The sequence below is a fragment of the Epinephelus lanceolatus genome, chromosome 2 (genome assembly GCF_041903045.1).
Source record: "Epinephelus lanceolatus isolate andai-2023 chromosome 2, ASM4190304v1, whole genome shotgun sequence".
Classification (NCBI taxonomy): domain Eukaryota; kingdom Metazoa; phylum Chordata; class Actinopteri; order Perciformes; family Serranidae; genus Epinephelus; species Epinephelus lanceolatus.
Window position 1 is genome coordinate 15,064,201 of NC_135735.1, and position 121,896 is coordinate 15,186,096.

Genomic DNA, 121,896 nt, shown 5'->3' on the forward strand with positions numbered 1-121,896 from the left:
CAATTGCATGAGTCTCAAGGTCAATGTGTGAGAGTTAACAGCCCTGTACAGTTACATGCACCGGCACATTAAGAGCTGAGAATTATGTGCACAGCTAAAATATTACGTGCAATACAGGAAAAAAGTAAGGGAGGGGAGTCAAGAAGAGAAGACAGCAGAATCATATTTTGGGTTTCTAGCCTGCACCTTCATCACCCTCACTTTCAGCTTCAGCATGGACCTGTTTAATGGCAAAAAGCTCCGATAAGCACACCACCTGCCCAGCAACATACAGACAGCGTACAGACAAAATAAGCAGCGAGCAGATGAATATAGTGGAGACTTTTGTGAATGCCTCGTCAAATATTTCCTTCAAGAGTTGTTGGAGAGGCAAACATACTGCAGCTTTAAGTAGAGTTAATATTGAATCCACATCTGGCAGATGTCACGTCCTGTCTGCTGGATGTGTGAACTGCTTGCTAACATCTTTGCCATATCAACATCATGAGGCGATGATGAGTCACTGGGCTTTTTCACAGCAGACGTTTTAGAAAAAGCACACGGGTAAATGATGATGTCAATGATGGCAGTATTCCATTTAGCTGCTTCAGTTTTGGGGTTCTGGTATTGTGCATGCGGGCTCACTGTCCCACTGTCATGGCTGACAGGGACACCTGAATGAAACAAAGTTATCATTAAGGTTATTAGTAACACCTGTGCTTGCCTGTCAAAACGTTTGCTGTGAGAAAGGCCTGCGTTGTGTTTACAGCTTGTTCCGCTGCCCCCAAGTGGCCTGCTCCTTAATGCCATACTCTGTACTCATTTTGGATGTACTACTCTTGGCGTATCAAGTATAATCGACTTTACTCAAATTTTGACTGTCATTAAACATCTTTATAAACATTATGTTCATGCTTTGCTGCTTTTAAGTCTACTGTAAGTACAAATGAGCATCTTTTAGTGTTATTATAGACTGGAAACTGAAGATAAACACAAAAACAAAGACAAAAAATTGTGGTGCAGGAGTGGTTTTGCATTCTACACTCAAAGGAAATGAATACAAAATTCAACTAAAAATACAGTATTTATATCAAAGGTGTCCTAAAAGAACCAACAGTGATGTCTGGCTTTAGCAACCTGAGCCAAAAATGCTCTAAAAAAAGAGTCAGCTACAGCACTAGTATGTACTAAAAGCTATGTGCAAACAATTAGTTCGGCTGGCAGTGTGTCACCCCTGACATCACCATCAAAATGTCTGTTGAAAGCATTACTGCTTATTATTTGTTTCATAATTAACATATGATGAATGGCTTGCTTTGTATAATTCAGTCAGCTGTCTGCGAGCCATTTTGCAGATACCTGCTAATAAGGTTTGTTTGCTTGCTTGCTTGTGTGTGTGAACGTGTGTGTGTGTGTGTGTGTGTGTGTGTGTATTTTTATTCACTTAAACAAACGTTTTATTAACCAAAAACATAGAAAAATGATAAAAGGATGACTTTTAATGAAACAGGTTGCAATGTTCAAAATCATACAGACTGCTTGCTCTCCATTAAACACGTGGTTTGAAGTGTGAGTACCCTGCATATCATCTGAGGAGCTATAAGCAAACAGAGCAGGCAGTCAGAAACAAGGTAAAAAGTAAAAAAAAAAAAAAAAAAAAAAGAGAGATCAGTTTCATCTTCTCATTTGGAATTCCTCAAATCTGATTTATTCCACGGCTCTGTATCCCTTTTAATATGCCTCTCTGTCTCTCATCTTCAGCACTCCTTTACTTTTATCTCTGCTCAGATCCACTCCTCAGCCTAAAACTATGTCACAGAAGGAGAGGAAGAGAGGTCTAGGAAAGGACAGGAAATGGTAAAGAGAAGCTGGGAAACATAAGAGGATAATTACTGCGCCCAGATGGCACTCCCTAACTAATAGTCCAAATTATCAGTAATGAGGACGGTTTGGGATCAGAGGAGAAAGCGGTGAAGTCTCACCATGACAGCTAGCTCCTCGCTGGGAAGGAGGCGAACAGCTTCTGATTGGGGGAGGATTGGCTGTAACGAACCAGCAGACAGCCATCTTTCACCAATCATGTGTCAAAGGTTAACGAACCATGTCAATGGATCCAAGACAAAACCATACCGACGGTGTCAATTGCATTGGCCTCTCCGTCTCTCACACTGTCCCTTGCATGCACACATGCACACACACACACAGCAGTTGAACTAAAACACATATACAGCGTATATACATATGTACACACTTATTTTAGCGTGGTAACTTAGCAGGTATCTCCCCAGAATTCGTTGGTGTGTTGTTGGTATCCTATTTCTTTTTAGTACAAAAATATTCAGTACGTTGTGTGCAAAGGTGTCATAACAATAGGTGTTCAAGGCTCTATTTTGGAAATAGAATAGTTTTATGGGGTTTTTGTGTTGTTCCATTTCTCAAAGAAAGCTCATACTCAGTGTTAATTTAAAGGCTGAGTTCACCCAAAATACAAAGAAAACATATCTCACTACCTCTATTTATGACTCAGCCTGATAGTTTTAGTTTCATTTGCCCTGCAAGTTGTGAGATGCCTGACATTTCTGCCGCCACCCCAATACAACATGGACACGGAGACATTTGTGGCATTTTTTTTTTCCAGAAAGACACGTCGCTCTTGACTTTGTTAAATGTAATTTTTCAATGCTGTGAGCACCACCAACAAAGTTCCATTCACCAACATTACATTATATTTTATTTTTGCCTTCACACAAATATAATGTTGGTGAATGGAACTTTGTTGGTGCTGCTGTGAGCACCACCAACAAAGTTCCATTCACCAACATTATATTTGTGTGAAGGCAAAATATCAGAAACAGACACTCTAAAACCAGGTCAAACTGGAAAAGTCCACTTAGCAGAGTGCAGATCTCTGCCAGTTGGCCATCTTCCAGCTGCGACACAGAGGTGGTTGCCGCCACTCTAGACAATGCACATGCCATGGCACAGCTGCACCTAGTGGAATTGTCCCTCCCTGCTCACTTACAGTCAAGTGAAGGCAAAATAACAGACTTTTTTCAACTTGTACCTTGCCTACCTTTAGTGGATCATATATAATGGGTATACAAATCAAGTATGGAAATAATCTACAGATGCTCCCTTTCAGCATAAGACAAAGGCCAAACCATGGCCTGAAACAGATGAGGTAAGACTTATTGTTTTTGGCTGAGCTGATTTCAAGGAATGCCTTTGGTCAATGCTCTTGCTGCGTGATGTTGAGGGTTTTTGCCCCTATTGCCCGGTTAATTAAAAGGAGCGAGGAGTCAGCAGCCAATGAGCATTATCACAGCGGGGGGGTGCTGATGTAGAATGAATGACATCATGGCTATGATTCGGTTGTAAGCATGATGACACAGATTTTAACAGCTGTCTAGAATCTGGACAGACAGCCGATTAAATCAAACAAATATTCCACTGTATATGTTTTTTACTTATTAATCTACATTGATTGATCAGCTTCCAGTCTGTATGTAAGTAGTCTCGCCACCAGACAATCAGAGATCTCCGCCTTCTGATAGTCTGGGGACACTCCTTTCTAAAGTGTGTTTAACACACCGGCGAAAACAGCCGGCAACAAAGCAACGCCTCTTGCATTTTTGAAAAGGACACGCCCTCCCGGAAATGTGCGCTCCCCCTTTTCTCGTCCGCAAGGAAACAAACACACAGAGAGCTTGAAAATGGATGCCGAGAGATTTAACTGTTTTATCAAACGTGTGCTCAGTCCACAAGATTGTGGAAATGAAGGACTTACAGCGACTTGAGCCATTTTGTACAGCTACATGTGTTTCTAGTGGGACTATGTTTATGAGCACAAGAGTTCAGCGAGCCACCGAAGGACCGCCCTGCGGATTTACTATTGGTTCTGCAACATAGGGAGTTCTTTTAAACTCTGAAATTGTATTCGCCCATCTAAACACAAAATCAGGGAGAAAGTCATCAGTCTTTCGTTAAGCAATGCGTCTAAAGACTGACTTGTGAGCCTAGTATGTAAGTGGCATATTCCCCTCACTCACTAAGGTGGGGGCTAAGAAATAAAATCAATTAATCAATAAATACAAACACAGTTGATTTCTTCCCATGGTGCTGACATGAAAGTATTTTGTTTCAGTAAATGTCCCCTGTCAGTCAGCCTGCTTAAGACAGTTTGACTGGCCGCTGTCCTCTCAGCTGTGCAGAAAATGCTGCTGCCAGCAGGCAGCTGCTTCTTTGGACAGATTTGCTAAATGCAGGTCACTATCGGTGTGGATTGAAAACTACTTATCTCCATGGCAACATAATTTAAGTCCAATGTTATTTCTGGAAATATGATGATGTGCTAAATTTGTTACAATCTAAGGCAACGTTCGTTAATGACCAGCTGCTGTTGTAATTTACAGCTTAGAAAACCTGTTAAGCGAAGTGACGGGTAAAGTTACAAGTTTCAGTGACGTTATACTCTTTATCAGCACTCACGGATGCCGCTGGTCCAATCAGATTACTTGGTCAGAACTAACTGTTGTATGACAGACAATAAAACAGGTTTTTGAACAATATTAAATTGCCACAACTATGAGAGGTCCTTGAGCATACAATCACAATTGTGCAGACCAAAAATTAGGCTGATTGGTGCAGTAGTACCCGAGATGAGCTGCAGACAGACACCTGCATGTTTTTTTTGTAATTTGGGCCAGTTTAATATTCCTTAAAATTTTGAAAGATGAAGGGAGAGAAGTTAAGGTGGTGCAGGGATTCAGGGCATTTTTTCATTCAGAAAGTCACAAACTAAAACTTCTTTCCCTCACTGTAGTTCTCAAAGTTGAATTACATCATTTCTTTCTGCCCTGACTTCACTTTGCTGCACCTGGCGGGTCAATAGGGATTGATTTTGACTGTATAATCCATGCATTATTGAAATGATGATATCCACGTGGGGACTCACAGCGTTCATAGGATTTCACTGTGTGGGCTGCTTCACCTGGCAGAGGGCCAGTGCTCAGAGACCTCAGACAGATCCCACACATGCACAGGTCAATGCAGATATTTGACTCTGCTCTCCTCTGGCTTCTCTTCTGAAACATACCTCACCAGAATACAATGAACTTGCTATCAAGGTTGTGTTTACACGCATACACAGAGAGCATGCTGACACAAAGAGTTCATCCCGACAGAGTGAAGAATAAACCAAAGCTCTAACTGAAATCATATCACTTTCACCACAACATTTTTGGGGGGAAGCGACTACGCAACAGTTGGGTAAGACTGTTATTATTTTGGGTTGGAAACTTCAGTAACCGGCCAGATATTTTGTTTATACGTTGAGTCATATTTCAGTAGCACTTTGGCTGTGTTCAATGTGACCAAATGTTGAGTATGCATATATAAAGCCACTGCATATAAATAAGTATTTAACAGAATGAAGATAAAGATGAGTCTGCTAACAGAAGAGAACATAGCTATAAGCAAGCAGCTGGCATTTCATGAGGCGTTTTACTTTCAAGCCAAACAAGAGAAAGTTTTGCTGTTTTGCACTGTAATATATTTAATTCTCCTAAGACAGTGCTGTTGAATATGTGTTCCAATTAACAAACTCTCTCGTCTCCTCTGTAACTTTGTTGTTTGTGTCAAATACAGGACTCTGTGACTCAGGGGGGCAGGAGGGATTTAGCCTGTGCAAGAGAGCTGTATCAAAGCAGAACAGCGTTATGAATGTTGATGCAATTCCCTATGATTGCCAATATAAGCCGATCAGTCTCATATGTATTTAATGCCCCTTTAAATGTTTATTTCAAAGGCTTGTAGCTGCCTTTTCACCCTCACCCTCATATTTATATCTTTGTGGTATTGTGTTTATGGTTTTGTGTGCTTTGTCTACATTGTGCAACCAAGATAGGCACCCGAGCAATAGTTTTAGGTTTCTGCTCAGACTCTGTTATATCTTCCATCAACAATACACATTATTCTGCATCCGGAATGTATCTCCATTATTATAATTATCATTTTCTCTTTTTGTCGGACGAAATGCAAATGTATGTTGCCTACATGAAAACTTTCCCTTCTGAATAATGCAAAATTACTCTCCCCATATGTCTCTCTATCAAGATGTCACTGGTACAAGGGAAATGAACTGAATTCAATTCCTTATGTCTTAGGAAACTTATGTTAGTGCTCTGCAGGAAACAGCTGGTCCAGTCCCCAATACTTCAGTGCTCTATTTGTACGCCATATTGCAAGTCTTACATGCGTTACTGAATGGTTGTATTGGAAAAAAACAATGACAAATGTAGAACAGCAGCCATTTCAGTTGAGTGCACGCCACAGAACTAACTGTGAATGTATTCACCTTCACCTTCATTTGTCTGTCTGTCAGTAACCAATAATGTTTGGAGCAGTTTGACAGTTTTACACTGATCAGCCAAACCATTAAAGTCACTGACAGGTGAAGTGGATACCATTGATCATTTCATTACAGTGAACTGTTCTGCCAAGAAAACTATGGTCCTGGCATTCGTGTGGATGTCACTTTACACTCACCACCCTCCTAAACACTGTTGCAGTGGCCCCACCAGCAGGACAGTGCGCCATGCTGCATCACAAAAACTGCTCAGGATTCGTCCAAGGAACATGACAAAGAGTTCAAGGTGTCAACCTGGCCCGCAAATTCCCAAGATCCCAATGCGATTGAAGCATCTGTGAATGTGCCGGTACCCTAGAGGTCCTGTGTCCCTGCCTCAACAGGTCAGAGCCAAGTACGATTCACAGTGGGGCCTCTGACCTGTCGAAGCACTGACACAGAATCTCTGGGGGTGTACTGTGGTGTCTCGCACCAGGGCGATCTTTTGAGTCCTGTGGGTTGCTAGGTGGGATACCAGCATGTCCTACAGGTGCTCGATCAGATTGGAGGCCAGGTTGACACCTTTAGCTCTTCGCCACATTCCTTTAACCACTGCAGTGTGGCTTGACAGACTGTCCTGTGGTTCGCATTACAGTGCAGCATTCTGCTGGGAAATCTTGGGTCCTGGCATTCATGTGGAGGCCATTTGACACGCACCACCCACCCAAATACTGTTGCCTTTATGTCAATGGCACTCCCAGATGGCAGTGCCCACCCAGCAGGACAGTCTGCTAAGCCACGCTGCAAAAATTGCTCGGGTATGGTTAGAGGAACGTCACGAAGAGCTAAAGGTGTCAACCTGGCCTCAAAACTCCCCAGATCACAATCCGATCGCAACCCACAAGACTCAAGACACAACAGGACACACCAACAGGTCCTGTGTCTTCGACAGGTCAGAGGCCCCACTGTGGGTTGTATTTGGCTGACCTGTTAAGGCAGGGACACAGGACCTCTAAGGTACCGGCACATTCGCAGATGCTTCAATCGGATTGGGACCTGGGGAATTTGGAGGCCAGGTCGACACCTTGAGCTCCTGGTCACGTTCCTCAGGCCAACACTAAGCAGTTTTATTGGTGCGGCATGACACATTGTCCTGCTGGGCGAAGTACTGCCATCTGGGAGTGCCACTGACATAAAGGGGGGTACTTGTTCTGCAACAGTATTTGGGTGGGTGATGCGTGTCAAATGGCATCCACATGAATGCCACGGCCCAAGGTTTCCCCACAGAACGTTGCACTGTACCATGATGATCAATGTTACTCGCTTCACCTGTCAGTGGTTTTAATATTGTGTCTGATTGGTGTATGTCCTGATAGAGTAACATACAGTGACTACAGTATACGGCAAACTACATTTCAACACCTCTTATTTCTTGATACTCTTCCACCAACTGCCCTCTTTTCTACATTTTGCTCCTCTCGGTGACAGCTGAGATTGATTCAATTTTCAATTTTTTCAATTCAATTCAATTTTATTTATAAAGCCCAATATCACAAATCACAATTTGCCTCACAGGGCTTTACAGCATACGACATCCCTCTGTCCTTAAGACCCTCACAGCGGATAAGGAAAAACTCCCCAAAAAAAACCCCTTTAACGGGGAAAAAAAAAACGGTAGAAACCTCAGGAAGAGCAACTGAGGAGGGATCCCTCTTCCAGGACGGACAGACGTGCAATAGATGTCGTACAGAACAGATCAGCATAATAAATTAACAGTAATCCGCATGACACAATGAGACAGAGAGAGAGAGAGAGAGAGAGAGAGAGAGAGAGAGAGAGAGAGAGAGAGAGATGCAGGTAATGACAGTAGCTTACAACAACATTAATGAAAGTAATAATATTATAGTTATAGTTCTGGCTACTGTGGTACAATATGTTGAAAGTATGTATTAGTATCAGACAGTATACTTGTGTGACAATAGTCATATGTGTATAATAACAGTAGAAGTATGACTAATGACTAATGATGGCAGCAGCAGCAGGAGGCATCTGGCAGGACCACGGCAGCAGCACAACCACACACGTCACACTGTCCAGGCACCGCTGCGGTATGAGTTATTCTGAGAGACAGTGGAGCACAAAGGCTCCGGAGAAGAAGCCGAGTTAGTGACATCCAGAATGGCCGAGTTAGCAAGATGCAGTAATAGGATGAGAGTGAGAGAGAGAGAGAGAGAGAGAGAGAGAGAGAGAGAGAGAGAGAGAGAGAGAGGGAGAGAGAGGGAGCCCGGTGTATTATAGGGGGTCCTCCGGCAGACTAGGCCTAAGTCAGCCTAACTAGGGGCTGGTACAGGGCAAGCCTGAGCCAGCCCTAACTATAAGCTTTATCAAAGAGGAAAGTCTTAAGTCTAGTCTTAAATGTGGAGACGGTGTCTGCCTCCCGGACCGTAACAGGAAGATGATTCCACAGGAGAGGAGCCTGATAGCTGAAGGCTCTGGCTCCTGATGTGCTTTTGGAGACTTTAGGGACCACGAGTAACCCTGCGTTCTCAGAGCGCAGTGTTCTGGTGGGATAATATGGCACTATGAGCTCTCTAAGATATGACGGAGCTTGACCATTTAGAGCTTTATAAGTTAACAGTAGGATTTTAAATTCAATTCTGGATTTTACAGGGAGCCAGTGCAGAGAAGCTAAAACAGGAGAAATATGATCTCTGCACTCTACAGATAAATGATGATAATCATCATTTATCTGTAGAGTGCAGGCTCTCCTTATGGGAGACACACATTCATGCACAACTGTACATGTGCCCACCCAGACACACACACATGCTGCAGGTTTGGCAGTTTGCCATGCAAGCTAATTGTGTGGCATCTGACAAGGTCTCAAACCATTGCGTTTTAATCATGATGAAATGATGTTTGCCACAGCAAGTGGAGGTAACGCTGCTCTCCTCCACAGATCCATCCAGAGTGCTGACTCAGCAGACCTGGACGGATGCTTAATTGGGGGATGGACTGCGGCTGTTTATAATAAAGACTTATTTGAATTTGAGCTGTATTGCCACTGATTTGGAGGTCAGGGGGTTGCTGTCCCTCAGCTTAACCATGCAATTAATGATGTATCGTCACATGTGTTGTGTTAACTCTCCTGCTCGCATTCTGGTTTGTAATGATGCAATTTACTATAATGGACATGAAAAATTACTGCAAAGCCAACAGGTTTTCCACATGAGCAGTTGGATGAGCAAAGGCTTGAGAACTTCATTGGCTGGAAACAGGATAATGATCTGGCGGTATTTCACAAAGCAAGCTCATAGGAACAAAGCCATAACATATTTTGGCACATTCATTTTATGACGCAGTTTCATAATGCACACCTCAGAGGATGCCACACAACCAGACAATACCACCTTTTCCTTATCATATAAAATCCTTGTAACACTTTGTCTCTGTTGTAATTATAAAACTACGAAGAAGTCACAAGTCAGTTTAGTGAAACAGCTCCAACAGGAAGTACCACATCACACCAAATTAAGTGAGACCGTCATCAGTGCATCTCACCACTTCTGGCATCATCATCATGAAACACCCTCCTGGTCTCCAGCTAATCTCACAATTGTGGTATATAATAGGGCTGGACAGGTTTTCAAACCAATTTCATATTAACAGATGCTCCGTGGACGGCCACTGCAGATCGCTGTTTGCATGACTGTGTTAAATAGATCTAAAATAGGAACTATAATAAACAGAGCTTTTATTCTTTTTGCAGCAGCAAGCGAAGGCTCTTGACTTCACCATCATCATTACGTTACTTTACCTCGAGTGTCATGCAAACACGGTATGTCGCTGTAGATATGTAGGAATTTCCCACTGAAAGTTCCCCGTAATGGTTGCAGGAGATTGTTGTCTGAATAATCCTGTCTATGTGGATCCAAAATAAAAACAAAAAAAAAATAAGAGCTAGAACCATAATAGCTAGGCCATTCATTCTTTTTGCAGCAGAAAGCTACAAGCTTCTGTCTTCCATGTCATAATGTTGTATGCTCATAATGGCATCACTGCGCCATGTTATGTATGGTGCAAAAAATGCTCAGTGGCACCAGAGGAATGAATAATGAATCTAACATAACACCTTTTCACTCTGCTCATACAAATGACCACATCTCAAAACTAAATAATGTATATAGTTCAAATATTTTATGGAGTGTAAAATAATTTTTTTGTGTATGTTTCAAAATTCAAAAATCTTTTGGATCAAAATGTTGTGTTTTTTTGTGAAATCTGATAAAGAGAAGTCAGATTTTTGTATTTCTTTAATGACACAATTTAAATATTTTCTTTTATTTATTATGGTTTATTGAGTTACATAAACTTTTTGCTTAGGCTTCACAGATTTTAGAGATATGAAGTATTTGAAGATACTCCCAGAAGTGACATCACAATAAGCAAAAGATACCAATGTAGGCCCTGGGAAAACATTACTATTACTATTGCAGAGTTCAATGGGTTAAACCAAACACCTGACTGGAGCAGTGCACCGAATTTTTTTCCTAGGTGGTATACTTGGCTCAACAGCCACTCCAGAGTGGAATATTATGACACCACATCCTAACAGCAAACACAGCTCTTAGTCCACTGAATTCTGTCACATAGCTATCAGCTGTGCGCTCAACATCAGACCGGAGATGTTACCACTTATAAGCTAAGTGAGTAGCCTACTTGCTATCTTCCTGCATTTATAACGTTACTTTAAAAACAGAAAATGCATGTTTTATATTCTGATATTTACTGAAAAATGGCACACAATATAGCCAACAGCAAGTAGTCTAGCTTGTTATTAGCACTTGTCGTATACTTGTCGAAACTTTCAGCTCCTGGGCAATCTCCCTCTGAAGTTTTATCTCCTTTAGGTGGTCGACTTGGCAGTAAATTGCACACAGCCTGTCAGACACTCGTGGCCTCCCTTAGTCTGTTCATAAATAAACAACCATATGTTTACCTGGTGTCATATTGCTTATTACTAATGCAATACAAGTTGGATTTAGCGCCGTGATGCGGTCAGCACAGGTTGCTAATGTAGGCTACCTTTTAATATGCTGGAATGTGTCAAATGCCAGTCAGTATGCATTCAATCACTCATTTCCGTAACTGCTTATCCTGTAAGGGGTCACGCAGGGCTGGAGCCTATCCCAGTTGACATTGGGCGAGAGGCGGGGTACACCCTGGAGAGGTCGCAAGACTATCGCAATACTAGTCACAATGTGTCACAATAACAAATGCCAGTCAGCAGGTTTGCATAAATCAAACCGGTTTAAGCTCGTACACCGGACCAGCAAAACCGGCTATCGACCCAACTCCAGTATATTATCGGAAATTGTCCAGCCAAGAGGAAACGATTCCTGATGCTAACAAACAACAAACTCCTCCATCCTGCTCCTTGACTGATCTGCCCAGTATATTGTAAAGGCTGTTTTCAGCCCTCATGAAAATGGAGAGAACCCAGCAGACAGGCGACACTCCTGCTGCATAGAGAGGGAGAAAGACAGAGGACTGGTGGCCTTTACTGGACTTAAACTGTCTAGCCTGAACGCATGAAAACCAGGTAAATGTCAGGTGTTTTTGAAGAACGTCAGAAGCTACATTTCACTCCTTTTATTCCAAATTTTTTCCTCCGCCCTCTCCTTTCATCGCCTTCCCTCTCTCTGATGCCTGTCTCTCCTAGATAATGTCAGTGCCTCCAGGGTGAGTTGCACAGTGTGATTCCCCCCCCCGCTTCATCTGTGCCTCCACGCCTTCTTCCTCTTCATTTCTCTCCTCATCCTCTCCTCTACACCTTGTTTCTCTGATCTTATTTCTTTTCCTTTTCTGATAATCTCTCCCTCTCTCCTCTCTCTGTCAGAATTTAGAGAGGGATAAAAATCACTAAGCTCTGAATTATCTGGCTCTGCTAAAGGTCACCCTCCTAATCATCCAGGATGATTGTGAATGGAACCAGCAGCAGTCATTAGCACCACTCTGTCTGGAGCCTGACCAAAAGAGGATGACAAGAACATCGTTTTCGCTCCAGATCCAACGGAGAGACATCCAGCCAGTCTGATGAGCAGGGGAGATTTAAAAAGACAAAAATATACTCTTAAATCAACAACCCCAGCAGTACTAAACATGTTTTGTACTGTTCATTCAAGTTTAATACCTTTTCTTACATTTATATCATTAATAAATAGAAGCTGGGGTAAAAAATGACTAAACATCTTCAAGATTGGTTGGTTTAGCGTATTTGCACAGTGAGAAATGACAGGAGCAGAAAAACGATGCCAAATCATGATGGTAAACACCATTGAGGGGAGAGATGTAATCAATAATAAGTGTGTGGGAGACATAAGACCCAAAGGGCGTCTAAAAACATCTCACCGCAAACAACAAACAGACAAAACAACAATAAAAAAGATCAAGGTGACAAGCGAAGACACGACTACGTGGAGAATGCAATCTGAATTATTATAACAGGAACCGGCATGATGAAAAACACTGTAACAACAATGAGATATATATAATCCCCAGGGAAATAACATACAATAGCCCTAACAGAGGAAACCCATGAGAGATGTTAAGTGTGGTAATGTATTTCAGGATGTGTGTGAGTGTGTGCGTGTGTTAAGGCTTCAACTAACGATTGTTGTCACTCTCGATTAATCTGTGGATTAGTTTTACGGCCTGTAAAATGTCAGAAAATGGTAAAAAATGTCAATTAGTGTTTCCCAAAGCCCGAGACGACATTCTCAAATGTCTTGTTTTGTCCACAACTAAAAGATATTCAGTTTACTGTCATAGAGAAATAAAGAAAGCAGAAAATATTCACATTTGAGAAGCTGGAGTCAGCTGGAATTCTGATGTTTTTTCGTTAAAAAATTACTCAAACTGATAAATCGATTATCAAATTTGTTGGTGATTAATTTAATTGTTGACAACTAATTGATTAATCATTGTAGCTCACCCAACTCGAGGCTTCAAAACAGGAGTCCACAAACCAATGGGTGACATCATGTTAGCTACATCCATTATTTTTACAGTCTATGTGTCTATGGGTGAAACAAGCAGGAGAGAGTAATGTTGACTGAGGAATGTAAATCAGCATCAAAACAAAGAAACATAAGCCTGAATTTGTAGTAGTAACATGGCTAAACGAAAACACTGCAATGCATTGGCAAAAAGGTGCAGAAAAAGATCAGCAACCAATGCAAACATGGGTATCAACAGCGAAGATCAGATTAGACTAGGAAGTGCCCCCCCCCCCAATAGTCAACCAAACATTAGTCAACCAGAAATTTCATTAATCAGCAAGATTTTACTGGTCGCTTAGTCGCAGAATAAAAACAAACAAACAAAAAAAAGGTGAAACTCTATTAGAAGCTGCGCCTTGTCAAAATAAATCAAAATCTATAGGACTGGACCATGTGGGAATTTAATTTGAAGGGACAGACACAGGAAGTGGCCACGCTCAGCAGTCAGGTTACAAACCCATCACAGCCGACACATATCTTTCCCTTCTTCAGTCTGATAAATACGGAAAAGTTGATCATGTTAGTGCAGGGCTACCCAGAGCTTTACATCTGTCCCACAGATGATAGGCCTACACACTTATAAACAGCTTCTGGAAACAGATCAGCTCTGCACTCAGGATTTCAGGTAAATAGGCTATATGATGCTTGTTAAGGTTGTTGAGCAACCTCAGATGCAACCTGCCGCCACACTTTTGAAAGCTCGCACAAAAAAGGCAAAAGAATATGACCCAGCACCTGACCTTGGGTTTCCCAGGTTTTTAAAGGCGAGGCATGTGTACGGTCCCTAATTTCCAGGGCTGGTACCTGCGGTTATTCCACAGGCTAGTTGATAACATGTTGGGCAGGAAATCCAAAGTGTGGGATCATTTTGAGAAGGTGAAGGACGAACCCAAGGTGATATGTAAACTCATCTTCATTGGTCGACTACAAACATGACGTATCATCTGAAACATGGAAGTAGCTACATGCCCATTAGCCCACAGCGTCATTAACAGGCAGCTCACTCAGTGTGTGATGTGCACTTGTAGATAAAATATAGGCCTCTATTAATGAAGGTTCATTAGTACGGTTTTGTATTTCTCTGTAATGTAGCACAGTGTTAACAATGTTACTGATACTATTCTTTCTCACACCTTCAACTCAAACCTTTGTGTTGCCCCACCCAAAATATATCATTTATAATAAAATTACTATTGTAAACATGCGGACAACTAGTCGACTAATGGCCCTAAATGACGACTATTGGTCAACCAGGAAAATTCTTAGTCGGGGGCAGCCAAAGATTAGACCATCTTTCAACAGCGACGACACAGATGACATGACCAACTTCCATACTTGGATCACATGATGACAACTAAGTTCTCCATGACAATGGAGCAAACTCCATCCACTGGAGACTGAGAGATACAGTGGGGGGAAACTGTTTTGTAGTCAGTAGACCTTCTTTGCCAGAGCTTTAAAATGTTATATGAGGGTAGAAGTGCATTCAATACATTTAGGCCTAAAGGATGCACACAGTTCCTTTAGCTGAGGAACACAAACATACCTGTATTTGTTTACGAGACAATTCCACAGGGTACCTTTAAGTTTAAAGTCTTACCCAATGCAACCTGCACAGTACCTTAGAGATTCAGATGCCTGGCATGCCTACACACGGTGCAGACCACAGACAGAAAGCATCACAGAAGTATAAAAACAGCCCTAACCGTTTCAGAGGACCCAGTAGTTCTGAGCACAGCAGCATGGTACTTTGTTTGCAGCTGACAGAGTTCCTGTCAGCCCAGTGGCAGGCTATCCCACTTTCACCAGTCTATCACTCAGTCAGCTTTCCAGCGTGTCTCTTCTCTCCCCACTTTCTTCCTGATAGCTCTCTATCAACCCTCTGATGCTATCTATTGCTCCAGCTAGCTATCATTCCATCAGCCCTGCAGCGAATCTTCTCCCTCCTCCACAACCTCCACGACTCCCCCACATCTCTCTTGTGGTCTCACTCTCTCTCCTGTTGTATGTGGATCGATGAGTTACTGCTGTGCTGAATGTCAGACTGTCTGACAGAGGACACACCAGCTGCTGGAGAGACGCCAGGGGACAAGCGCTGACTTCATGTCCTCACCTACATCAGCATGATGGTTGTGGCAATGCATGTGTGTCGGTTTCTCTGTGTGTCTGTGTGTGTTTGTGTGATGAGAAGAGACCATTGATTCTCACCAGTCACTTTCACTCTGCAACAGTGGAGCAGGGAAGGTAAAGGTCATAGGAGAGTCAACTCGAGCTCAATGCATACACAGCACTGATACCTTGTTTACGCGTGGTAACAAAGGCCAATCATGGCATGAATACAATGAGACAGACACTCTGCAAATCATCTCACAAGCAGACATAAGATCTTACTGCACCCTCAGGATGTCTCCGCATGTGTGTGTGCATGTGTGCTAGCGCTCACAGGAGCACCAAGGGAAGTATTTACAGCACAGTTAGTGTGCCTCACTAAAATCACCCTGTAGAGAAGCAGCTTTCCCATTTGTGTCTTTCTTACTCTCTTTCTCTTTGTCCCCTCTATTTCTACAACAACAAAATAATGACCACCCTGTTTCACCCTCTTAACTGACTCAGACAAACACAGAGGCTCCTTGATTACCTGACCAACTCTGGGCCTCAACACAGTGCTCAAAAGTACTTTCTCTGATGGAAGAGAAATGTCATTTCGACATTCTCTGTGTGTGATCCAAGCTGAAACTCCATTAAGTGTTCCCAGAATAGACTCACTTTTACCATGCCCAACCGTGTTTATGGAGCAGACTGAAAAAGGCAGAAAAATCAATGTTTAAGCTGCAACGGGATTTTCCAAAGTTGTTATTTTATGAACTATGGATACATGGACTGTTAGAAAGATAAATACACAAACAAACAAACAACATGGGGACAATGTTGACCAGTTACTGCAAAATAAACGTGCACATACAGTAGTTGGAAGAATATCTACCTGCAGCATATACAGTAAGAAGCAAACTCTTTCTTTCTTCACACATCTTTCCATCAGTGTATCACTTGTCTAAATTCTATATGTTTCCTTTTTATTGTATTTAGTAAAATCTCATTTCATTGTAGAACACAGTCAGTATGTTTACATGCACAGTTAAGTCGAGCTATGGTTATAGCTCTACTAGGCCATTTAATTGGACTGCTGTCCTTGTCCCAGTATACAAGCATGGAGGGGAAATCGGTTTAATGACCGAAGTATGTCCGACTCCACTACAATAAGTGGCGATATGCCCCCTTTCAGCTTGTAAGTACTGGACCTTTTTCCAGTTGACCTATTACATCACAGACCAAACAATCTACAAACAAGTTAACTACGGTTAGCAAGCAGCAAACTGGTACCATGGTGGACAACTTTACAGCTCTGTACATTTCGTACATGCTGCACATTCTACTTTCTGTACAGATGAGATGCACGCTGGATGTAGATTGTAGATTTTGTGTGACGTCATGTAAACATACTGAGTGATTCACTCAGCCCCTCCTGACCCTGCTTTCACTGTCTTTCTCCGTGTTTATTAGACCACAAATGAGACGAGAATTAGCTAGCTAGCACAACCTGCAGTCCATCCACCTCACTCTCCACTGCTAGGAGACTACTTCTCTGGGAGGAGAGCAGGCGGTAGCTACAGATATGGACCTTCAGTTTGCAGGTCTAGCAGCTTGAATTTAACCAGCCGCCCAGCACTGGGGTTTACACTGGCTGACAACCCCCCCACCCCCCGAACGTCAACTACCACCACAAATAGAATCTAATTCTATGGGAAACGCTGCCCTCTCATCGACTTTGTATCCAGCTGTGTTCAGTGAAAAGCTCTGATAAAGCCACCGCATGCCAGACACACAAAGTTAGTGACTAACTGGTGAACATAAAGGAGCGACTAAAGAGCCAAATATTTCCCCAAAGAGTTGTTTGAGATCGAAATACAGCTGTAGAGTAGAGTGAATATCGGACTTACATCAATCAGGTGGACAGAAAAACAACTCAAAATGAATGCTAATGTTGCTTCATGTCTGTTGGACACATAAAAGCAGTTGTTTCTCTAACACTTTCTCTATAACAACTACATAAGGTAATAATAATAATGTTGTGTTTGCAGCTTGTTTTAATGCCCCCAAGAGGCCAATAGTAATCCATTAATGCAGCTTAGCTGCATCCTGATTTTTAAGCAAATTACTCTTTCCTCACTACTTGTAGATGTTTTGCTCTTTTGAGGTTCCTGTTGTTGTCTTTCTATGTTGCTCTGAATAAATGTGAGGACTCTCAGTCAATTCTCTGTGTTTTCCACAGGTGTCAACAGATCAGCTTGCATCGCACCTGCTGAAAACACAAAACCAGTGTTACCAGGGATACGCCACACTGGGTGAGAGGTAATGTCTGGTGACATTCTTGTGTCGCTTTTCCCCTCCTTGACTCCTTCCTTTTTCTTTCATCAAACCTCCACAGCACCACCCACCCTCACACCCTCTCACACACACACCCCTGCTCATCTGAAGTCACCAAAGGTCAATCTCTTTAATCTCAACTGACACAATCGTTATTGGATTCTCCTCCACGCTTCTAATGAATATGGATACACACATAAGCAAGCTGGTGTACATGTGCATACACACACGCTTGCAAACACACGCAGTCATGTTGGCTTACCCTCCATTTCTATCTGTTGACACCACCTACAGTACATGTAGATGCATCTTGTTGCTATTACCCATGTGACTTGCAAACCATCAAAGCAAGAAAATGTGTCCTCACTGATACTTCTGCAGCTGAAATGTTTTATCAAGAGAAATAGCATTTCCAGTCAGATGTAAGGTCGTGATAGCTTTAATTTCACACATGTGTGGGCACAATGGATGTGAGCGTGGTGGTGTGCACCACTGGGAATATGAAGCGTATTTGTTTCTTTCCTTTTGAGCAGAGCAGAGCCTCGAGAGTTATGGATCACTCATAGTCTCCAATGAGTCACAGTGGTCATAATGTCTGCCTCATAGGAAACTCTTGGAAAATTAGGGTCATTCTTTTTCATTAATTTTTACAGTTTTGTGATTAAACAACATGACTACATGACAGCCAAAGCTGTGAGGAAAAACCCCAGCGTTGGTGGTTTGCTCAAAAGCTTATAATGACTTTTGTTTACATTTTCCCAAAACACGACCTTTTGTTGAGGCAATAATTGCTGTCCTCTTCACAAAGCAGAAGTGAAAGAAGGAGGTTTTTTACCATCACAACCAGTCGACCAGAGGAGGTCTGGTTGAAGGATTTGGTGTACAAATCAGAAACAGCAGTTTACATGACACTGCCAGCCAACATAAAATTAATCTCAGGGGTGGGAGGTAAACAAGATTGAGGAAGAGTCTACAGCCATGATAGCGGCTCTGTGAGAATGCTAACATGTGCTAATAGCACAAAAAGTGTATTTGAGGATGTCAGGAATTAGTTACACAGGTGTTTGGTCATAAACAAAAGTATTCCATCCATCCATCCATCCATTTTCATCCACTTACTCGGGGCCGAGTCACAGGGGCAGTAGGCTAAGCAAAGTATTCCCGACATCCCTCTCCCCAGCAAAATTTTCCAGCTCCTCCTGGGGAATCCTGAGGCATTCCCAGGCCAGATAAGATATATATAAACCCTCCGGTGTGTTCTGGGTTTGCCCTGTGGCTTCTTACCAACTGAACGTGTTCTGAAAACCTGAGAGGCGCCCAGAAGCCATTCTGTTCAGATGCCCAAACCACCTCAACTGGCCCCTTTTGACGCAAAGGAGCAGCAGCTCAACTCCAAGCTCCCTCGAGATGTCTGAGCTCTTCACCCTATCTCTACAGCTGAACCCAGCCACCCAACAAAAGCACTGAACAAATTAAATTTTTGACCTGATGGTGGCACTACATGAAAGGTCATGTGATCACCAAAATTGTTAGGATTCATCATCCATCGATCACAAACATCTGTGCAAAATTTTATGACAATCCATTTAGTCTGAACAGCCAGATGTTAATCCTGCTAGGCTGTTGGCCTGCCACATCTTCACCTGTGCCCATTTGGTTAGGCACAGGGTCATTAGCCAAGGACCACTGTTCACTGATGTTGCGCTTTTTATTCCCAAACATGTCCTGGTGGTGGAGCAGTGAACAGTGACGTTTCCCTGACACCCCCTGCAGCCAACCTTCCTCAGGAGTTGCTAGCTCCCCATGTCTTGTCCCGCCTTCACAGCTAGATTGAAAAGCCTGCATTCTCTGCCTCTTCAGAGAGCTCCCTGGTGGCTTTGTGTAGTCCTTTACCCTGTAGCCCTAAGTCTCTGAGTAGGCGCGTTGTTGAGCCTCCCACAAAGCCTCTAGCGCCAACCTCCACTGGGAAGAGCCTCTTATTCTATATGCCTTCCCTGCATTCTGCAACCAAGCCTGCGTACTTTGCCTCCAACCCCTCTTCCCATGACACAGAGCTCGACCAGCAGCACAGATTTTTGGCCGCAGGCCACAGCACCATGTCATGCCATCCTGTAGTTGTTTAGTTAATCTACTCCAGTCTGGGCAGAAGGGGTGGGACCGACCAACCCAGTGACCGATATTGCCATTCCTAGAACCATGCTAGCATGGCTAACATTTTTGGATCAGGTTGCTTTGGGATTGTTTTGTTCCTTTGGAAGTCACTAATAAACAAACTGTTTTGTCCTTTTGGTATGAGGACTTGTTGGCTGTGAGACATTTATCTTATCCTTCCCATTTTGACAGAGATCTTCTGAACAGAAAACACATTCTCTTGTCTTGGAGGGTAGAAATAATTATTCTTGGAAGTGCACCAACACTGGATGTGCAACACAAGGATGCTCTGGGAGATGCAACACTAAAAATCCAAGCTGGCAGTCTTCAACTCCAAGCTATAATGGTGTGATGAAGCACTAGCCAATGACAACATTCAGACAGTTACTTCATAATTTAATATCCTCTAGGAAGTAGCCAGCCATCCATATTTAACTGCTTTCCAAATAATGGATGTAATATGAGATTTGGATAAGGTCTTCCAAGATGGCGCCCCATTCATATCACTGGATAATGCTGTCTTGGCCTATAATGCATTCACATTAGTGTCTGTCTCTGGCTGAACCGGGCTGGTTCCCAGCAGGCATGACTGCAGAATCAATAGCTCACACAGCTCTGTTAACTAACAGTTGTAATAAAGAAAGCACACTTTTTGAAAGCATGTCAGGCTTAGGAGATTTTCTTATTTTTACAGCTGTTTCTTTTGTAATGGATGTGGATGATACAATGTCTCTGGCCAGAGCATGTCACTTGATCTGCAATTCTGCGGTGGTCAGTAAGTTTAAATCACTGCAAAGCCCAGCACTGTTGTGGGGACTTTGTGTATGCTCTATTATAATCAAGCTCATACATTAAAAACTACCTAGGGCCCCTACAAGGGGGTGCCCTGAGGAAGTTTTAAATTAAGTTTGTTTCCATCTGCATTCAACATTATTAGAGTCAAGTAAGATGTAATTGTTGGCTCTAACTATAATAGGCTAAAATAATGGAGCCTCTCTGGGTCTCTATCCCTCTGAAAGGTGCACTTGGTATAGTCCAAATGGGCTAGACAAACATAGTTTGTCTGCAAACATAGTTGTACAATTGCACTGTTGCTGGGAACTCCAAGAGAAGAAGACAATTATGTCTGTCCCAAAAACAAAAACAAAAAAAATGAATTCATGCTATCTAAAGAGAAAGACAGGAAAAAGAATCAATGGAATCTGACACAAAGCAGCTGTTACAAAATCTTTCAAAAGTAAGGTCAGCATCAAGTTTCCAGGGCTGTTTTAGAATAAAAGCACAGTCACATATAAGTAAAATAAACATTGGTGAATATTCACCTCGCTCCTGTTCAGTGAGAGCAAAGGGGTGAATAAAACATTTGTTTCTAGTGGCAAGGCAAATTTGCATCTTCGCACAGCGTGAAGTTCAACTTTGGTGAACTTTGATGGGCAAAGTTGCAGCCTCAACCAATAGCAAAGAAATATTTCTGAAAGAGATATTGATTGTTACTGTGTCTAACCAGCTGAAACTGTATACTATTGGCCATAAAAGAAACAAACTGCCCCAGATGAGAGATGCTGCCTGGCTGGCAATGAGTCAGGAGACAGGCATGAACGTAAGAAAATGGAAAATGTACCAATATCATCATATTTTCAGTAATTATTAGCATGCTTGCTACCATAAGCTACAAAGCTTACTTTCTATCATAGTCACATCAGGCACTTCATATATTCAACGCAAATATCCCACATATCGACGTTTGGTCATGGACCTTCCCTGGGTGCGTTGGTTGTTGACGTTCTTGGACACTGTGTGAAGTTCTGCCTGTTACATGCATGTCTTCTTTTAAAATACACTTCCATTTTCACAGAAGTTTCCCATTTACATACTGTGTCTTTCAAAATAAACACACTACATCAGTACAACACTGTGAATCGACGTTTTCTTCCTACAACAACTAGCGCAGGTGGTTGGGTTTAGGCAACAAAAAAAGTGGTAAGGTTTAGGGAACAAAAGCATGTGGTTATATTTAGGTAAATAGAGCAGAGTTTGGCTTTAGAATCTTTCGGGACGCCGACACCACTCTCCCGGGTGAAAGTCGGTATTTGTTGGAGCCATCCACCACCCCTTTCACTGGCACTTTCGCCACATTAACTCACTCTAGTCCCTCTGTGTTTCCCCCTGACGTCACCGGGCGCCATTAAACTATAAAGGCGACCGGATGTGTATCATGCAGACGTTAAAGGATGGCTTTTTCATCAGTGTCTGCCCAAGGCTCTGCCCAAGCCGCCGGATTTCGATGACTTCGGAGTGAGACCATGTTGGACTGTGCCCTAACACCGGTATGTAGATTGAGCTTTGCTGGCTGACATTAGACAGTAACTGTTAGCATGTTGATACATTCAGCAGAAATGTCCTCAGTTTATAGCTGATGCAACAAAAGAGACTGGGAAGAGGAGATGTTGACTGAACACAGTCTGTGCACGCCCACAGAGGAGCTCTCATCAGCCAAAATAAGGGAAATCACCTACAGGGGTACCATATGTGTGCAGGGCCTTTAGAGAGAAAGGGGGATCCACTGACAGCATAATGCACAGACCTTAAATTTTCATGCTCCACCCCTGCAGAGCGCCTGATATCCAGTCACTTTTGACTTGCTCTTTTTGCAGCTTTGCCAATCATTGAACCACTGCAGCTAAATGAACAATTAGTTGAATAAAGTAGTTACTGTTAAACAAATTGCCTATGAACTGTATGACTTGATGACAGTATTCTTATTAGTGCTACTATGCTTCTATGCTGCAGTTCACAATGTGTCAGCGCCTGCAGCTAGATCTTGATGACAATCAAAGTGTGATAGCTCCCCTCGCACGGGCACATTGTTAAGGAAAGCTGTCGAAATAAAATTTTAATTCGCTCTCGAAGGGCGCCATTGATCGTTTCTGCGCAGCAGCAGGTACACCAGTAAAATTATAGAATAGCACCAATTTTTATTTCGCTCTCTGTCTCTGTGGCTCTCCCATTCCACAGTGAGTCATGATGGTGTTTCCTAATGAGGTTTGGCTGTTAGGAAACCTCCGATTTACACTGCAAATTATAGTGAGCTAAAATTAAACCTCGGCCTTGTCAGCCCCATTTTCAAGACATTCAGGCTGATAAATAATTGAGTCTGCTGCTTACGCCATGACATCGGTTAGTCATAATAGAAAATGAAGGCCTTATTAGTGTTCTACTGACCACACACACACCTTACCTGTGCTTATGCGAGTTTTACCATGTAAACAGGTTTTACAGTGTAAACATGCTGACAAAACATGCTTGTGTGCACGGGAGTGGGAAAGACAGGGATAAATGTAAAGGCCTCTCACACCATGTTTGTACTGTACGTTCAGAAGGTGCTGACCCCAACAGTGTGTATGGTTTTACAGTATATTAATATTTCAGAAGGATGACTCATATTTTCCACTCGGGCAGCTTTGTGGAGACAGAGGCAAAGAATGAAAGAGTGTAATTTGCAACTTTCCTCCACGGTGCGTCTGGAGGGAAAAACACCTTTAAGCTGTTTGACTGTGCACTTGGCCTGTTAGCACACAGCTGGAAGTGAATCTCAGCAGAGCTGTGGATGATCTGGGCAACAGATCGAAGAGCTAGGTAACTGTTACAGTCGAAGATAACAAAGAATAAAACAGTTTAACAAAACAGAAAAGCATGACTGTGCTACTGTCTCAAAACAAGCCTCCGTCTCATTACTGTCTCTGTGCTTGCTTTTTAAAAAGGGACATATATCCAAAACTCTCCTGAGAAAAAACAGATCATTTTATGGCTTTGCAGATGCCACACTATTTTTTTCTTTCACGTCTAGATGTGATGAAATAAGTCAAATTTCTTCAATCTGGCAAAAACTGCAAACGCAGTGTGATATTTTACATTGAAACATTTTTTAAATAAGTTTTCTTAGTGTGAATACAAGATAAAATAACTTGCAAAGCTTATCTTTTGCAAAGTGTGGCCACCACGTCATGAGAAATGAAATGAGGCTCTGTGGGTATTTCATTCTGTATTCTCTCTGCCTAATTTTATTTTTGCTGATTAAAACTTTCTCGCTGCTCCCTTTAAAACTCCTCACACACCAGACTGTTTTGCTCCCTAACTTGTGATTACATCAGATTTTATACTTCTGCTGGGTCGCGCCGTTTTTATTAGCGAGGAGGGAAAGGGGTCAGGGGGCAATAGAAAATGTGTTAGAGGAACTAATTGGAGCATGTGTGTGTGTGTGTGTGTGTGTGTGTGTGTGTGTGTGTGTGTGTGTGTGTGTGTGTGTGTGTGTGATGGGAGCCTACACAGTCAGGAGGTTAGTGGGGAAAATAATTGAGGTTAGAGAGGTGAAGGCAGGCTTGGATTTATGATGCGTTTTGTCACTGAGCAGATCATCTGTTTAAACTAAAAGCTGTTTCATCACAATAAAATGCTGCTTCAGGCACCCTGACCCAATTAAGATAAACAGTAATCAATGAGATGACCCTTGACCCGGAGACACAAAAGAGTGTCGAGTGTAGTCTTCCAGTTTATGATTTAATCTACTGGAAAAGTGAGTAAGTTTGACATTATGTTCTTGAAATATGTGTAAGCAAAAAGTTAGCTTTTTTGTTTGTTTGATATAACCTGCTGTACTATAAACCACCAATGTGGATTAGTGCTGCACAATTAATCTAATCGCAATCGCGATGTCAAGCTGTGCGATTACATAACCACATAAAAGGCTGCGATTTGCGATTTACTGTAGGCTAAATAAATGTTAACGTGTGTGCCTGTGAACGTGACTGCCTCTCCTGTAGTGTGTGGAGTTTGTTGACATCACGCCCACAAGCTATCCTGGTGCATGCAGCCGGCGTGCAACAGTGACCAACACAGACGCTGAAGAAGAGCATGAGCTCGACCATGAACAGGCTGAGTTGGTGGCGAAACAACGTCTGTTACATGGCGATACTTTGGATTCAGGTACGGCGACGTTGAACAGAAAGACGTGCTGTTTAAGTGTAAAAGTTAAAGTAGCCACATCCCGCGGCAACACGGCCAATCTATATCAACACTTGAGACGTGCTGTGTAAAAGTTTAAAAGTTAAAGTCGCCACGTCCCGCGGCAACATGACCAATCTATATCAACACTTGAGACAACACAGCACAGAGAAAAGTAGGAAGAGTGTGCATGCGAGAGAAAGCCGAGCCGTGTAACGTTAAAGACAATGAGACAACTGAAAGCCGCCAGAGCCTCATAAAACAACATCCAAGCACAGTTAAGCAAACATTTGTAAGTGTCACAGGGAAATCATGGACTCCATAACAAATGAAAAATTGAGCAATTTTAATCGGTTTCGGCCCACTTGACATGCTGCTGTGTTGTGCTATGGCGCTGGAATTTGTCATTTACATGACAACGCCTGAACGCAACATATGCTCGCTCCACTGTGTGTACAGTTCTGTGCTGCGCTGCTGTGTGAGCAGCGTGTTTGACTGTGCTCAGTCTGTTGATGGTCATTGACACACTGTCTGTCCATAACAATAACTATGTCAGGTCAGGTCAGTGCCCCCCTAATATAATGTACGGGAAATACTGAATCAAGCAAAAAGACTCATGATAAAATTTATTTATTACATTTTATTGTAATTATATTGTAATCGCAATCGCAATATTGTCCACCATAATCGCATTCGCATATTTTTACCAAATCGTGCAGCACTAATGTGTATCTAACAAAAATGCATAATAACTTGTTTAGTTGTCGCATAAATGAGGCTTGTCATTCCCATGTTTCAACACATTCTCACTCAGTGGCCATAAACATCAAACTATGGTTCTGTGCTAGCCCTCCAGCGTCATTTTTGGACACTCAGGGATGGCATATCAATTTACACTCTTTATATTCATTGTATGTTCTAAAAGCGAACTTCCTCTTTCAGAGATAATGTACAGTTTCAGATCTTTAAATGCATACAGCCTCTTTTCAGAGTAAACTTAGAACTTGGGCTTCTTGATAATAGCCAAAAATAATAATCAGGATTATTCTGATTGATACTGAAATTGTGATTTTTTTAATGACTATTTAACACTTTTTAACACCGTATGTCTTTTCACTTTAAATACAATTGAACAATGAAATAAAAGAGAATAAATAGATATTGAAATACATTAAAACAAAAATAAAGACTGAAGACTGTGATGCAGCAGCAGGAGTAGATGAGCCTTTTCCTTTTTGTGCTTTTTGACCTTTATAACTTGGTCATACACCACTTTGTGAGTAGACTTTAAGTGCTGCAACAAATTGGTTGTGTTGCTTTGTGGTGCAGCCGCGACCATGTAAAACATCTTGCACATGATTGTGAGTGTGACTCAGTGAAACCAAAGTGTTTCCACACCACAGAGTTTATTTTACCTTTCTTTTCGGCCAATGGCTCTCTTTCTGCCTTCCTCGTACAAGTTCCACCAATGAAGTTTCAAAACAACCGCAGAGGTGACGCATCGTGACTTGCTGTTTTTAACTTGCCCTAAAATAGTGTTTGGACTTTGGGGGTGACACATCGACTGGGAAGGGGTGCACTTGATTTACGAAATAAAAGACAAAACGGAAGCAGCACTGGTAGACTTGTCATGCGGTGCAAAATCATATCTCTATTTTCTTGTTTTGAAAATCGAGCGAAGCCAAAGCCGTAATTGAAAATAAAAGCTGATAAATCGCACAGCTCTACTTACAACGTAGGGAAAAAAACTTTGTTTTTAGGTGTACTTCCTTAGGTTTAAGCGACAAAAGCATGTGGTTAGGTTTAGAAAAAACATCATGGTTCGGCTTAAAATAAGTAGGTTTGTTACCAACATAATGTAACATCACTTGACACACATATTAGCATACTACATTGTTATTAAAATAACTCGACTGGCTTTGGTTTCACACAGGAATTGAACGATGGTCATCCGGATGAGAGTCAGGACTTTGTTTGACAGTCCATCTCCACTCACACCCACCCTATAAAGACTTACTTGCTCTTGTGTCTCATACTGCCACTAAAGGGTGCCACGGTGCATCGGTATCGGATGTTGAAGGCCACTGACCAAGCTTCAGTATTTGAGGAGTTGGACGTGAGAACAGGTTCCATTTTTTTTCCACAGAAAAATATAGACTTGGCTTCAACCTGGATTTTACGTCTGCACACACTCCAAAGAAACCCACAGCATATCCTGTTGGGGGTTGCAGGGGGCTGGAGCCTATCCCAGCTGACATTGGGCAAGAGGTGGGGTACACCCTGGACAGGTCACCAGACTATCACAGGGCTGACACATAGAGACAAACAACCATTCACACTCACATTCACACCTACGGGCAATTTAGAGTCACCAGTTAACCTGCATGTCTTTGGACTGTGGGAGAAAGCTGGAGTACCCAGAGAAAACCCTCGGTGACATGGGGAGAACATGCAAACTCCACACAGACGGACTCCCCAACCCTGGGTTGAACCAGGAACCCTCTTGCTGTGAGGCGAAAATGCTGACCACTGCACCACTGTGCCGCCCAATCTTAAATCCAGACTAAAAAGATGAACTCTAAACACACGTAACTGTAGGCAAAGCACTTTATAATGAAATTATTCATCAGATCTAATGTCTGTTGTCAAATGACATGAAATAACCCACTGTAATGGTAACAGAAAAACACTACCATTACTTACGCTAATAGTTATGATAATGATAACTAAAATAATGTCATCTTTTTAATTGGTAGATGCTATACCACCCATAATGTACCCTCAAATGCCATCTCACATGGAGAGTTAATTTTCCAGTCTATTAATGCTGCCATAAGATAAGGTTCAGAGTGTAATAGAAATAGCTGTGGTAAATGAATAGACTACACAAGTAGAGCAAATTATAACCTTAGGAAATTGCTGTATTAAAATGTCTGGACAACATCTGCCAATTCTATTAACGTTCTCCAAACTATTTCACCTCTGACTCCTCAGATCCCTCTCTGTACGTAACGTTTTCCGTCTTGGTTTGGTTCTGACTCCAGGAGTTTGACTAAAAGGGTGAAATTGAGGCCCTGTGACCCTGACCTACTCTGTTTCTGCAGCTAAGACATAACTGCCACAAAAATGACTGTTTCCTAACCTATCTAAGAATAGCCCACAGTCATCACTTATCCAGCAGGCTGCAGCTCACATCTGCACCCTGGTGTATTTAACCATGTCTAATGCACAAAGTTGTAAATTCTCTACGAGCCACTCTGCTCTGGTTCCAGCAGTGGTCTTAACAATTACCAGGGAGAGGAAAACACAATGGACCACTTCTGGCCACATCCGGTTGATAGCCCTCTGTAAAGGTGTGTTGGAATATACTGAAACACTTTTATGCATGTGTGTATTCACTTGTGTGGCTATGTTCAGATAGAATACAAAGAGGAATAAGAGCACAAATAGAGAGATGGATTTGAGAGGAACAAGTAGGAGGTATTTTGTCTCTGGGTAATACACACACACAGACATAACAAAAAGAACTTACACATGTGTCACACCTACAAACACTGAATAATAGTCCAATAAGCTGAGAGTAAATTCAGTATTATTAGACAATTATTTACCCAGAATGCCATGTAGACATACTGACAGTGACATAATGTAACGGCAAGCCTCACTGGAACTCATTAATGACATTTATGACACGGCATTGTCGAATACTCATTGTGGTTGGTCAATTACAGCATTCCACAGTCTGTTATTTGTGAATAGCAGACCATTGCTATGGACGCAAACTCATTTTTTTAATCAATGACATCATCACATTATTGATTCCTTTAGTACATATCCGTGCAATAAGCGGGATAATGTACAGCAAGCTGGTCATTACTGTGAGAAAACGCCTTCAGAGTGAACCTGCTTTGCGTCGGGGTCCTGCATCACCCTGTCAGGGTTTATTTTTGCAAGTTTTGCACTGTACATTATCTCCCACATAGCTGTTCCTTTAATAGCTCCAATTAAAATCACCAAAGACACATTTCATTACAGGATGTAAACACTTGGGTTCTTCAAGCAACCTGACTGCCTTCTTATATCAGGATGCTGACCAAAAATAAATCACTTAATTCCCTGACAGACATTTCTTTCCAGTCACCATGGCAATTAACTAAAGAAGGTAACAACAGATTGTGTCTGTTAGGGCATAAAACAAAAAATATGCTTTGGTTTTTATTATATCCATTAAATCAAGTTAAGTCAAGAACAGCAGTTTTATTGTTCAAATATAAATGTGTTAATAGTGAATGTTTATTTTTCTGTATTTTTGTATTTGCTGAATTTCTGAATTTGGAGCGGATTTCTTTTTTTGTTAGTGTTGTGTGTATCTTAGTATTCACAGCATTTTGAACATGTTGCTTAATGTGTGCTTCGTCCTTGAGAGGCCACAGTAACTACATGCTCATAAAACACCAGTCACTGGAAAGATGGTGTAGGATAGTTTGTCAATCACAGACAAGGTCCTGCTCCTGCTTCAGGCAATGGCAAATGACAGACTCGGATAATCTTTAAACCAGTCCTGAGAACAGATAAACAGCGTCACAATAATTAACCTGCAGCGAATGCTTGGCTAATGAGGCAAGAAGATAAGGAACATGGTGACTCCTACTCCAACAGAGGAATGTAGCCTTTGTGGTAACTGTGGTAACGCAAGTTTGGACTGTAAAAAAATAATGGGCATAGCCACTGTGATGTCACTAATTGGTTTGTGGACTCCAGTTTTGATGCCTCGAATTTTGACTGTCGCCACTTAGGATTTCTGGTGCCAGAAGGGAACATATTTGGACAAGAGGGTGAAGCTGCAGAGTAGCGAGGGCTGGATCTGACTCACAGTCTGTAGTGATGCCTCACTCAGAGCAGCCGCACCCTTAATTATGTGTAACTTTAAGCCTAAATAAAACTTAAACAAGTGAGTTATTTAAAAAATCACCCATTTTTTAGCTCTGTTGGTTGCCGCTTGCTCACCAGTCATGAGAGGCCTTTTTCCAAAAAGAAGACAAACTTAAAGGCCACGTGTCCACCAAAGCTCTTTCCTTCCCAGCTGAAAATGCCAGGCGTTCCTCAGGAAATGCACAGCTGGAAGCGCTGCAGAGAGCTTTGGAGGCACAGCAATTTTCAGCTAAGACACTTTGGTTGTGCCTGGTTGGTATGATAAGGAATATCCAAGTAAGTAAAAAGTCGGCGCAAGGTAGACTTAGGTAGAGAGGATGGACCCGCCAAGCTAGTTCACAGAGGAAGACAAAACATAATTTCTTTAACATATTTCTCCTCCATCACTGTTGTTGTTCAACACTTGTACATGAGAGATGTGACAGTTGATCTTTGTGGCATTTGTCCCACCCCTCCTTCACTATGACTGGACAGCTGGGTAAAAAGTGACAGTGTTCAGTGTTGGGCTACTAGAAACTTGTAAGGTACTAGTAGCAGTAGTACTTACCAATAATGCATTACAGTAATAATATTATTTTTTCCAGTAACGAGTAGTGTAACTCATCACTAATAAAATTTTAGTAATAATGCTAGTTACCCCAAAACCAAACAACTCATTACAACGTTACTTTTGTCATCACCCCACTACTGACTTTAAATACAACACATCAGCAAACTCATTTTTGTAATCGTCACACTGCGCCAGGAATGCTACAAAGCGGCAAGCTAGTTTTCAAGATGGACACACTTATCTTAGCGGCTGGAAATATTCCCATTACTTTGATTTTGTCGGGATAAAAGATGACAAGAACATCATGGCTGCAGGTCATTGCACTAAAACTCTTTCCATTCCGACAAGCATGTCCTCAAACCTCCAGTCTGAGACACTGACTACGACCTACAGCCCAACAATGTGAGGCTCCAGGAAATACACCCCACCAAAGGTGAGCCCTCCTTGGACCTGGACGTTGGCTGGAGCGCTTACCTGGCTAAACAACCAAAGCTGGATTTTACTCGTGGACAGCTGCAGGCTACAGAGAAGTAATGAAGCTTGTGGGTGGATATGTGATGGATAAAATGTTGCTCCATGACTGATTCTCTGTCTTTCAGGCAGAGCTTTGGGTAAAAGCAAAATAAAAAAAATAATAATAAAAAAAAAAAATCTATCTAGCCTTAGCTACACTTACTGCCGATTGCCCTGGCATTCACAGGGACGCACACATCTGAATTCTGGGGAGATACATAAATAGCAATTTTTAATCAATTCAATTTAATTTAATTCAATTCAACAGAACTTTATTTATCCCTTGTTCCAGAGAATGCTTCAAATTACAGTAACACTAAGTACAATAACCACAATTTTAACGATTCACAACCAGTACCAACCAGACAACTAGTGGTCAGGTCAGCTTTTGAAAAGAGTAATGAGTCATATATTACATTTTTAGGGTAATGAGTCCAACACTGACAGTGATGAGCACAGCGATTCAACCAAAGCTGACCATTTCTAAACTCAGCATCATTTCATGCTGCTGGCGTTTGTAGCGTAGCATAAACACAAATGTTCCCATTGCAAAGAGTTTAAAAAAATATGCTACCCTAAGGAAAAAACACTTCAGTGGACAGGGTTCCTTAAAGTGTGTTTTCAAAAGATCTGATAAAACCTGAGGGGCTAATATGCTTAATGTTGAATTTAAACACTAGGCTAAATTTCATGTATAATTTACAAGTTGAGTGTGGGTGTACATCAAGGGAAAACATTTGAAATGGAGCAATGCAGAAAACAAAATTGAGCTGGTGGTGCTGATTAGTTTTGATAAAAGCAAACATGTTTGGAAACAGCTTTAATAATGCCAATGATTTGGACTTTGTAGAAACTACTGCTTTTTTGCAACAAGGGCAAACCCTCTGAATGTATTAGAATTAGAATAAGTGGCCCAAACAGGCTTTTCTTTCCTCTATGCTTTGCACTCTTCATCATTAAACACATCCATGTTTCACCATTCATTCTGCCCACTCATTTAATCATGGAAATTTACAGGTCACAGTGAAATGAATATGAACTGCCGAATAAAGTGAGGTAGCTTCACAAGCAAAAGAAAAGTCAGGTCACACTCAGGTCATGAAATCAACAAAGACAAAGGAAAAAAATGTAGTGTGACAAGCCCTTTAGGCTGTCATGTTACACGATCCCAATTAGCCCGGCAATCCTCATATCCAAACTGTTTGTCCTGTCTTACATCACAGAGTACCCCACAATCTGTCTGTTGTAATCACAGTTTTCAACAATGAATTCTTTCCCCTCTTTCTCCCAGAGACATCAAAGACAATGCAGTGGCAGAAACAATACAGAAACCAGCCATTCCCCCAAATTTGCTATGTCTTTAACGGGAGTGTGAAGGCAGCTCTGTGGTGGAGACCCTCATTAGTGGCTTGAGTGGCTGTTGAGCCAGCAGATGCTGAGGGGGCATCTCTATGGCCCTTCTCTCCTCAACACACACACGCACGGTAACAGGAATTTGCGTGTCTCACCTAGAGCTGTCAGTTTGATGTGCCAAACACAGATTCACTCCCCTTTATTTGGAAGAGAGCTAGTAGCAGTGCTTTACGATGCAAATTCCACTGTGTCCTTTAATGTGGAACCTTGCTAACATGCCTGTCATGTCACGCTTTCCAGCAGAGCTGCTTTAAATGCTGCACTCTCAAAGCCGTGGTCAGGATCAACGGTTCTGCTGCTCTTAACCCCCGAGTTAATATTTCATGAGTGGAGAAACTCCGAGTCAAGCTGGGTGCTCCCAAAGCAACCCATCCTCACTCAGGTGGACTCATGATAGAGAATTATTTAGATGTGAATAGAAAGGAACGTCAGTGAGCGTGTAAGAGAGGGAGGAGGAACTGAGATAGTACCTCTGCTCTTTCTTGTGGTTTTATTGCCGAGCTACGGTCAGATGTTGCATCATGCTTTTTCTCTGGAGCGTAATGATTTTACATATAGTTCAGTGAGTGTCAAAGGAAGAACATTTAGCTTTTGGCCTGTTTTGGTACAAGCACTTCTCATGTGTTGTACAATTCAGTTCGTACCCTAAAGCGGACTGGTTTATCGACAATCGGCTCGCTTTTTTATTATTTATGATGAGAGAAATGGCTTGTGTTGGTAGATGGTGGCAATTTTGTTGCTGCGCTGTTTGCTTAGAGTGGAACATAGCGTGATGATAAGGCCTGCAAGAACACACTGATGTCCTCTGATGTCCTCTACGTTCTCCCAGCTCTCCCACAACACAAGTATGTCTTCTTATCACACACAATTAGTGCAAAGCCCCAATGTAAGCACAGGAATATAAGCTGATACACATACACTGGCGCACACACACACATACACTCAACACTGCTCCAACATCAAATCAATAAGCCCATCCGCTGATGATTAACAGCACAAAGAAAGCATATTTTTCTGCCCGGTTGGCTATTTTTGTTCTGGATATGTTACTTTCAAGTCCACACAGACCTCACTGATTCTCATGAAAAGTCATTTCTGCGTGCCAAATGCTGTTAGGATCACAGATATACGAGTATCATATTGAGGATGTCACCTCAGGAGAAATGTGAGCTGTCCAGCATACTGAATTGAAAATTTGTCTCAGCTTTCAAGTCTCATCTGTTCTGCGGGTTTACAGAGATGTATTTGAATTATGAGTCAGTGCAATTTGCATTTTAGATGCCGTTCCATGCTGACAGGAAGGAGATCATTATCCTTTATTTCTCGCTTAAACTTCTGTTACCCTGTGCTGTAACATCATTAAGTTATTTTTTTATATCCGAGCCAATGCTGGTATGCACAGAATATGGAAAATACATTGTGTGCATGACATGACTGATCAAAGCAAACTTAAAACCCCTGCGTGAAGTTGTTTTATGATGGCTTGTGGGTGCTGGCGATGTTTTGCATTGACTACTGAGGCTGGTACAGTTTTTTGTTTGATATTTTGTAACATCCAGTCGGTTTTGGCTCACACTAAACAGTATGAACAGCAAAGACAACACAGTCTTACGTGGCTCTGTGGTGAGCTCAGGGTATTCTGTATTTACTTTACCCAGAAGAATGCAACATAATGGGATGTGAAATAAAGCCTTAATCCTCCATCATTTTTATTCTAATGTTCAGTAGTTTGTCTTCTCATGCCGCTGTGAAAGACAGTGAATTGGAGGAAAATTGATCAAATATTCATTATTTTAATGTTCTTGAGTCCTCTGCAGATGGGGAACAACGCTCAAACTCTGCTTACACTACGTGTATGTGATTCCACATGAGAGCTGACAGGTGTTCGGGTTGTACTACTGCCTCATCTGTAATGTACTCAGCCAGAAATGCTTTAGTGAGTGGCGTCATTCATATAACCAAGTAGCATACCTCACTGATCGTTCTGATGGCAAAAAATATTCAAGATTCATTAAAAATGTTATTTATTTTTACTCTGAAACAAATGGCGGTGTAATTGAAAAGGGTTAATATTAACTATGGAGGTCTGTCCAGCTTTTAGCCAAGGATGGATAAAGTACTATGATATTTTACTGAAGTAAAAGAATTATCACTTTAAAGAAATTTTATTTGAGTAAAAGTTAAATCTTAAAAGCAACTCAGTTTGTAATCTAAGTAAACAGGGGAGAAAGGGTAAATGATGATGATGATGATGATGATGATGATGATATATAACAGAACTACAAAGTTTAAGGGCTGCTGTGAAACTGCGCCAACTTAGGGGGACAAAAAAAGTTTGTCCTGGGTGCGTCAGCAGATAAACGAGACAGGATGGCAGAGGAGATACCTGCACGCCAATGTAACTGGGCTGGAAAGCCACAAAAAGGTCCACAGACTAAGATCAATGCAAACATCCTCTGTTATTTAAGACATCTGTGCACAAACACAGTGCTCAAAATGCAAAAAGTGAGTGAAAACAGCAGCCAACAACAACAGGGGAGGAGGGGTAAATGACGATGATAATATTATATAACAGAGCTACTAAATTAATAAACACCTTTAGGCTACAATATAAAATGCATTATGTCAAAGTCACCTCTGGTGACATCATTTGGATCCAGAGTCTGCACAGTAGCAATTGAAAAGTGGAGCTACTGTATGGAGTTCCTGCCCATACACTCATGCTACCTAACTGCATGCAACGCCACTAATCACAAGCATAACATACATAACATGTCCCAACTCCTTTTTTTTACAGCATCAAATAACTAATGAAAGCCAAACTGATCAGACAAACACTTAGACTGACATCAGTGTGATAAGAACTGCCTAAAATGACAAATATCATCGTTTGGATAATATTATTTGACTGGTACTTTGAACTTTTCTTTTCTTTCATGTCTCATCACTGGATATGTTTTGAGTTCACTCTTGAGGAGCTGGCATGTGTCCATCTTTATATACAGCCATTGGTCCAAACCAAGACAAATGTATTTTCTTTAGAAGGATATCTGCAACCTGTGTGTACAACCGACCACAATTATAAACATACAAACATCATCAACAACAAGTAAACCCTAGAGATGGTTGTGTGTGAAAATCCCAGTAGATCAGCAGTTTCTGAAATACTCAGACCAGCCCGTCTGGCACCAACAACCATGCCACGTTCAAAGTCATTTAAATCACCTTTCTTCCCCATTCTGATGCCCAGTCTGAACTTCAGCAGGTCATCTTGACCATGTCTACATGCCTAAATAAATGCACTGAGCTGCTGCCACATGATTGGCTGAGTAGCTATTTGCATCAAGGAGCAATTGAACAAGTGTACCTAATAAAGTGGCCGGTGAGTGTATACACCTGCCAAAAGTACTCAAAGGTGCCTCTTCAGTTCCTCCATTAGGTGTCACCAGGATTTTGTCATGATCACACTCAGAGACTCAAAGTGAAAACAACACCAGCTGACACAATGACGTTGTGCTGGTGACGCCATGGTGGGTGCAGCACATCACTTGCTACTGTAACAACAGAGTAAAGCATCACCAAGCCAGACAACACATGCATGTAGAGATACACATGTACACAGCGGGCTATACACAGCAGCTTCAGTAGTTAGCCAGCACCATTAATGAGTTGGGTGTTGTACTCACCAGACTGAACGTCATTCTGAGAGTCTTGCTCACCGCGAAGTCCTTCTCTGTCTTCTCCGGGTCCAATTCCTCTGCTGGTTCATCCTCAAGGCGTGATATCACCAGTCCACTCGGTCCCAGTAACTTATAACCAGTCCACTCAGCTTCCCGGTCCCAGGATATAACCAGTCCACTCGGTCTCTCTGTCCCAGCCAACTCAGCTTCTCGGTTCCAGTTTTCTGGAAGTTTTCTACAACTTTAAAGCTGAAATAAAACCCCGCATTCACACCTGTTACAGCGAATTATCGCCAAACACATCAGAGAGGCCACACACACACACACACACACACACACACACACACACACACACACACACACACACACCACATCAGCCAATTAGCAAGACCCAGAATGCACCTGTTGATTTCTCCAAGGGTGTGTTTGATTGTAGTCACCTGACTTGCAGGATGACTGGTCAAATAAATCCCTGATTAATAAAGGTAGATGCTATTTTTTTTAACCAAAGCCATGGTCATGTTAATCTAAGCCATACTGTAAGCAATAATGACGTCATTCTATTTTATTGCATTATTTTGCATTTTTTTGTACTGTTAACAAAATAGCACCCTCTGACACTCTGCAAGTGAACACATTCAACATGTAACTTTTCCATAGTGTTAGCAAAACCTTAACACACCAGTCTCACATCTGACCCCATGGTCCAGTCAATCAGAAAAGGGCCCAACCTAAGAGATAAGTAATTACAATAGTAATGTTTCATAGTTTTTATTGGTCCTTATACCCTCCTGTATCATATATTAAAAGTACACCTTTATGGATTTAGTGGAATATATTTTTGCAAGTCTAATATGGTGAGATTCCCTCTATAAGCCTCTCAGGGTTTTTTAAATCTCACCTGCAAAATCTGCTTACTGTATTGTGTCGGTTTTGTTTGCTTGTTTTTCTTTTTTACTGTGCAAAAAAATAAATAAATAAAGCAAAGTTTTAACATTTTAGTCTGGGTAAAATGGGATTATATACACCTATCCAACATATGTGATATTTTTCCTGAAGTTTTGGGGGTCAATCTTTCCAACAAAACACATTTTGAGACAGTATTTTAATGTCTTATACCTGTATTTGGGGTCCTACTACCCCAGCACCCACTTTTTTGGCCAAAATTTCCTTTTACACCTCTTACTTCCTCTTATACTTCCTAAACTGGGTCTAAATTGTTCCATTATATCACTGTAACCACAACTATTATTAAAAATAATGATAACGATGACAATATTTACAACACAGATCTCAAAATATATTTTAAACGCAGCCATGTTTGCACAGTTAAATAAACTATTTTCTAAAATGTACCCAATAAACCCTGTGGTTTCTTTAGGCTTCAGTTATTACCGGTAAATTATTCAAACTGGCAGCATTATGAGATCATATATCATGATAAATGTCAAGATCAATCAATATGAGAAAAAATTATTATGATAATAATTTTGCTATATTGTCCAGCCCTACTTAGGATTCAAAAAAGGTCATTTTGATGTAAGGTTACCTCTGAAGTGTACATATACATTCAGAACAAGTCATATCTGATGGCTGTATGTGAAAGAACATCCTTAAAAACAAATGTATAGACATATATGAAAATAGCATGTTCAGATGCAGAGATAAGCACTTCTTAGTGTGATGCTGTGAAACAAAGGCCCTAAAATCTGACCCCTGATTACCCACTAAGTTTATTTTGGTATACTTTCAATATGTTATTTAAGTATCTCTATCTCTAAGGATCTTGAGTGACAACTATTGCAGTTTTCCCTGGGTCAAACAACAGACTGACTAGACTACCAGCGCTCTGGTTTAAACAGGACGGTCACAGTGCTCTAACCAGGTCCCTGAAGGAACTCATAATTTGAAACGCCTGATGAGTATGCAGGTAGTTATTTGGTTTCCAATAATAACTAGGAAAAAACAGTGGTATAAAAAGGCTGTGTCTGAGCTGCCCTCAGAAATCAGCTAATAAAGCTTTAGGTCTCAGGGTGTAAAATCGAGTATTAAGTGATTAAAACATGAATGATAAATTACACTGCTGTACAAACCCCGACCCTCCAATTCCTTATTGAGAACCTGTGGTAAAGATGCTGCCTCACTATCTTTGTTAAGGTCCTCCCTCAAAGTATAATTTAAATCTATGATTACTCTTTGGTCGAACTCAATTATTTCACTCAGAAAGAGATATAGAAATCCTCTGCAAAAGTTTTTCAATAAAAGTTGTACAATGAAAGATGAGTCCAATAAAAAGCAATAACACTAGCACATCCTCATTAAAAAGTGCTTTGTCATATTTCAACTCCAAAGGCAACGTAGGACCACAAGACTTTTATTAACCCATTAGCATGCTAATTACTCCAGACAGAATAACAACACATGGAGAGATGGGTGTTCAGCCCCACCCGGCCATTTGAGTTGCGAGGAACGTGTTTCGAATAGCAGAGATGTATACTTTCATGGCCCATTGCTCATTTAGACAAATTGTGGGAATCGTGTCCAACTTGCTGCTGAAAAATGATATTGTCAGTGTAATGAGGGAACCGCATTAAGCAATCCTGGCTTTTACTGTTTGCAAACAAGCATCATTCATGATCAATATCCGCAGCTATGAAAGGTGATCCTCCAAGCTTTTCTCAGAAGCTCGATTGATTTTTATTTTGTCTTTCGCCTGAGGTTTATGAGTATAGTTGAGTGCCATATACTGCAAAAAGCCCCCTAAATGTTTCTTTGCGTTTAGCTCCATCTTTGAAATACAGACTTGGCAGTTTTGTTAGAGTTGATCTTCAGTAACCTCAAATAGCTAAAGGCTGCTCCTTCCCCTGTTGCATATAAGAAAGGTTTTGAATATATTGCCTCTTGAGAGGTGCTGATGAGAAAGCAAAGGAGGGGGAGGAAGGAGCAGTGAGGATGGAGCAATGCTGGGGGTTTGGGGAAGAAGCTGGTGCTGCTGACACCATTGTCCAGGTGATGGGTTATCCTATAAAATGAGATGAAGAACATGACTTTTGTTCATATACAGAAACACACAAGAGACCCACATGGAATTGTATGTGCGTTTCTGTGTGTGTTCGTAAAAGCTACAGACAGAAAGACAAAGAGGGGGAGTTTAATGGAGTGTCCCAGGGCGAGGCTCCGTTGTTCCCCCTCATCAAGCACGCTGGCGGTGCTTTAGCCCCATAATGGCTACTGTGTGCCCTGAGCCACTACACGCTCCACAGTTTCCCCTCACTCATTGCTCATTCTTATAGGCCAGGTGCATCCACATTCCATACTGGGGGGCGGGAGGTTGAGAGGATGCACTACATTAAGAGACAAGAGGCAAGTGGGTGCTGCGATAGGGAAGAAAAAGAGATGCAGCTAAGGGACCAAAGGGGGTGAAGAAGAGAGGAGGAGGGAGAGCCAGGGGAAGGAAGGGTGACTGGTGAGGGCGGGAGGGGTTTATGAGGTGATTATGGAGGGAATCACATAACAGTACAGTCTAATCACAGAAACAAATGGCTGCCAGTCTCTGAGAGGGCAATGCTTGCTCTTGTTAGCATGTTAACATGCCCATCTGGAATCAAGTCACACACATCATCAAACACACATGATGCAGAATGTCTTTCACACACACACACATACACACACACACACACACCCGCGTATATGAGGATGGTGGTGTATCTTTCTCAAGCTCGGGTCCTCTACCAGAGGCCTGGGACTTTGAAGGTTCTGTGCAGGACTGTTCCTAGGACTGCACTCTTCTGGACTCTCAATCTCAGGTCATTCACCCTTGCTGTAAGGGAATCGGTGTCATAAGAGCTTTGGGCTTGGTAGCCAATCTTGAAGTGTGGCGATAATGATGATAACATCCCCACTTTGACCTGTTGTCCTGGCTCTGGTTTGCCATTTGTTGTACCTCATCAATCTCTAGTTGTGATAGTAGTTGCTGTTTGTGGATTTTGGAACACTGCTCCTTTGTCAGCCTAGATGTTGGGTTTCGAAGCCCACATCCTCGGCATGTAGCCTCTCTCTCTGGGGCTATGTATAGTAGTATTCCAACAGTTGCATGTTCTCTGTTCCAGTCCATCTATGTCTTGTTCTAATCACCCATTTCTCATCAGGTTACCCTGGTTTCCCAACTCCTGATGCGGACTTGTTGACCTGGGCAACTTCCGAGCCGGAATGACTTTTGTTTTTGTGGTTTCACTCATCCTGAGGAAGGCTAGCAGAATTAAGAACCTTGCCTAAGCGTCCAGTGGGGTGGTGATGTGTCTTTCTTAAGCTTGGGTCCTCTACCAGAGGCCTAGGAGTTTGAGGGTTCTGTGCAGTATCTGTGCTGTAAGGGCTTTGGACTTGGTTCCCAAACTCAAAGTGTGGGGATGATGATGATGACATCCCAACTTTGACCTGTCATCCTGGCTCCCCCTTGCCGTAGCATGTTTGTTGTACCTCATCAGTCTCTAGTTGTGATAGCAGTTGTCGTTTGTGGATGTTGGAACACTGGCCTAGGAGTTGTTTCTTTGTCAGCCTAGATGTTGGGTTTCGAAGCATCCATATATCCCACATCCTCTGCGTGTTTTGCTCCAGTTGCCCTGGTTCCCCAACACCTGATGCGGACCTTGTTGATCTGGGTGGCATCTCAGCTGGTGTCACTCATCCTGAGGTAGGCTGGCAGTATGAAGAGCCTTGCCTAAGGGTCCAGCATGGATATGTGTTACCTGCCCCCACCTGTTTTATATATATATATATATATATATATATATATATATATATATATGTGTGTGTGTGTGTGTGTGTGTGTGTACACACACCGTTCCAAGAACATCTCTGACAGCAGCCATTTAGAGGAGAGGACTGATATTAGGCCAAGTGGAGAATAGTCTGGGGCAGCTGAATCCCTCCCTCATATATCACTGGCAGAATCCATTACAGACAATCATAACAGTGTCATTCAATCCACACGAGGAGGACATAAAAACAAAGCTGAATAGGCTGCCAACCTTTTCTCTCCCTCTCCCTCTCCCTCTCACAGCCTTTCTGCCTCTGTTTCTTTCTGAGGTCATTGTTAAATTCTCTCCATCTTTGGTTGATTTACAAAACTGTTTTGACGAGCTGATTGAAATGTGACTGAATGGAAAAACACTCAGAGTCTGGATTTGAAAAGAACTGAATACTGTTGTTATCTCTACTGATGACATAAAAGGATTTTGAGAGAAATATCAGGTATAAAAATTATTAGTGAACCCTGAAATGGAACTTCCAGTTATTTGTAGTTGAGCTTTTTCCTTGGTCTCTACTGCCCCCTAGTGATTGGAAATATACACACTCTGATTACAGTGACTGTGGAAAGGACATGGGAAAGTTAACTCAGACTGGATATTATTATTATAACTGGCTATCCAAGAGCCACATGGCGACAGTATCATTGTGGGTAATTTATAAATTGTGAATACTTCCATTAAGCTTCTTTTTCCACCCAAAACATCACACTGAATTTTTAAAATGAAAAGCTTCTCAATTTAGGCAAAATGCAGTGTTGGCTTAAACAAAGAGAAGGGAAGAACTTTTAACCAGCACTTGAATGTGACATATCTGAGTGAGCTGAGTGGCAGGACCTGCGACACTGCGCCCGCTGAGTGACCTCATTTCATAACACCCAGTGTCAGGGGAAATTATCTGACTGAGCCTGTTTTACCACAAATAAGTGTCATGCAAAATGAATAAGGTGATAATGAAGGATGACTGACGTAGAGCTGTTTTGTAACAACAGATGACAGTGACATTTAACACCGTTAACCTTTAGCCTGTTTTCCTATTTCCATCATGCTGATTAGCTCTGATTAAAAACACTAATTGCTTTATTGCAGGGCAATTAAGGTTTGTTTGTGACTGTGTGTCATTTTGCAATGTGCTGTCCTGCCAACCCAGTCTGCACATAACAAATATGTTACATTTGTTTATTTCATATGTAGTGGATGTGCTGATACTTTATGTTTCAGTTTTCAGTTTTATGTTGTGACAATGCAGTGGCTACATCTCGTTAAGTTTAGGGACAAAAAACACTTGTTAAGGGTTGGGAAAACATGTTTTGGCTTGAAATGCCAAGCACAGTCGGATATGTCCTGAACTGTTGTTGAAAATGCATGCTTTTGTTTGTCTTTAACAGGTCTGCCACTATATAATTGAAATGTACAAATGAAACATATCCATTGTTTGCAGAGAGGTACAATGCTAATATTTTATTCTTGTGACTGGACTGGTCCATTCCATTCTGTCAACACTTAAGCATTTAATCCAGTGAATATACAGCCAGTGGGCCAAATTTGGCCTCAGTAGGGTGCCCTAAGGCCCCCAAATAATTTTCTAATTCATAGTGGAAATAAACGTTTTCACTTTGGGATTTTCTTTGAACTTTGAATGTAGATAATGTGTCAGAATGCATAAAAAACATTAACCTCCTGAGACCCTGTGTTCTCATATGAGGCAAACAAATTTTGGGGTTACTTGGGGTATACTTCAGTCTACTTAACTTTGACCTGTTGTCGCCATTCATGTACACTTTCTTGTCCCATCTAGAGGCCCTGGTGGAGCGCAGAGAAGACAATCAAACTTGACTCTGTCATAACAAGGTTTCCGTCGGTCAACATGCGGAAGGATCATTTGCACAATACACTTATCCATGTGAAAACAAGATGGCAGCACATTTAAAGGTTGAAACTTTGCAACAAATGTGACTAATTTTAGCAACAGTTACTAAGACACTGTTTTATTAGCAAGTATTAGGAAGTACTCATTTGAAAACACTCGGACTTTATTGTCGTCTTGTTTGAGGACACTGGGACTTTATTATCGTTTACAATGTTTAGGTTTTTATACTTATTGGGTGCTACTGATTCCAAATAGCTAGGAGAAAAAATGCATACCAAACAAAAGTTCGGGTTTCAGGAGGATATTTTATTCTGGCGACTGGACTGGTCCTACAAATTTCACTCCATTCTGTAAACACCTAAATGTGTAATCCAGTGATAGTCAGCATACAGCCAGCAAGCCAAATTTGGCCCTCAGTAGAGTGCCAGGTGGCACCCAAATCATTTTCTAATTCACACTGAAAATAAATTATTTAATTTGGAATTTCTTTTTTTACTTTGAATGTAAATAATGTGTCAGAATGCATAAAAAAGTATTAAAATACAGCTTGTTTATCAAAAAATGTTCTAGAGGAGGCCTTCAGAAGGAGTTCTGCACAAGGCCCTGAATGACCTCAAATCCTAGAAATGCCCCTGTGTACACCTGACCTGTGTGGGGCTGCTGAGACCTGTCATTTTGCAAAAGTGGCCCCCAGGCAAAGCAAGTTGGATATTACTGACATGAGCTCTTTTAACATATTGTTTCCCTTGAATTTACAGTCAAATTACAGTTTGTGTAGCACCTTTTTTTCTTTTATTGCTCTTGTCAGCCAGTTTTACTTGTGTGTGTGTGTCTAAATGTAAATGAAATTTAACTAAAGACACCCTCTTCTTCAGTTAAAAGTTAAAATTTTGGAAAATGTTATGCTGATTTTGCAGAAAGAGCCCACTGGCAAGCAAGATGTGTGTTGCTTGTAACTCAGTCAAGCTTTTAATTGACAACAATTAACAGTTTTGACAATTTTGAACAGAATTAAATAGAAATCTGGGGAAAAAAGGGGAAACTAAGGAGCAGGTTAATGATCACTGAAGCGAACCCACTAAAATACAGTAAAGTTCTTTTTTTAAATGCAATAACTTGTTTTATATGCAATAATATGCATGAACACTTTTTTTTTTTTACCCCATTTTAACTGCATATGTTGGCAATGAGTGAATGAAGGGTATCTACAATTGTGTAGAATGTGAGTAGAATGGAGGCATTTATTTATTTACTATTATTTTATTACTATTAGTAACTTATTTTTATATATGAGTCTGATCCTTGAGTGCCCCTGCATTTAATTTTATGTTTGCACAATGACAATAAAAAAATCTGGAAATCTCTGCTTCTCTCGACACCTGGGACTGAATCTCCTCTCGCCACAGCTTTCTTTGTGCCAAAGCCTAATGGCTCTTGTTTGAACAGGTATGAAATAGTGTTCCCATCCCTCCACCTCATAGACCTGTTCCCTTTATTTGCTTCTCCCCCTTCACAGGCTTCATTGTCTCCTCAGCTCAGATAAGAAGTCTATTACGAGCTTCCTTTAAAATTTACAAGGGCTGCAGTATGACCATCATCAAACTCAAGGTCTTTTCAAGTGCTATGGCTTTACACACTCCCTCTCTCTCCCTTACACACCACACCTATCAGTCTGAGAGTGATCATTTAGGTGCCTCTCTCTTTAGAAACATCTTATCAGTCCTGATAGTTCAGATTAATGACCAGCCAGAGCACAAAGACACACACAGACAGAACCATTTACAACTGTCCACTTTCAAATCAGGCACTATTGAAAAACACCATTTATTATTGCAGTCATTTTCCTCATATCTAATCTCCATTAGAAGAAAAAAACACCTTTTCAGACCTGAATACAATTCCTAACTAAAGTAGTTTCTGTTAAATACTTTTGAGCTCACAATGTGGACTATTGTGTGACTACAAAGCAGGTATTAAAAGGACTAAATCTGTGCCATATTTCCTCCTACTGGAGCTGGATGTTTGGCAGTAAGTGATAATTATCACTCAGCCAACTCTGACAAAAACACTAACTCTGAAATTACTTCAGTTCTACTTTTCTTTTCTTTTTTGGAAAAGCAAAACAGTACATGTAGAAATATTTGCTACCCTTCTTACTGCCTTCTAAGCAAATGAGCAAACACGTTCCATGGTGGGGATTTTTCTCCTAATCTTACTATCTGTTGTCTTTTCTTTTTTTTTTATTTACCACACTGGCCTGTGTCATGATATAATCCTGATAATCTCACTGTAGGTTATTGAGCCAACAGAGCCGTATGTAAGCTGGGGGGGAGGGAGGGGCAAAGCTGCCCAGCAGCACCAGTGGCACCGTGCGGTATAATAATTTCCTCCTGCTCTATAGGCTACTACATTCCTGGGGTTAACCCGTCTGCCTATGCTAGACACACACACGAGTGTAAATGCATACTGCATATGTGCATGCAGGAAAATACACGGGAGCAGATGCACACAGGCTCACACATACTGTAAAATCACTTAGAAACTAAGAGACGGCACAAATGTGGCACATGTCAGCAAGAATACATTTCACAAGCACACACACACATGCACACACAGACATAATTTGTTCACTACCACCTCTACTCCTGGTATTAATGATTGCCAGGACCCACGAACCAATATAAGGTAATAACTTACATCCTTAGTGTAGTTTATTAATGCATCAAAACCACACAGAACACAGAGCAGGCTCAGTCTGCATCTTATTTACTTGCTCATATCAGGGCTAAAACAGTTCCATAAGTGAGCAGTCACCAGTCAACAGTGCCCTCTGCTGGCTCATATGTTGTATTGCACTATCACCAAACAATTTTCAGGAGTAACAAGCTTAAATTTCTTCAATAGATGTCACAGACCCCATCCATCCATCCATCCATCCATCCATCCATCCATCCATCCATCCATTTGCAGCTGCTTATCCAAAGCTGTGTCGCAGGAGCAGCAGGCTGAGCAAAGTATTCCAGACGTTTCTCTCCCCAGCAACACTCTCCAGCTCCTCCTGGGGGATCCCGAGGCGTTCCCAGGCCAGACATTCCCAGGGCAGACCCAGAGGCGTATACCACTTCATATAAGAAATAGGATGAATTTATGGTGGCTGTGTGTCTCTAAACAGGCTGTAAAATGTATTGTCTAGTTTACCACCCTTATCCTACCGACTGGGGTAACTTCAGACCAAGAAGTATACTTTTTGCATATATCACAGGTGCTTCATTCTGTCATTACAACCTTTCAGGACTTTGGGACATTCAGATATTCAATCAGTTTGTCCCTGATGACTTCATATTTGTTAAATAAGTGCTTTTTGAAAGTACAATGTGTTGGGGTCAGTCAGTCAGAAGCAGTCAATTTCTCCGACACTGTTTTAACTCATGGAACTATTCAATGAGTTCATGTTTGCCAAGGGTCCTGATTTAAAGTAGCACACACTGTCAGGTGGGACAGAGGCCCTCATTGGTCAGTTCAGTTTATCCTCATGTGCTCTGTCGATGACCCTAAATACAACTCTTCACTGAGGTATGACGATGCTCAAAGTCAGAAATACATTATATAATTTCATACTAAAATCTTTTATGACTATCAAATTCAAATGACCAATTCACGGAAAACTCCACTTGCTGCTGTGGACATCCAAAGCTTGGCTGGAAAATCTGCTCTGTAGGGTGCTGCCTTTGGTCCCCAACACAGGCAGGAAATAAGCAAATGTTTGCTCCTCCTGTCACTTGCCAGCACGCCCTGAGTATAGAATGAGCCAAATCATGTGCTATAAGTGCCTGCAGCGTGTGGTGCTTATAGTGCTATGTAAACACAGTTCATTTTACATTGTGTACATATTTAAAAAATCACATTTGAATGACATTTATTCAACCTTTATTTTGACAGGGAGAGGGTTATACTGAGAACAAGAAACTGAAAGCCTAAAAAAGTTAAATGACTGGGGAAAATGAACTGTAAATTCCTAAAATAATAACAATGTGTTTGTTTCTGTTTTGCTTGTTTTTAGATTACATTAATCACATAACTAATGCTGTTAATATGTTAAATACACAGTAACACTTTGCTATGATGGTTGTTTCTTACAGAAGTTTATTCTCGGGGACCCCAGTTTGTAGTCCTTCAATGTTGAATGTGTCGGCAGGATGAGGGTTAAAAAATAAAACAAACTCCTGATGAAGCAACCACTCAACACTGTTGGGGGTTTGCTGATATACCACAGTTATGTTTAGATTTCAGTAGGCTGAGAATAAACGCTTGGCTGAACTGAAGGACCAAACTAAGCGATCAGAATCACAGCAATAGCGATGATGTAAGACGTGTCACAGCCCCGCCAAAATATATATTTTTTCCCTATTTTTGTGAAATGCAGCGCATGATTTATCTTGTCTACTTTTGACATCTGCACCTTAAATGGAAAAATGTTCCACAGTCAGTACATTTATTGAAAAGAACAGCCAGCCACTGTTGTCCAGAGTGAGTGGGTTTACATCACCACACTTAAATCACTCTGTCACAAACATAAGGTCTAAATCTGATTCAACAGAGCAATAATGTAAAGCCATTTTAAAGTGTATTTGAATTATGTATACAGAGCCCTGACATAGTGTTTGTCCAGTCCAAATAGTTGTGTTATATCTGATTTACTTTTACAGGAAATGAGGAAATATCAGCAAAACTTTTTCAGGGAACAGATTTGCTGAGCGTCGAACCTTTATAAATGAAGGGTCAATTTAGGAAAGGTCTGAAACTGTCACCTACAGGTACAGCACAAGTAAGGAGGCACAGTGTCCATTTCACTTGTTGACATGTTGATTTCATTAGATAGTTGTCAGGGGAGAGTGTATTACAGATAGTGGTAGACATAATATTGCACAGCACTCACTAGAAAAGCTGAGGCATTTGTTAAAATAAAAACATGACCTGGATGTTTTTTTTAAGATGAATTATCTATTCTTTATCATTCAGGATCCCCATTACTTGTTACCACTTTAAAAACTTCTCTTCCATAGACGATGATGACAGTGATAAATGATGCAAGAGATTGGGAACAACAATAGGAAACATAATGGCCTCCTTTAGTCCTAAAAAGCAGTCACGAAATAGTTTGGATCTGAAGAAATGGACATTTCTGCCCTGAGATTTCTGATGTTTAGATGATAGTTGTCAGGGGAGAGTGACAGGAAACATCCAGAGACAGAGAGGCACGGTTATGACACAGAACAAAGCTCCCTAGTCAGATATAAATTGGGATTCTGCAGCTGATAGATCTCTTTGCTATAACAAGGTGCATTGCATTGACTCCTAGACAAAAATGTAGATATGGTAAAGAAGGAAGTAGTTGCAAGTAAGGAAAGTGAAGATAATCCCTGTTTAGATATACTGCCTGACCTACTCCTACTTCTGATGCTATAATAAAAGTAATGACCCTCTGTTGACCTCTAGTGGTCGACTGCATAAGAGCTCCTTCGCCTACTGATACTGCAAGGACTGATGCCAATCTTGTCGTCAGCATTTGTTTCCAAAGCGGGTGTGGTGACAGAACTGTCCTCCTAATATTATTCTCCTTCTCCTCCTATTTCAAAACATCATCTAACAGGATGTTAGAAAGGCAGATGACACAAACGGCAGCTCAGCTCCAGATCACAGCAATGAAAGTTTTTAACCAAGGAAGCTAAACTCTTTCAACAGCAGTTATGACTCTGTATTACAGATCTTGTATTGAAACAGTTTTACTTTCTGTTCTGCTGGTTTGGGAATCTGACGGCGAGGAGACAGACAAAGCTGCAGAGAGTGATGAACACCTGCTCTGACGTTACAGGGGAATCCCAGCTCAGTCTCAAGGCCACCTTGATCTTGGCCCAACCACCCCACCCTTCACACCAAGAGTTCCCCTTCCTGCCCTCTGATTGGAGACACAGGGTTCAGTGATTATTGCTGCACTTTGCATGTTCTACTAGTTGCACTTTTTTACTCATTGCACTCTGCAAACTCAAAGTTTATATTATTACTTGTTGTTTAAAGAGTCCTTGTTACCCTCTTGTTGTCAATAGTGTGGACAGTAAAGATTTATTGAATTGAAATGATGCATACAGAGCAGTGACAGCAGCTCCTGTGTCAGAGCATGCTCGCCCACCACAGGTAGCCAACCTTTCTACAGTGGCTCCTGACTCCACCTGCTCCAGCCTGTGACCCTGCTCTGCAAACCCTCACTGAATATCTATGAGTGATCCCACAGTTGCTTTGTCTATTACTGTCAAGTCTATAGATGCATGTCTGCTTTTAAAACACTGCAAAACACTTCAGCTAAACACATGACCTAACCATCCACTCGGGGTTTTACCTAAACTAAACAGTAACATGATTAGTATTCTTTATTAGAGAACATGGGCTAAAGAAACTGCCGAAGTCCCATGGTGCATACATGAATAACAGATGTGTGAAGCTCTTTCTATGCAAATGTAGAGGAATTGCCATGCAAATGTCCAGATTTGTGTGCATGCAGGGAATGCTAACGTAAAGTCATATGAGGTTCTTGGATGCATATAAAGCTCAGTGACCATACAGCTGTTATGCTCTCTCTTCTCTTTTCTTTCAGGAGCTCATCTTTTCTGTCACTGTGAGTCAGTAACCTGTTGCAACTCACTTGGGATTATAAGCTTTGGTAGGATCTGTTTGTGTGTGTGTGTGTGTGTGTGTGTGTGTGTGTGTGAGAAAGGGTGGGGGGTGGATGGGGTGTGTGAGTGTTTGTGTGTCAAGCCCTTGATCTTCTCTTCACACTTCAGAGCCATCTCAGAAATCTGCTCACGCCCACCATCTGGTCCTCTCACATATACTATATTTTGCATAGAAGACCTCATATTTGTGTCTGACAAATTATATACTACAGTATATCACTCTTATGCAAAGGTGCTTTGAAAATAGACACACACACACACACAAACACACACACACACACACACTGTGAGCACAGGCACCTGCTGCCAAAAATAGAATGGGTTAGGATGCGGTCCAAATATGAATGAGACAGAGAAACATTATAAAGCTCAATAATGCGGAGATGAAAAAAAAGGTAATCCTGTTACAGCACGAAAGGGGCAGAGGAAACTGTGCAACACAATTGCACTTATGTGAGAGAACACACAAACACAATTAGATTGCATTATTGAGTGCAGGAAGAGACCTGAATAGGATTCTGAACCTGTGAATAGGAAAGGAAATAATTCACACGCACGCATCAGCAGTGGCAGTGAATCATCCCTGAAACAACTGCAGGTGTGAGAGATTCATCAGTTAGCTCAAGGCTGGCTGGACGGGAAAGCAGGGGAGACAGATGGACTAGTTTAACCACAGTAAGAGAGGCTGACCTTCCTCAAAGTGGGAAGAGGAGGGGAAAGCGACAAGAGTGTGGAGAGAGATGGAGAAGAAGGGGCGGTGTCAAAGACAGAGACGATGCTCTGGAATAGCTACCATCAATCTTCAGTATCTCTGCAGACACAGAAATCTCGGAGAGTCTGAGCAGGATTGCGGAGTGTGCCAGACAGAGACAGCAGGAGAAGGAAAGCGAGAGCAGATGAGACTGGCTGTACAATAGAGAAGCAGGTGTATGAGGTTAACAAGCATTCACACCAAATTCAAATGCTGTGATACAATGGGAGAAACTACTGAGGCCGAGGGGATAAGGAGAGGTAATTACACTCAACTGCTGCAAGAAAATGCAGACTGATAAAAGAACAAATAAACCTGTTATGAGAATCACGATTTTTTTCCCCTTCACGGTAGAAAAAACATTAACATCCATCAATTCATCCAGAGGCTGTGGCTGCCATCTGGTTACAGCAGTTTTGGTCTTAATTAGCAGCACTGTTACAAAATACTGAGGCTGAAAAGGATACAGACAGGATTTACAACCTTTATGAGGCACTGTACAAATTTCCAGAACATGTTTTTCATTAGATGCTAATTACTTAAAGGTCCAGTGTGAAGGATTTAGTGGCATCAAGTGGTGAGGTTGAGAAGTGAAAACGTTTCCCGTGTGCCAAGCATGTATCCTCCTGAGACCCTAACTTTTGATTGCTATGCATTTTTAATTTCTCCTAGCTATCTGAGATCAGTAGGATCTGATAAGTATAAAAAACTAAATATTGTCAACGATAACTAAGTCCCAGTGTCCTCAAAAGATTACAACATTAATAATCATAAATAAACAAGTTTAAACCATAAAATGTGATCAGGTTTTGGACCTTGTCGACTTTTGTGTCTGGATCGGCTGCAGACTGACTTGGCAGAGATGGCTGCCATCTTGTTTTTACATGGATTAGTGTAGTGTGCTCTTACTACCACTAGATGACACAAAAACAGGTTTAAGTCAAGTAGAATGAAGTATAAGGTCAAGAAAACCCAAAATGTGATGTCCTCATATGAGGACACAGGGTCTCCGGAGGATATAGGAGAACTATGGTGGCCAATACAAAAACACTTATGGCCCTGCCTAGAGCCAGTGTTTGATTTGTCCATTCTGGGCTACTGTAGAAACATTATGGTGGACTCTGTAGAAGAGGACCTGCCCTGTATGTGGATATAAACAGCTCATTCTAAGGTAACAAAACTACAAATCTTATTTTCAGGTGATTATAAACAAATAAAAACATAGCTTTGAATATTATATACCATTTCTGCCTATAGTTGACCCTAAAGCCTACACACTGGACCTTTAACAGCCCTCTCTATAAAATCAGTTCGATAAACACCATAGACAAATCTAAAATAATTTTGTTACAAAGCAGACATACACATCTCACAAAGTACAGAATAAAAACTAAAATATAGATATTAAAGACAATGTTGTTGCACTGTAGCTCCAATAAATGGCATTCATCTAACAGCAAACAGAAAGTGTTAAACATTATAATGTCCGAGGCATTTGTTCAAATGCTTAAAACATTGTAAATAAAAGGTATGTTTAATAACTTCCCAAAAATATGACCTGGATGTTTTTCAGGATGAATTTATTCTTTACTCTTCAGGCTTCCCATTAGTTGTTACCGCAGTTAAAACTACTCTTCCTAGGGTCCGTAGATGATAACAGTGACAAATGACGCCAATTTTGGGAACCATAATAGCAAACATAATGGCCTTCTTTAGTCCTAAAAAGCAGTCACAAGATGGTTTGGATCTGAAGAAATGGGACGTTTCCGCTCTGAGATTTCTGCCGGCCCCTGCAGTGCTTTAGATTCGAACAATAGAATGTTTAAACCCAATTCAGCTCTCAGTGGGTGAGCAATGTAGGGTGGAAAGCACCGGAGCAATGTGTGTCATATAACATGCCTGAGTTCAAACTGTCACAGCAGCAATCTCCACAGCTAAGTGTTAAGAACATGACATTATAGTCGTCTAGTAAAGAAGACAGAACTGATAATATTTGGGCAAGTTTTTTTATGTTACTGAAACAGATCATCATCATACTGTAGGTGCAATCACTTTCCCAAAGGACCAATGTGCAGCACTCTTACCATGTGACTGTCTTTTGGCCTTTTGCAGCAACACTGACACTTTCATATTCTTTCACACAGACACAGAAAGTTATCAAGGTTAGAAAATGGCTATCAGGAGTAGACCTTGCCCCTGACCACAGCTTTCAGCCTGCATTACACAAATTCCTGTACAAAGTGGTTAAGTGTCATTACAGGCTTTAAAAAAGGTCTGACCTTAAATCAGACTTTAAGGGCAATCTCTGCGTCTCAATAAAGCTGTTCTGAAGTTTTATTGACGCTGTTATGAAATGCTTTACCTCCCTGTACTTTTATTTAAGCATGTTGTTAAAGGTAAAACACTGTTTTAATGGAACAGTTTGACTGATTGATTGAAAAAAGATGACTAGCAGTAATATTGTTTATTATTTAACTGCCTTCAGGTGGCAAAACTGACCTGCTTTACTGCAGTGTTTACACATCATCAAAAAACGTACTACTTGCCCCACAGATAAATAGATATGTCACTCAGTTTTGTAAGTGACAGCTGCTTCCAGTCCTGCTTTTTACATCTTTGTCGGTGCATCTTTGTACATTCATTGCACACACTGTGCCTTTTCAAAGCCTTCACATATTGTATTCCATTGGTATCATTTGTTAGAGTTGAACACAATCAGCTTTGTGAAATGTTAGTGGGAGGAAGATAAAGCTGGAGACATAGAGAGGCTGCATGCGGCATGCTCTGAGACTGGAGGCATGTACTACACATCTGCTCATGAATAGAGTAGATGGATGAACACTTGAGTGGCCTGTTTTAAGCCTACTTCCAAATCCCTCGCTTGTTCTGTCTCAATCAGGGCCCTTGATAACTCCTCACAACCGGACGGATGAGATTCGTGCCCGGTCGCGTACAAGAGTCATGTTCTTTGGAATGCAGCATTTGCTTTTCCGCCATTAGCATGACTCACCTCATCTCCTCTCGAAGCAGATAATAAGGAAATAACACAAGACGGAAATTAAAGCACGGATTCTGTGGAAGATTCCTCCTGCGTGCTTTTTGCTCAGGTATCAGGCTGCTAGTTCTTGAACTTTGGTTTCTGTGCAAAGAAACTAGCTGAGAATCGTTTTAATGAACAAAGGTGACCTGATCAGATCACCCGGTTTGATTTGATCTCGTTATTCTAAACCTTATCTGCCATCAGTATGCAGAGGCAAAGAGCTAGTGGTGTAATTTAGTAGCAGCTCTTCCCCCATGCTCTCTCCATATTACTCTAACATTTCAAAGCAACAATCAACATAATAGATGTCCTGTGTTGCTCTCCTGGGCCCCATTAGGATTGTTTGCAAACATCACAATGTGTTCCTGTCATAATTTCTAACATGACTATATTCAGAACTGGCTTCTTCCTCGAAAACCAGTGAGTAATTAGGTTATTCTTTGCTCCCTGCTGGTTATGGCCCATTTCTTTTGAGACAGTTACAAGGCAAAACACACACAGAGCGACATGAAGAGGGTCTCTATTGTTTGTAAAATTTGATTTAAAAAAAGATTCCTTGGATATTTACTAATTATTTAGCTTTAATCAAAGTCTGATTGAAATGTCAGATTCACTCTGCCTCCTTCACTGTGAAGACACAAGATGCCTTTGTGTTCAAGCTGTTGTTTATCTCAGTATCTGTGCTTTGGCAGAAAACTAAGACATTTGCACTGTTAATATTGACACCCACATGACAAGTACATTTAAACAACATGCACTGATTTAATTATTCAAGATTGTGAAGAAGCTCCATTACATTTTTGTCCTGGGGAGCAGAATGTCTTGCACCTCAGGGCCAGACTGGAGCTCCCTCCAGCAAGCAACCATCCATGAAATGAGAAAATCTATAATGCATTTAATTCTGCCCTCTGTAGATCAAGGCTCTGTCTCCCAATGACACCGCGGGGACTACAAACACTGCATCAACCTTCTTCCAACCCTTCTGCAATATCTAGACATACGGTAGCTGTTACTCAGTGTCCCCAGTCTCTGTCCCAAACACACTGTACACACACTTGCATGAGCCTCACTTCCTGCTTTAAACATGCTCGTCTGTGGTTAGCTATAGTGTAGCAGTGGAATACTTATATATTTCCTGATTCTGTTCTCCAGAAGCGGAGTGTGTGTGTGTGGAAAGTGGCTTCTGGAGCTCCAGCCCCAAATGTTTTCTCAAAAGCCTTACATTTTTTAGGTGTTTTGAGGTGCCCTTCAGCAAAGCAACAAACCCTGTAACTGCTTCAGGAGCACCGCACTGTAGCTAACCCTGGGCTATGACTCCTCTGCAATGCATGTGTGTGGTGTGTGTGAAAGGAGGAGTGTGTGAAGAGATACCTTTCAACAGCCTTGTGTTGATAGACAAATAAAGAGATATTATTATTATTATTATAACTGCATAAATGTTCTTCTGTTGGCCTCATATTCAATTCATAATATTGAAAACCACATTTATAGTTCAGGCAGGACATGATGTCAAGCTCAGCTCACATCCCAGCTACATCAGCTGATCTCAAGCAACAGCTGATTGATGGAAGGGAGTCAGCTGATAGATCACATGATTCCTTTCTATGCAACCAATTGGCAGATCTCATTCTGGGCACCCTATTTAAACTGCTCTGGCCTGCCTAGCGTTGCTGTTTCCTCTGCAAGCCACTCCACTCCAGTTCCTCCGTTTCGTGTTGTGTCTGACTTGTTAATGTCATTTCTGTTTGTCAGTTTTGCTGCTCTGTTCTGTTCCCGGGGGGTCTTTGTCGCTGCTCTCCCTGCCTTAAGCTTTCCATGTAGGCGCATGGATGGGCAGATAGGTGTGCTCTCTCTGCCTTACCTCCTCCATGTATGCATGTGGAAAAGGCTTTCTGCGTAGGTTCGAGGAAAGGCAGAGGGGCCCCAGAACAGAGCCATATCGCCTAATATAACACTGCAAAATGGAAATAAAGTTTTCTTTGATTAAAGTGTTCCTGAATGAAATATGGTTTTGTTGGGGATCCTTGATTTGCAAACAGAGCAGCCCATATTATTATGGCATTGAATCAAATGTAGCAGACTTGCAGCTAAATATTAATTTTGTGAACTTAACTTCAGAATAGTATAAAAAGGGTTTTGAGCTGGTTATTTCAAATTCCTACCCCTATGTTATGGACATTAAAAATAGTAACATAAGACAGTTTTGCCTGTTTCTGCGTGGCAGGACTGAAAATCTGTTCTAACATTTGTTGTGTCATAGTTTCAAAATGATGAAGACAGTTGGAGAACAGCTACACAAAATAGGATGTAGGCTCTGCAGGATTGTTATTATTATTATTCATTTCCTAAATGATGTGCAAATCTTAAGGGCATTGTATTATCTCAAATGCTTGGAAAAAATAGGACAGATGCCTGCCACATATAGCTGGGGGAAAAAAACTCCACTGGGAAGCGTGCCCCCAGACCCCCCCTCAGTTTGGGCTGGCTCCCATCCTGCTGTTCACTCTGCAGTGATCTCAGCACTCTTGGCCGCTTGCACAGTACCTCTGGTACTTAGGAGATGAATCCCCTGTTTCTTAATAATCTAAAGTGGATGTCCTCCATCATGTCAAGAATAATCACGTGCATGCATGAATAAGCTTCCTTGGAATCTGCCAGAATGTGTTGAATCTACATGAACCTGCCCACCAATTTTTTTTTTTGTCCAGGCTGATGAAAGAGGTGAGGAGCACAAACTACCCTAAAAACATTTGAGATACATTAGCTAGATTATTTTTTCAGCCAGAGAAGAGGTGCTTTAAGGTAAAGACTTTAGCTGGGGGAGATGCACTCACAGTCTTAGTCACAGGCCCTCACGGCAGTCTGGCCTTCAAAATTATTCAAAGCCAAAAGGAGCTGAAAGACGCAGATTTCTAACAAGATTTCAGTGAATTTCAATTTGCTGGATGGTTATCTGGGTTACATAAGGCCATATAGTCATCCAGGGAGTTTGCTGCTGATTTACAATGGCTTACAAAGGGCAAGATGCACAGTCTAAACACTATACTGGTCTTTAAGTGATTCTGTGATCATAATGCCGACTTTATGAGTAGAGAACATCTGTAAAGTCTGACACTCGCCATTCAAAATATGGCCGTCACCAAATGCTAAATGGACAAAGTATTACACATGCCACAGGATGAGTGTGCCCCACTATTGTTGTTGACACTGTTTATGTGTATGTGTCACATTCTCTCTGGGCTACTGCCTTGCTATTTTCTGTCCTGTTGTCCTGTGTGTCATGGTGGCTGGCAGGCAGGCCCTGCATGATGATGTCAGTGTGGCTTAAATAACTAGGCCAATGCCATGATGGTTGGTTGTGTATCACCACTATGGATCCCTGTCAGTCCTCTCATCAGTTATATAGAAACAAAGGAGGAGAGGGAGTGACAATAGATGTGTAAGAGGGGATACAAAGGTGGAAGTGGATAAACAGTATGCTAATTTGATCCATTAAATTTCAGATGAACGATGGATGATAAGGAGATGAGAGTTTCAGCTACAGTGAACCTCAGCAAGATCTAACCCACCCATGCTCTACTCTCTGTAAAACAGCTGTGGACATCATTGTCACAGCATTTCAAATCTTATGTTGTAGGCTTATGTTGTTCCCAGAGCCCACAGTGACACCTTCAAATTGCTTGTTTTGTTTGACTATTAGTCCATAACCTAAAGATATTTAATATAATATAATGTAAGACAAGGTAAAGCAGCAAATCCTGAAATAAGGAGAAGACCACAAACACATGCAAAACAACTGCAAAGAGACACAAAACCACAAAAAGATGTACTGTATAATGATTACAAAGAGATGTAAAACAACAGAAAAGGAGGCAGTATCACCACAAAGTCTATGTGTCTCGCTCGTATGCAGGGAAGGTTGAATTTTGATGTGAACACTGACGGCATCTGTAAGAAGGCAAAGCATCACCCATTCCTTTTAAGGAAGCTGACGAGTTCTGATGTAGATAGGACAATCATGAAAGCGTTCTATTTTGCTTTTATCTAGTACGTTCTTTCTGTTAACGTTGTCTGTTGGTTTGCTAATTTGAGCCTTAAAAACAAGAATGAGTTGGAAAAGTTGTGCTGCAAGATCACTGGTGTTACTTTTAATAACCTACAGCATCTGTATGAAGAAAGAGTCACCTCTAAAGCTCGGTCAGTTGTCTCAACATCCATGTTGAGTTTCAGATGTTCCATCAGGGTGGAGGATTCAACTCCCTAAATGCAGCACAAAGCGTTACAGATCGTCCTTTGTCCCGTCTGCTATCGCTTATCTTAACCAGCAGTTTGCTTGTTTGTTTATTAAGATCCCCATTAGCTTTGGCATTGCAGCAGCTATTCTTCCTGGGCTCTCTCATACATTCACACTACACAACACAACACAACACAACACAACACAATAAATAACACATCATAATGCACATCCACTGTAAAAGAAACACTAACAGTTGACAGCTCGGACTGAATCCATCATAATCTAACACATAAATACCATCATTTAACATACAATAGAAAAAAATGCCCAAAACATTTACACACCAAAGAATACTAGTAAGTAGTACAGTTTATTTTCCAGCAATGCTTTCTTAGCATTTTTTTTTTTAAACAACATATATCATTTTGTTGTATGATATGATTTGGAAGTGACTTCCATTCTTGCATCACTTGGTATATTATTGTATGTTCGACTGATGTAGTTTTGAATTTTGATAAAGTAAAACAACCTCCAACAGCGTGCCTTGTTAAATAACTGTGTGTATCTGTAGTAACTGACAGTTAAGTGACCCTTAATGTCCATGATTTACCCCTGACAGTGTGTGATACTGGATACTGTGTATTAGGTATGTACTGTTCGTACTATTTGTTTATTTTACTTTCTATCTCTCAAATTGCCCCTCAGGGACATCAAAGCTTTACTTTATCTTAGGTGGAGGGGCCTTTTGTGCATCCGTACCCAGGGGCCTATTGCCTCATAATCAGCCCGTGGATGTAAAGATGCAAACCAGTTCATAATGTGATCTCCATGTAGGTTGGAAATAGCTGTAATTTCACATGCATCATAAACACAACAATTTCATGTGTGTACCCAGAGGTGTCGCCCACTTGTGATAAATGCCAACCTTCTGTGGCAACACTTCTACACAGCTTTACTTTATGTCCATAGGTTCAATCTTTTTGGATTGATATCTGTGGCATTATGTCTGAGGTCATGATACACACTATGATCAAGCCAGAGCTTTGAATATCTGAGACTTTCAGAAAGCTAAACGCGACACAGCAGTGTTTTCTCTGTTATTGCCTCATAACGGCAAAGTAACTAATTCTCATTTTATGGAAGAGCACAACTGTCCCTATACCTTTAAGATGTGGCTAGAGGGTTTAACTAACACACTCCGTTTAGAAAGGATAAGATGTGCCCTGAAAGACAGGCTCCTACAATTCAGTAAAACCTGGAAAACCCTCATATCATATCTTGCAGTCACAAATCTAGCACAACAGTTCAAACCATAACACGCACTGAACAACAAGTGACTGATGAGTGATGGGTCTCTGCGGGTGGAGGGAGCTGGGAGGAGTGGAGAAGTGGTGTTGGTATGGAAGGGTTGGCCTGTGGTTTTACCTTTGTGCCTGTTACAACATTTGGATATCATGCACAACTGTAATGTTCAGAAAAATTAGCTTTAAATGTAGATTTTTGATTTGATTCGATTTGTTTATTTGCCACATCATCTTAAACAGCTTCAAGATCACACAAAACACATATACGCTGCTCTTCAGGGATACCTTTATACCTGCCTACTTCAATTGCCAGATCTTAACTGTGCACACAGGGAACTCTGACCCCTCCTTAAGTTTAACATTAAATACGGTTTTGTGCAGTAATCTTCTTCAACATAATTGTTTCTTATGGATGGGGGTGAAGTAGTTTTTTGTTTGTGTATTTATATTACACTGCAAATTACTACTGAAAATGTAACTTAAAAAGAGAAAAGAAAAAATACTGTAGAGACATTTTTTGACCAGGGGTAAGTGTGTGCTTGATCTCATTTGCAGATGTGGACCATACTGTATGTGGAAACCATTTGGTCAATTTAAAAAAAAAAAAATTCATGTAAGATTAGATAAGACTGACTTTATTGCCCCAAAGGAAATTTGTCTTGGATACATGCGGTACCTGGTGTTAAAAGATAGAAAACAGTTATACATACAGTTCCTACATCTATACGGTCCATACACAGAGCTGTAGCTATTCACAGTCACACACACTCAGTACCTACAGTACATGTACAGACTGCCATCAGCTAACAAACTGCATGCTGCCCATTGCACCACATATCTGTTTTACATAGTAATCATAAAGATGACATGGTTATGTTAAAAAAAAGTAAATATACGCCATGGTTATATACACACACATACATACAAATGTACATAGATACACACATACATAGGCTACATACTTACATACCTACACATAGCACACATATGGTTAAGATAGTTAGCTGAATGGTCTGTTAATGTATGTAATAATGTTCGTAGTTTGATATGATAACAAATTTGACAACAGTAATAAGCTAGGACACTGTTAATTAGTAACTTAAGTACTCCTCTGAAGACTTTGAGACTTTATTGTCATCTCATTTGAGGACATTGGCACTTGATTATCATTAACAGTGTTAAGTTTTTTATACTTATTGGGTCCTACTGGTCCCAAATAGCTAGGAGAAATTAAAAATGCATATTAATAAACAAAAGTCTAAGGAGGATATAAGGGATATAAGACAATAATACAGCTCCATACATTAGTAACTCTTACAGTAAGGCTGCTCCCTAATGCATTTTAGCGTTTTTTGTTTTTTTTTAATGTCTGCAGTTTTCTTCTATTCTCAGTCAGTAACTTATTTCCGGTCACAGACAAATTTACTGCCCTATCAGTTTTGGTTTTACCCCAGATCCTACGTTTATGATCAATGAACTCAAATCGCCGACAGAGGGGTGCTCTACTAACTGGCGCGCCGTAGACATAGAAAAGCAATACTAGATCAGCTATACAGTGCACCAGAAGGAAGCATGGTTGATCATTAGAATGCGTTTTTAGGTAGTTTTAAAGAATGGATACGACAGCGTAGTTACGTGTGTTTTTAGTTGAGAAATATGGCCTGAGTGAGAGTTGAGTGAGGTTCAGTAGTAGGTGTTCCCACTCTAGATGTCATATTTCTATGGCCATTCAGTCGTGCCTGGACAACGTCGGGAACGCGCATGTCAGGTTCGCTGCAGAGATCCCACTGCCTCTGCTCTCACGATTAATCGTAGGGATGGTGTTGACAGCGAGAGGCGACGGGCGGCCCGTTGTACATGTTTGAATAGCTGACAGGGCCAGTTGAAGATACATTCACACGGGTCGAACACCAATTCACCGCAACCTTTTCCCTCTGTGCTGGAAGACGACGCTGCCGGGCCGAGGACAACGTTAACGCTACTGATGGAATTCCCAGTCGTTGCTAGATGGAGAAACCTAAAGGGTGGACTCGCTATTAATAATTAAAAAAAGCCCCACCATCTGCTGCTAAAATATAAGGAAAATGCATCTGCATCAGGTGCTGACGGGAGCTGTAAACCCTGGAGACTGCTGCTATTCGGTGGGAAGCGTGAATGACATTCCGTTCACGGTGAGGTTTTATTTTGATATTATGTGCTCGAGATGACACCCGTTGAAGCTAACGGCTGACTAGCTAGCTGGGTAGTTAGCTAGCTATCGTTCTATTGGCTGTAAACGAGGCTGGCTAGCGAGCTAAAGCGCTGGCTAGCCGGGCAGCGGTGTGCTAGCCACACTGCCGCACCGAGGGATTCACAAACAGTGAGTCGAGACTGCTCGGGGCATCCTTATCACAAACCCTCTGTCGTTTACCTTGACAGTCACTCCCGACATTGACAAGCTAACATCCTCGAGTAGGTGCTCAACGGTAATGTCAGCATCTGTCCTTTTAGGGGAGCGTTGTATTATTTATCGCTCCGAGATAGATAACGCTAGCCACTCAAATGACCTTTAGCTGCATCTCGTTACATTAGAATTACAGCCAGGGAATCCCTTTGCGCAGCCATAACATTATTGGCAAATATTTGCAATGGGACACGCTCTGGTGAAATTTTCGCAGTGCACATTTCAGGTGGATATGGGCGGATAATATTGCGCACCGCCACGGGATAAAATGCTGTGTTTAGTTTGGATGCAGGACTAGCTAAGCTCGCTACCATTTGGCGTTAAATCCTCCTCACGGATCATTAGCTCGCTGTCATCCTAGCATCAGCTGCGCCAGCCATGACGTAGAGAGCCATATATGGATACATGAGCTAGAGGGCTGGATGGCTGTGTTTTGGTGCTGGATATGACATATTCAAAAACGTGGTGTCATCTGTCATCATTTTGAGGAATATAATACACTTAGATTTGCTCAAATCATGCCATCTAGTCTTTTGCACATATGCTGATCAAATACTATACCTTGAGCCAAATCATGTGCCTGTTATTCATTCACCTCTTTGGGCTATATACTCTCTGTCTGTCTGAGGTCTGGCAACTTCCCAACATTTCTCTTTGTGCCTCAAGTTGACAGGACTGAGAGGTTCTGTCATTATTCCATTAAATGCAATGAGACATGGGAAGAACCTGTGTGCTGATATTAGAGCCTCTGTTGTGGTGGCAAGTAGGACAAGCTGCACAATAGTTCATACCCCCAACAAATGTTGTCTCTTTTTCCTTAAAAATAGATTGCTTGAAGGAAAAACTCAAGAGCGCAGTAGAAAGCATAACTGCATCCTGAGTCAGCTCTTGTATTGCGAGCAGAACATGACTGATGGTGACGTTATTGATAGCTGCATGATCTTCCATCACATCTAATATGGCAAACCCCTCAAAAGCCATATATACATATGACATAGTTACATTCTCTAGGATAGTATTTACCCGAAGCTTTAAAAGTTTGCAAGGTGAGAAAATGTGCTTGCACTTTCTCATTACATAACAGAAACCAGACAGGAGAGTCTTTCAGTTAAAGATTGGTTCCAGATGGAAACAGTTATGTCATGAGTTTTGCTGTGTTGATGACCACATAGGTTGTCGCCGCCCTGCCAATCACAAGGACCTGATTCGTAAACATTTTATGACCCTAGTTCACACCAAAAGTAATGTGAATGCATTAGTTAATTTCTGCCAATGCAGGCTCACAGTAAATTCTTGAGCAGCTCTGTTTCATGCCACCATTCCCTCATGCTGAGAACACTGTGAGTCTGTCTAATGGCTGCCAAATCTGGGCTTGGTCTGTTCCTGCTGCCTATTAGCAAAATGGTGTTTTGTTTTGTAGATGTTGTTGTTACATTTTTACCTTTTTTTTTTTTTTTTTTTATAGATATACAGACACCCTCACCTCACTCATGTCTGATTCCATCGGTTCCCTAGATTATAGCGCAGTAATTCATTGCTCTGTTCATTTCTGTCCCCCCTCTCCCCTTACACTGACCCCAGATCAAGGCTATTTGAATGTAAACAGGCGAGCTGAGTACCTCGGGTCATATCTGCTCAACAGCATAGGACAGAGTAGGTTGTGAAGCAAAACCCTTGCACGTTGCCACAGGGCCACAGTTTCTATGCCTGGTGTTTTCTTTCTGTGTCTGAGAGGGTATTTGAAGAACACTAGACATCATGTCCAATGCAGTTACACTCACGCTGACCCCCAGGGCTCATAGGCCAGACCCTGACATACTCACATACACACACGCACACCTAACTTACAGCAGCCATGAATGCATCAGTTCAAATGAGTGAGCATGAAGCTAGAGCCTCATTGAATATAGAATCATTCTCTCTCCATGCTATTGGTTTTGGCCTCTGAATGTTGCATGCTTCGCTCTTGACACATTGACAGAAAGTGAAAGACGTATAATTAAATGGAGTTTGAATGATGCACAGTAAAACGAAGGTGCCCTGTTGTTGCTGGTCCGGTGGGCCAATAGATGGTGGTGGATAAAGTCTTTTGTTGAGATCTCACTGTAGTTACAAGGATGGATAAGAAGGAACAAGATGGCGAGAAGTAAGAAGAGATGCGCTCATTATTTAGACAAAAGAAAATGGCATTCTTTATCACCATGAAAACATAATGTCGGTTGATTTTCACTAATTCACTAATTCCCATTACACAAATTGCTGCGTCATATTTTTATTCTAAATGGTTCAAGTCTATTGAATGACAAATACGACAGAACAACTGTTTGTCTTTTTGTGTATTCACTGTGATTTGTGTCTGTTGTTTACATTACAAGTTAAACCCCGAGGACTAGTTGATAACGTGCTTTTAAGAGGCTGTAAAAATCAGAGTTTTAAAGACTATTTTTAATGTCTCTTACAATGCTTTTTGATCTGTGGTTGATTTTGTAAATGTACAGACAAACGGCCCAGTGGGTTTGATATGCAGAGCTGCAGATGTGTGATCCTCTAAAGATAGAAGACTTGTGTAAACTTCAAAGCACAGGGAGAGAGTACACGCCCCCACCGAGGCTCCATATTCCTCTAATTTTTGTTATTTTGATAATGGAGAATATTTATCCTGCATCTGGATCTTAGACTATATCAGAATACAGATATGGTTACATAATCTAAGACAGTGACGTCAACAGGCTGAAGGCAGATGGGATTTCCTGAGATTACTTATATCCTGTCTGGAAATATTCAGGTTTCTGTGTATTGTGCAAATATGAAATTTGCATTTGTGTTTCAGACTCATGACCTATGGCCTTTCAAATTAAATATGTGACTGTAGTGATATATATTGTAATGGCAGAATGCTCCAGAATTTTGTTGGAAAGCTACAGGCAGATATTGTGCATGTCTTCAAAATTCGCTTGCAGTTGCTCAGTGCATTCAGGTACGGAGTGATGGCATTTTATGTCAAATTGGCCATGAATACAAGATTTTGGACACCATTTACAGAGCAGTGTTGTAAACATGAATGACTAACCTTTTCCAAGTTCATCATTTAAGTGCCTGAATTCAGAATAACAGGAAAATCTGACAGAAATGGGAGCGGCAGACACCAAACTGAGGAATTAAGGGGAAGAAAAGTTGCTTCTGTGTCTTACAATTTAATATTTATAAGCCAAAAAGTAATGTGCATTATAGATGATGACATGGTGAAGATGTTGCTCCAAATCCAAGCTTAAAACAGTCCCTTAGCCTGAGGTGTAAATGTCCAACAAACTACTTTAAAATCTGTTCCTGTAGTTTTTGATAAGCTGCTGACCAGGGGTAGACAAACAAAAGAGCATTATCACCCTTGCCTGTGTTTCCAGATCCATTAAGTGGCTGCACATTTAGCCAGCTGGATACATTGATTAAGTAAGATATGTTATGACCAACAGGCAGAATGGAGACGGATCGAAGCTGGACCTGGTGTAGTTTGGCTTTTAATGCCCACTGCTTGACTGCAGTCATACTGCAGAGAAAACAAGGCTCATATGATCCGACCATAGACAGTGGGATCAAAGTACAGGTCTGTGCTTTAGCCTGGGATAATGCCTTAAAGTAAGAGACACCAGGCTACTACGGGCCAGAACTGATCATTTTATGTTTTTTCTTTTTTTTAAATATTTGCAGCTGTAGCTTTGAGGACAGCTCAAAGCCAGCTTGCTAGCACAAACATGAAAATGGTACACACGGTAGCAGCTGGGGTTTTGGAGCATGCTTGCATGATTGCGTAAGGCACTGGAATGAGGGGCATTAGGTGGAAAGACAGAAGTAATCTCTGACTCTTCCTCTTATCTACTTTCATTTTTACAGCGCACGACCTCATTTACCCATTTCTTCTCAAATACATTAACCTAACAGTGGTTGTCAAATACTGACAACCTTGGGTTGGTAGTCGCACTGAACCACCAACCCAAAGCACTGGTATCTGATGACCTGGGAAATGAGACTCAACAATCAAGTATTCATCTCTAGAATTACATACAGCACCTCTAAGATGCTCCTTACTAGCAAGATGTGAATTGATTTCTGTAGATCTTATCAGTGAACATAGCATGTGGATGACCATGCTGTCTTCTAACAGACTAGAAATAGACTTCACTGACTGATCTTAAAGCATGATACAGGGGTTTCCCAGAGTTGGGCCAAAGAAACCAGCCCAGATCTGTGAGTCAGTGAGAGATGTTTTTGTTACATCAGACAGCAAAAGAGACCATGACATATTGATAGCCTTTTTCTCACCTACTATATCTCTGGCTAACTTGAAAGTGCAGTACTGGGATGTCTGAAAACCCCTGAACAGCTCCATAGTGTGCTCCCAGAAGGGCCAGGTAAAAAGCAATTCAACCAAAAAGGTCACATGACTCCACTCGACAGTAGTAAAATGAATATTGTTCACTTGCAGTTGTTTCCACCAGAGATGCAACTGCTTTGTGAGTGTTAATGTGTTATACAGAGGTAATATTTACACAAAGGCAGCAGCGTTCTTGATGTAAGCAGCTTACATGACTGACAGGAAGGAAACCTTGCTGCTTCAGGGTTGTACTCATTAAGTCAGCAGATTTGTGAGCTACACATTCCTGGGTGTGGATCCAAGTACATTCATAGACAGAATCAGTGTGCTCTAAATGCTGCCCATTGCTGAATTAAATAAATATCCTGGCTGCTGGCAAAACTTTTAATTAAGTAGAATGGGCTTTCAGCAGGTCTTCATTCCTCTATTGTATTTGTTGAAGGGCTGCCTTTGATTGGAATTAATTCTTTGTTGACTAATAGTTGTAAGGTTTCAAATCTCTGTCTCCTTAATAGTTTCACCCCTCAGCAGGAAAACACTGTCATACAGAGAGATCACTTCAAATCTAGTGTTTAATAAAGACCAAAGCAAACCATTATTTTGCTGCTACAGATGGGAGATGTAATTTTCTAGTAATGACTGTTGAGTATCTCACTCCCTATTAGAAGACCCCAAAACAAACATAAAAGCAACTGATCTAGAAACTGACTGAAAATTTCTTAGCTGATGAAGACACTAATGACATTTTTTTGCCCTGGTTGTTTGTGCTGTTATGCTGAAAACACACCAAGCAGCGGCGAAGCACAGCTCACCAATAATTCCATTTTTCTGCGGCAGAGAGGCGTGTGTATGTGTTTCAGGCGGGAAAAAACATTTGTAACATAGGCTAACATGTTACAGGAGGCACCGGACTTTGTGTACTGATTCTCTGGCTGTAATCCGCAGCTAAAAGTTAAACTATCCTCCACTTTTAGTTTGGCAGCAAGTTGCAGCAGCATCAAATGGCTGCAGCTTTCCATAGATATTCCATGGCAGCTTGCGGCAGGCCGCGCTTTGCCACTCCATTGTTAAATCTTCCATCTAGGCTATTTATTATGTTGTGTCAGTGTTCCATGATGCTTTAAAGTATTATGCTTCTACTACTGATGAATCATCTTTGTATTGCTCTCCATCGGTACCTTGTTGTTCTGTGTGCAGGTAGATTTGTGGATGTTGAAAGAAATGCAGGACACACACAAGCCCAAACCAACAGAACAAAGCGTAGATGATAGGTCATTCTGTTTGAGGCAGATACATACTCATGATTACAGTACCAGCCTGGCTCAAGGTCCTACCAGCTCCAAATTAGCTCCCTGACAAAGACAGTAGAATGGACTCACACATAGTCTTGCGTGTGTGTGTGTTGGGGTGTGTGTTAGAGGTACAGAGCAGTCCTAGACCGTGCGTGACGGTGACCGCTTTTAATTCCAGCTGTAATGTGTAGGAGCAAATGCCGCAGTAATAGTAAAGCACAGAACACTCCTCCCTTCCTTCTCTTTCTACCTGTTTCACATATAATATCATGGTATGTAAAGTACAATCCTACGTGACAATCTTCACTATAACTTCATCCTCTGCTGTCACTTTATATTATACCTCTGGCTGTAACGTTGTCCCGCTGTGTGACCCAGTGGTTCCCAGCCTCTCCTCCTGTTCTCCTGAATAATGAAAGACACAAGCCGTCATCCTGACTGTACTGTTGCTTCGAGGCCAGCTTGCCTGTCTCCCAGGTGCTGCTGCCATTGCTGCCATTCTACACACAGTTGCCAACTGCCAGCGAACACCATTGTATCATCTTACTTTACTGCCCATAATCCAAATGCAGGTTTGCCTGTTAAGCGTGGGTAATCAGCATGTACTGTGTGTGTCTGCTTATTGCACATGAGTAGGTGTTACTTTTTTTTTCATGCAGTTGATCTGTAAAACAGCACCTAATGATAGTTTTACTGTAATGTTGTGCGGTTTTTGTGATAGTTTTATCACCACTACCTGTCAGTGATATGGTGGTGGTTTAAGATAACTGCCAGAAAATCAAATATTATGAAATGTTTGACCAAATACCATGATATTGATTTTGCAACAATATTGTAAGGTTGATGATTGGTGCTCTAACGACATATTTACACAATGAACAATGTGATTTTTGATAAATAATCATCAGTAATGTGGATATAAGGACTTAGTAAGCTAGAAGAGTGATATCATTTGAACAGTCAGCACATTACGTTACTTTGTTGTATTGCAGCCTTTAAGACAGGGAAAAGACAATACTTATGATATCCAAAATCTAAGACAATATCTAGTCTCTTATTACGATATTGATATAATATCGATATATTGCAGAGCCAGGGTCCGACATTAACTCTTTGACTCACCGGCCAAGGGAACTGGTAGACGAAAAATCCATTGGTCAAGCTTAGTTTTTTGCTGGTCAAAATAATATATTGTTTTCTTGTAGGGGTGGGAATCACTAGAGGATCTATGATACGATATTATTTACGATACGATTTTAAATGTGTTGCAATATGCTGAGCATTGCGGTAAAATATATTGGGATTTATTACTTTTTTTCAACTGTAAATTATGTTGCCAAAGGAACACTTTTTTATCTAGTAAGATAAAAAAGTTTTCAGTCTGTTCATCTCACGTCAGCCTTTTTTTGCAGCAGCAGCAGCAGTAAAATGTATCTAGTGGACAAAAAAAACAATTGATTATATTATATTAGCAGGCTGCCTAAAGTTAAATTTGTTTTTGGAATATTAATAATTTATATAATGAAAATATTGCAATACTGTGCTGTAACGATTTTTTCCTCTACTTGTACTTTTTGTAAGATGTATATTTGTTTCAGTCCATTTCATTGTGATAATAACACATTATGTTGAATCTGTTTTTTTAAAAAAAAAAGGCCTGAGCAAAATTCACAGCAGTGATGCAGCGTACATGTCGAGTGCTTTTTATTGTGAAAGCTAATAACAGAAGGAGTGAAGCTTTAATGCACTATAGTTAAAAGTGTGGGAGGCAACAAAGAGTTTGCCGTCTTGGTGAAGATAACAGAGCCTTCGTGTTACTATTTTATCACCTTCATAAAAATGGGTGCAGGGTGCAGTGGTGGCAGCAGACAGGTGGAAAGTGATACTTTCGCAGATCAGCTGATGTCTTGCACAGTTAACAGTGCTGCAACAGTAGGAGTGCTTGGTCAGTTTCATGGCACAATGCATGTAAAAACACATCTGTAGTGTGTGTGTGTGTGTGCCATACTCCAACACAGACAGGGGAGGAGCAGCAGAACACAGCACACATTAACTGTAAAGACTCTCAGCATAGTTTTATATTATATGACTATTTTGGTACAAACATGTACCAGACAGTGTGGCAAGATTTACTCACCAAATTGAAAAATCTACCCACATTTGGTGCTTGGCGAGTGTTAATTTCCAACCCTGTGCCCAGCCCTAAGTGATGTTTACCATTTTAAGTTTCAGCAGTTCATTTTCATTTATTCACTGCGGCTTGCTCTGATTTAGTTCTTCTTCCTGTGCCCATTCCTCTTTCAGGCTTACGGCTCAGGTTGTGATGTAGTGATCTTGGCCAGCGACTTCGACTGTGTGCAGATTATCCCGGGAGCTCAGAATGGAAACATACAGGTGGGCTGTGTGGAGTGCTCCCACCAGCTTGGCAGGGTAAGTGTTGACTGCACACTGAGACACGCTCCCACTCGCAGTTTTTCCGTGCAGCCAGAAGACATTATGAATTACGCTGAGCAAAAAAGAAATACATTTAGCCCTGCGTTTGCCCCTGTCTTGTACTGCCCGTGCTCTCCTCTCCTCTCCTCTCCTCTCCTCTCCTCTCCTCGCTATCCTGCTCTCCCGCACCACTCCCCACCTTCCCCTCTCCTGTGGGAATGGCTTTGCAGAAGCACTGATGGGGTGAGTAATGTTGTGATGATGAACACAGCTCTTTATTTTTAGATTGCTGCGTCCTACGGAAACACAGTCTGCATCTTTGAACCTCTTTCTACCAACCCAAACAAACGCCACAAGGTGAGCAGGAATGTCTGTATTTGAGACATATACATAGTAGTTTGAATCAATACCTTGTGAGCTTAGTCACACTCGTGTGCCAATAACATTGCATGGTGTGTCACTCTCCTATCACTAACAGCAGCTTAACTATCAGTGGCAAAAGACAGGACAGTTCTTCCTTGATGCCATCACCTACAACCTGGCCTGGGACCCACAAGGTACGCCGATGCTTTCTGTGTTTAACTGATTCACCGACTGTCTGACTAAATTAATCCACACTACGCGCAGCTCCTATTACAGCCCCCTGCGGTTTGTCTGGAACGACATGTGCAATCTGCATTATGTAACAGTCACAGTGTGCATGTGGCTCTGTGTATTGTAGTAGTCAGCGCGGGACGAGAGGTGTGTAACACACTGCTTTTGTGTCTGCAGGGAACCGTATCCTAGCAGCAACCGAGCGGCTCCAGCTGTGGGCTCCTCCGCTGACAGATGCCCTGATAGAGGAGGAGGATGGGCAGTTGACTGACGACAAGCCCCACCCTGTCCTCAATGACTGGAACTGTGTCTGGCAGTGCAAGTACGTTTTTTATTTTTTTGGCACATACTGTAAGAGCATCTGATTTGATTGACATGGATTGAAAACGTTATGTACATTAGGTCAATAGCAGAATCAAAATCCAAAGATGATCTGGTGCAGAGCCAAGTGCAGTTACTCAGAGAGTTGCTTTTGAAGAAGATGGTCTTGTAGTGCAGTTGACGAAGCAGATATATATAAATATCCAGACACTGTAGTTGGCTGAGTGTGTCTGAGTGTGTCTATAAATGTCAAGTCAGTAAAAGCTCTGTTCAGGCAGGTTTTGTCACAGGTGATTGTAAATGAAAAAAAATACTTTGCTCATGTTTAAAAATACTCAAAATTGAAGTGGATTTTTCTGAGCACTGGCAGATGAGTCAGATTTTACATGTGTGCACTTTTCTCTTTGTTTAGTTGGAAATAAAAGGGAGGCATAATGTTTTCATCTTTTGCAGTCAGCTGATATCTTCTGTTTTTTTCTGTGATGCAGTAAAGAGTTAGTCCCTGCCCTGTGCAGACAGATATTAATTTTGAGGAATTACATCATTTTCTACTGATAAAAACGTATATACGGTTACTTATTATCCAAATTCATCTGCATTCAGCCTCACATTAAATTTGTATGCACTGTTGTAAGCCACTCTTTTGAGTCTGTGGCCTGTGCTTTAAAAGCTGTGCAAACAGACATACAATGCCATCTTAGTAATTGTCATCTGATGACACATGTGCATGCCCTGGAAAGCCACCAGAACAAGGAAGTGCAAGCTGTGAAATTTCCAGCAATAGCTCATGCACGACGTAACCGAGCACACACACTAACAGCTGACAGAAGAATCACTCGTGTGTTTGTTCCTTAGAAAGTTTCCCATGGAGAAGTGAATATAGCTCATGCCGTTGTTTGTGCTTGTGTGCCTCTCAGGACGGCTGCATCTGTTCACATTGCCAAGTGGTCTCCTGATGGGGAGTACGTTGCAACAGTTGGAAAGGTACATTCACGTAAACATGTTGCAAAACAACAAATGTTAATAAATTGTAATTGTATGGTCTGCGGTGATGTTTTTATATAATCTATATTCGTACGTGTGTTTGCATATGCAGGATGACTGTTTACTCAAGGTGTGGTATCCCACCACGGGCTGGCGCTCTGCAGTGGTGGTCCAGGAACCCTCCGATAAAAAGCCTCTTCCTGTTAACTTCTCCTTTGTATACCTGGCTCATCCTCGCTCGGTCACTGGTATGTCCTGGAGGAAGACCAGCAAGTACATGCCCAAGTAAGAAAGCACACATGATCACACAGTAAGGATGGCCAGTGACATGTTTATTTATTTAATTATTTTTTACATCTCTCTTTTGAATCAAGTGTTAATGAACAGAAGTGTACAATTCTTAACTGTGTATAATGCTAATATTGACTAAATTTTGTGTATCTTGTCTGTTATACATTTCTGTGTTTGTTAGGGTAAATTTGAAGGAATCAAAGTTGCAACAAAAATAATGAAACACTGTCCTGATCACCCATTTTTAATACCTTGCATACATTACTTTTATGGCAAGTTTACAGTGATTTCAGTTTATGTTCTTGTATACAACACTAAAAAAGCTGTATTCATGCAAAGGGCAGATCAGTGGTTCCCAACTGGTCCAGCCATGGGGTCCAGATTTCTCCTTAGTCATTAATTCAATGTCCACACATTTTAATATATTCAGTGTCATACTTGCGTTTGGCCATGTCGTCCAGCTGGTTTGCTGTCTCTGTCAAGTAGCTGCCTGTTAGTCACTCATTCTACAGCAGGAAAGGGCACTTAGGAAATTAACTGTACTTTCAAATAAAGTTTATTTTTACAATCTTGACATGTTTTCAAGTCACTTGTGGTCCATTCAGAATGCACCTGCGACCCACTTTTGGACTGTGACCCACCAGTTGGGAACCACTGGTGTAGACTATGCCTGACTGCAAAGTTTTGTAATTCACCCATGGTTACCACTGTCAGGAGTAGTCAGCCCTCTGTACTCTGGAATGTGACAGAAAGTACTTATAATTTGTGTATTAGGCTTGTCACTAACATTTTCACAGCTGTAAGAATTTTCCCAGAACACCAGCCACCACTGGTGTTACCAAGTTTTGATAAACTTCCCTTAGAACTCTGTCACACACAGCAGACAGGTGGTTATTACATGTAGCTGATGATCACCACAAGTTTCTGTATGACTGGAAAATTTGCACCATTTACACTTATCCGTGTCTGGTCAGCAAATTGAGAATGTTTTTTCAGTGGTGGAAGCAGCCAGTGAGAGGCAGTTCTCTGTTTGGCTGTCCTGCTGAGGGAATCAGTAATTTCATCAGTTTAATGTGGCCTGTCCTTGTATCTCACCTCAGCCTTTCCTTCAAAAAAGTAATTACTGATTGTGTAAAAGTTGCATTCTCCTGTTTTTTTTTCTAGGGGTTCAGTGTGCAATGTGTTGCTGACATCCTGCGAGGATGGTGTGTGTAGGTTGTGGTCAGAGACGCTGCTACCAGAAGACAGCCTGCTCGGAGGACAGATCTCTGAGAACACACAATCCTTCAGCTCCAGCCTGCCAGGACTGGCAGGCAATAAGGACAAGATCCAGCATGCTTTAGAGGTGCACTTACTTACGCAGTCAGAACTAACCAGACATAACTAATTAAAGAAAATACAAAATTCCTGGCGGCAAATTTATATAAACCTGCTCTCTATGTTTTTTTCTCCTGTGTTATTCTTGCTTAGTCAATCCACCATCTGAAGCATCTGCGCCGGGGCCGGCGACGGTCCTCTGCTCTGGTGGCACACAGTGAGCTGCTGCCCTCTCAGCTTGGCACTCAAGACACACACACTCACCGCCACATCGCTCATCATGCCAACGCCCTGTGTCACTTCCATATCTCGGCCAGTATTAACCCCAACACAGGTAGGGTGTCTGTCGGAGTTCGCCTAGCAGCATTTCATATGTAGTTGCACTATTGACCATGTAAGGGTTTCTTTGCAGATTAGTTGATAGTAGAGATCCCCTGAGATGGTCATTTAAAGATTTATTCTATTATACTATCTGATGGTTTGATTTTTTTTTTTGTTGTTTTAAAGCTTAAATTAAAGCTTTGTTCCAAAACATAAGAAAATGGGTATAAAAACAGAATTTGTTTTGCACAAAATGCACGTTGTGCAACACTGAGTGATACAGCACAAATGGCGTCTGTGACTGAAAATAAATGACTCACATTAGTGAGCAACACATTCAGTGCAGCTGTGAATCTAGTTTAAACTTGAGCTATATTTTATTTAGCCTTTTTTCACTACTTGTATCCATACATATATAAAGATCATCATCTTTTTATCTCCCTCTTCCTCTGTCAGATATCCCACCAGTGCTGGCTGACTCTGCAGTGTTCAACCCAGACGATGGCACTGGTGGCGGAGGCTTCGTAGTTCACTGGCTCAACAATAAGGACCTCAGCTTCACCTCCTCCATGGACCTCTTTATGCTGCAGCTGCGCAAGTTTTCTGAACAGCAGCTGGACCAGACTACTGACGACCCCCTGGAACCTGAAGGATCCCCTATGAAATTTGACTTTGGTATGACCCACAGCCAGGCCAACACACATTCCCTAAAACACGCTGGCTTAAAAGCAAAATCAAGTTATAAAAAGCATATTGTTTTCTGTCTATCTAGACCTGGACGAGATGTCTGACAAAGCGTCCTCAGAGCAGGGTGAGGAGGGTGAGCCAGGGGAGCAGGGAAGCACCAAGGCGTCCTCCCCGGGATCCAGCTCTAGCATGCCTCTGCCCTCCATGCTGCTGGAGAGGAAGATGGAGACTCTGATCACAGAGTGGAACAAGAGCCCGGACATGCTGTTCACCATCCACCCTACCGATGGATCTTTCCTGGTTTGGCATGTGAAGTACTTGGACGAATTCAACCAGGGCATCTTCAGACAGGTTCAGGTGAGCAGTAAATCAGACAGGATGTGGGGACAGAAAGTTTTTGCATCCTGCTTGTACTTTTAACAAGCAAGTGAGGAACTTTTTTTTCCAATTTGGTAACTCTTCTGCTTGAAATTCAAAAGGGAATCACTTGCCCATTGACTCGCTCATACACACATAGTGGCAGCGTAGCTGTAGTCAAACTTTTTCTGAAATGTAAGGTGACTCAGCACTCCCCCAGCCTTACATAAGACTCCTAATAATCCTTTTTTCTTCCTCTGACGGAGAGACACTGTGCGCCTCTGTGCATGTAGGCTATTAAACTTTGTTGTGTCATTATTCATGAAACTATTTCCTACAGGTCTGACAATCTTTCCTGAGTGATATTTATATTATATTATGAAGTATAATTTGTATTATTAACATGTAATTTAATCTACTACCTGAATGTTGTGTCCATGTTGTGCTCTTTGCTTTTGAGAAAGAAAAGAGAGCAGATTTGTTGGAGCTTGGAGTTCAGTGAATCTGTGTGTTTTGCCAACCTCAGTCGCACACTGGTGTGTTTAAATAATTTTTCACATTCACACATGCCAATTTTCACTTAACTATGCAGCGAGATGCTCACACTGTGGAGACCAGCTGTCCTTAAGGAGAGAGACGCTGCAACACAAGCAGGCTGAGGAGGACAAAACACAGTAGAACAGAACAGTGAAGAAGCGATCAGCATTTAATCAGTTTTATTTTACTTGATACCGATCCTTTAAAGAAAAAACAGCCATTTCCAAACACTCGCACAACTGATGCAGTATAATCCAAGAGTCATTTATCCAGTCTTATGCTCAGTACTTTCCAAACACATGCATTTATATGTATATATAAACTGCTAATTAGGTCTCTACAGGGCTAAAGGACTTAAGAGAATACTATTGTGCCTGTGGTCCTAATGGGTTTTCTTTCCCTCCATCTCTCCCACCAGGTGTCCTTTTCCTCCCGTATTCCAGTGGCATTTCCTACAGGTGACGCCAACTCACTGAGTAAAAACATCCTGATGTACGCCTGCACTTTGTCCGAGGGTGAGGGTGCCAGCGCAGGGGAGCAGGGGAGGATGGTCCAACATATCTCCCGCTCTGCTTCAGTCTCGGCCGGCCTGGGTTCACCCACACTGGCCTCCTCTCTAATCCCCCGCCCTGGTATCAGTCCTGCTGTCATGATGGTCTCAAAGCATGTTGATGGATCTCTTAACCAGGTAAAAGAGAGCTGAGTGCTGGGGATGCACCATTTATTTCTGCCAGGGTCAGCGCCTATATGTTTTTATAAATGACCACTGTTGATGAAGGTGTTTCCAAAAACTTAATGCATTCCTTAAACCTTACCTCTTAAATTTCACACCAACACCATATTTGCATTCCATAATTACAAATTATTGAACTGTATTGATGTTTGTGTGTGTTCAGCCGTCTCAACCCTCTCTAAATTCTTTGGTTCCCTCTGTCTGCAGTGGGCAGTGACATTTGCTGAGCGCTCTGCCTTCTCTAACGTACTGACCGTATCACATAAGTTCCGGTACTGCGGCCACCGCTTCCATCTGAACGACCAAGCCTGCCACACAGTGCTGCCGCTGCTGCTGACCTCCTCTCACCATAATGCTCTGCTCACCCCTCCCTCAGCCCCTAGCAGTCTGGAGGGAGAGCAGCCTCCTACGTTTCCGCTACCAAAAGGACTTCCCAGGTATAGCACTGTGGGAACGTAGAGAAAGGAAGTAAATAAGAGATAAGGAGAGGAAAGATTAGGCACATGCTTATTGCAGCATGCTGAGACATGCGTTCATCAATGATGGTCTTGTTGCCCTCTGTTTGAAACATGAAACATTTTCTATTAGCAGGAAGCAGCTCCGTAATGCAGCAACAAGGACCTTCCATGACCCAAACGCCATCTACAGTGAGCTGATCTTGTGGAGGGTGGACCACATTGGACCCCTGTCCTGCACCGGAGGGGTCTCAGAACTGGCTCGAATCAACTCTCTGCACACTTCTGCCTTCAGCAACGTTGCTTGGCTACCTACGCTAGTGCCCAGCTCTGTACTTGGTAAACACACCATGCATTTTTAATGTGGAAGTACATTTTAACCCCAGTGATTCTCGTTACGGGTAAATAATTTCCATGAACTTTATGTAAATGTGGAAGTTTCACTTTTGCTGAATCATCTGAACTTCTGCTTTTAGTCATATAGCAGTATGATGTTTACTTTTTGTAAGGGCAAAACTGTGCCAAATGTATGCACAATATACATTCACACCCTTGCTGATAAAGCGCATACCTGCAGTTCTATGCAGTAGTTAATCAAAGCCAGTTTTGCATGTTAGATTTCTATTAAAAAGTTAATTATGCCTTCCTCCCCTCATTATCCCCTTCTGAAATATGAACACATTTTCATGACTGTGCCTCAAAAGCAACAATATACCTATTCCAATTAAGATCCTACCTTGATCTAGTTTCTCTAGATGCTGGCTCTCTGCTGCCCGAAGAAGAAATTCTTTTTAAGTTGTGAGATGTTTATTAATGATATAGGCACATGGCTCAGTATATGAGTATCTTTCAACTTGGTAGAAAAACAACAAAACCTTTTTTTCCTGTATTATACATTAAATACTTTCTTTGGCACTGCAGGACCTACCTATAAACATTGTGTTGTGTCCCTCAGGAACTTACTGTAACAGTGCCAGCGCCTGCTTCGTGGCATCAGATGGTAAAAACCTGCGTCTCTATCAAGCCGTGGTGGATGCCAGAAAACTCCTGGATGAGCTGTCGGACCCTGAAACATCTGTGAGTGGACACACTCATGCGTCACTGCACACAAAACAAATAGTGTTTTCGTTCATTGGGATGTGACCATGGCTGTTTAGAGTTTCTGCTCAGTGATTTTTATATGTTGAGGTCTTCATGTCACACACTATGGGTCTTTAAATTTTCACAAAGAACCAGGAATTGGGTCCAAAGAGGGCTTGTGGGCTGCTATTGGGCATACATCAACCATGAAACAGCACAAATCTGATATAACCACATCTGTCTCAGATATTAAATTCTTAATACAGGCCAGCTTTTCAACATCTGTGTGCTTTTCATTTCCTCTCTACTTTCCATTGCCTTTATTTATAATTGTTACCAAAGCACAAAAGAACAACAGTACTCTGTCTATAGGAAGACAGATGTCAACTTTATTGGGAATATGGCTGTTCTTTATAAAGATGATCTCTTGCTTTATAACAACCAGGAGCCTGCATTACCCTGTACTTCACAAATCATTATGCAATATTCTTTCACTACATTAATGGTTTCAAATGCAGTACACTAAACGGATATTTTACAATTTTTCATGTTTGTCTCTGTTTAGAAACTGGTGGGCGAAGTGTTCAACATCGTCAGCCAGCAGTCCACTGCCAGACCTGGATGCATCATAGAGTTGGACGTCATTACAAATCAGGTTAGCAGCTGCTCTGGTTTTCACACCCACCTCAGATGAGTGATGGACAGAAATTCAGGGCTTTGAAATCCTGAAACCTACTGATCAGTGGACATAGTATCCTTTTTGATGCCATTTCCTTGTGCATTCAGTGTGGCGCCAACACCCAGCTGCTGCACGTCTTCCAAGAGGACTTCATTCTAGGTTACAAGCCTCAGAAAGAATCCGAAGCATACACACCGGCCTTTCCATCAGGCGAAGGTGCAGCACACTGTTGAATTAAAACAATGCATAGATGTGTTTCCTCATACTTGTTCAAACTGGATTGTCAAAAGAGGAAGATAATGTCATTTTATTGTATCCAGATTACCAACCCGCCCCGTTCTCTGAGAAGTTCTTCCTGGTGGTGATAGAAAAAGATCTCAACAGGAACTCTGTCCTGCAGATGTGGCACCTGCACCTCCAGTCTGTGCAGGCCTGTGTTGGTGAGTGTGGGGTACAAACATTTGAACTGGCACAGGTTTTCTGCACATTTATAATCATGGATTTTAAATGTGAAGCCTTCCTTCTTTCATCTACAACAACTTTTTTGGAGGTGTAATATCCCTGCTTCTCTGTCTCCAGATGAGCCGAGCCCAGATTTTAGCTTCCAGAGCCAGCTAATGGTTCCCAATCAAGTTGCGAATGCGGACTCGTCTCCGGAGACCTCACCCATCAGACCCCTGCCTCGGTCAGCCTCAACAGCCAACTTGCAATCAGCCAGCAAACTCATCCTGAGCTCCAAGCTGGTGTACAGCAAGCGGCTCGACCTGCCCCATGGGGTGGAAGTTACCAGGGCCACCCCCTCTGCAGGTTAGGATGGGCACAAGATGACTCACACCATGTTGTTGTTGCCACATTAAAAGGAATCTGTAAAAGCCCATTAGGTGGCAAAATCCCAAATGGTCTGCATTAATTTTAGGGTATCGTGACAACTCTGCTGTGCAAAGGCAAACAACCTTAGATAAATAACTTCAGTAAGAAACAAAAAAATTCCATTATTATGCCTTTGATTCATTTAGCTGGATGCAGAAACAACTGTAAAGTCAATTCTCTCAGTTCTACACCCTGGTTAGTTAGATCTTTTGCTTTTGGAGGGCAGAATATGTTTGCAAATAGAATAAAAAATGTGAAGTGTCCATCTTTAAGCCAGGTCTGGCAGGTTCCAAGAAGTACCCGGAAAATCTATTTGCCACATGTTATGTAGAAACCAAGAAATTAGGTTAACAAGAAAATGCAGAACTGAATTTCATACTGCCCCTTCATTCTGCTAGGTCACCTGAGTTCCTCCTCCATCTACCCTGTGTGCCTGGCTCCGTACCTGATTGTCACTACCTGCTCTGACTCTCGCGTTCGGTTCTGGCGCTGTGCCGTGGAGGGCGATGAGGGGTATAGCGAGGATGACCGGGACAATCGTTCATACCGCTGGGAGCCCTGGGCCCTGATGAATGAGGAAGACGACAACAACAGCGCTGTGTGTGTGTCTGGCCGGCCTGTTGCTGTGTCCTGTTCCTACATCGGCAGGCTGGCCATGGCTTTTAAAAAGCCACGACAAGGACAGGTAGGAAATAAGTCTTTGGCTTTGTATTAGTCTTCTACACATAGTAAAATTTGGGCTAACAGTTATTAGCTATTAGTGAAAAGGAAGTGATGAAACCCGACAATCTGAGGATCTAACTCCATATCCTGTCGCTACTCTATATTTGAAGTATGTGGAGCAGGATGTGATTAAACTGAAACTGAGTTGAGATCTCATGACCAGCAGTCTGGCCTATATGTCTTGATTCTCAGTGTATTAAATTATGTTATACAAGATCCAGGTCTGTGTGGGCACTAATAAGGTGTTCTCATGAGCCCACATCAGTTTGTCTTGCATTTTATTTATTGACTTTTATTGTATTTACATTATGATTCGTTCAGTGTCTACAGATTTGACATATTGCATGACACAGCTCTCCTTTTGTCCTCAGCTGCAGGGCTCTAGAGAGGACTTCTCCATGCATGTGTCCATATATGAGTGTGAGTCTACTGGTGGCTCAGAGTGGGTTTTAGAGCAAACTCTCCACCTGGACGACTTCACCAGACCCTCGTCGACCCTGGATCCAAGAGTCAGTGTGGACTCCAACCTCTTTGTCTACAGCAGGTCAGGAGGGCACTGCTTTGTGTGTTTATATCACATTGTGTCAGCCACTGTGTGGGAGTCTGATAAGTTAATCATTTTCTCCATGCCAGGTCTGACCTGTATATGAGCAGAGACCACAGCTCCCCCAACATTAAGCACTACGTTCACTTGGACTGGCTGTCAAAGGAGGATGGATCTCACATCCTCACTGTTGGAGTCGGATCCAACATTCTCATGTACGGCCGTATCTCCGGCATGGTCAATGAACCGACCAGCAGCAAGGAGGGGGTGGCTGTCATCACCCTTCCTCTAGGGGGCAGTATCAAACAGGGCATCCGCTCACGCTGGATCCTGCTTCGGACCGTGGACCTCCTGTCCTCTGTTGACGGCACGCCATCTCTGCCAGTCTCCCTGTCCTGGGTGAGGGATGGCATCCTGGTGGTGGGCATGGACTGTGAAATGCACGTGTATGCTCAGTGGCATCAGGACAAGAAGCCTGGTGAGGGAGACGAGGGCAACCTGTCATCTGCAGACATTGCTGGAGGTCAAGCCGCAGGTACCTCCTCAGTCTTTGAAGGGAGAGCCAGGTCTAAGAGTGTGTTTGAAGGGAGTGCTGCAGTGGATGAGGCGCTTCGTGCCCCGGCAGGACTTCAGGAAGGGGGACTGTTTGAAGCAGCTCACTCACTGTCTCCGACTCTACCCCAGTACCATCCCACCCAGCTGCTGGAACTCATGGACCTGGGAAAGGTTCGCCGTGCCAAGGTGGGTTTGTGTCATTCACTGACTCCAAGATATGCGAAATTATCATTTAAAGATTGCATTTTTTTATTCAAAAGTATCTGCAGTGGCTAGAGTACAGTGAGCCCCTCCTTTTCTAGATTAGACTAACCTAAATGACATGCCCACAGACACAGTCCGATAGATAAACAGGGATATATGGCGATCCAGCATCTAATCCACATTGTTGCATGTGCTCTGTATATCAGGCCATCCTAGCTCACCTGGTGAAGTGTATTGCCGGGGAAGTCGCTGTTGTAAGGGATGTGGAGGCAGGTGAGGGCGGAGCCAGGAGACATCTGTCCCGAACCATCAGTGTGACTGGCAGCACAGCAAAAGACACCATTGTGGCTGGCCGCGATGGGGGTAGAGACTACACAGAGATCAACTCCATCCCTCCCTTGCCCCTCTATTCCCTCATGTTGGCTGACCTGGACACCTCGTACAAGGGAGCGGAAGAGGCTGCTAAGGGAACAAAGGCGTCTGATGGTGAGGGGTCCCAGAAATCTGCAGAGGACCAGTATGCTGACCTCTTCCAGGTAGGTAGAGCACAACAGAGCCCTGATTTTGATGTTAAAGGTGTAGTCCACTAATGAGTTAACTCATTTTGTCCTGTGTTGACAGATGCAAACAGTTACCACTGATGATTTTGTGAACTTTGCCACCGACAAACCAGAGAAGAAGTCTCGAGTTATCAACCTGTCTCAATACGGACCTACCTACTTTGGACCAGAGCATGCTCAGGTATCGCTGTATTTGTAGAAGGAGATATCATTTAAAAACAAAGGGAAACTGTACTATAAGTGCAGACAGTTTATGGTAACATCCAGAAATAAATATTACTTTTAATCCATACTTGTATTGCAATTAAGCGGTTAATAAGCAAGGGGTAATGTGGAAGAAACATGACAATCATAACATGGTAATAGTAGGCTAATCTGCAGATATGAATGTAGTAATATCAGACTACATTTTTCTCAGGGAAGATGTGTTAAGGGGAAACTTTGGTATTTCACACCCATGACCCCATTTCCTATGTTTTTGTGCCAAAGTGACTAATGGGAGCAACAATATCTGAAACTGGCCCAGCATCGTACGAGAGCGCTGCATCCGGCAGCCTTGAAATGAGCTGCAGTGTAACTACTCAGGGCAATTATGCACAGTCCATTTACACTGCCATGTCCACTAATCATGCTTGTTCATTCTACTGACAGGCTCAGATTGTTATGTCTGACAGCATCATGGAAAGGACCCTTCAGAGAAATGAGACGTTGTTCCATACCTCCATACATCTTTTTGCTATTTTATTTATTTACTTGTTTATTTGACAAGGACAAATGCATAAGACATTGATTCATATGTAAAATACAAAGTAGATGCAATGCATACACGTTTCTAGCCATTTCTAATGTGCAACCCCTGTCGCTGGTTAGACTTTTATAATTAAAACATTAAGTGTAAGATTAGTGAGCATGGAATAATGCAATACAATAATACAACACAGCAAATACAGTAAAATACAGACACAGGTGTAACCAAGTCTTGCTCAAGGAGAAGTCTTGTTCTGAAATCAGAAAACAACAGTTGAAATGTTAGTCAGAGTTGGAGAGAGGCGTGCCAGTGAGAGTTTGTTGTGCTGGAGTGCAGAAAGCCGAACTCAGTGTTACCTAACAGATTTTCAGTATGACTGCTAAATATATAGCAGATTTTGACAATGTGGAAAAGTCTGCAAGATTTCAGAATGAGACTCGTCCTAGAGTGAGACAGATGTAGCAAAAGGTAAAGAAAACATTTAATTTCTCTGTAGGATCCTTTCTATAATGATGTCAGACACTTTTAATAACAGTCTGAGCCTGTCAGTGGCAAAAACAAGTTCTTTTAATGCACATAAATTGACTGCTCTATTACCCTGTGCTGCAGCCCGTTTTGCAGCTGTTGTCTACAGCGCTGTCTCTCAGTACTTGACTTATTTGAAAAAAATTGGTGTCCCCTTTACTCACGTAGACACAAAAACATTTGAAAATATGGTTCAGGTTGAAAATACCAAAGTTTCCCTTTAAGTATTGTATAATTCTTGCAAACATTAAGGCTGCTAATATCTTTCAATCGGTCATTCTGAGTCCCTCGTCGCTCTCTTTCTATCTTTATGTGTCCAGGTTTTGTCCAGTCACCTCATGCACTCCAGCTTACCAGGACTGACCAGATTAGAGCAGATGTTTCTGGTGGCACTGGCTGATACTGTTGCAACCACCAGTGCTGAGGTCACCAGCTCCACTGATCAACAGTACACAGGTCAGTGTGTGTGTTTGTGCATGTAGGATTACAATCACATTTCTAATATATGCAGTATACTGTATAACATAGAGGAAATATGAGCTATTGCTTCAAAGTCTACTGGGCATAGACACTGTTCCTTGAACTGGAGTCAAGAGCACATTAAAATACACTATTAAAAACACCATAAACACACTTCATAGTGTAACACATCCACAATATCTTTAGGTTACATCTGGTGCTCAATTCTTCTCCCAGTTATCATTATGCACCTTTTCAAGTAGCAAAATAGATCTTCCTCTTAGGATTCCTTTTAGTGACTCAACAAAAATATTTGCTGACCACCTCTTCTTTTCTGGTTTCGACTCAACTGTTTTTTTTTTTTGTTTTTTTTTTCCCAACATTTTAGACCAGTGGTTCCCAACGGGTCCAGCCACAAGGTCCAGATTTCTCCTTAGTCATTAGTTCAAGGTCCACACAGTTTAATACATTTCGTGTCATACTTGCATTTGGCCATGTCGTCAAGCTAGTCTGCTGTCTCTGTTAAGAAGCTGTCTGTTATTCACTTGCTCTGCTGCAGGAAATGGCACTTGAAAATAAAAGCTTTGTGCCAAAATTTTGTTGTACTTAAAAATAAAATGTGATTTTTATAAACTTGATGCATGAACAAGTCACTTGCAGTCTCTTCAGAATGGACCCGCGGCTCACTTTCAGACTGCGACCCACCATTTGGGAACCACAGTTTTAGATTTTAGTTTTTTAGCTATTTTAAAGTGCTGATTTTCATGCTCACACTCAATGTGACCAGGCTTTTAGGTGTAGAGTTGTAACCTGATTGATTCAAGTTCTGTCATATACAAGAATCTTCTACACTGAAGTGACAAAGGAATTTTTCCTTTGCAAATGAATAAGGGTATTGTCCTATTTTGTATTTTGCGCTTCGTATGTAAGCTACATGATGAACTCATACCTGCAGAATGGGTTTGCATTGTAATTTGGTGTGTTGGACCACCTTAATGTCTACCAGTCCATCAGCTGTTATCCTTGGGAAGAGACACTGTGGCATTAAAGTTGACCAAAGGTTATAGACATAAAAGACAAACATCATTTTATGAGTGTGTGTTCATGGATACAGTTAATCTCCAGCCATCAAATCTCCATTAACACAAACAACAGTGATTATACTGTTCTTCTTTAACTGTATATATACAAACACTGCACTTTTTCCATTATCTTTGTCTATTTCCTCCAATTTTCCATCCTTGTTATTTAGTCTTTTGAGAGGAAGACATAAGCAGGTTGTTCCAGACCTAAGTAAGCATAGAGAGGGTAAGAAGGTTCAGGGACAAGAGGCACAGTCTCTGACAGGATGCACAAACTCAAATGATACTGGAGATTTAAAGGGGCTTTGCTTTGTGGCTGCTGTTTTAATAGAGTGCTTGGTGGAATAACAATTACGAAGCTGACAGCTCCCTGGTGTTGTGTTTGTGTAGGTGGTGAGGCTCTTGATGAGTGTGGACTGAGGTACCTGCTGGCCATGCGTCTTCATACCTGCCTGCTCACCTCTCTGCCCCCCCTCTACCGCATGCAGCTGCTACACCAGGGTAAATCACACTGCTAATTATGCTGCTGTATACACATAAATAAAACATTGCTTTTGTCATAATGTGATATAGATTTCTAGTGCATTTAACCTCAGACATATTGCTCTCTCCTCTGTCCCTCTGTCCCTGTGACAGGCCTATCAACATGTCACTTTGCATGGGCCTTCCACTCGGAGGCAGAAGAGGAGCTGCTCAACATGATCCCAGCCATGCAGAGAGGCGACCCACAGTGGTCTGAGCTCAGAGCTGTCGGAGTGGGTTGGTGGATACGCAACATCAACACTCTGCGGAAAATGGTGGAGAAGGTACCAGGACAGATTCAGTTGACAGTTTTAAACATTAGGACAGTGATGCAACAATTAACAAGAAAAGGAAATATGAGACTCCTCCACAGGACAACAGAGCTAACTGTGATATTTTAGGCCACTTGCAGAACATTCTGCACTCGGGGAAGGTTGGTTAACAAAAACACAATCCTTTAAAACAGCTTTGGAAAGCTTAGAATATTTACTGATACTTTGTCATAGACCTGGTAATTCCAGCTTTGTTAAGGTCATTTATTTTTAGTTTGTTGTGTTGTTCTACTGGATTCTAAAGACATGGACGCCTGCCAAATATTTCCACTAGCTTCCTTCTGGAAAGACCATAGTTAACCAGCATGTCTCAACAAAACAGGTCAGGTCAGGTGTTCCTGTCATTTGTGCACCTTCTGTAGTTCAGCCACCAAACCTGTACTGACTGCAAAATTCAAAGGTGTGTGACAGCAGCCAAGAGAGACGACTGGTTGCTCTGTCTATACAAATGTAGATCAAAACCTTGTGTCAGATGCTCGTGGAGAAAGGGAAACAACAGGATTGACAGGAAGACAATGAAGGCACTCCAAAAAATTTAGAAAAGGAGGAAGAAAATATTAAAAAGCTTTTATTATAGTAGCTAAATCATTAAAAGAGTCAACATGTTTTGACTGCTGCAGGTCTTTGTCAGGGCTTTGAAAACACACAACACAGGTATGGCCCCAACTATATAGCAGCAGGAACCAATAGGCCATCACATGCCCTAAATAATGCATGCTTGGCAGCATGACACGAGGAACAAATAGACAATATTGAAAAATAACACATGAATAAAAAACACAGAGTGACATGAGATGAGATACCCAGAAAAAATAATATAAATATATTGATAAACCTATCTTAAATTGTAGGCTGTGAGGAAAAAAAGTGAAACCTATAGAAAACAATGACAAATCACAGAAAAAGGTCAGGGCTTTATAAGAAGGTAGCTACCAGATGCTAGACCATAAGCAGCAGGCATTCAAGAGACACAGTGCCAACAAAAAATGCAGATATAGCAAGGTGAAACGCTAAGTGAGAGCTTGTGAACGAACAGTAACCGACAATCCTCTATATTATACCTGTAATAGCTAGCTAAATAAGGAGAACATTGGTGGTACAGCCATGTGTGACAGTCTGCAGTAAGTGTGTTGATTCCGTGTTGTCTATGAAGTGCTCTTAACATGATTCCATCAAATAAGCGACAACTGGGATTACTGATTTAGTAACTGTGATGTTTGTGTGTAATCAGTTAGGCAAAGCTGCGTTCCAGAGACACAACGACCCTTTAGATGCTGCTCTCTTCTACTTGGCCATGAAGAAGAAAGCTGTCCTATGGGGGCTCTTCAGGTAGGACATTGCTTCTTAGCACATAATTATCTTGAATTGAGTTACTGTTCAGTTTTAATTAAGTTGCTCATAAAACCTTCATGGGACACTGAGCTGTGTGGTTTTTGTTTTCCCAGGTCTCAGCATGATGAGAAGATGACTCAGTTCTTCAAGAACAACTTCAGTGAAGACCGCTGGCGAAAGGCTGCTCTGAAAAACGCTTTCTCCCTGCTGGGCAAGCAGCGCTTTGAACAGTCCGCCGCCTTTTTCCTACTGGCCGGATCACTCAAAGACGCCATAGAGGTGTGAACAAGATGCGCAGCTTATTACTGTTGAGTCTACTCCAACACGTCTTTGTCATTTCCCTCACAGTGGACACTTGGCAAAGCCTTGTTATATGGAAATAGAATGTAGTGTGTGACGGTGGGTCTGTATGACTGTCAAATCACAGAATCACTGATCTGTTGCTTGCAGAGCTGTGTATTCTGCAGCCTTTAAATCACATGAGAAAAGTCTAAATTACACCGATAAGAGGCATAAAAAGGCTGCATAGTTTTCCTTGGGCTGAGTTTTCAAACTGTGTAGTCAAAATATACAGATAGCCAAAAAAGGAAATAGAAGTTCTGTATGCTTCAGCTCCATGTATTAGTTGTGGTGTAAATTACTGCCTCAAATTCCTTAAATCTCTGCACTATAATGCAAACTTAATGTTAACCCTCCCCTCTCCTCCGCTGTTCCATGTTGTGCAGGTATTGATGGAGAAGATGGAGGATATCCAGTTAGCCATGATAGTAGCAAGGCTGTATGAGGCTGACTTTGAGAATTCATCCACCTGCCAAGGCCTCCTTCACGAGAAGGTCCTGGGCTGCAACAGGGACGGAAGTGGTTACCACTGTTCCAGACTGCACCCTGACCCGTTCCTCCGCAGCATAGCTTACTGGATCATGAAGGATTACACCCGAGCCCTGGACACACTGTTGGAACGAATCCCCAAAGAGGATGACGAGAACCCTGGTGAGTTGGTTGCAGACGTTTCTGTATTACATGGCAAGATCCCCTAAAACCTGTGAAACCTCTGCTCATTGTCTGCACTGTGTGCTACGCTTAAAGGCTTTTTGCTCTCTCCTCTCTCTTTTCGTCATCCCTCCGTGTTAGATGTGATGGTGAAAGCCTGCAACCCCGTGGTGTTTAGTTTCTATAACTACCTGAGGACACATCCTTTGATCATCCGTCGCCACTTTGCAAATCCAGAGGGCACAGCAACCACTGTGGGCCTCACTGCTGAGAAGAGCAGCGCAGTTGAGATCAACCTCATAGAGCGAAAACTGTTCTTCACCACTGCCAATGCACACTTCAAGGTGGGCTCATCAATAATATGACCACTCACTCCAGTCCAGCTTGTTGGGACCTACTGCTGTATCTGCCTCTTCTAGGGACAAAATGTTCACTACAAAAGCAAACGTGAATGTTACATAGTAAGTGTAAAAGGTTTTAATCATATCAATATCTAAATCTTCTGTAGGTGGGCTGCCCAGTTCTGGCTCTGGAAGTGCTCTCCAAGATCCCCAAAGTCACCAGGAAATCTGGCTCCTCACCTCTCAGCAAAGCTTCGTCCAAGGCCAACCTAAACTCGAGCCAACCTCTGGAGAATGGCACCCAGGGAGCTGTGGGCTGGGGCTCTCCAGCACCTCCTGCCTGGGGAGGGAATGATAGTGCTGGCGGGTTGGACTGGAGCCAGCCTTTGGTCAGAGTGGAAGAAGACGAGCTGAAGCTGGACTGGGGACAGGACAAGGAAGATGATGAAGATGAAGATGAGGATGGTGATGGTCTGACCATGAAGAAAACAGACGAGGAGAGTGGTGGCTCTAAACTGCAGAGAGAGGACTCACAGGTTGGAATTATATAACTAGTATCCATCAGAAAAAGTTCAAAGTTCAGTTTTAATTCACAAACTTATACCGTCTCTCCTTAAACAGGACAACAAACACACAGATCATTTTGTCACTTAAATGTTACGTGACGACAGATGCTGCCTGGGACGGTTCCTGTGCTGAGTTAACTGGACATTATGTGATTCACAACCAGAAACGAAATAAAAAACTAATTTGGATTTAAAATCTCAGACAAAAGTAGGGCTGGACAATATGGCTAAAAATATTATCATAATAATTTATTCCATGTATTACAAATCTATCTGCATTTGTTGCTGTGGTAACCACATAGGCATCAGTAACTACATACCTACGCCAGTGGCACGGCTTTCCAATGCAGAAGCATATGAAACTGAGGTCTTTGCTTCATTAAGAAATCATAGAACCTTAGTTACAACCATAACTCTCAATTTGATTGGTTTCCCATCTTGGCTGGCACCAACTGACTGCATATTTTCCAGACCGTCTTAATCTGCCTGTGGTCACTTTCTGACTTTACTGTTTAATTGCCTCTGCTGTGGGCTCTGCTCTGAAGTTGCGCTGCTGTCCACTCTGCATGTGGAGCTCAGCCCTGCCCTCCTGCAGTGACACAGAGCAAGGGCGGCAGACTGATGGGCTGTTGTCTTGTTTATTTCTGATGTGTGATGGGCTGTTCAATCAAGTCATGCTGAGAAAACATGTCCAAAGTTAAGCATCATTATCAACACAAACTTTATTAGGATTCTTTATCAAACTTGTTTTATCCCCCAGTCGGCAGAGAGAAGTAGCTAAACTGGAATGACACTGTTCCAAGACGATTTAAAATGTATTATAAAAATATGAGACTGCTGTAAGACCTCAATCGTTGTCATAGATATGACCAGTACTGAGGTCTTGACCCCGTAATTGATTTCTGGAAGCCTGCAGAAAGTGTAGAGTTGAATTGTCAATGTGGACAGCCCTGAACACTCTGAACTGCTTCTGTAAGGTCAGCGAGTCTTCAAAGTGCGGCCCTTTTTGCTTTAACTTACTCTTAAATATTTCAGGGTGAGTCAGAGGTGGACGTGATAGCAGAGCAGCTGAAGTTCCGTGCCTGTCTGAAGATCCTGATGACAGAGCTGCGTACGCTGGCCACAGGCTTTGAGGTGGATGGAGGGAAGCTCCGCTTTCAGCTCTACAGTTGGCTGGAGAAGGAGATAGCAGCCATGCATAAGATCTGCAACTACAAGGTACACTTTGATAATGTTTGATGTAACTCTATTTTCGCTTGTGCATCTCTAGATAAAGTGTTTTTCATTCCCTCTGGTTGACCATGGTGAATTCTGTTAAAACAAAGGTGGAGGGTAAGGAGGAAGAGTCAGAAGTGGAACGCTGGAAAGAGCGCACATCATCAGTGGACATATCAGACGACATCCTGGATCGTACAGAGGCCGGGGCTTACGAGCGTCACCAGATGGAGCGACGACGTCTTCAAGCCAAGCAGCAGCACTCTGAGAGGCGCAAGGCGTGGCTGAGGAAGAACCAGGCCCTGCTGAGGGTGTTTCTGTCCTACTGTAGCCTTCATGGAGCCAAGGGAGGAGGCGTCACCTCTGTTCGCATGGAGCTTCTATTTCTACTGCAGGAGAGCCAGCAGGTACACACACACACACACACACACACACACACACACTCTCATGTTATGTACTGTTACTGGATTGATTGAAACTAAATCTTCATTTTCCTGTTTCGCCCTGTAGGAGACCACAGTAAAGCAGCTGCAGTCTCCTCTGCCTCTGCCTACTACACTGCCTCTGCTGTCAGCTTGCATCGCCCCCACCAAGACAGTCATAGCCAATCCCGTTCTCCACCTCAGCAACCACATTCACGACATCCTCCACACCATTACCCTCATGGAGGTCCCGCCGCATCCTGACATCATGGATGATCGAGTGAGAACTCAAATAAGAATCTAACTTTAGAGTCTGCAGCCTTTCTCACAGTAATTTGAAGTCATTAATTTCGAAGATGAATAAGACGAATGTGTCGGTCTTTCATCCTCAGGTGAATGCTCTGCACACACTCGCAGCATCTCTGTCTGCCTGCGTCTATCAAGCACTGTGTGACAGCCACAGCTACAGGTAACAGCGCCTCTGCAGTGCAGTGCAACACACCCAACAGTCTCTGCGAGGATTTATTTGCCTTTCTGAAAGCAAAAAAAGTCTTTACAACACCACTGGTGCTTTTTATGGTGTGTGATAGTGTTGCTATTCAGTCTTCCAGTTCCTTTCTCACTTCTGCTTTTTTCTTCTCTCAGACAGCATCATTGTAAGTTAAAATAGCTGTTAAGAGCAGATTTTGAGAGACTTCTTCTTGATGCTAAGCTTAGCTAACCATAACTTGACCCTAGATCAGACAGAAAGCACAAACAAGAAACTGGTATTTATCTTCTCATTATATTCTAGGAAAGTAAGTTGGTTGCGACTTACGGTTTCCCTCTCTGTTGTTGGCTTTGCAGCAGCCAGGCAGAGACCAACCAGTTTACAGGGATGGTGTACCAGGGCCTGTTGCTCAGTGAGAGGAAACGACTCCGCACAGAAAGCATTGAAGAACATATAACTCCCAACTCCGCTCCTGCACAGTGGCCAGGTAACAAAGCTCCTGCCTTACCAACCACTTGCTCCTGTGTGTTTAGATTGAGTTAGACTATTTACTTAAGGCTGAAAAAAATCTTAAAAGGACAACTTTGCTATCAGGGGAAGGCTCTTCATTAACATGTTGGTTGTAATGCTCTCAAGACTTGTTTTAATGAGATTGAAGCTGAATCTGATCCTGATCCAGAATCCTCACAGAATACATAGAAAGGGAAAATGGCATATGTGAGAGCATCAAAGACATGAGTCAGAAAGAATATGAAAAGCAGAGGGAGAGGAAGAGCAGAGCAAAGCAGGCAGTCTGTGTTTATGCAGAGAGGCAGATGGTGTTCTATAATAGGAGCTTCATGGCCTCTGGGAAGGAAATGGAAAGACAGAGACCGATCACGGCATCATGCAAATGTTTCATAAATGGACTCTGTATTTTTCAGAGATAGCGTTTTGTTCTGATGTGGAAGTTTTTTTTTTGTTTTTTTGTTTTGTTTCCAGGTTAATCTCATAAGCAAATGCCATGTTGTGCGTACGTGTGTCCTCTCTCTGCAGGTGTGTCATCCCTGATTTCTCTGTTGACGTCTGCCAGAGAGGAGGACCAGCCGAAGCTCAACGTGCTGCTGTGTGAAGGGGTCATAGCGGTTTATCTTTCTCTGCTCATTCACGGCCTGGGCATACACAGCAGCAATGAACTCTTCCGCCTGGCAGCACATCCCCTCAACAACCGCATGTGGGCCGCAGTCTTTGGGGGAGGGGCCAAAGTCATTATTAAGCCAAAGAGGCCCGAAGCCCCACCAGGTAGAATTATTATTTTGTAGTTTGATTACTGACTTTTATTTCCATCTTCACCATCATTGTTGTCTTTTGTCTTCCTCCCTGGTCTCCATAATCTATCCCTATAGTCTTTTCTCACCGTTGTCCTCTTCTGCTGTATCTGACTCTCTACATCCTGACCTATCTCTGATCTGAGGCACTGCTTCCATCCCTCAGGCCTGTCTAAATACTAACATAGACATACACCTAGTCCTGTCCTGTTGATGCTCCTAAGATGCTGCTGCTGCTGCTGCTATGTCGTGTCTTGTGTGAGTGTGCCCTCTGCCCCTGTGTCCCAGTGCCAGCTGATTTTGAGGCAGCCAGGCCAGAGGAATCTCAAGAGACAGGAAGACCTGAGCAGAGCAGCCTCACCCAAAACCCCACTCCCATCCCCACTGAAACGCAGCGCCCCAAACGACCCCTTCCTCCCGTTTCAAGGGGAGAGGGGTTGGGCACTGTGGCACCAGCAACTGAGGCCAGCTGTGAGTAACTGGGCTGGTGGATTGCAGTGCTGGTTTGCAGGATTGCAGTGCATGGTAATTGTACAGGTTTGCATTGTTGCAGAGTGCTTGACTCACCCCCTTCTCTATCTCTGGTGTGCAGCTACTACTGAATGCCCATAGCAAACAACAAAAGCTCACTAGTGCTATGAAGACATTGTCATCTGTGTTCAGTGTTATGATAAGCCAACAGCTGTGTGTGTGTGTGAATGTGTGTGTGTGTGTGTGTGAGTGTGTGGTGGACTGCATTGCATGTATGTTTTGTAACGTCTCCCATGCTCATCTCATTGTGTCATTCCTATTGTGCGACTGAAGCAACAGCTGGGCCTAGCAAGGAGTGTTCAGAGGCCAAGGCTGAGCAGCCCTCTCAGACTAATTCTGAATCTGAGACTAAACCAGGTACACCTTGAGACAGTGAATACTACTGTAGAGCTGGAAGTGCACAGCTACTTCTGTTTTGTCCCTTTTGTAGCATTTAATGTGTAAAAAGACAGTTAAGAATGTGAATGGACCAGAGGTGAACTTGATTTATGGCTGGGCGCTCGAGATGTTTGTCACTCAGCAGAAATGATTTCTAGCAGAAAAAGTGTCGCTTGACTTTCCTTTCGTGTCGCACACAACTGGAGAATTTTGTTATGTTGCAGACACATCATATTTTGTAGCACAATGTGATTAGGCAGTTTTATTAGCGCTGTCGTGTAGATGGTAGTTTTCACGCCACACAGACTCTGCTGTCTGTCAGCAGCAGCTCCTGTGGATTTAAGAGGCCAGTTGCGGGCCAAACTGCCTTCACCAGGCTGACTGACAGCAGACAAAAAATATTTTCCTTGCCAGCGCCACAGGAAGACATCAACAGTGTTTGTACTTCTTGATTCATTAATTTTATTTCTCACCTCAGTGTAGTGAGTGAGGGGAATCTGCTGCTCACAGACAGACTGGTATGGTGAAGTTAAAAGAACATATAAAGCGGGATATTTGTGTGATTTAAACAGCTGTTTATGCAGATTATGCTTCACTAAACATGACAGAAATTAACCTGGACCATAAAGGAGGTTTCTGGTTATCATGCTGAAACATAAAAACGGTGTGCAACTGTTTAATTTCTGTCAAGCGACACTTATAAAAAGTGTGGCGCGCCCTACCATAAGTCAGGCTGCACTGTATATCAGTAGTTTGTAGTCGAGGTACTAACAACCTCATAGATTGACTGTAGCTCTTGTGTGACTTGATTCAGCTGTTAGTCTGCATCAGCTTTTTTAGATTTGTACAAATGAAGCCATTTCCTCAGTAGCTGTGCCGTATAAGTCTGTTGACTGAACTTGACACTGTTCATTCATATTCATTAGGCCAAAGTAATCTGTGCTCACATTGTGTTTGTGGGGGAGGAAGATATGGGCTGGCATTTAGACTCAATATCACTGTAGAGTCTGAGATAGCTCTCAGCACAGCCAAGAGCCTTTTGAAGAGCTGGGTAGGGGGATCGTAAATGCCAGCCTGTTGACAGGAATCAGTTAGAAAAAAACTGCCCTTTTGAGTGCCCCTGCAAAGATACATGCATGTCTCAAATGCACAGCCATATACAAATGTTACACATCAACGCTTCTCTATCATGTTCCGATTAACACACATTTTAAAAACAAAATAAACATGTTACAGTCACCAACTCATCGTGTTTGCCTCCCTCAAGTGCTGTGGATACGTAAAAAAAAGCTTAACCCATCACTGCTCAACAAATTTGCCATTGTTTGATGTGTTTTCTGTGTGTACTTTGTGCCACGCACTACATCAAATATACACTGATTCAATTATGTAATGGTCTGTGTAGTATCTGTGTGTCTAACTGCACTGTCTACTCTGGTTTGTGTCTTGTCTTGTTTTGTCTGGTGTGATGCCAGAGATAGTCACCCAGGATAATGGGGCAGGTTTGTGCGCAGCCCAGTGTGTCTTGCCCTGTGTTTCCATCCTGAACATTTGTATTGTGTGCATTTGTATCTTTCTTTTCCAAGTGTATCGATTCTCCCTTGTGTGCTATGACTCATCGAAGTCATAGAGCTTAAGGTTATAGACAGGAACTGCATTTTAGGCAGCATTAAGGTTAATTGTAATAGTTAACAATCGTGGATGTAGGGTATGCTGTGCTCTGTGTGGAGTGTGGCCGCAGTTTGCTTCCCTCTGATCTTTTTCTTGACCTTCTTTTGGCTTTAAAATGACGCTGAGTCTCATCATTTGTACAAAACGGCAGCCTACTGCAGTCTGCTGCAAATTGACCGCATCAGAGTTCATTGTTTTTGAAAGCTACTAACTCTTCTTTTTCTCCTCCCTCCAGTGGCTCCCCCTCAGCCTCCAGCGGAGGACGTGGATCGATACAGACGTAGGTTCAACATGAGAATGCTCGTTCCTGGACGCCCTGTAAAGGAGACGCCAGCCACCCCACCTCCTGTGCCCACAGAGAGACCCACATACAGGGAGAAGTTCATTCCCCCGGAGCTGAGCATGTGGGATTACTTTGTGGCCAAAGTAAGACATATAACTCCTCATATGTGGGATCGACTAATGAGATCAGTGATTCATAATCCTCGGGTTATTAAAAAGTTATTCCTCAATCTCTCTCTCCCCCCTTCTGCCTTTTTCATTTTACTTTTTCTCGTCCATCATAACTTCCTCCCTCTCAGCCCTTCCTGCCGCTGTCAGACAGCAATGCTCTGTGTGACTCAGACGAAAGCGGCGCAGAGGATGATGAAGACGACGATGACGCTTTCCTTTCTGACACTCAGATAACAGAGCACTCTGACCCTAACTCCTACAGGTAGGGCTTACCCTCTTGATGTTATTTCCGCCGCCTAATTTGGAGTTTTTGCTTCGGATTTTAAACTTGCTTCATGTCTGTCTGTGTGGTGCGTAGCTGGGCTCTGATCCGCCTGGTCATGGTGAAACTGGCTCATCACAATGTCAAGAACTTCCTCCCTCTCACTGGCCTCGACTTCACAGGTACACACTCACCCTGGCATTGATACTAAACAGATCCTTAAAACAAATATGCAGTAAGATAGACTGAAATATTTTAGTATAATTTGCATAGATATACACACATAAACTATTCTTTGTTGTCGCTGCTCCCTGTTTATAATATATGCTGTATATCTATGCGTGTTTGTGTCACAGACCTCCCAGTCACCTCACCTCTCAGCAACGCTGTGTTGAAGACTTTAGAGAACTGGGAGCAGCTTTTGCTGGAGAAAATGAACAAATTTGACGGCCCGCCTCCCAACTACATTAACACTTACCCGACTGACCTCAGTGCAGGGGGTGGCCCTGCCATACTCCGACACAAAGCCATGCTGGAGCCAGACAACACACCCTTCAAGTAAGTATTAAATCATATTCAGTATGCTGAAATTTAGCCACACTCTCACACTCTGGGGCTGGGTAAGTAAAAGCATTTTTACATCAACATCTACTTTTTCCTCAGAATAGATTATACCAATATACAGTATGGGGCGGCACGGTGGTGTGGTGGTTAGCACTCTCGCCTCACAGCAAGAGGGTTGCCGGGCGTGGGAGCCCTTCTGTGCGGAGTTTGCATGTTCTCCCCGTGTCAGCGTGGGTTCTCTCCGGGCCCTCTGACTTCCTCCCACAGTCCAAAGACATGCAGATTGGGGACTAGGTTAATTGGTAACTCTAAATTGTCCATAGGTGTGAATGTGAGCATGAATGGTTGTTTGTCTCTATGTGTCAGCCCTGCGATAGTCTGGCGACCTGTCCAGGGTGTACCCTGCCTCTCGCCAGATGTCAGCTGGGATAGGCTCCAGCACCCCCGCGACCCTCAATATACAGTATGACTAAGTTACTTATCAACGATGATAAGAAATTGACAGGAAATATTGGTTTTAAATTTGGGACCTCTGTGCTCCAACGCCAACATCACCGCCACAGAGCTTTAGAGAGCAGGCAGGCAAGCAGGTGTCAGATCTGTGCAGAACTACCAGAACAGTAGCACAGACACGTCACCAACACTATGACAATAACATCCAAAACATTAGTTTCACTCTAGTTTCTGTGACAACAGAAATACTTTCAAAACTACTGAAGTCGCACTGTTTCTAGGATTTCTGAGATGTGTTGTTGGCAGTGTAGCATTACTGGGGAAAAAATAGCTCGTCCCCTGAGCTGTTTGATAGTGAGTTTACTGCATCCTTTCAGATTTGAATTTGTCAGGGACGCATACCAAACAACATCACCGCCATAGTATTTAGTAATTTAAACCACTGACTTAAGACCCTTTAGTGGAAGCACCAACTTGTGACCAACTTATGTTTGCCCTTTTTTCCCCTCAGGACCAAGAACCATCAGTCCTTTCCAGCCCGACGGCTTTGGCATTTCCTGGTCAAACAGGAAATGCTTCAGGAGACTTTAATCCGTTACATCTTTACCAAGAAAAGGAAGCAGAGTGAGGTCAGTAGGCTGCTTGCATTTAAATATATCTGTTTGTTTTCAGTTCAGTCTTCATTAGCTATGACGATCAAACCCACCATTAGTATATTTAACAATCCATGTTAGTTCATATTTACACCAGAGTGTTTGCACTTTACATTGTTGTTTTTCTTTTTTTGTTCACTTCCCCTAGCACAGTGACTGTATTGGCCCAAATATAAGACTTTGTTCACTACTTCAAAAGTAGCTTTGTCTCACATTTGAATACTAGAGGTTTAAAAGTGATCTGTAAAACAAAAATATCTTGACTAACTCAAGCTACTCGCACTAAAGTACGGTGTCAGGATCGACAGATGAAGAGAACTTGCAACAGCTGAAAAAAGCAGCTCAAAGTCGGCCATAATAACCACCTAATAGCCACATGACAGCTCTAATGATGGTGATTAATGAGATACATAATAGTCAAAGTGTCATGCAGCTAAGACATGTAGTTTCAACATGTCATGTGAGAAGACAGTGACTGAGTATGTGACTAAAAACAGAGCAAAGTAATATGAACTGTAAAAGGTTATGTTATTTATTCTTCTTTTTTATTTACTTTAATTTAACTTTAATTGTTTTTGCACAGCATGTCCACAATAGATTACCCATGTGCATGGAAAGCTGAATCTACACATAATCCACACAATATTTTGCATTGCAAGACTCTTAAGATTTAAGATGTCTTCCCCATCCATCACTTCCTTGTAATACACAGAGAAGTGCTGACTGAGCTTTTATCTCTGTTGTGGATATTTTTGTTATACTCATTATCATTGCTTTGACTCCTTAGATATCTTTAGTCAAGTACAGGATAGTTCACTGCCTTCTGTGATGTCTGGAACTGTTCATTATTATGTAATCACTTTCATGACAGACTTAGACAAAAGTCCCGTGGGTTATGGTCCCAGATGCTAAGTTTCCTAATATTACAACTTTAATTTCAGTCTTTGTTAAGTGGAGCAACCACAAGACTTCAAATCAAACTGCAGATCCACAGTTCATATGTCCATTCATCCTGCTACATGACTGTTGCTCCATGATTATGACGTGGACTGTGTTTAGAGTTATTTACATCAAAGATCCTATCAACCTTTTTACATTTTCTTTTCATTCCATGTTTTATTTTTCTGTGTTTGTGCATGTGTTTTGTGTTGTGCCGTGATGGTGTGTTCTGTGTTTGTATTGCCTCTGTGTGTGTGTGTGTGTTGTGTAGTCTGTAGAGAACCATATGGACCGTATAAGCCCAAACTGCATAGCAGGAGCTAGCAGTCCCTATAAGGTAGTATCATTTACTGTACCAGCCCAGGCCCTGGCTCTGTCTGTGCATCTGTCTGTTTGGGAGAGTCACTGTAAAGCCAAGCTTAAAGAGGATGAAAGTGTGTTAAAGGAGCTGTGTACGAGACTATGACTATGAGTCGTAGATATGCTCTGAATGTTGCATACAGCTCCTTTAAACTTTAAAAGAAGTATTGTGTGTTCGTTGCATAGGGTTTGCATGTTACACTTAGAGGAAGCACCAAACTGGGTGCAGCTCCTGATGTCTCCTCCCCAGCTTGGCCTGATAGTGACTGCTCTGGCAATTTTTCTGGCATTAAATCTACTCAAGGCTCTCAGGCTTAGATCTAACATCTAATCTTCCCCTCTCACCGGGACACCTAGGCATCCACCCACGTAACCTCACATCTGATCCTTACCAATAACACGTTTCCCCTTCTGTTTCTCACTCCTTTCTCCCGTCTAGCTGGACTGATTCTGCTGGGCCCAAATGTAAAAAACAAAAAGCTCCCCTTAAGAGAGTTGGCACATACAGTAGGCCTACTAACTTGCATGCTCACTGTCAGGGCTGTGAAAGGCTTGCAAACTGTGGAGGGTGTTGTCACCGTGGAATCTCAAATCAGTGGTTAAAACTGTCAGTATTTGTGTATCTTTACATTTACCTTGTGAAAGTTGCTGCACTGTGTGATCATACAACTGGATGGCCCCAAGCAAGTAATTTGGAAGTTAATATTTTCACTGCCCTATTCCTCATAAAAGGAAATGAACTCGACATAAACAGTGTTTATGAAGGATTCGCCTCTAAAAATTCATATTTCAAATTTTCACTCAGTTGCCCCGGAGCTCCCTACTGAAGCTTTAATGTGTCTTGAAACTTGATGTATTGGTTTTCTTGGCTTTTCCAGGTGGAGGCAGATCTGGGCTACCCAGGAGGCAAAGCTAAAATCATTCATAAGGAGTCTGACATAATCATGGCATTTGCTATCAATAAGGTAAGTTGTGTGTGTGATAAAAGTGCTGCAAACTTTATCTTATGAGTCCATATATCCTAATTATTGTGTGTCCTGGAAAGCACTATGTCATCTTGTACCAAGTAAAAGGTAAATAGAGACAGCGGCCTGAGACAGGACCAGATTACATAATCCTTTCCAGGAGTCTTGCTCTGAATTTACAAACACATGTCAGTTCCTTTCTAGCAAAATTAGAGGAACCTGTTGCCAAGTGCACCTTTGATGTTGTCCTTTCCTCCCTCCATGTCTCTCTCCTCCCTGCTTCCCTCCTTTTCCAGGCTAACTCCAACGAGATAGTGTTGGCGTCCACTCATGATGTCCAGGAGGTGGACGTGTCTACTCTGGTGTCTGTCCAGCCCTACACCTGGATAGGGGACGACTTTGATAAGGAGTCCCGCAGGTTAGATTCAGACTGTCTGTCTTTAAAGATACAATTTCAATCATGATTTCAAGTTTTTATTTCTGCATCAATATTTGGCATGGTGCTATTTATTATTGTAAAACAGATAGTAAAATTTTATTCAATGAAGGTTAAAAAGTCTAAAATGTAACTTGGTGAGTCTCACAGACACCCTAGAAGGAGCTGTCTGACTTAAATGTTTTGTATGTTCATAGCTGATTGAGTCTTTCTGCATCATCCATGTTTAAAATGCCTCTCCAGAACATTCTCAGTGACAGGTTACATTTTGTTTTACAGCTCTGACGACATAGACCATCGTTCCTCTCATACCAACATCGCCCAGGCGAGCTCTGTCCCCTTTGCACCTCCACAGATGCCAGTCTCTGCATCGATGCCATGGCTCGGCAGTGGGCAGACGAGCATGGGAGCCAGCGTGGTACGAGTCTTTGCAGCACGAACACAGATACACACAAACACAGCTGGTCAGGGGCATGCAGTTCTTAGTATTAGCCAGTAGGGGGACTCTACATTCTGTTTTTAAGCCCATAGACGACATGAAACGTGCTGTCACTCTCCAGTCTTTTTATTTTGTAACATACATCAGATGCATTAGTAAAGTTTAGGACTTATTAACCCAAAATGTAAACATGAGACAAACTTCTGTTTTATAATTGAATTAATTCTACAGTACATGCCCCCTGCACATTTTGAGCAGAAGTTTGTATTTTTAATTCTTATCAACGTCGAGGCAAACTGAGCCACGTCGACTAAACAGCTGGCCTGCTGAGTCTATGGAGGCTGATACAGAGAGGGGGTGTGTGTGTTTGCACGGCAGAGATGGACATATATAAACACAGATAGCAGCAGGTCTCACAGCCGGCAACCCAAGGTACAGATTTGCGTCACGCTCACATGCAGCCAGGGTTCTCCATGTCCCAGCCATGTTGATAAATGCTGGGTGTGATACATTGAGCAAGACAGGACAGTGAGTGTCATACAGGTTCAGTGGATTACAGAAGGGGCTTTCTTAAGGGTGCAGGGGCGGCTGGTTAGTTAAGATCGCAGCCGATTAATGGCCTTGTAGTCTCTAGCATTGTATTGCTCAGCAGTAAAGAACCTGCACAGTAACAGGGTGTCTGCAGGTCCTTAAAAATGCCTTAAAATGTCTTTAATTCAATTGTATAAATATTAAGCCTTAAATCTGAATGAGTCAAGCTGCATTAAATTCCACATTTCTGATGTTACAAATCTACCACTGAACCTAATACTGTCCTTTTACTCTATATTTGCATTTACCTGTTGGCAAAATATAAATTAACCTAACTCACTCTAAAAAATTGTATTACTATATAAAACCTACCTCTGCATGGTATATATATAAGAAGATGATTTGTCCAAAAATCTGTCTCACATTATCTTGAAAGATCCTAAGAAGCATTAAATTGAAGTGTCTGATACCATTAGACACCCGAGTAAGACATTGTTTATTTCTCCTGACAGATAAATGTAAGTATAATAACAAATTAGATTGGTAAATCATAACAGAAATATTGATACAACAGTAAATATTGTTGACATTGAAAACTCAGTTGCATCAAATATTTATGGGAACATCCTGCAGTTTTTGTCTGCCTCAGTTACTGTGTAGGATTTTCCTAAAAAACAATGTAAAGCCTCGTGCAGAGTTAATCCCTCTCAATCATCACGTGTGTGTGTGGCTGTATATATTTCTCCTGGGACTCAGCCTTCTGCCTGTGTTATTTTATTATCTGTGTTCGGGATGTTTATGGGCGTGTTCCACCACAGCGCTCAGGTGAGGTCGGGGCTTTATAAAAAGGTAGCGACCAGGTGCCAGACCATAAACAGCAGGCATTCAAGAGACAATTGTATTTGTCATGCTGAATAATAAGCCGACAGAACACAAATAAAAGTTTTTTTTCAACTAAAAACTATAATTCATCTTGCACACATTGTGCTTCACAATCTAGATTGATGTCTTTATTGTTTTTCAGATAATGAAGAGGAATCTAAACAATGTGAAGCGAATGACATCCCATCCCATATATCAGTATTGTAAGTGGCTACACTGGAGCGTGTGCACAGGAGGTCATCATTATTATACATTTTAATTTTGATTTCTTTTGGTTAATTTCTCCCTATCTCCCTTCTCCTCGCCCTGTCTTTGTCCTAATTCTCTTTCTGTGTGCGTGCGTGTGTGTGTGTGTGTGTGTGTGTGTGTGTGCTTTAGACATGACAGGGGCTCAGGACGGGAGTGTGAGAATGTTTGAATGGAACAGACCTCAGCAGCTTATTTGCTTCAGACAAGCAGGCAATGCCAGAGTCACCCGGCTTTACTTCAACTCCCAGGGCAATAAGGTACACACTCTCGTACACATACACAAACCGCGGTGTCTGTGTTTTGTCTATTCAGTGTGATTGTTTTGATTGCTCTGCTCTCCTCTTGTAGTGTGGAGTTGCTGACGGAGAGGGCTTCCTCAGTCTCTGGCAAGTCAATCAGACGTCCTCCAACCCCAAACCCTACCTGGTGAGGTTCCTTCCCACCTCCCTCACCTCCTCAATCACCACTCCAACACACACATGCACATCTTTAGTCAAAAACAAAACACGAGTCATTAAAATTGACACGTATTGTTTGTTTTCTTGTGCCGTTCCTGCTGATAGAGTTGGCAGTGCCACACTAAGACCTGCGGTGATTTTGCCTTCATCACATCCTCAAGCCTCATCGCCACAGCAGGACAGTCCAATGACAACAGGTCAGCATCTGTACTGAAGAACACCTCTATCAGGCCAACACTAATATGTCTCTGTCAGTGTCAGCTGACTAATGTTATCCTTGGTTTACTTTGTCCACAGAAATGTTTGCCTGTGGGATACTCTGATTTCACCTAGCAATACCATGGTCCATGGTAAGATATCCCAAATCCTTCACCCAGCCTGATATATAATGATTTTCCCTGTACTCTAATTTGTTTTGTGACCCAATTGCACATTTCTTCCCGCCCACCCCTTCAGCGTTCCCCTGCCATGAGAACGGGGCCACTGTGCTGCAGTATGCTGCGAAACAGCAGCTGCTCATCACTGGAGGCAGAAAGGGCTTTGTGTGCGTGTTTGACATCCGCCAGAGGCAGCTGCTCCACACTTTCCAGGCCCATGACTCAGCCATCAAGGCCCTCGCACTGGATGCCTTCGAGGACTTCTTCGTCACCGGCTCTGCAGAGGGCAACATGAAGGTGACACACTGCTCCATCACTCACTCACAAATTTGCAGTCATACTGTGATTGTGTACTCAGGATTAATGTCTTATTCTAGGTACAGACCTACTCGAGAAAATACCGCTCTTTCCATTCAGCCATTTTTAAATTGTCTTTGTCATGTCCTACGGTCGTAGGTCATATGTTTGACCTATTCTACACTACCCCCTCGATCTCCAGTGGTACTGCTCAGTTTTGTCCATGTGTCAATATATAGACGATGTCATCGCAGAGTATGGAAAGAAAGCTCTGTCAGTGTCCTAATAGGAATCTAAATGAGCCATTAGCCTTTGTTAGATTCTTAATACTCATGATGTCATGCAGGTTATGGACATTTGTCAGCTTTGAAATCAGCGGTTATTAATTTGATGCTGTTTAACAAAGAACAAACCACTTTGAGAAAGTGTCACAGCACTGTAATTAAATTTGGCACATGACAATCAGAGTGGCATGCTCTGCATAATAAAAACGATGAAGACCAGCAGGCTGGTTTGAAAAAGGAAGAAAAGAATCTTAACACCTGTCCCATTCTCTCTCTCTCTCTCTGCTCTCTCTGTCTCCAGGTGTGGAAGTTAAGTGGTCACGGCCTCATGCACTCTTTTAGCACTGAACATGCCAAGCAGTCAATCTTCCGAAACATCGGCGCCGGCGTCATGCAGGTGGAGACGCGGCCAGGCAACCGCATCTTCACCTGCGGAGCAGACGGCACCCTGAAGATGAGGGTCCTCCCCGACCGCTACAATATCCCCAGCAGCTTGGTCGAAATCCTGTAACGCCTACTTCCACTTCTGAGGGTCCAAAGAGGAAAGAGACAGGAAGAAAAAAAAAAACACAAAAAGCTTACGTAACACTCGCTAGGCATTAATAGAATAATTGATGGGGGAAGAGTTAGTCAAAAGGTCACCATGCTTTTGGCATCTTACAGAGTGTGCAGTGTTCATGGGTTTACTGTCGATGTAAATCATATCCACAATGGAAAACGGAGCTGCAAATATTTTTTTTCCCCCAAAGGCTGAAGGCAAAGTTACAAGCAAAAGGTATCATACTTGATTTTAAAGCTAGTTTTATTGTAATTTTATTGAAGAATCTCTACTCTTAGAGTGTGTCCATAGGGAAGCTATGCATGTCCTGTTCTCGTTACGCGGTGCAATCACAGGTCTATTGATAGTGCTCTGTAAAAGTGCTCAAGCAAAAATTTTAAAAGTGTGTAACTGTCGTCATTTTGTGCCCACAGCTGAAATCTCTTAGCATCTACTGTAACCAGCACTGTGGTTTGTTATTAAGTCAGTGGTTTCCAGTGTGAATCGAGTTGTTGGAATCTGCATTTTGTTTCAATGGTTTTGCCCCCCCGCCCAGCCACCTGCCTTTTGCCCGGCTTCTCTCAGCCCTCAGCCCCCATGGAAGAGTCAATGGTGCATCGCTGCTGTAGTGACACCACCCCCCAAACCCCAACCTCCATGCACCCTCACTCTCCTCTCACTGGCTGCCCGTCACTCACTCTGGCCTCTCCTGGTTTGGGTTCGACCCGGCTCGGTGAGGTCCTTGAGCGTGTGTGTTCACTCTGCTGTGTCTGTCATCTGTATGCCTGCCCGCCCACCTGCCCTCAAATGCCTGTTTGTGTGGCCGACTCACTGCTAGAACATTCCTGTTTGGAAGATGATGTGTTTTACTCCTGTGACTGTGATTTCAATGTTTCCATCTGTCTGGTCCGAACCCAAATGCCCACCCACCCAGAGCAGAAACACAAAGGTTCACTTCTGGTTTTGCACAAGATATTCTTGATTTTTTTTTTTTTAAATTAATTTTATTGTATTATTTAAATTATTTATATGTTTGTTTGGTTGACCATTCCTATTTAACTTATTGCCTTTTATTTTAGGAATGTAAGGGGTTTTACTGTATCTGACTGGGAGATGTGCAACACAGTCTACTGTATGTAAGTGTGTGTTACCTCGCTAGTTGTTTTTACTGTTTCATCCATAAGGAATAGATATTTGCACTCAAATTCTGGAGACACTAAAAGTTTATTTCAAATAAATAGGATATCAAAGAAGAAACTGTTATATACAAATGAATGTCTGGCTTTATTTGGCCTAGTAGTAAAATGTTTGAAATAGTTTTAATATATAAATTATATAAATATATATATATATATATGAAATACCACAACAGCTTGTAAAAACATGAAAGCATTTCTTTATTTTTTGGTTTGTATCATACCAGCTGGATTAGTTGTAACTTTTGTTAAGTGTATGTATGGTATTTATTAAAGAGATTGTGTTTCTCTCCCTCTTTCTGCCCACTATGTGTAATGTATGTAGCTTAAGTGTTTTACCAATGGTCCTACTGGTGTCTGGTGTGTATGTGTGTGTGCATGTAATAATGCAAAAGAAGCCAATATCATGGGTAGACGCTTACTAGGGCACTTGAGCCTGGAGGTGTGTGAGAGAACAGGTCATGGTCAGAGTTTTACCTTTGTAAAGTGAATAAATTCTTTTTATTTCATCAGGGTGATTTGGCGCTGTTGTTTGTTTGTAATTTTTCTGTCAGGAGGAATAAGCAGTCAGTGGGGACCGTGCTGCTGCGTTACAGAGGCAGGCGGACTGTGTGCATGTACAGAATATAAGAGGATACAACAAAATACATAAAAGATAATGGTCATGCAAAAACACTAAATAACTTACAACACAGAGGGACACAAAAGTTATAAATTCAATCTGTATAAATTATGAACTGTTCGATACAAAATGCTAAAAAGTTTTCACACTGTTAGTAACTCCAAAATCTCACATATACATTGCAGATAGGAAATAAAAACAGCAGTATTTATTTTTGACAATATCACAAGAATAATTTCCTTCAGTGACATCTTAGTACTGACAGGAACTCTCTACAGGAAGAAAAAGTTGAGACTGATGTGTACATTAGGCTTAAGCGATATGTATTTTTTCATATCTTCATACAGTCCTGACATTTTGACGTATTTGTGTAAAAAAAATAAAAAAATAAAAAAATAAAACAAAGAAAAGAAAAACTTAGAAGTTGAGCTACTGGTAATGGAAGTCATTGTAGCATGTATGTCAATGGGTTAGTTAGCATGCACACTAATATTCTACTATTATTCAAAGTATGACGATATTCTGAATTTTATGTTGGTCATATAAACAACATATTCAGTTTAGATGTCTGCATTAGCATTTCCCAATTAAAACGTGACATATGACGGTATTAATCAGGTGTTAATAGCATCATTTGGCCATGTAAAGAGCGTGTTTAGAATATATGTCTCAATGGACCCTTAGCTAAGTCCCGCCGCCAGACACAGACTGACCAATCATAGTGTAGAATCAGACCAGGGTCTGACAACAACACAGCTGTGCTCCATTGACTCTAATGCAGTTGTTTCCGATTTCCTTCATTTTTAGGCTGGTTTTGTGGATTTGGAGCTAAATGTTGTGCCTGGGGCACGTCGTGTATTAATGATACTCGTTACCTGGAGAGGTTGGAAAAAGATATACGTTTCTTCCCTGTTCCAAAACCAAAATCAGACCCTGAAAAGTGTAGGGTTAGCTAGCTAGCTACTGAAGATATAGCCTACTGAATGTATACACATGCTGCTTTTGCTTTTTAATGATTATAACAGTGAAAAAAAAGCCGACCCTGCTGTACAGGAACCAGTGAAGGGAAGCAGGGGAACTTTGCTGATATTCAACCAGCTGTGTCATCGCAGTGTGCACAGATGAACATTGTTTGACTTCCCCCAGAGATCCTGTAATGGGGGCGAAGCCAAACACCGCTCATCTGCACACACTGTGATGCCACACAGCTGGTTCAATATCAGCAAAGTTTCCCTTTTTTATTCAGTGTCTTGTGTGGCGATCAGCAGTGATGTGGTGATTCACTTTTACACTGTGATCTGTAGCCTACAGTTCGGCTTTAGATTCTAACTATCTTTGTCTTTTTAACCTGTTGTTGCTGCTGAGTCAGTTTGACATCCTGGATATATCCTTCAAACACACACTGTAGACCCCTCTGTCTGCTTCTCTCTGGAATCACTGTTTCATTTTTCCAAAAAATATGTTAATATTTCTTCAGGGGAAAAGCCAACATTTCTTTGTAGAAGGAGAAAAACACCTACTTTTTGACATTATGAAAGACTTTGATATCAACAGATTTTCGAATATACGCAAATACTGCAGTGCTGACCTTTTCAAGAAGGTGGCTGAAGGAATGAAAAAGAGAGGCAGTGTTCGCATGGTCACGTTCAAAAACTTTGAAGAAATCCTATTTTGATGCAAGGAAGCAAAATGACAAGCAGCTCCAGCTGTTCCACTTTCCTGTATTTTAATGTGATAATCGACACGTTAGGGCACTTTAATCAGAGAATGCACAGCTGCATGTAAATATGAATATTAGTGGAATATTCATTTTCAGAAAAACAGGAATATTTTGTGCATTTAAACTGAGTCATTAGCCGTTGTTTAGCCTACAATGTTGTGTGTCTAATACGCAAGTAGCCCACTTAAACACGTCTTGCTTGGCTTAAATATTGACGACCCGTAGAACAATGAATAAATAGGAAACTAGCGCCCTTCTTGCTGATGGACTTGATGACACACGTCAATGGGCTGAACAGAGATGATGTGTTAGATAACATCATGTGTCTAAGAAACTGTTTTTTTTAGTTGGGGGGAGTCATTTCAAGGTAAAGTTATATGTGGCAATACTCCCAAACAAGGGCAGAGGCAATTTTTCTTTCTTACTAGTCCTGTAACGTTATCCCTTCCATTCACTGTCACCATCATTCTCAGCTCGACTGCCTGTTCCACCAGTAGAGACTGACCTCTGGTGGTGCTTGCTGTGCACTACAATACATCGCCTCAATACAGCATCTCCGTATCAGTTTAATAGTAAGAAGAGCGTCTGTATTTTTGATGGATTTGAAAATCATGTCTGGATTTTTAAATTCCCCAGAATACAATAATACCATGATACAGCCCAAGCCTAGTGTACATCTGTCTCGAAAACCTAAATTTGATCATTTCCAAAGATGGAGTGAGTAGTTGGCAGTCAGCAGGCATTTGGCTCTCACTACGTAACAGTCACGCCTGCATGTTGTCTGTCGTGTTCAGATGGTGTGTTTTTCACTCGTCTGAGATGAAGTGGACCACGTAGAGCTTAACGTAGCCATGGTCCCACACATACAGGTGTCTGTCCTTCGGGCTGTAGGAGAGCATCGCCAGCACTCCGCCTGGAGACCTCAAGTCAAAGGTCACGTTCACCGGCTTTCCCTTCAGCAGGTCAAAAGCAAAGGTGACTCTGGTGTCTTTGGTGTCGGTGACGTACAGGACGCCGCAGGCGATGAAGGCGTTGCCAGCCTTGGTGCGGGGGTAGGTGGTGTTTATGTAGGAAGTGACGGAGAAGGTCTTCTGGTCCAGCTGGGCCACCGTGATGCTTTCATCTATGCTGGAGGCAAAGATCAGCCACAAGCCGTTCTCGTCTGCTGCCAGTTTGAAGTAGGTCTTGGAGTTGTGGAGCAGGTAGGCGAGATTGTGGTACAGAGCATTTTCTATGGTAAGAGTGTGAAGCCTCTTGGTGGTGAAGTCAAATCTGTGAACAAACAAGCAGCAAGTTGTTAATGAAGTGGAGCGGAACAAATGGATATGATAGCAAGGTTCAAGGTTATTGTCCCCCCCATGGGCAAATTTGTTTTGCAACTACAAATGGAAAACATCAACAACACATCAACACAAAAAATCACCAGAGCTAGAGCACACCAAGTAATATAACACGTACAAAGTTTGCAAAAGAACTGCAAGGGATACAGCCAGAGATCTACTCGCTATTAAGCATATCAGTCGCAATTGGGATGAAGGAGACGTGAAATCTCTTGGTCATCTTGTGGACGTACAGGGGGCTGAAGTTTAAACTCATCCAGGGGTGGATGGTCCTGGCAGTCCAATAAAGCATTACTGCTGCTAAGGACCTGGTGGCCAGTTGTAAATGTTGAAGAGCTTGGCCGGACTTCTCCCCGAAATCCTACTGTCAATGTTGACAAAACATCCAAGTGTATTCTCTTTGGACAGGTTTAGATATCCAAACCAAGCAATAGTGCAAATAGTTGAAACAGATTCAATGAAATGTCGCCTCACCTGGCAATGCTGGAAGTACCGGCGATGTGATAATAGAAGGAACCGTTGTGAACAGTGTGGCCGCAGCCCTGGTAGAACTTTCTAACATCCACAGTGTCGCTGCTGCTGTTCTGGAAGGAGGCGATGCTTTTATACTCCTTCACCACACGACCTGGGGAAGAGCAAGCAAAATGTTCACTGCTTGAGCTAATTATCAGAGATCCCACAGTTTCTCATCTCTGCATTGCTTCGATGGTCCTCTGCATCCAACCTACCAGAAAAGTGTTCCGCCACCCAGATTCGCTCATCATTCAGCTGAGCAGTGTCTTTCATCCACGTGCCAAATGTGCTCTCCATCTTTGACACATTCCTGGGGTTGATCAGAGACTTAATCAGGCACTCTGAGGGGAAACAAAACAAGCTTAGATGCTCACATCTCTACCACAGAGCACATATCATACATGTAGAAACAGTTCTTTGAACACGCACCGTTCTTCTTAACAGGTTTCCCGTGTAGCTTCACAGCCTCCTTTACAGATGAGGTCTCATCATTTGGAATTGCGTGTAACAGCCCTGTTACAAACAAAGTCATTTTACGTTATTCACAGTGTTTACACATGGTGTGCGCTTGACAAAGCGATCTCACAGAGTCCATGTGGTAGGTGCTCTGGAACTTTCGATCATGTTACACAGTCTTCCTCAGCAGATGGAGTTGCCCAGTTTTAATGGAATTGTAGTTACAGTAAACCTTCAAATTTCAATTTCAAATCCATTTGATAAGGTCAACAAAGGCCTCTTACCCAGGGTATGAGCAGCCTGAAGGTTGGCTCTGTGGTGCCTTGTTCTGGGAGGCCCCTGAGGACCAGGAGGTCCTGGGGGACCAGGAGGACCTGGAGGACCAGGAGGGCCTGTACAAAGAATAGAGAACGAATTGTAAACCCTCTTGATGTACAAAATAAGGTTTATTCTTATATTGAAAGACTTTTTTTGCAAATCAAAATGGTTTAAGCGACACCATATCATGAGTGTAAAGCTCTACTTGCCCTCAATAATGACATCATTGGATGGTTGTCCCTTCTCTCCAGGTGGACCAGCTTCTCCTCGCTCTCCTTTTTCACCAGGTTCTCCTTTCTCACCTGAAGGAGGACATTATGCCAAATAGCTCAGAGACTGCATTCATAAACTCAATACACTTGACCCTATTGTTAAAGCCATGAACTATTCCATTGACTTCCTCTGGTGAATCATGCAATCTGCGGTGAACACAGTGAAGTGGGAGAACACTGGGTAGGAGTATCCGGTTCATTTAGCAGGAGCCCAAAACCACAGAGATGAATAATGTTAACAGAGAATGTGAGAGAAATCAGCTGTTTCAACCTCTTCAGTCATTCACTGTGGATAAAGTCTGACATCATTATGATACACAGATAAATCTGGAGTGTGTTAGTATGTTCTGAGTTTGTGTCTTTGTGTGTGTGTGCATGGTTTAAAGTGGCTGCGTGTGCGTCTTGGTATTTTTAACCCCAGGTTATACTCAACCCTTTGACTGTCACATTGTAACCGTAGTTCTTCACTAAAATGGCCAGCGTTGCCCGAGGCATTGATACAAATAGATGGTGAGTTAAAACAGAATAGAGCCTCACTTTTTCTTTACCTTTTTTTCCTCTTTTCCCATCAGCCCCGGGCACTCCATTCACTCCTGGGATGCCATCAGTCCCATTGTGGCCGGGCATACCGTCCGCACCGGGCAAACCTACAGTAAGACAGAAAAGTCTTCACCATGGACTGAGTGGAAAACACATTGAGCAAAGATATGGGTCAGTAAACCTCAAAGGAGACATACAGTGTGGCTGGTTTTTAAATTTGGATCCAGATTTAAGGGTTCACTTACCAGGCGGTCCCGGTGGTCCTGCAACAGAAGGTTAGAGGATGTTAGTGGATAAAAGGTGATATTCTGGACATGAGTAGGTTGCTTAAGCATAGTTTTCAAGGGGACACAAGGGACGCATCCCCCTTAATATTGAGAACATATACATTCGTCCCCACCAATAAAAACATGATATTAGCAGAGGACTTTTATTCTGATGAAATTAAAGACATTTCCACCATAAATAGCTGCAGAAAGGGCACACATTGGTGCATAAAAATTCACTAGAATGCAGAAAATTATGTGTCTGATGAAACTCCCCTGTCTTATAGGTGTCCCTCTATATGTTGAGAGAAAACGTGTTCTCTTGGTAGGCAGTGGTTTCCAACTGGTCCAGCCACGGGGTCCAGATTTCTCCTTAGTTCAAGTGTGCTGAAAACTCACTGTACTTCAAAGCAAAGTGTATTTTTTACAAACTTGACACACACAAGACACTTGGGGTCCATTCAGAATGGAACCATGACCCACTTTTGGACCGTGACCCACCAGTTGGAAACCACCAGTTTAAAGTATATGGATAGACATACCGGCGATGCAGACTCCTTTGGTGCTGTTGCAAATGTCGATCAGCAATTTTATCTGAAGAGGAAAAGAAAACATAAAAATGTGATTAAAATACATCTATAACATCTACAGTATGGGGTGATGGAGCAAAAATAGCTGTGGGCCCCCACTGATGCTCAGTATCACCAGTGGCGGAAACATTAAGATACTTTACTTACATAAAAGTAGCAATGCACCTCCATAAATATACTCCATTATAATTTAAACTGTTATTAAAGTAAAAGTATATTTATTTTTTTCATTCATTTTCCATAACCGCTCATCCTGTTAGGGGTCGCGGGGCGCTGGAGCCTATCCTAGCTGACACTGGGGAAGAGACATAGAGACAGACAACCATTCAACCTCACATTCACACCTACGGCCAATTTAGAGTCACCAATTAACCTGCATGTCTTTGGACTGTGGGAGGAAGCTGGAGTACCTGGAGAAAACCCACGCTGACCTGGGAAGAACATGCAAACACCACACAGAAGGGCTCCCCTACCCTGGGTTCAAACCAGGAACCCTCTTGCTGTGAGGCAACAACGCTTACCACTGCGCTACCACTTACCACTCATTGTACCGCCCCCCCTCCAAAAAAAAATATTATTATAAAAGTTAAAAAAAAGTAAAAAAAAAAAGAAAAAGAAAATTAAATAAATAAAATAATAAAAATAAAAGTATATTCTTCTTCTTATAATTATTATTATTAGCAATAATAATAATAAATATGAAAGTTTTACTAATCATATTTTCTAGTATGTAGAATCTTGATTTACAAAGCAGCTATAGCTAAATGTTGTGAAGTGTACTGCATATTTTCCTCTTTAATGTTGTGGAGTAGCAGAATTTGTAGCATAATATGGGAATACTTAAGTACAGTACATGACTTTAAAAAACACTTGAGGGCCTTGGGATTATGTAATAATGCAGGTGTTGCCTTAAGGCCCTTTTTATTTCACTCTGCATCTTGCCAGTGGTGCCAACAGCGTCACCAAACAAATAGGCAGTTAATCAAATTACCACAGGCGGGAACCTGCTGACCTCTGATGGTCACAGGCCCCAAAATTATTGTCCATTTAAACCAGTGGGTGATGCAGCATTATTCAGCAATGACAAAATAATAATCTAAGACTGTGTTCAGTATTTATTAAATCTATTTCCCTGTATGCCCTCATTCTTTTTCTCTCATATACAGTCCACCAGCAGGTATCTCATCTCACCGGCACCATGGAGTAAGTCATCATCATCATCATGTCATCCTGCACGTGTGCCTTGTGGTAACTCTGGCTGTGTTGGTGCTTGTGCTTCATCTCATTCTTCATCTTCTTCTCTGCTTCCTCTCCCACCTCCTGGCTGACCTCCTGCTGACTGACCTCCTGTTCATCCCCCTGGGGAATCTCCTGCACCTCTTGCTGTAGCTCCTTCTCCAGCTCTTCACTTCTCTTATTCCTTGAGTACTGGTACTGATACTGAGGCTGTTGCCCCGCACTGGCCCGCATCCCCGCCGCTCCTCTCGGCACCTCCTGGAGGAACTCCACCACGGAGCTCTGCTCCACCTCTGTCAGCTTTGCCCCTGTCTGCTCCAGCAAGACACGCTGCTGATTCTGCTGGACCAAGAGCACTAGGAGGCCCACAGAGTTCATCAGCGCCACAATGCACGTCCCGTACAGCACCATCCGCTGAGGGAGAGTCATGCTGGGGGTCGGGATCCACATGGTTACCACTTCACCTCCTCTTTTCTGAGGGTCACCCACCAACTTCAGCATTCACAGGAGGATACAGCTCCAGCACAGCAGAGAATAGAGAAGGTCAAAGTCAAACAGGACAGAAAAAGTCCTCGAGGTTGGCACCAAAAATCTATTTAAACTAGAGTCAAACTAATCCAAAGGAAGGAGAAGAAGGAGGAGAAGGTGAAAGAGGAAAAAAGGAAGTTCTTCGCTGGAATTCAAGGTGTTGTCCACGTTATCTGAAAGTTACAAATAGAGTCCAGTCAGCTTTAGTGTCTGTGCTCCAACCGGGTTGTCTTTCTGAAGGCAGACTGGTAAATACAGTGCTTGTTGTGTTGTTCGCCAAGTGGAGAAGGGGTTGTGTATATGTGTGTGTGTGTGTGTGTGTGTGTGTGTGTGTGCGCACATGCAAACCAGTAATGTAGGAGTGGGCATTACACAATCTTCTGGGCTTGTCTGGGATGAAACCCCCGCCTGTTCAGTCACCTGATTTATATTCAGCATAACCCATTCTACTGCACCGCCGTGGGCAGACTGACATCACACACACACACACACACACACACACACACACACACACACACACACACACACAGACATACACATTTGCACAATGTACGCACAAAAGTACTCACATACATAACACGTGAAAGCTTGAGTAACACCAGACAAACTGACTGGTCATTGATGTTTACAGACTTTTACACATTATCATTATTATTATAAGTCATAGTAGAAGTACAACAGAGCCAATGTTGAATGAAAAGCAAATACATGACATCAAAATGCATTAACATCATTGTAGTTCCCACTGAGTTCATGTCCACTCCTGCATCCTCCCATCATTTCTCCCCCGGCACTGATCCATGTCACATCCTCACAGCTTCCATCCACCAACTGCAACCATGACCCATTTCCATTGCTTTGATTTGGGCCAGAAAAGTGACATTTCACCGCAAAGATGACAGGAAAAAAAAACTCCAGGCATTTGAGGCATCCTTCACTGTGAAAGAGAGTTGGTGCTTCCCCTTTTTGACTCAAGTGCAGGTTCTGTTATTACTGTAATAACAAATTTTGTTTCAATAAGACGGTTAATTGGCCTCTCTGGCGATGTGGAGTGGGGCTGGATTCATGTAGCTGACCTACATGCTCTTACAGCCTTATTATGCCCCATATAACTTTGATGCCCCCACACACACACACACACTCATGCACAGGAAGAGGTAGAGAGAGAAATATAAAGCAGTATTACTGTGAGATTGCGGTCCTGGTCTCTGTTGACCGGAGCTGCAGTATGTGGGCTCCTGCCTGAGGCTGTAGGTTACCGACAGCCAGTTGTTGGACAGCTTGAATCGCTCTAGCAGATGTGTATACGTGTAAGCACATACGGTCTTAAGAGCACTGAGGTCGTTCCTTTGTTGTCTCTCATTCACTGCGCTCTGAGCTCGACCAGCTGAGACTAGGAACAAAAAGCAACCATTCGTTCCACCTCTCTGATTTAAAATACTCAAGGGAAAGACTGCACCACAAGGATCTTAAAAATATTTTTTATAATCTTTGCAAAGCAGCTAAATGAAAGCGAGGATGCATTAATAACAGCATGTCAGCATGCCCACAAAATCTTCTCACCCTCTGGTCTCTCAGTGACCTTTGCTGGTTCTGTTCTCTCCCTTCCCGAGGTGCAGCTGCTGGGAGAGTGGCCTTATCTTGCCTCTTACCATAGAGCTGAGAGATTCATGTCCATCCTGCTGCTGCAAGCCAAGGACACCCAGATGGACACGTATTCCCACAAACTTTATCCTCCCACCCATCTCTTTTCTCTGTCCAAGTGCCTTTTTTTCTCTTTAAACTGTTATCTATGAAGTACCACAAGTTTAATTATTTAGAAACTACAAGTCAGCAAAGTCACTGAGAATTAAAAAAACAGAATAAATTGCATTAAAGGGACAGTTCGGATTTTTTGAAGTGGGGTTGTATGAGGCACTTATGCATAGTCAGTGTATTACCTGAGCAAATTTATGGCTGTGGACAGGGGGGCAGCAGCAAAACATATTTTCACAGTCTGTTCCAACAGGGAGGCCGTTAACAAATGGAGCGACACCCGCAAGCTACTTCAGGCAGTCAGCTCGAGCTGCTCTGATTCATACACACACGTCATACGTCACTCTACATATGTTATCTACAAAACACACCCTCCCAATTTGGCAGTCTATTTAAGCTGCAAAATCTTCCCAGCTCTCCCTTTGCATCGTCTACATCACCGCTGCCCTTCATCAGTACTGCTACTCGCTCTTTCAGCCCTACCTCCAGCATCCACCTGCAGGAACTGAGCTCCAAATATTTAATCATCACTTCCCAATATAATGTAGATATATCTGTGGGGAGTGATTAGGCCAGAGTCTAGATGCCAAACTCTAACTATGTTCTGCTGTTGAAATAACATTAAAACATGACTGAACTTCCCCATCTACTCTCGTCAAAGCCACCCGACTCCATTGATAAAAACAGTAATTTTGGCTCACTGAACACGAGAGCTGCTGGTCTACCACTGCCTCAATTAGTTAGTTAGTTTGCGTTATTGTGTGACTTTGGTGAATCCAAACTAACCCTTTTAAATGTCAAAGTCAAACAATAACACACACTAACAAACTAATCGAGGCAGCTGTTGACCAGCAGCTCCTGTGTTCAGCCATGTTAAATTACTAGTTTTCTCAATGGAGTCTGGCTTTGAAGAGAGTGATACAACAGCTATAGATCTCAGATAGCATGCACTTCGACAGATATTGATTTTTTTTTAGGTGGGACTATTTTTGGTGGCAAAAATACATGTTGTTGTTGACCCCTCCACATCAGTCCATTGCTTAGCCTTCATGTTGGTACTCTTATCTGCTTCTCCAAACTGAGGGGAATGCAAACCAGTCAGTAACCATTCAGTAAAATAGTGTACTAAAGAAAATCAGGGAAAAACTGAACCCCTAAACAGTCTAAATCTGAATTTAATGCAATGAGAAACATACACAATTGAGAAGAGTCTCAGAACTTCAAGTCCGGTATGTTATGTAAGAGGAATTTATTACATAAGTGAAGTGATGGGACAGGCAGTAATACTGTCCATAGCACATAACTCACAGTGGTTTGTGAGAGCGGTGGTTGGGCAGCGAGTTTATCTACTGTTGTCACATCTCTTTACCATCTCTGCAATGCCCCCTTCAATCTGAATTGTGAGATCAATTCCTAAAGGTTGCTCAGGCAGGCCTCATATCACGAGTCTGAATTCATATCCCCTCTTATTTTCCACTTTGACTGCTTATCAGGCCTCAAAGAGGAGTTGATAAATTCTGTTCCGACATCATACATATTCTGACATTTAACCACTGTCCTCCAGCTCTCTATCAATCTTGTTTGTTCACTTCTGAACAACTCTCCTCACATGTGGCGGAGACAAAGATGTGGTTGACCACAACACAGAGCACAGAGACAAGGTTACATTAACCTCTGTTTTCGGGAGAAACGGGGTTGTTGTCCCCGCGTAATCATGCAGAACAATCTAGGTCCGAGCCATCATACAGGGCATCGTTATCAAGGCAGGCCCTCAGCACACAGTCGCTCATTTGAACTATGCGCATTCTTGGAGTCAAATGTAGGCGGTGAGTGAATTCACAGAGTCCTTTATACGGAATGAGCAAATGGAACAAAGACATAGTCAGACATGGTCATAAATAGTGAAATAATAGAAAATAAAAAAAATATCCACCCTGCCTAAAATTAAAGGGTAATTTTGGTATCTTTAAACCTGCCTGCTCCTCCATATTTTTGTCTAAGTGACTAATGGGAAGCACAATTTTTTAATTGACATGACTACAATCATTTTAGCGTGTATAAATGCAGCATATTTTCACATCTAACTGGGTGAATTAAGGATTTATTCCAACCAAACCAGTGATCTTCATTTTGTTTCTGTCAATTTTGAATGAAGTGTGTTTTACAATGACAAAATTACTCTTTATTCAAATGGAGTCTGGTGGGTTTGGTGATGACAATTTTGGGGCCGTTCCTGATTAAACAAAAAGGATCTTACTATTTCACAAAAAGGTCTGTCTCTGTATGGTTTCTTTCCATAACGTTGTCAGACACTTACAATGATCTGAGCCTGTTAGTGGCAAAAAAAAAAACCAAAAACAAAACACTTTTAGTGAATGTAAACTGTCAGTGCATAAATGCCTCTGAGTGGTTACTTTGCAGCCTATTTTGCTGCTACTGGCTGCATTCCTGTTCAATAAAACGACTGACTAAAAAATTGGGACAATAAGTTTACATAATAGAAACAACAGCAAAAGGCAGTGATGATCAATGCAGCAATCCCCAGTGACAGCAACATCAGGACATGAGAATCTCAAAAACACCAAGGGCTGAAAGAGGAGCTAGAAAAGATGTGGTGAGCAAAGCCAACAGTGGTGCCAGTGGTAACTGGAGCACTGAGGGCTGCGACCCCCCTTTTATTCCTTTGTATTCTTTTCCATACCTTCACCAAGGATATTTTACAATTTATATTTAATCCTTGCTATCATCATCATATTTCTGTCATTCCTATTAATATGATTGATGTTTCATTTTGTAGTCATGACATAACAAGTCAATGGCTGTCAGAATTAAGTTGCACGAATATGTGTGTAAGATATGTTTAGATAGACACAGAGGATACCGTACACAAATAATAGGGTTTGATGAAACCATGAATAGTCAAAAAATAATCTCAAGTACAAGACAAGAGCTTAAAAATACTGAGGTAATGAATCTGAGTCTGCAAAATAATCCTAATAATTTGAATATTTAATCAGCTGCCCTATTAGTTTTTTTATTCATAGCAGCTTCACTACATGATAATCTAAAAGCCGTTTTCTAAGAACTCCCTCCACTTCAGTACAATTTTCAGTGGTGAGAATTATTGTTGCATTAGTGAGAGCACAGTTTTCTATTTATTCATGTATGTCTTTATTTTTCGTGACCTGAAAACAGTCAAATTTAATGATCTTAATCAATACGGTATCTGTCTTTAAAATCCCCAGTATGTATAACTCTGAATTACAAATAATCAGGGTCCTCCAATCCCCCAACAAATGCCAATAACATAACTTCCTGGCTTCAATGGTAGCTACAGCCCTGAGTGAGTGAGACAGAGAGCTGCTACAGAACCTGTGTTTATAGTCATCTCATAAACACCAGTGTTCATGATTTTGTTTTCATCATGTTGCAGTAAATCTTAAGATCCAGTTTAACGCCTCCCTGCTCTGCTCCTCCATCTGCTGGTGGTGTGATGGAGGAATTTGATCACATATACTGTATATTGTAATGACAGATACAGTTTATATTATTTCAAAAATAATATTTAAAACAGAAAGCATTTTAAATGCAGCATTTAATTCGAGATTTTCCTTGTGTGTCTTCCTTTTATAGATAAAATGGATGTCTCTTAAAAAAACACAGAATTTAATTTTGCAGGACAGATAAAGCTAATGACGTAAATACATTGATTTCCTCTTTGTGGGATCCAATCAGATTCTTTTGATGTTCAAAGGGGGAGCCAAACTTGCTTCTCATCACCAAACTGTCAAATATAATCTGTGAACTCACAACATGAAATGAACTGAGTCCTGTACGCTCAAGGGCACAGGCTCAAATCCAACCCCTCAAGGCTGTGACTGTATTGTTTACCTTTCTCCTCCTCTGTTGTGGCTTTTGCATTACCCTGACCCAGCTCGTAACCCAGCTCAGACTACATATAAGGAGCAAGCTGTGTTGAGGCAGCTCTCATCACTCGGACCTGTTGCTGGGTTTGTGCAGTTGTGGTGCAGGTTGTTTTAAATCTGCCTTCTTATGGATCTCATCTCTGCTTGTGAACGGGCGATGACTCCTGTGGGTTTGGATGACATGGTGGCAGACCTGGCCACTATGTCTCCAAACGGCACTGCAGTGGGATCACTGGGCATCTCCGTGGCAACCAGACTCCTAATCTTGCTTATCTGTGTGCTGCTGGCTGCCTGGAGCCACACAGACAAGAAAACGGTGCCAGGTAGGGTCAATAGTTTGAAGCTTTGCAGTTACTTTCTTTGTGCAGGTGGCAATACTGTCACTTAAGCTGAGATACGTCACTGGCATTTACCACAACAGGTCCGTCTTTCTATCTGGGTTTGGGGCCACTTCTGTCATATGTGAGGTTCATCTGGACTGGCATAGGCACAGCCAGCAACTACTACAACAACAAGTATGGAGACATTGTGAGAGTCTGGATCAATGGAGAGGAGACACTCGTACTCAGCAGGTTGGTCACCTCTGTTCATGCTGATGAATGAAGTCACCAGTCAATCCAGGTGTAAATTCATAATCTGATTTGTAATTTTGTTTTTCTGTCACACATTAGGGCATCAGCGGTGCACCACGTACTAAAAAATGGGAATTACACGTCACGTTTTGGGAGCAAGCAGGGACTCAGCTGCATTGGCATGAACGAGAGAGGCATCATATTCAACAACAACGTGGAGCTGTGGAAAAAGATTCGCACCTACTTCTCCAAAGGTAACATTTTAACCTCTGATTATTCTGGCAGACTTGATCCAGCTATTCAGGGATTTCAGATGTGATATATTTGACTTTCTGCATCAGCCCTGACAGGTCCGGGCTTGCAGCAGACAGTGGAGGTCAGTGTCTCCGCCACACAGACTCACCTGGACAACCTGGACGGTTTGGGTCATGTGGATGTCCTCAGTTTGCTGCGCTGCACCGTGGTCAACATCTCCAACAGACTCTTCCTGGATATACCTGTCAATGGTGAGTAGACATGCATTAATCTCTTAGTTTACAGTATCATGCATGTTGTTAATCAGATATCTGTTCAAGGGCGTAGGTTTTGTGCTCCTGATGCATTTGTTTGACCCTCTGTCCAGAAAAAGAACTGCTGCTGAAGATCCTTAAGTATTTTGACACATGGCAGACTGTGTTGATCAAACCTGACGTCTACTTCAAGTTTGACTGGATTCACCAGAGGCACAAGACAGCAGCGTGAGTCACTCCATCACTTTATTATTATTATTCATTCTCCTTCATACACAGGCCCACCTTTAGGTTTTCTGGGTGAGCTCTTCTTTTATAATCAAGTGTGATCTATCTGTCATCTCACAGCCAGGAGCTGCAAGACGCCATAGAAAGTCTTGTAGAGCAGAAGAGGAGAGACATGGAGCAGGCAGATAAGCTTGATAACATCAACTTCACTGCAGAGCTCATATTTGCACAGGTCAGTCGGAGAGTTTGAACCGCTGCCAGTACTTTTGGCAAACACTCAAAGTTCCTCAATTTCAAATAAAAGTCCCCTTTGTCCTTTTTTAAAAGCCCTTTCAGACTTCAAACCATATCTCAGAAATACTCTATTGATCAAATACACTTTTTTACTGCCAAGTAACACCAGTCAGCTTAATTACATTTGTGTGTGTCTGTGTGTGTGTGTTTTCAGAACCATGGCGAACTGTCTGCAGAGAACGTGAGGCAGTGCGTGTTGGAGATGGTGATCGCAGCACCAGACACCCTGTCCATCAGCCTCTTCTTCATGCTGCTGCTCCTCAAACAGAATCCAGATGTGGAGCTGCAGCTGCTGCAGGAGATAGACACCGTTGTAGGTAAGATGAAATGCAGTAGAGATTAAGAGCTAGAAGTAGTGAGTGTTTAAGTGTCATGACATCTCATTGCCACCATCTCGCTGCAGGTGAGAGACAGCTTCAGAATGGTGACCTTCAAAAGCTGCAGGTGCTGGAGAGCTTCATCAACGAATGCTTGCGCTTCCACCCTGTGGTGGACTTCACCATGCGTCGAGCCCTGTCTGATGACATCATAGATGGCTACAGGGTACCAAAGGGTACAAATATCATCCTGAACACCGGCCGCATGCACCGGACTGAGTTTTTCCTCAAAGCCAATGAATTCAGTCTGGAAAACTTTGAAAAAAATGTACGTAGATGTATAATTTTTTGCCAAATTGAGGTTATATCTGCAACTCTGGCACTCAAAAGTGTAAGAGAAAATAACTTAAAGCAAATAAATAAACTCTTGAAGACCATGAAAGCCTGTTTTCCCATTCAGCTCCTTACTTTGAGCAATAGGAACCGACATGAAGGCACAATTTTCTGCCAAAGTTAGAACAATATTGGATTTTGTACAGGAGATTTCACACTTATTTTTTTCTTTTTTCATCTTTGCTTTTCCTACTGGTTCGAAGTGGGCGGGGCTTAGCTGTACTCCGTACTCCTGTGCACCAATCAGGACTTAACATTTGAATCAGAATCTGATGATTGTTTGTTTATATTGCTACTGTCAATCAAATATGGTTTAAACCACACACACACACACACACACACACACACACACAGCCCTGATGACTTTTGAGTGCCAAGCTTTTATTAAATCATTACACTATTATGTTGTCAGGGGGTTTAACTGCCTCTTCCCTCTGTCCTCCTTCAGGCTCCTCGCCGTTACTTCCAGCCGTTCGGCTCGGGCCCTCGCTCCTGCGTTGGCAAGCACATCGCCATGGTGATGATGAAATCCATCCTGGTAACGTTGCTCTCCCAGTACTCTGTTTGCCCCCATGAGGGCTTGACCCTGGACTGCCTCCCACAGACCAACAACCTCTCCCAGCAGCCCGTTGAGCATCAGCAGGAGGCTGAACATCTCAGCATGAGATTCTTACCCAGACAGAGAGGAAGCTGGCAAACACTCTGAGACTCTGACATTCAGTCTAATACCTCCATTACTGCATTTATGTTATCTCACGGCTGTACAAAGCTACGTTTTATATTTTGGTTTGTATCAAAAATTGTTTTTTTTACTTGAACTTTTATGCATTATGTGAAGTGTAAGTTTAGATGTCCTAATACTGAAATAAATCTAAATTATTGTGCAAATATTGTGTGTTTTTGTCTTCTTTTTTTATTTTTACTCATTTATCCTAAATGTTATTATATATATTTAGGGTTAGTGGCATTTTGAAGCATTTTGCAAGGAAAAAAGTGACTCATATATCATAACATCATATTTTAAGTGTTGTTTATATTGTCAGCTGAATTTCCCCCTTGGAGATTAATAAATTATATTAAATTGAATTAAATAAATTAGTGTGTGAAAGAGTGCCATAG

At 42.1% G+C, this 121,896-nt stretch overlaps 3 protein-coding genes across 9 annotated transcripts; 2 read left to right on the forward strand and 1 right to left on the reverse strand.

Annotated features, from left to right (window-relative positions):
- Window positions 1–60,589: 60,589 nt before the first annotated feature.
- Window positions 60,590–104,897, forward strand: dmxl2 (Dmx-like 2). 7 transcript variants are annotated; one of them, XM_078174362.1, is made up of 54 exons: window positions 60,590–60,957; window positions 69,195–69,320; window positions 69,609–69,680; window positions 69,805–69,880; window positions 70,095–70,239; window positions 71,156–71,222; window positions 71,335–71,507; window positions 72,678–72,858; window positions 72,984–73,164; window positions 73,608–73,826; window positions 73,924–74,195; window positions 75,151–75,420; window positions 75,673–75,902; window positions 76,054–76,259; window positions 76,876–76,997; window positions 77,566–77,655; window positions 77,787–77,895; window positions 78,000–78,119; window positions 78,259–78,486; window positions 78,948–79,234; window positions 79,644–79,816; window positions 79,906–80,557; window positions 80,782–81,111; window positions 81,197–81,316; window positions 82,729–82,864; window positions 84,340–84,450; window positions 84,586–84,755; window positions 86,035–86,132; window positions 86,249–86,414; window positions 86,861–87,125; window positions 87,267–87,469; window positions 87,634–88,002; window positions 89,068–89,250; window positions 89,358–89,654; window positions 89,758–89,949; window positions 90,062–90,138; window positions 90,516–90,646; window positions 91,195–91,440; window positions 94,282–94,472; window positions 94,628–94,761; window positions 94,858–94,943; window positions 95,118–95,319; window positions 96,290–96,407; window positions 97,642–97,707; window positions 98,609–98,695; window positions 98,992–99,113; window positions 99,411–99,549; window positions 101,126–101,186; window positions 101,362–101,489; window positions 101,581–101,658; window positions 101,796–101,887; window positions 101,988–102,040; window positions 102,147–102,364; window positions 102,950–104,897. In XM_078174362.1, exons 1-54 carry the CDS (start codon window positions 60,871–60,873, stop codon window positions 103,157–103,159), a joined length of 9,165 nt encoding a protein of 3,054 aa, XP_078030488.1. In that variant the 5' UTR covers window positions 60,590–60,870; the 3' UTR covers window positions 103,160–104,897. The 7 variants fall into 7 exon arrangements, with proteins under 7 accessions (XP_078030488.1, XP_078030489.1, XP_033488248.1 ...); XM_078174363.1 differs by having other exon boundaries at window positions 76,057–76,259; XM_033632357.2 differs by having other exon boundaries at window positions 60,721–60,957; window positions 69,802–69,880.
- Window positions 104,898–107,388: 2,491 nt separating this feature from the next.
- gldn (gliomedin) lies at window positions 107,389–112,893 on the reverse strand. The gene is made up of 10 exons (XM_078174375.1): window positions 112,211–112,893; window positions 110,972–111,023; window positions 110,409–110,426; window positions 110,172–110,270; window positions 109,561–109,653; window positions 109,318–109,425; window positions 109,007–109,090; window positions 108,793–108,918; window positions 108,539–108,689; window positions 107,389–107,996 (listed from the first exon to the last, which is right to left on the reverse strand). The coding sequence occupies exons 1-10, from the start codon at window positions 112,754–112,756 to the stop codon at window positions 107,531–107,533; spliced, it is 1,743 nt and encodes a 580-aa protein (XP_078030501.1). The 5' UTR covers window positions 112,757–112,893; the 3' UTR covers window positions 107,389–107,530.
- Window positions 112,894–118,546: 5,653 nt separating this feature from the next.
- Window positions 118,547–121,690, forward strand: cyp19a1a (cytochrome P450, family 19, subfamily A, polypeptide 1a). Its single transcript, XM_033630188.1, has 9 exons — window positions 118,547–118,787; window positions 118,886–119,036; window positions 119,136–119,290; window positions 119,378–119,542; window positions 119,659–119,773; window positions 119,894–120,005; window positions 120,222–120,384; window positions 120,471–120,712; window positions 121,226–121,690. Exons 1-9 carry the CDS (start codon window positions 118,592–118,594, stop codon window positions 121,481–121,483), a joined length of 1,557 nt encoding a protein of 518 aa, XP_033486079.1. The 5' UTR covers window positions 118,547–118,591; the 3' UTR covers window positions 121,484–121,690.
- The last annotated feature ends 206 nt before the right edge of the window (window positions 121,691–121,896 follow it).

Excerpts from the sequence above, each read along its gene's own strand:
- cyp19a1a (XM_033630188.1), top strand. The coding sequence starts at position 118,592 with ATGGATCTCATCTCTGCTTGTGAACGGGCGATGACTCCTGTGGGTTTG. Across the intron at positions 119,774-119,893 it reads CAGAGGCACAAGACAGCAGC|CCAGGAGCTGCAAGACGCCA; the intron begins GTGAGTCACTCC and ends GTCATCTCACAG. Across the intron at positions 120,385-120,470 it reads GGAGATAGACACCGTTGTAG|GTGAGAGACAGCTTCAGAAT; the intron begins GTAAGATGAAAT and ends ATCTCGCTGCAG.
- gldn (XM_078174375.1), bottom strand. The coding sequence starts at position 112,756 with ATGCTGAAGTTGGTGGGTGACCCTCAGAAAAGAGGAGGTGAAGTGGTA. Across the intron at positions 111,024-112,210 it reads TGACTTACTCCATGGTGCCG|ATAAAATTGCTGATCGACAT; the intron begins GTGAGATGAGAT and ends TTTCCTCTTCAG. Across the intron at positions 109,654-110,171 it reads TGGGAAAAGAGGAAAAAAAG|GTGAGAAAGGAGAACCTGGT; the intron begins GTAAAGAAAAAG and ends GTCCTCCTTCAG.
- dmxl2 (XM_033632357.2), top strand. The coding sequence starts at position 60,871 with ATGCATCTGCATCAGGTGCTGACGGGAGCTGTAAACCCTGGAGACTGC. Across the intron at positions 71,508-72,677 it reads ACCAGCAAGTACATGCCCAA|GGGTTCAGTGTGCAATGTGT; the intron begins GTAAGAAAGCAC and ends TTTTTTTTCTAG. Across the intron at positions 90,139-90,515 it reads TGTGACAGCCACAGCTACAG|CAGCCAGGCAGAGACCAACC; the intron begins GTAACAGCGCCT and ends TTGGCTTTGCAG.